The sequence below is a fragment of the Rutidosis leptorrhynchoides genome, chromosome 8 (genome assembly GCF_046630445.1).
Source record: "Rutidosis leptorrhynchoides isolate AG116_Rl617_1_P2 chromosome 8, CSIRO_AGI_Rlap_v1, whole genome shotgun sequence".
In the NCBI taxonomy this organism is placed as follows: Eukaryota; Viridiplantae; Streptophyta; class Magnoliopsida; order Asterales; family Asteraceae; genus Rutidosis; species Rutidosis leptorrhynchoides.
The window spans coordinates 60,776,374-60,920,552 of NC_092340.1; the positions used below are offsets into that span (position 1 = coordinate 60,776,374).

Here is a 144,179-nt window from a genome sequence, read left to right on the forward strand (position 1 = left end):
AATCATAAGCACTGTCCAAAACCATTTGTTCTACTCAAATGTACGTAAACGCACACATGTATACAAATGTAGATATATATGTTAGTGTATAAACAATCTGAATTGTTGCAAGGGTATGCAAGCACAACAGGCACTCAACACTAGATAAATGAAGGCACAAAACACTATCGAAACTATAGTGAAAGTAACTGCTGATTGGAGAGTTAAATCGTACTCCATTCATAAGGCACATGAGAAATCTTAAACTGCTTATTTTAAACGCCTAATCTCACCATCCTTCTAAAAACATTAAAACCGGGTAAGCATAAGTACTATTCGCATCAAAATACTTAAAAAATGTGCTTATCAGTAACCTGGTACAGATAAACAGAATCCAAACACAACGTATCTATTTCAACGAACACGATTAACTTACATAAAGATCAAACCGAGGCTGTTAATATATCAACGAGCAATCAATTCCACCAACTAACAAGGTAAGCTAAAATAGATAATAGCTAACGAAGTTAACTTCAATCAACAGAACTGTACATAGATAAAATAATTTAAAAAGAAAGGTAACTTCATTTAAAATCAAATTAACTAGTTTAACAATAATTAAGCTAGTTCAATAAACCTAATCACTAGTTGAGATTGAGATACCTCAATAAACATAACACAACAATACGATTCAAGACCCATTTTTTGCCTAAAATTTTTAAAATGAGATAAAAAACTTTAATTAAACATAAATAACATATATTAATAATACAATCAGATTTTTTTAGCGAATATATATATATATATATATATATATATATATATATATATATATATATATATATAAGTAAAATGTTCAAAGAACCGGTGGTACAACATTGCAGATCATGCAGATCTGTAGTGAGATTACAACATTGACACTCGCTTTGTGCGTCCTATACTACCTAGACGACAAATTGAAAGCAGAGCGAGCCGAGTTGTAATTGTGAAATGAAAATACAGACAAGTAACAACCACCGAACAAAAACCTAAAATAAACATATATAAACTCGATCCCGAATCCAATCCCAAGTCTGTTACTCCTCGAGAACCGCATAACCAAAACGTTCACCGGGCAATCCGAGAACACCTAACCGAGGCCTGCAAACCAAGAAAAAATCTCGTGTCCGAAAAACCCAAACAGGTTCATCGAGTAAGTACCAATTACCGTTCGGGCAGACAATACGACCCCGAGAGAAACCCCAACAAACGTTCGTTTTCCGATGTCAACCAAGTCAACAACACCGGCAACATGGAAGATTCAGGTTTATTATGTCAAACTCTTAAAACATTATCTAGATATCCTCAAATAAAGTATGTGCGAACAACAAAGATGTCAATGTAATTGCATACGAAGATTCAGGTTTATTGTGTTGAAAGATGATAGTACATGATAACTGACCCAAACTAGATGGATTGCTTGCAGTGAGGGAGTTATCAAATAAATACAATTCATTAAGATTGGACGAATTGCCAACACTAAAAGGAATATTATCAGAAATTTCACAAAACTTAAAAATCAAGAACTTGAAGTGTTTTAAGGTTTAATCCTAATATATCAAGGGCATTAAATTTGATCGAAGATTTACCACTGTATAAGCCTATATATGGAATAGAAGTTGCATATAGAGAGATATAGAGAGATCTAAAGTGTTGTCGTCCATAGATAACAAAGAGTCAAAGACTATAAGTTATGTGAGTTTGCCCATTTTTAAAAAAATATTTTAAATTGTCAACGTGATTTTAGTTTTAACTGAAGTGTGAGATGACGTGATATTAATAAATTTCATATAGATTTCAAGTGTATTCTCTGCATTAATCCCAATTTATTTATTTCTATGTACTCCGTAACATATAAGATATATTATTACTCCGTCGTACCAAACATAAATCCCAATTTATTTTTAGTATGCTTAAGTAATCAAGTAATGATTTTTTTCATTGTGGAAGGACAATTCAATCTAAAAGGAACAGTAACTATACATGAGTAGTATTGACTTTGTGATATAGTATGTTACTAGTGAAATGACCCGTGAAACTACGAGTTTGTTTAAACGAAACAGTTTAACGATATGTTTTAGGTATTAAGTGAACGTAAATGCTAAATTCATTTAGTTTAATGACCCGTGAAACAACATAGTCCGACTAAGAAACTCGCCAGCTGAACATTGCATCAAACACCTAAAATGCATATTAAACAATACACATCCAATCATAAGAGATAATATTGGTTATCATTTTATTTAAAAGTGTAAATTAAAATATAAATTTAGAATTCTGTCTAGCTTTTATACCTTCTCGTAATTAGTTCAAAATAATTAATTAAAATAATTCAAAATTATTTAATTTTAATAATTAAAATAATTATTAATAAGATTTAATAATAATAATAATTAATTAATAAGATTTAATTTTAATTTAAAATTATTTAGATTAATGACATCACCCACCATGTCTAGATTTTTTTCTTTTATTTTTTGAATTTTTTTTAACAAATAAATTGGCCTAATAATGACATCATCATTATAGGGATTTAATAGAAACTATAGAAGATTTCAATTTATTTATAGTTATAATTATAAGACCATAGATAATGGTGACTGTGACGTGAAGTGGTAGAGTTGCACTTTTTGGAGAAAAACTGTGACTGAGCCATGACATTTTGGGGGGGAGTTGTAATGGGGGGCTTTTGTCTTGGTAAGCCTGTGACGTGGCATTTCCTTTTTCTTTTTTTTATTGTTTTTAAATTATTTTTTATTTTGTTTAATACAAAATATAAAATTAATTAGACAAAAGTACATTAATTATTTAAAAAAAAAACATTATAATTAAAAAAAAATACACCCAAAAAAAAAAAAAAAAAAAAAAAAACATTACAGTACATTATTAAAAAAAAACACTAGTTATGCATCGAGCGAAAGTTTGGCGGGAGGTTCCAAATATGAGCCGTTAAATCTTCACGAAGTTGATCGTGCACGTCTCGATCGCGAATCTCTTTCTCTCGTGATCGACGATCTTTGACCCTTCTCCGAATATTGCGACGAGGCCGGTTTTCGGGTTTATCTAACCATTCTTGTTCCCAAGTACTTAACGCAAACCCGTTATCTTCTTGTATCATGTTGTGCATAACAATACAACTATACATTATCCTTCTCATCTTATTAACACTCATAACTCGTGCCGGTGTTTTTAAAATCGCAAACCGACCTTGTAAAACACCAAATGTACGCTCAACATCCTTTTTAGCACTCGCTTGAAATTTAGTAAATTTTTTTCTAGGCTCTTCAATAGGAGTCGTATACCCCTTTATTAGTGTTGTCCAATCGGGATATATCCCGTCCGCCAAGTAGTAACCAAAGGGATACTGGTTTCCGTTTACTTCAAACGGTGAAGGTGCGGCTCTATCCATACGAAGGGAATCAAACAACGGAGAATGATTTAACACATTAATGTCATTGTTTGAACCCGCCATCCCAAAAAACGCATGCCATATCCACATATTGTATGAAGCAACCGCTTCAAGCATGATCGTCGGGTGACCGTGATCACCTCTCGTATATTGACCTTTCTATGCAACGGGACAATTTTTCCATGCCCAATGCATACAGTCAATACTACCCAACATTCCCTTGAAACCATGTTTCTCCTCGTGCGCCGAGTACAACCGAGCAATGTCAGTTGCATTAGGTTTCCTCAAATATTCCCGCCCATATAAGTCAATTATACACTTGCAAAAATTATTTAAAGTAACATAACCCGTTTTTTCCGCCATTTTAATATATTCATCAAATATATCCGCGGCCGTCCCATACGACAATTGCCGTAACGCGCAAGTTATTTTTTGAATAGTTGAGAAACCAAGACGTCCAAGTGCATCCGGACGTTGTTGGAAAAAAGTAAAATGATCGGGGGCATTAGGAGTATAAGAGTGTTGAAGAATACCGTCTTTGATACGGAGAAATAAAACTTTACGCATCCGAAAATGTCGTCTGGAAACGTCGGATTTTCACAAAAGTAATCGTTCCACAATAATTGACCCGCTGCTTCACGATCTCTATTTAAAAAACGTCGTGGTTGTCTTTGAAAACGAGTTCTTGGTTGGATTTCTTCCTCTTCTTCGGACGACGTTGAATCGAATAACAAATCGATACTTAACCAGTAGGCTATCTTAGTTTCCTGTAAAACACAAAGTAGAAAGAACACAAGATTGCATACCATACCTTCACATTGGTAGTTGATAATGCTAAAAACGAACATATATTTCATAGCATTATTCCTCAAGAAAGACAAGCTTTTAGTTGCAATTGTTCTATTTACAAGTGATATTCGTTTAAATAATAAAAGGTGAAGACAAAAGACAGATTCGACGAATTGAAGACGCAAACGACCAAAAAGCTCAAAAGTACAAAAGACAATCAAAAAGGTTCCAATTATTGATAAGAAACGTCTCGAAATCACAAGAGTACAAGATTCAAAACGCAAAGTACAAGATATTAAATTGTACGCGAGGACGTTCGAAAATCCGGAACCGGGACTAGAGTCAACTCTTAACGCTCGACGCAACGGACTAAAAATTACAAGTTAACTATGTATATAAATATAATATAATATATAATTAATTATATTAATTATATATATATTATATATATATATAATAAAAACCGTCGGCAGCAAGAAACTCCAAGGGTGTGAGCTGTAAATACCTCTCCGCGACTCGCGGAGTTTTAGGGGCATTTTGCCGCGAGTCGCGGAGCCCCAATTTTCAAGTCTGGCTATAAAGCCAACCGAATTCTGATCAAAAAACATATCTTTTTTCTCTTCCTCTTCATACGTAAATATATTTATATTTATAATTTATATTTTAATTTTAATTATAATTCTAATAATAAGGGTATGTTAGCGAATGTTGTAAGGGTGTAAGTCGAAATTCTGTCCGTGTAACGCTACGCTATTTTTAATCATTGTAAGTTATGTTCAACCTTTTTACATTAATGTCTCGTAGCTAAGTTATTATTATGCTTATTTAAAACGAAGTAATCATGATGTTGGGCTAATTACTAAAATTGGGTAATTGGGCTTTGTACCATAATTGGGGTTTGGACAAAAGAACGACACTTGTGGAAACTAGACTATGGGCTAATAATGGGCTTTATATTTGTTTAACTAAATGAAAGTTTGTTAATGTTAATATAAAGATTTACAATTGGGCGTCCCTATAAATTACCATATAAACTCGATCGGACACGATGGGCGGGGTATTTATATGTACGAATAATCGTTCATTTAACCGGACACGGGAATGGATTAATAGCCACTAGAATAATTAAAACAGGGGTGAAATTACATTCAAGGGTAATTGGTGTAATTGTTAACAAAGTAGTAAAACCTTGGTTTACACGCAGTCGATAACCTGGTGTATTCATTAAACAAAGTATTAAAACCTTGTTACAATTCGAATCCCCAATTAGTTGGAATATTTATCTTCGGGTATAATAATAATTTGACAAGGACACTTGCAATTTATATTTATGACTGATGGACTGTTATGGACAAAAACCAGACGGACATATTGAATAATCCAGGACAAAGGACAATTAACCCATGGGCATAAAACTAAAATCAACACGTCAAACATCATGATTACGGAAGTTTAAATAAGCATAATTCTTTTATTTCATATTTAATTCCCTTTATTTTATATTTAATTGCACTTCTAATTATCGCACTTTTATTTATTTTATTTTATCGCACTTTTAATTATCTTACTTTTTAATTATCGCAAGTTTATTTTATCGCACTTTTATTATTCGCAATTTCATTACGCTTTAATTTAAGTCTTGTATTTATTTTATATTTTACATTAGGTTTTAACTGCGACTAAAGTCTTAAAATCGACAAACCGGTCATTAAACGGTAAAAACCCCCCTTTATAATAATAATATTACTTATATATATATTTGTATTTTTATAAAAGTAAACTAATATAGCGTTGAGCTTTGTTTAAAGATTTCCCTGTGGAACGAACCGGACTTACTAAAAACTACACTACTGTACGATTAGGTACACTGCCTATAAGTGTTGTAGCAAGGTTTAAGTATATCCATTCTATAAATAAATAAATATCTTGTGTAAAATTGTATCGTATTTAATAGTTTTTCCTAGTAAAATAATAACTATTTTATATACACCTCGTTCGACATCAAGTATTTTTGGCGCCGCTGCCGGGGAACTATCTTAAAAGCCGGAAGCGCAACGCTAATAAAAAAAAAAAAAAGATTTTTAGTTACTTTTATTAAAAATTCGCTTTTGTAAAAATACGTTTTAATTATTCAAAAATATAAAAAGAAAAACAAAAATATATGTATTTTTAAGATTTTGTAAATATTTAAGTTTTATAAGTTTCTTTATTTCTATTTTAGTTTATAAAAATATAAGTTTTATTTTAAAATCGTTTATTTAAATATAAAAAACAGAAAACATAAAATAAAAAAAAAAAAAAAATAAAATAAAGAAAAACGCGTAAAAAGTAAAACCTGTCAACTGAATTCTGGATCCCCGCGACTCGCGGGGTTTTCTTCTCTCTTTGCCGCGACTCGCGGAGGGCTTCTGACACACGGACAAAAACCCTAATCAAGCATTGATTACGGGTTATTTTTAATTATTATTATTATTAAAACCTAATTACTATTATTATTATTATTAGTTTTAATTTTACTTTTACTTTTTATTTATATATTTTAGTTAAATTAGTTTTATTAAATTGTAAAATTAATAGTTTTATTAAATAAATAATATAAAAATAATATTTTTATAAAAATTGTACTTTTTACAACTTTTTGTATATTTTTATATTTTGTACCTTTTTAATCGTTGTAGCGTAATATTTGTATTTTTTTAGCTCATATTTAATTTTAAACTTAGTTTTTGCTATAGTTATTTTTACTCCTAGATTTTTAGGCTTTGCCGTAGAATTCCTTAAGTGCTTTTTCTTTAGACTAAGAATTAGGTGCTTTAGAATTTTGCGACGCCTTTTTAAGTTTTAGTTTCTTTTTAAGTTATTTCCATTTGGGATTTAGTTTTTCCTTGTAAGCTTTAATATTTTTAGACCTTTTACTATGTATCAATTATCATTCCAATTAGTAATTTCAATTTGCGATTATAATTTTAAGTTAGTTGTAGTAATAAGGTTAAATTAGTTAAATATTTTTAAGTTTTTATAAGTTTCTTTTATTTTTCCGTCACCTTTTATTTTTCAACCATTTTTTCTTTTTCGACATTTTTCGACGCGCAATCTTTTTCTTTCTTATTTCTCGCCATTCTAGTTTTTAGGACATAGATTTTTATTCTACTTCTTATCTAAATTTCTTAAAATTACGAAAATTTATTTTGAGTGGTTAAATTAATAGACATCAAAATTTTCTGGTTCGTAGTAATAGTTGGATTTGTACGTGGACCGGGTTATTGGAGCCAAACAGTCCTCAATTATATTGAGACCAAACGAATCCTGCCCCTCTGCTGCATCTTTTGGCTATTCGAAACGTGGGCAAAATCAGAAAAGTCTATTGATTGGATAACTTATTATAATTTTTCTTTCCTTTTAAAAACTAATAGGATATTCTGTGAATGCACCGAGCAAGACGTTCATCACCTTTTGTACGTTCACCACCTGTAACTCGATCAAGACATCGTTTAACAAATATAACCGCCGTTGATTTTTCTTTAGAATCGTCATCCAGTCGACCAAGTACTTCAGTTCAAATTTCCGATAATCCATTTTTTGAACCCAACCTCACAATTGAGAATCCAGAAAATATTCAGGAACGGTTCATAGATCCTGAACCACTAAACTTTCCTCCGGAACCACCAATCATTCAAACAGAGATTGTTGAGGAACGAACCATTAAATCTGAAGCATCTAGTGATACCGATTCAACAAATTCAATTATGGAGAATCTGGAACCTTTAAGTATGGAAGACCGAATGAGAGCTAAACGCACTGGCCAAGGTCACGCAATTACTCATCCAGACATTAATGCGCCAGATTATGAAATCAAAGGACAAATTTTACACATGGTGACTAATCAATGCCAATTTAGTGGTGCGCCGAAGGAAGATCCAAATGAACATCTACGTACCTTTAATAGGATCTGCACACTATTTAAAATCCGAGAAGTGGAGGATGAACAGATATATCTCATGTTATTTCCCTGGACTTTAAAGGGAGAAGCGAAAGATTGGTTGGAATCGTTACCTGAAGGGGCGATCGATACATGGGACGTTTTAATTGACAAATTTCTTAAACAATTCTTTCCTGCATCTAAAGCCGTAAGACTTCAAGCAGAAATTGTTACGTTCACACAGAAGCCAAATGAAACTCTATATGAGGCGTGGACAAGATATGGAAAATTGTTAAGAGGATGTCCGCAACATGGTTTAGACACCTGTCAAATAGTACAAATATTCTACCAAGGATGCGACATCACTACAAGGAAAGACATAGATATAGCAGCTGGTGGTTCTATTATGAAGAAAACCGAAACTGATGCTTACAAAATTATTGATAACACTGCTTCCCACTCACATGAGTGGCACCAAGAAAAAGACATCATTAGATCATCTAAAGCAGCTAGAGTCGATTCTAGCCATGACTTAGATTCCATTTCCGCAAAGATAGATGCTTTCGAGAGACGAATGGAAAAGATGACTAAGGATATTCACTCTATACGAATTAGTTGTGAGCAGTGTGGAGGACCACATTTAACAAAAGATTGTCTCAGTATTGAATTAACAATGGAACAAAGAGAGAATATTTCATACATAAACCAAAGGCCTGGAAATAATTATCAGAATAATTATCAACCGCCAAGACCGATTTACAATCAAAACCAGAATTATAACCGAAATATTCCATACAATAACCAACAAGGTCCTAGCAATCAACAAGTATCCAATAATACTTATAATCAGCAAAGACCTAATTTTCAAAACAAACCACCACAACAAACCGATGATAAAAAGCCGAATTTAGAAGATATGATGACGAAGCTAGTTGAAACTCAAACGCAGTTTTTCACATCTCAGAAACAAACAAATGAACAAAATGCTCAAGCATTTAGAAATCAACAAGCTTCTATTCAAAATCTAGAACAAGAAGTAAGTAACCTAGCAAGGTTAATAGGTGAAAGAAAACCGGGAAGTTTACCAAGCGACACAAATGCTAACCCCCGGAATGAAACAGCTAAAGCTATTACCACAAGAAGTGGTACAACACTTAAACCACCTGAAATACCTGTAACTTCTGATGAAACTATTCCTACTCCACAAGAACCACAACCTGATCAAGATAAGGAACAAGAACCGGTAGTTGAAAAGGTTAATGAAGATAACACAGTTAAGGATAAACCTTATGTTAAACCATACCAACCACCACTTCCTTATCCGAGTAAAATGAAGAAGGAAAAACTTGAAGCCGAGCAATCCAAATTCTTGGATATGTTTAAACAGATAAATGTAAATCTTCCTTTCATTGATGTGATTTCAGGAATGCCAAGATATGCTAAATTCTTGAAAGATCTAATCACGAATAGAAAGAAAATGGAAGAACTCTCGGCTGTCACTATGAATGCTAATTGTTCAGCAGTGCTGTTGAATAAGATACCAGAAAAACTATCTGATCCAGGAAGTTTCACAATTCCATGTTTTCTGGGTAGTCTTAGTTCAATAGAAGCATTGGCAGACTTAGGTGCTAGTATAAATCTAATGCCGTATTCACTATACGCTAAACTAGACCTTGGAGAATTAAAACCAACCAGAATAAGCATACAACTAGCCGATAGATCAATAAAATATCCTAGAGGGATAATGGAGAACATGCTAGTTAAAGTTGGTACTTTAGTATTTCCAGTAGATTTTGTTGTTCTGGACATGGAAGAAGATTCTCAAGTTCCTCTCATATTAGGAAGACCATTCTTAAACACGGCTAAAGCAATGATAGACGTGTTCGGTAAGAAACTGACCCTAAGTATAGAGGATGAGAGTGTTACCTTTTCAGTTGATAGAGCAATGCAACAACCACAATCTGCAGATGATACATGTTATTATATTCAAACTATAGATGCACATGCAGAATTATTAGAAGAATTTCCAGAATTACAAGGAACGGGAGAATGTTCTTTAGGAGAAGGAAATGAACCAATTGATGAAGCTGAAATGTTAGCTACACTTATAGCTAATGGATATGAACCAACAACAGAAGAAATTCAAATGCTAAAAGAAGAAGACAGATATCGATATAAATCATCGATAGAAGAACCTCCGAAATTAGAGTTAAAGCCACTTCCAAACCATTTGGAATACGCTTATTTACATGGTGAATCTGAATTACCTGTAATAATATCGTCTTCTCTTACTGAAAATGAGAAATCACAACTCATTTCTGTGTTGAAAGCTCATAAACCAGCCATTGCATGGAAGATTCATGATATTAAAGGAATAAGTCCTTCGTATTGCACACATAAAATCCTTATGGAAGAAGGTCATAAAATGTATGTGCAACGCCAACGAAGACTAAATCCTAATATGCAAGATGTAGTTAAAAAAGAGATTATTAAGCTGCTAGATGCAGGTTTGATATATCCAATTTCTGATAGTCCATGGGTAAGCCCAGTTCAATGCGTGCCTAAGAAGGGTGGCATGACTGTCATCACAAATGAGAAAAATGAGCTTATTCCTACTAGGACTGTAACAGGATGGCGTGTATGTATTGATTATAGAAAATTAAATGACGCCACCAGAAAAGATCACTTTCCCTTACCTTTCATAGATCAAATGTTGGAAAGATTAGCCGGAAATAGTTACTATTGTTTTCTAGATGGATTTTCCGGATATTTTCAAATTCCAATAGCACCCGAGGACCAAGAGAAAACCACATTCACGTGCCCTTATGGTACTTTTGCTTACAAACGCATGCCATTTGGACTTTGTAACGCCCCTGCAACCTTTCAAAGGTGTATGATGGCGATTTTTCACGACATGATAGAAGAATGCATGGAAGTATTCATGGATGACTTTTCAGTCTTCGGTGATACATTTAAATCATGTCTAGTTAATCTGGAACGAATGCTAATTAGATGCGAAAAATCAAATCTAGTACTTAATTGGGAGAAATGCCATTTCATGGTTAAAGAAGGCATCGTTCTTGGACATAAAATTTCAAAAGAAGGAATTGAAGTGGATAGAGCAAAAGTAGATGTAATTGCTAAACTTCCACATCCCACAAATGTTAGAGGAGTTAGGAGTTTTCTAGGGCATGCCGGTTTTTACCGACGTTTCATAAAAGATTTTTCAAAAATTGCCACTCCTATGAATAAACTCCTAGAAAAGGATGCGCCATTCATCTTTTCAGATGAGTGTATCAAATCTTTTAATATTCTTAAAGAAAAACTCACTAATGCGCCGATCATGATAACACCAAATTGGAATCTACCATTTGAATTAATGTGCGATGCAAGTGATTTTGCAATGGGAGCCGTTTTAGGACAAAGGATTGAAAAACGATTTCAACCTATATATTATGCTAGTAAGACATTACAAGGAGCACAAACGAACTATACAACTACTGAAAAAGAACTCCTTGCTATTGTCTTTGCTTTTGACAAATTTCGATCATATCTAGTTCTAGCAAAAACGGTGGTCTATACCGACCATTCTGCTCTTAGATACCTATTTTCAAAACAAGATGCTAAACCAAGATTAATCCGTTGGATCTTACTCTTACAAGAGTTTGATATTGAAATCCGAGATAAAAAAGGAGCAGAAAATCTCGCCGCTGATCATCTTTCTCGTCTTGAAAATCCCGAATTAGAAGTTCTGAATGAATCGGCCATACAAGACAACTTTCCTGATGAATATCTATTGAAAATAGATTATAAAGAAATCCCATGGTTTGCAGACTATGCAAACTACTTAGTTTGTGGATTCCTTGAAAAAGGATTATCGTACCAAAGACGAAAGAAATTCTTCAGTGATATAAAACACTATTTCTGGGAAGATCCACATCTGTTTAAAAGTTGTCCCGATGGAATAATACGCCGATGTGTATTTGGAGATGAAGCTAGTAAAATTTTAAACCATTGTCACACAGGACCAACAGGAGGGCATTATGGGCCTCAACTAACAGCAAGAAAAGTTTATGAAGCTGGATTCTATTGGCCTACAATTTACAAAGACGCACACCTTCTTTGCAAATCCTGTGATGCATGTCAAAGGGCCGGAAAAATAAGTCAACGTGATGAAATGCCACAAAATGTCATCCAAGTATGTGAAGTATTTGACATTTGGGGTATTGACTTTATGGGTCCATTTCCAAAATCTCATAATAATCTATATATACTCGTAGCCATTGATTATGTATCTAAATGGGCGGAAGCACAAGCTCTCCCAACTAATGATGCACGAGTTGTAGTCAACTTTTTAAAACGTCTTTTTGCAAGGTTTGGAACACCGAAAGCTTTAATAAGTGATCGGGGTACTCATTTCTGTAATAATCAACTTGAGAAAGTTCTTAAAAGATATGGAGTAACTCATAAAATCTCCACCGCATATCATCCACAAACAAGTGGACAAGTTGAAAATACCAACCGAGCTTTAAAACGTATTCTAGAGAAAACCGTAGGATCAAATCCGAAGGAATGGTCCATTAAATTGGAGGATGCACTCTGGGCTTTTAGAACAGCCTACAAAACTCCAATTGGAACCACACCTTTTAGACTTGTTTATGGAAAAGCATGTCATCTTCCAGTAGAAATTGAACACAAAGCATTTTGGGCTTTGAAGACATGTAATCTTGATTTACATGAAGCTGGACGTCTACGATTAAGTCAACTAAACAAATTAGAAGAATTAAGACATGAAGCATACGAAAATTCGTTAATCTCTAAAGAAAGAACGAAGAAATGGCATGATAAAAGAATCAGAAGTTCAAAAGAATTCAAAGAAGGAGACAGAGTTCTTCTTTTCAATTCACGATTCAAGCTATTTCCTGGAAAATTGAAATCAAGATGGTCTGGACCATTCATAGTCAAAAGAGTTTTCCCATACGGAACGATAGAATTAATAAATTCAAATGGGATTGAATTTAAAGTTAATGGTCACAGAGTTAAACATTACATACATGGTCCGATGGAAGTCGACAACGAAGTTAATCACAATTTCGACACCACAGCTAACTAAGTGTGGGGAGAATCAAGTCTTTAAAGGATAATATGTATTTCTGTTAGAGTTAGATTGTCTGTTTTCGTGTAGTTCTCAAAAATGGAACACGTATGGTCTTTCCCTAGCAGACCCTAAAGAACTAGTCTTCTCCCCCCATTCTGAATTTTTATTTTTTTTAGGTTTTTACAAAATGAAGACTGCCTGTGAATTAAACCATGGTCTAATGCTACACGCTTTGATCACTAAAAGAAATAATGACATACTACCGAGCGAATTAGTATCAGTAATCAGAGAAAGAATGGACGGAGTTAGAAAAGGATCCAGATGCGAAGATAATAAGTTACAATTTGGTAAAGGAAAATCAAAATCCGCAGCGAAAAGAAGAGCACGACACTTAGAACGATGTCACAAATGCGGAAAATGGTCACATGGAGGTAAATGTTCAAATAATCAAACCTATTCAAATACCGAATTTGTTACTTTATGCAGAGACGGACCGTTCATATGTTTAGAAGAAAAGACAATGAATGCTCGAGGTTACGCCTATGCAGCCATGGAAAATCAATTAAACCGACTATCTTATGAATATAATAGATCATATAACTAAGAAATCTATTTCACAGGTATGTCTGTACAGTTTTTATTTTTATTTTTATTTTTAACCTTTTGATAATAAACGCTAATTTGTTCGCTAAAAAGTATTAAATTGGTATTGAATAAAATTAGGTTTGGCGACCGAAATTATTGATATCATTCAAAAATTTATTACATCACTGCGAAATTTAACGTTTATTCTTAAGGTATAAATATCTTTAAACAATCAACCCAAAATATTTCAAAAATTCGTCATGAGTTAAATTAGGTCTTGGAACCGAAATTACTTTACCGAAAAGAGGGGCGCATATTTTTGATAATATTTGATTGATTAAAGTGGGATAAAAAGACAAAAAGATTTTTAATTTATTTTTTTACCATGTTTTTAAAATTAATATTTAAATCTTAAATTAATATTGTAAACTTTGTAAAAACAATATATTTAAAATTGTAAATATTTGAAAAATTAATATAAGTGTGGTATGAATTTATAAATTTTTAAATTAAGTTTGGTGTGAATTTTTAAAATATTAATTTTTAATTTTATGCATTTTAAATTTTGAGTTTGGTGTGAATTTTTAATTTTTAATTTTTAATTTTGAATTTTATATTTAAGTTGTGTGAATTTAAAAACAAAAATTTACTTTATCTCATTAAGTTAAGAATATGATTTTTAAAATTCATCGTAAGTTGAAGACTAGGTCTTTGAACCGAAATTGCTTTACCCGAGGAAGGGACGAGAACTTTTATTATCATTATTTTTAATCTTATTGATTTAAAGTATGCCAAAAACATTAAAAAAAAACCCAAAAAAAAAAAAAAATCTTAGCTTTTAAAACAATCGCTACAAAAAGACAAATTTTAAAATTTTGTCGAGGGACGGACTAGGACATCGATCCGAAACGACCTCGTCCTAATTAACAAGGGAAACAAAATTTTAAAATTAATTTCTTAATTGTTTTATAAGTTAAAGATTATAAAAAAAAAAAAAAAGGTAAACTCCGCGACTCGCGGAGTTTGAAGTACAAAACCTCCGCGACTCGCGGAGGGACCAAATTACAGAAAAAAAAAATAAAACAGCTGAAACGATCAGTTCACTCCCACAAACAAAAACACAGAAAAATACTGCGAAAAAGAACCCGAAAACCACCGAAAATCACCCCCAAAAATCTCAATTTTTAACCGTTAATCACCAAATTTTTTGCTAAAATCATGTTGAGAAGGATGATATCTAAGAACTACTCAAGAAAAACGGTATATTTCTACACCTAAACACCATTTAATTCGAATTTTAGTGTTCTTGAGCTATTTTCCCCCAATTTGATTTTGATGCTTTTTAGTGTAATTAGACTTAAATTGTTTATGTATTATGCTTGTATAACCTAGATTGATGCTGTTTAACATGATTAGAAGCCTTAAACTTCAAATTTTGAATAATCTAGGGTTTGTGTTCTTGAGCAATTTGGGGCTTTTTGATATAAACAGGTTATGGCCGATTTTTGTCATGAATTGTTGCTAAATTGAGTAGTGTAACATGTCTAGGTAGTTAAATGATCCAAACTTTGAGCCTAAACATGATTTTGAGAATTAAAGTGGACTTTTTCAAGTCCAAAATTCATGAACTTGACTTTTGAAAGATAATGCCATTTGAGAGTTGTTTATTTGCTAGTAATGATTATTTTGACATGTTATTTGAGTTGAATGCTTATGAACTTGGCGAAAATTTTCGTATATGCTTATTTGAAAAAGTGTAGATTTGATAAAAATGTGAAAATAAGCTTAAGTTTGATATAAATTGATAATGTCATTGTAATTATTTTGATTGATGATTTTGCTGACACTAATGCATATTTGGATGCACAAAATTTGTGTTTGATGTGTTTTGCAGAATGAAAGGGGTGAATCTTCATCCCAAGCCCGCCATGCTCCTGCTGAGAACTTGGAACAACAGGAGGTAGATAACTACTACAAGCAGGATGTACCTCATCCAGTCATGACCTTTTCAGATATGCACTTGGAACAGTTGCACCCGAACCTGAGATTTGACAGACTTTGGATAGATTATCCAAAATATCAACGGGGTTTGCATACTCTTCATTCCAAGGTTGTTGAGGTACCGAGGGTCATAGAATGGGGACCCTTGGAAGCTGTAGAATTGGCCGGGCCAATTAGGGAATTACTGGTACAGAGGTATGGTAATTCTTCTTTTAATGACTGGATATGTTTATTCACCATACGCAGACCTGTATATAAAGTATGGTGTGAAGAGTTGTTATGTAGTATAGAGTTGAATGATCGGGTAGCTAGTTTAACCGATCGTTCTTTTATTAGATTTTTGTTAGGCGGTTCGATGCGCCACATGTCTTTACTGGACATGGCTCAGGCTTTACGTATATATACGCCTGAGGAATTAGCGTCTGCCGATTGTAGAGGATTGATACTAAACGGTAGAAAGATAGATGAGAATTTTGATACACACGGTGTGTGGAGTCAAATGACAAGCCATCACCGTTTCAAAGGGGGAAACTACTCTTATTTGGATATAGATAGAGCCGAATTAAGAGTAATACATAGGTTTTTAGCTAATTCGATTACACAAAGGGGTAAAAACAAAGAAAAGGTAAATGAACAAGATTTGTTTTACCATATGTGTATTCGAGACCCACACAGCGCTGTAAGTATACCATATTGTGTGGGTTATTATTTATCAGCTATGGTTCGGGGGATGCGTCCACATAGCATAATAGGAGGTGGTATTTTTATTACTTTGATTGGTGAATATCTCGGTGTGGATATAAGTCGGGGGGGATTATTAGTAGAAGAGCCGGAACCCCGCGACACTATAGGTTTAAATGTATACCATGGTGCAAAAGTTTTGAAGCGGCGAAATAACGCCGCAGTACGATACAATGGTAGACATCCACAGGTAGAGAGAAACCAGGAACAAGGTAATGTAGGAGGGGGGAATGAGATGCAAGAAATGCATAGGTTTATAGCTTCTCAGGAATACGAAAATGCTAGACAGAGAGCATTTGAAGATTGGCAAGTTCATCAGAACCAGATCATAGCGCATTGCCAACATATAGGTAGAAACTATATTCCTACACCGAAACCCGTCTTCCCTCCTTGGTCGATAGAGATGCAGCCACCATATCCTACGTATAACCCTGCCGAAGCATTCTATAGCACGTATGGTTATGCCTGGAACCCCTATTGGTACCAATATCATCCTTAGTTTACTTATTATTTTTTATTATTTTGTAATTTGTAATTATTGATACATTTAATATTTTTGTTAATATTGTAATCATTTTTATAATTATCTAACTTTTATTCTTAGATTTTAATAATTTTTGAATGTGGGGTAATAAACCAAACTTCAAAAATATGTATATATGTTTGCAGTTTATCTTATGTACAAAACAGGGTAAAACAACGCATTTTCAAAGACTGGCATTAAGTTCAGCAAAAGCAACTAATTTTGACGACAAGATGCAAAATACATGTGAAATAACAACAAGACGGAATGAACAAATGATGTGCACCATTTATCATTCAGCAAACAAACGCCAATATATTTGGAAACTTTGGTAAAAATTTAATCATTTTCACACAAATCACCCTCAATAATATAATTTGTTACTGATTTCTTGCAAATGAGGGCACTGCAAGATCTTAAGTGTGGGAAGGGATTAAATTCTTTCGGATTTTAAAATTTTTATATTAAACACTTGGTTACCATTAAAAATACTAGTAAAGCAGTAGTTGTATTAGAATCTAGTGCTCTCTGATAAAAAAGAACAGCCCTAGTCTTATATACTGACTACCCAATTCTAGTAAAATTTTTCAAAATTTTCAATTAAATGAATTAAAATCATGTTTATACATATTTATGAACGATAAAACTAGGTTTTAACACCGAAATTATTGTTACCTCGGAAAGGACATAAATTGAGAAACAAACTAAAATGTTAAAATTCATTTAAAATGGAATAGAGGACGATAAAAAGAAAAATAAAAAGCCAAGTGTGGGAAAATTTACCAAGTTATTTTAAACATATGCCACATATATTTGTAACAAATAACTGAAAATACTTTTGCTTTGGACTAAACTAAACTGTTTTACCCAATGAAAGAAAAGAAGAGATGGATCTACACGATGAATCAATTCCATCATTAAAAGGAAGTAAAGTCTTCCGAAAAAGACACGCGCTTCTTGATTTAGGTCATGAAGTTGTCGTTCAGACCAGCTGTAGGTTGACGAAAAATCTAGAAAAGTCATCACTAAAATCAGCTGGAAATCCACGGACCTCAGCATTAAACAGGGTCGCCAAGTGGTCAGATTTATCCTAACCATGAGAAGGATTTATCTCGTACAATGGGGGGGCGCCATGCAAATTAGCTTGATAAGACTAATGAATCAGATCCCCAGAAAGGATAATCTCCTTAAAGATTAAAAATCAGCTTTTAAGCCTGATATTACTCAATCCTTGAGATTGACCTTAAAGATTGAGAATTCAAACTCATGGAATTCAATGATATCTAAACTCGAGCTTAAACGAGAAAATATTTTGATCAAAATTACAAACCGATTTGTTTTCTGAAAACCCTATTTTCAATGCGTTCATTACCATTGAACGTAAAATCCTAGGAATTCACCTGGAATTCATTAGGTCACCTGAACTAAATCGGGTGTCAACCGTAAGAACGGTGGTTGCATAGCATGGTCAAAGACAGGACCTTGTGCCAGACCAAAAAATTATAAGGGTGAGCTTTACTATTGCTCCTACCAAGGATAGTAATTGCGTCCGACACGTTATAGACCATAATCAAAAGCATGTCACGGGACATTGCCTTAACAGTTGCTTGTTCAACGCTTTCCTTTACAACCGGACGGTAGTTTGCCGAAAGGTAATATACGGAACAAGTAAACTGGACGTGTTGCTTTCCAAATACAAGGTTAGCAAGTGGGTGACACAAAACCGCAAGTTTTGAGCTAAAATTTTCAAATCTGAAACCCACCAAACCCACAAATATTTTGCAAACACCGGTAAAGGGTTATTCCGGAAAACTTATCTAGGGTAAAAACTAGATTTAATTTTCAAAAGATCAAATGTTTTCATAAAGATCCAATTTCCTTAATGGATCTAAATTTTTATAGTCATGTGGGACTGTAAACCATATCGTTACTACCATTGTTTATACCGCCGTATAGAAATCACTGATGTACAAAGTGTGAAGAATAAAGAAGTGATTCTAGTATTTCAAGACGATATTGCTTGAGGACAAGCAACGCTCAAGTGTGGGAATATTTGATAATGCTAAAAACGAACATATATTTCATAGCATTATTCCTCAAGAAAGACAAGCTTTTAGTTGCAATTGTTCTATTTACAAGTGATATTCGTTTAAATAATAAAAGGTGAAGACAAAAGACAGATTCGACGAATTGAAGACGCAAACGACCAAAAAGCTCAAAAGTACAAAAGACAATCAAAAAGGTTCCAATTATTGATAAGAAACGTCTCGAAATCACAAGAGTACAAGATTCAAAACGCAAAGTACAAGATATTAAATTGTACGCGAGGACGTTCGAAAATCCAGAACCGGGACTAGAGTCAACTCTTAACGCTCGACGCAACGGACTAAAAATTACAAGTTAACTATGTATATAAATATAATATAATATATAATTAATTATATTAATTATATATATATTATATATATATAATAAAAACCGTCGGCAGCAAGAAACTCCAAGGGTGTGAGCTGTAAATACCTCTCCGCGACTCGCGGAGTTTTAGGGGCATTTTGCCGCGAGTCGCGGAGCCCCAATTTTCAAGTCTGGCTATAAAGCCAACCGAATTCTGATCAAAAAACATATCTTTTTTCTCTTCCTCTTCATACGTAAATATATTTATATTTATAATTTATATTTTAATTTTAATTATAATTCTAATAATAAGGGTATGTTAGCGAATGTTGTAAGGGTGTAAGTCGAAATTCTGTCCGTGTAACGCTACGCTATTTTTAATCATTGTAAGTTATGTTCAACCTTTTTACATTAATGTCTCGTAGCTAAGTTATTATTATGCTTATTTAAAACGAAGTAATCATGATGTTGGGCTAATTACTAAAATTGGGTAATTGGGCTTTGTACCATAATTGGGGTTTGGACAAAAGAACGACACTTGTGGAAACTAGACTATGGGCTAATAATGGGCTTTATATTTGTTTAACTAAATGAAAGTTTGTTAATGTTAATATAAAGATTTACAATTGGGCGTCCCTATAAATTACCATATAAACTCGATCGGACACGATGGGCGGGGTATTTATATGTACGAATAATCGTTCATTTAACCGGACACGGGAATGGATTAATAGCCACTAGAATAATTAAAACAGGGGTGAAATTACATTCAAGGGTAATTGGTGTAATTGTTAACAAAGTAGTAAAACCTTGGTTTACACGCAGTCGATAACCTGGTGTATTCATTAAACAAAGTATTAAAACCTTGTTACAATTCGAATCCCCAATTAGTTGGAATATTTATCTTCGGGTATAATAATAATTTGACAAGGACACTTGCAATTTATATTTATGACTGATGGACTGTTATGGACAAAAACCAGACGGACATATTGAATAATCCAGGACAAAGGACAATTAACCCATGGGCATAAAACTAAAATCAACACGTCAAACATCATGATTACGGAAGTTTAAATAAGCATAATTCTTTTATTTCATATTTAATTCCCTTTATTTTATATTTAATTGCACTTCTAATTATCGCACTTTTATTTATTTTATTTTATCGCACTTTTAATTATCTTACTTTTTAATTATCGCAAGTTTATTTTATCGCACTTTTATTATTCGCAATTTCATTACGCTTTAATTTAAGTCTTGTATTTATTTTATATTTTACATTAGGTTTTAACTGCGACTAAAGTCTTAAAATCGACAAACCGGTCATTAAACGGTAAAAACCCCCCTTTATAATAATAATATTACTTATATATATATTTGTATTTTTATAAAAGTAAACTAATATAGCGTTGAGCTTTGTTTAAAGATTTCCCTGTGGAACGAACCGGACTTACTAAAAACTACACTACTGTACGATTAGGTACACTGCCTATAAGTGTTGTAGCAAGGTTTAAGTATATCCATTCTATAAATAAATAAATATCTTGTGTAAAATTGTATCGTATTTAATAGTTTTTCCTAGTAAAATAATAACTATTTTATATACACCTCGTTCGACATCAGTAGTGCAAATACGGGTTCCCTTCATGCCATAAACCGCAAAAGCACCTCTCAAGTTCGTTTTCCCAACATGTTGGTATCATTTCTGTTGATTTCCACCCGAGTGATATCGGGATAAAAAATTTACCACTCATAGGATATGGGTCATTCCAAGGTTCATACGAATCCTTACTCACTAAAAAGGCAGACACACAAGACACGCCTCCATCTACTTTCAAGTGAGTAAGATCTATCGTGTACGACTGTAAATTATCAGAAAATGTTGTTTGGCAACAGCGTATGCCAAAACAAATATTGCTTTCATTAGTTGTGACATTGGTGCAAGTCGTTGAACACCCGCCAACCACATAATTTTCATCGGCCAACTGGGCCAAGATAACAGCTGTGACGATCGCTCCAAATCCATATGGACGAACACGTCATTCATCGATTTCATTGCGAGGTATTTGACCTCTATATGATACGTTTTGTAAACATTGCATTCTTTTAAAAAGGCACACCATAAATGAATATTTAAATCAAAGGTTTTCGACATCTGATGATTTCTACATATAGACAATCACCGTAAATAATAGTTTACAACAGTAATTCCGTTGACAATGCAGTCAAAATAAGATACATGGTGATGATTTGGTGAATGCAACGTTTTCTTGATAAATATGCCATGTAAGACTCCATGCACATAGCTTGTCTAACATATAAGCAAACAGCGGAAGACTTCTAGGGAACCTGAGAATAAACATGCTAACAAGTGTCAACACAAAGGTTGGTGAGTTTATAGTTTTAGTGTTTCGCATAATCTATATATAAAGGTGGATCACAAGATTTCAGTTGTTTCATCCGAAACGTTTATCAAAATATTCTACGAAATTGAGCACCCTGGTAACTAAACTTAACGTATATATAATTTGTACCCTTTGTATAATCATCTTAATAATACACGCAAACCAACGTGTATGCTTCTCAAATAGCATACGTCCGTTAAAAGGCTAGTGCTCTAGCTCGGACGGGGATATCAAGCCCTATGGATCCATATACTACTACTCGCGCCCACCAGTTCTTATAACCGGCAGTTACTAGTTACCAATGCTAAGGGATTTTCGGTTCAAACTTAGTATAGAATTTAGTATGTACTAGTGTCCATTGTTTAAAATAAAGTGCATGTATTCTCAGCAAAAAAATATATATATTGCAAAAGCATTTAAAAAGGGAGCAAATGAAACTCACCTTAGCAGCACATAAAGTTGTTCACCGAAATGTGACCGAAACTCGGAATACCCAAATAACCGTAGATCTCAACCTAGAGAACATATGTTGGTCAATAAATGTTTAACAAGCTAGGTCTGGTCATAGTGTATCACAATCCTAATGCTCGAGATCGACTTACAAAAGTTATCCAAAGTCGTTTCAAAAGGTCAATTTTGACAATAGTTCAACAAAACGAGACGTACCTTATATAAGGATTCATTTACTCGGTTGGTAATATTCAAAAATCCAATTTATCAATCTTACAAACAAGTTGTTTAAATATTAATTGCAGATTCAAAAGCAATTCCAATTAACGTCAATCATAATTCAGTTGACCATATCTTTTGATTCGTTCATCGAAATTACGCGATTTCTAAATGAAAAGTTATTGATTTTTCGCCAGCTTTCCAAAAACATGCATATCATATACCTTTTATCAGTAATATATGTATTTAATTCGTGATTCAATATAAACTGTTTAACGACGAATTTAGCATACAAGCATGTATAAATATATACTCGGGCACTAGACATGTATACACTATTAATATATAAAAGATAAGATATGAATGCTCACGTATCAATATTGAGATTCAATATTGCAGAAAAGTACGTAGACGCAACAGAGATGATAAATACTAGGTTTGACTTGCGAACAATACCTATGAACATTACCCATAACCTCCATAGCTATAACCCATAATTTCCTTAGTTCTATCCCGTTTGAAGCTTGTTTTGAAAGTGACACGCTCATGACCTCGTCGTAATATTTTATGTATAATATTAGTAAAAATATTAAGATTAATAATAATAATAATCTTAATAATATAATAATAATAATAATAATAATAATAATAATAATAATAATAATAATAATAATAATAATAATAATAATAATAATAATAATAATAATAATAATAATAATAATAATAATAAATAAATACTTACGGAGTAATATGTGTAAAAAAACATGCACAAGAAACCTGGTATTTATAGCCATAATTCCTGATTCTGATGCCCATGCGATCGCATGGGTTTTATGCCTATTTCTCATGCGATCGCATGGCCGTCAGATCCAGCTCACATATTTTTTTGTTTTCTTGTTTGTCGACATAATTAAATATAATATATATAATATATATAATTTAAATAATTAATTATATATTATATTAAATTCATGTGCATAGTTAACTTGTAATTTTCGTTCCGATGACTCGTACGTTGTCACTCGACTTATGTCCCGGTTCCGGTTTCTCGAACGCATTTTCGTACGCTTAGAAAACTCGCAAATTAGGTTTTGTGACTCGTACTTTTGTCAAAATATAGTCTTAAATTATCAATAAACTATATCATTCAAAGTGTATCTTAAACTTTCGAGTGTTTTGGTCATTTACTTCTATAAATCATTGTCTCGCTATTTGTTAATACATATATATATATAATAACAAATCGTTTTATGACCAAGTTAATATATATTTTCAACATTCATAAACACGTTTTAAATATACGTCGTAAGTTATTCATACAATTAATATTCCAACTTATCATATATATTCAAATAAATATTTAAACCAATAAGTTTAATGTACGGTATCAAAAAAATTTAATACATTGTTACGTTTTCAAGTTATAGTATATATATATATATATATGTATCTATATACATATAATTGTTCGCGAATCGTCGAGAACAACCGAAAGGTATTTGAATATATGAAAATAGTTCAAAAAATTTGAGATTCAGTTTTACAGACTTTGTTTATCGTGTTCAAAATGTTAATCATACAAAGATTAAGTTTAAATTTGGTCAAAAATTTTCGAATTGTCACAGTACCTACCCGTTAAATAAATTTTGTCCCGAAATTTGATTGGGATGGTCATGGATGACAATAAGTATGTTTTCATGACTCATATGAGTTGAAAATTAGAGTTTTATCATCATTGAGTAATATAGATAAAACAATTCGATTTTGTGAAAAGTACAAGTGAAGTTATCACAAAAGAGTGAAATGAATAAATATAGATTCGTCATATCTTTTGACATAGTCACGATTGATTTCCAGAATTTAAGGAATAGAAAATTTTCATAATCTGAATAAGATTTGATTCTTCGATAATTGCGGAAATTAGGATTTTCTTTGATTAAATGCGTAATCTGCCTTGATTGCTATGTCTGATATTTTGCTATAAATTGACCTTTTCCGTTTCATTTATTTTCACCACTCCTATAATCTTCTTCCTTATTTCATACTTCCTAATAGTTTGTGAAAATGCTTAATCCAGTTCTAATTATTGATATTTTCCTGGCTATCGTATCCTTCATTCTTCTTTTTCATCTGCCACCAGATGAAGTTATTTTCTTCTACTATTACCTTGGGGTTATAGTGTTTTTCATTCTCCCGTGTCTTTATATTACTATACGCATTGATATACACGGTTTGTAATTTCGGAGTTGTTATCAGGCTTTATATTTTCCATTATATTTCGGAGATTCATGCTTTCATTTTCTCTTCTCAACCTTAAGTCAAGCGAATATGAAATGTCCCGTTCTTATTGATTAAAAACGTTCCATATTAATTGATTTCGTTGCGAGGTTTTGACCTCTATATGAGACGTTTTTCAAAGACTGCATTCATTTTAAAACAAACCATAACCTTTATTTCATCAATAAAGGTTTAAAAAGCTTTACGTAGATTATCAAATAATGATAATCTAAAATATCCTGTTTACACACGACCATTACATAATGGTTTACAATACAAATATGTTACAACAAAATAAGTTTCTTGAATGCAGTTTTTACACAATATCATACAAGCATGGACTCCAAATCTCGTCCTTATTTAAGTATGCGACAGCGGAAGCTCTTAATAATCACCTGAGAATAAACATGCTTAAAACGTCAACAAAAATGTTGGTGAGTTATAGGTTTAACCTATATATATATCAAATCATAATAATAGACCACAAGATTTCATATTTCAATACACATCCCATACATAGAGATAAAAATCATTCATATGGTGAACACCTGGTAATCGACATTAACAAGATGCATATATAAGAATATCCCCATCATTCCGGGACACCCTTCGGATATGATATAAATTTCGAAGTACTAAAGCATCCGGTACTTTGGATGGGGTTTGTTAGGCCCAATAGATCTATCTTTAGGATTCGCGTCAATTAGGGTGTCTGTTCCCTAATTCTTAGATTACCAGACTTAATAAAAAGGGGCATATTCGATTTCGATAATTCAACCATAGAATGTAGTTTCACGTACTTGTGTCTATTTTGTAAATCATTTATAAAACCTGCATGTATTCTCATCCCAAAAATATTAGATTTTAAAAGTGGGACTATAACTCACTTTCACAGATTTTTACTTCGTCGGGAAGTAAGACTTGGCCACTGGTTGATTCACGAACCTATAACAATATATACATATATATCAAAGTATGTTCAAAATATATTTACAACACTTTTAATATATTTTGATGTTTTAAGTTTATTAAGTCAGCTGTCCTCGTTAGTAACCTACAACTAGTTGTCCACAGTTAGATGTACAGAAATAAATCGATAAATATTATCTTGAATCAATCCACGACCCAGTGTATACGTATCTCAGTATTGATCACAACTCAAACTATATATATTTTGGAATCAACCTCAACCCTGTATAGCTAACTCCAACATTCACATATAGAGTGTCTATGGTTGTTCCGAAATATATATAGATGTGTCGACATGATAGGTCGAAACATTGTATACGTGTCTATGGTATCTCAAGATTACATAATATACAATACAAGTTGATTAAGTTATGGTTGGAATAGATTTGTTACCAATTTTCACGTAGCTAAAATGAGAAAAATTATCCAATCTTGTTTTACCCATAACTTCTTCATTTTAAATCCGTTTTGAGTGAATCAAATTGCTATGGTTTCATATTGAACTCTATTTTATGAATCTAAACATAAAAGTATAAGTTTATAGTCGGAAAAATAAGTTACAAGTCATTTTTGTAAAGGTAGTCATTTCAGTCGAAAGAACGACGTCTAGATGACCATTTTAGAAAACATACTTCCACTTTGAGTTTAATCATAATTTTTGGATATAGTTTCATGTTCATAATAAAAATTATTTTCTCAGAATAACAACTTTAAAATCAAAGTTTATCATAGTTTTTAATTAACTAACCCAAAACAGCCCGCGGTGTTACTACGACGGCGTAAATCCGGTTTTACGGTGTTTTTCGTGTTTCCAGGTTTTAAATCATTAAGTTAGCATATCATATAGATATAGAACATGTGTTTAGTTGATTTTAAAAGTTAAGTTAGAAGGATTAACTTTTGTTTGCGAACAAGTTTAGAATTAACTAAACTATGTTCTAGTGATTACAAGTTTAAACCTTCGAATAAGATAGCTTTATATGTATGAATCGAATGATGTTATGAACATCATTACTACCTTAAGTTCCTTGGATAAACCTACTGGAAAAGATAAAAATGGATCTAGCTTCAATGGATCCTTGGATGGCTCGAAGTTCTTGAAGCAGAATCATGACACGAAAACAAGTTCAAGTAAGATCATCACTTGAAATAAGATTGTTATAGTTATAGAAATTGAACCAAAGTTTGAATATGATTATTACCTTGTATTAGAATGATAACCTACTGTAAGAAACAAAGATTTCTTGATGTTGGATGATCACCTTACAAGATTGGAAGTGAGCTAGCAAACTTGAAAGTATTCTTGATTTTATGAAACTAGAACTTTTGGAATTTATGAAGAACACTTAGAACTTGAAGATAGAACTTGAGAGAGATCAATTAGATGAAGAAAATTTAAGAATGAAAGTGTTTGTAGGTGTTTTTGGTCGTTGGTGTATGGATTAGATATAAAGGATATGTAATTTTGTTTTCATGTAAATAAGTCATGAATGATTACTCATATTTTTGTAATTTTATGAGATATTTCATGCTAGTTGCCAAATGATGGTTCCCACATGTGTTAGGTGACTCACATGGGCTGCTAAGAGCTGATCATTGGAGTGTATATACCAATAGTACATACATCTAAAAGTTGTGTATTGTACGAGTACGAATACGGGTGCATACGAGTAGAATTGTTGATGAAACTGAACGAGGATGTAATTGTAAGCATTTTTATTAAGTAGAAGTATTTTGATAAGTGTATTGAAGTCTTTCAAAAGTGTATAAATACATATTAAAACACTACATGTATATACATTTTAACTGAGTCGTTAAGTCATCGTTATTCGTTACATGTAAGTGTTGTTTTGAAACCTTTAGGTTAACGATCTTGTTAAATGTTGTTAACCCAATGTTTATAATATCAAATGAGATTTTAAATTATTATATTATCATGATATTATCATGTATGAATATCTCTTAATATGATATATATACATTAAATGTCTTTACAACGATAATCGTTACATATATGTCTCGTTTAAAAATCATTAAGTTAGTAGTCTTGTTTTTACATATGTAGTTCATTGTTAATATACTTTATGATATGTTTTCTTATCATAGTATCATGTTAACTATATATATATATCCATATATATGTCATCATATAGTTTTTACAAGTTTTAACGTTCGTGAATCACCGATCAACTTGGGTGGTCAATTGTCTATATGAAACATATTTCAATTAATCAAGTCTTAACAAGTTTGATTGCTTAACATGTTGGAAACATTTAATCATGTAAATATCAATCTCAATTAATATATATAAACATGGAAAAGTTCGGGTCACTACAGAATAATGGTCCAGAATTCGTAGCTATACATTTCGGAATGAACATAGCTAGTGTTCTAAGAAAGAAATTGTAATGGCACGATCTTGATTTGTCAACACCAGAATATCTGAAAAAGACCGAATCATCAAGAAAAATATTTTATTGATATGTTTAGAGATTAGATAGAATGAAAGAGTTATGTAACATGGTTTATGATGAGGGTGTGATCTGTGAACCTTTATCACGTTCCATTAGAAACTCAGCATGACTTACTGTAATATAATCATGTTGATCAAGTGTCATTATATTATACTAACGCATGCTTCAATTCCCAACACTACTTCAAAAACATCCATTTTTTTTTTTTTTGAAATTTTTAGAATTTAGAAACTAAAACAGCTTCTTTTATGATGTAAGACAGATAGCGTGAAGAGATAAATAATTTCGGATAATAATAGTTACGAAAATATCTTCAGAAATATCGAGGATATTTATAATGAAAGATTCGATGATGTTTTAGAATTTTTAAAATATCTGGAATCAAAGGATGATGCAGAAAATTTGTCTGTGAAGGTTTAGAATAAGGAGTAAGGTGTTCGCTAACGATTTCAGCAGACACTGAATCATTTGGATTCTTTGAAGGTAGATTTCGTCTTTGTAGTTTGTCCACAGCCTCCTTCATGGTTTGTTTAACCGTTTTTCAGTACCAAATTTTCTCTGTTTCTGTGCTTTTCCAACACACTACTCTTTATTATCAAACTTTCGACTGTTAAAGTCGTTTACAATTTTTGCTGCTTCATCAGCATTTTTCCAAAATTCGGAGAACTAGTTTCGCAGTTTGGGGTGTTTTTCAGAAACTTCACATTCGAAGTAAGTAAGTCTAGGAGATAGACATTATATGTATATATATAACTGTTGTCGTAGAATTGCTGCGAAATTCGAAATACTGATTGCTAATTCCCGGTAGTTGGTATGGCAATTATTGTTACAAGATGTGGATGAGTACATGATAGGGTTTCAATGAATAATTATAATGATTTTTCGGAGAGACTTAAACCAATAAGTAATGAAGTTGCTGGTAAGTTTAATGCTAATGTGGTGGAACATGAAAGGTTCCCCGGTAACAAGAACGTATATTTATGTAAGGCTAATCTGAAAAGTCGAAGTTGACTGGTTGGAAGTGTGATAAAACTGGATACTTTGAAAAGGGATTGCAAGATTATTTTTGGTAATAACAATGCTAAAGGATCTTGCACAGTTTTGAAGTCAAAGTATAGCTTTGAAAGATGTAGAGATCTAAGAATGATGTCACTTGTTAAATCTTGACTTGGATTCTGTTCTGTCAGAATATATAATTGAATTTGTATGAAAACGATTGTATATTGTGATGACCCGGAGATTTCCGAACAAATTTAAACTTTAACCTTTATACATATCCGACACGATAAGCAAATCTGTAATGATTAAGTCTCGAAAGTTTTGAAATTATATTCATTTAATTAAATACCCTTTGACCATGCCAAGCGATTCACGAACAATTACGTGTAAATAAATATATATGTATATATACATGTGTGCTTATTAGATTGATATATATTATAAAACATTGAACGGATTAGTTGATATGAACATAAGCTATGAGATCTATTTTATGAACTTGGAAATGCTATCAAGGTATTGAATAGATAATAATTTACATGAACGTATTTGTTCGATGTAAGTTTATCGACGAGATTAAAAGATAATATCAAATGATTGAATTATCGGATACATTGAACTATGATTATGAGTCTCTGTTATGAGGTCCACTTTGAATTAGGAAACCCTTACTTTTAACGGTATTCGGAATAAATGGTAAAGTGATTTACAAGTAAGAACAAAGTGTCACTTATTGGGAGTTAGACAAAAGTTAGTGGAGGATTGAATTTCATAACACTTGGTTGATAACTTGCAACGTATATAGAACGTGTTTATGTATATTAGATATATTAGTTAGGTAAAAGATAGTAACCCTTGTTCATTGATTCGATTTATAATTAGATATATTAACTAGAGTGTTTGAGAAATTAAAGTAAATGTTGGCGCATAAATAAGTTATATCAGATTAAGTTTTTGAGCATAAGCGTTAGGTGATATAACAATATCTAGTATTCACACGACTTTAATGTTATATATATATTGGTCTTTGAAATATAATTAATTTTGAAAAGTGAAATATTATATTATTAGATAAATATTTCAAACATAGGTATTATGTATAAATTTATAAATTTTAAATGTACATATATTTTATTTTAGTCATAAAACGTTTTGATTCAAACTAATAAGATTAAATATATATTTTGTTATATAACGAGACGTCGATTTATAAAAGGAAATGACCAAAACACTCAAAAGATTAAGTTACACTTTGAGTGGGTTAGTTTTTAATTAATTTAAGTCTAGTTAATAATAAAGGTACATGTCACAAAACGTTTAATTTAAAATAAAATATTTTGATAAACAACGAGTCACTGATTTATAAAAGTAAATGACCACAACGCTCAATTTTATAAGTTACATTTTTTATAAGGTAATTTATTGATGAGTAAGTCAAATTTTTGATAAAGGTATACGTCGCGTAACGTAAAAGGCTAGTTTTCTAAACGTACGAAAGTGCGTCCGAAAAACCGAAAGTGGTACATGAGTCGCGAGACCACGACCGTGTCATTTTTGTAAAAATTATATTTTTACCATGAACGTAAATATAATATAATATTTAATTAATCCTAAAGATTAAATATAATATATATTAAATAAATTATAAATAAACTTCAATATGTCATACGTAATGAAGAGAATTGGCTGTCGGCAGCCTTAAATAATGGGACAGCTGGATTTATTTAATCCTCGCGAGTTACGAAGATTATAATGTGTTCAGAGAACGAGTCGCAGAATAGTCAAAATCAGAAAATGGCTATAAAGCCAACGTAATCTGTTGTCTAATATATTTTTTTTCATCAAACACTAACACACACATACACGAGTACTCCATCTATTTTATTATTATTTATATTATTATTATTATTATTATTATTATTATTATTATTATTATTATTATTATTATTAATCATATTATTATTAGGAGTTATTATTATTAGTAGTATACATAAAATATTACGACGGAGTGCTGTCTAAGTGTTTTCAAAACGGGTTTTATGAGTGGGATAGAGCTAAGGAAATTATGGGTTATAGCTATGGAGGTGATGGGTAATGTTCGAGGGTATGCTCGTGAGGTCAATCTAGTGTTTATCATCTCCGTTGCGTTTACGTACCGTTCCTGCAATATTGAATCTCAATATTGATACGTGAGTACTCATAATTTTATTTTTATATACCAATAGTGTATCCCTGACTAGTGCTCGAGAAAATAAGATTATGCATGCTTGTACATTTGATATTGCCCTTAGATAGGTTATGTTGAATCTTAAAGGTTGTTATACTAGGGATGAATTAAGGTATAAGATATGCATGTCATTGGAAAGCTAGCGAAAAATTAAGAACTTTTCATTTAGATATCGAATGGATTCGATGAACGGTTAGAAAGTTATGAATTAAACAATTAATTTCGTAATTAAGATTGCTAATGATAATTAGTGAACTAATTTTCTGGGTAATAAAAAGTGGTTATTTGGATTCTACTCGTCGAGTAGATGAATTTTCATATAAAGCACGTCTCGTTTCGTTGAACGGTTGTCAAGTTATGGATAAAAGAAGTTTTGTAAATTTTGATGAAACGTCGATACGGAAACTGAAATTCTCGTTGATCTGCGTTGTTTCAGATTAAAACAAAAAAACCACTAAATTCTTTACTGTAAGGTCTAGCAAACGACTCTGGCCGTTTGTCAATTTGAGTCTCGACGATTTTTCTAAAAATCGTCAAAGTTGACTGTTTGGTCACATTTTAAAATTCTGAAAAGAACTGAAACTTTTTATTAAAAATGTCAGTTTTGTATCAGTTGTCATGGTCGGCCTGATGTGTGTTTACTTTTGCTAAAAATCATGTTATATCTTTGTGGTAACTAGAATTTGCAGGCTTTGACCGTTTGTCAATCCGAGTTTCGAGGAATTTTCTAAAAATCTCCAAAGTAGGCTACTCGGTCACTTTTGTAAATTTATTAAAGCTGAAAAATTAACTTTGAAACGCCGAAACCGCGTTGGCAACTACGAGTTGTCTAGGTTTAGTTTACTTCTGTAAAATTTATGCTTAATCTTTTTGGTAATGTGTAACTTTTATCTTTGGCCGTTTATCAATCAGAGCTCCGATAATTTTTCTAAAGGCCGTTTAGTCATGTTTGACCGAAAAATCATTTTTGTATAAGTTATTGTACTTGTGCATGCGACCTCGTTTTTACTTTAACCTTTGAGTTTTGACCTAACTGAGCATGGGTAATATAACATGTTACTATACTGTTGAGTCAGACTCGAGCATTAGGATTGTGGTACACTATGACTTGGCCTAAATTGTTAGACAAATATTGACCGTCATATAAATATATATAATTAATATAGGTTCGTGAATCCGAGGCCAACCCTACACTTGTTCAATGATGTTATATGTATTTTTACTACAAAATACAGTATGGTGAGTTTCATTTGCCTTTTTACCCTTTATATTTTTGGGCTGAGAATACATGCGCAACTTTTATAACTGTTTTACGAAATAGACACAAGTAATCGAAATTACATTATATGGTTGAATTATCGAAATCGAATATGCCCCTTTTTATTAAGTCTGGTAATCTAAGAATTAGGGAACAGACACCCTAATTGACGCGAACTCTAAAGATAGATCTATCGGGCCCAACAAGCCCCATCCAAAGTACCGGATGCTTTAGTATTTCGAAATTTATATCATGTCCGAAGGAGGATCCCGGAATGATGGGGATATTCTTATATGTATATTGTGAATGTCGGTTACCAGGTGTTCAATCCATATGAATGATATTTTTGTCTCTATGCATGGGACGTATGATTATGAGAAATGGATGTATGAAATCTTGTGGTCTATTAAAATTATGAAATGATTCTTTATGATAAACTAATGAACTCACCAACCTTTTGGTTGACACTTTAAAGCATGTTCATTCTCAGGTACGAAAGAAATCTTCCGCTGTGCATTTGCTCATATTAGAGATATTACTTGGAGTCATTCATGACATATTTCAAAAGATGTTGCATTCGAGTCGTTGAGTTCATCAAGATTATTATTAAGTCAATTATATTTGGATATATTATGAAATGCTTTACATGCCTGTCAACTGTCGATGTAACGAAAGTTTGCCTTTTAAAAACGAATGCAATGTTTGTAAAATGTATCATTTAGAGGTCAAGTACCTCGCGATGTATTCATATGTTATTGTATTCGTCCCTATGGATTGGGTCGGGTCGTCTCATGTGGTATCAGAGCGGTGGTCTTAGCGAACCAGGTCTGCATTAGTGTGTCTAACTGATAAGTCGTTAGGATGCATTAGTGAGTCTGGACTTCGACCGTGTCTGCATGTCAAAAGTTTTGCTTATCATTTTATGTCGAAAATCATCTACTTATCATCTGTAAGAAACTACCTGCTTATCATTCTTAAGTCTAGACGCGTTTTCTTGCATTTATTGCATAATAGTGTATAGACGAAATCTTATCCTAGCATATCTGTTACTGTGAACTTTGACTGACATTTTTCAAAGATTCTTCCGTAATTCATGGGATTTTGGTATCATATATACATATGCAAATTATGTAATTGAAGAGTACCAAATCTAAATCCTACAATCTATTTCATAACAAAATTCTTTCCCTAATCATACGAGATGGATCCCTCAACCAGTTCGAACTCCTCAGATTTCGACAGCTATGTCGATATGGATTTCCATTCGAGCTCCGAAAACAGTGTGACCGGAATGGATCAACCAATCAGTCACCATCTATTCTGGATGAAATGGGGATGGGTTCGTAGCCTCCTCAATTATTGGAGACAAGAAGAAGGTGATCCTTTCCATCCACCCCATTGCCCTCTTGGCGATGAACCTGAAGCACTTACCGGCGAACCTGTTCGAGAAACTATTTTCTCTCTCATTTCCAGAGTATCTCGTCACGATTATATACTACACCAAATTCTAGATTATATCTATCCGCTCGTCCGAACTGCTGACCATCCCGGTGTGATAGAAGAAGTCAACGAGCTTCGTGCTCGGGTGGTGGCTTTGGAGAATACGGTGCGAGGATTACAAACACCATCAGCAGCACCAGCCGCATAACCAGTACCGCCAGTAACATCCACATCGCAAGCCTCAGTACTAAAAGCACCAGCAGCATCACCGGCATCAACAGCAACCACCATTACTAACATCAACAGAATCATTACCACCGCCAACAATCACATCTGCACCACACACCTCATTATTCCAACCTGTATATCGGATATCAACGTTACACGCACCAAAGATACCAAGGAGTACCAACAACAACAAACGATGAAGTATTGATTCATAACTTCATCGGAGAAACATCCTGCGGTGATTATGTAATCTCTAAAATCTTAAGAGATTATTTATCTCAACCTTAACCATAAACCAGTTGAGTGAACAGAGATGATAGAGGAAAGAATCGAAACCTTGACAAGAATGGTGCGCGGTTTACAAGCTAGACTTGTTTTACCAATAGCATCAGCAGTACCCTTAGCTTCACCAACCCAGTCAGTGATGTCAATATCGTTAGAATCGTCAGCATCTCTAACATCACAAGCTCCGCCAGTTCAAGAAATCACTGTGGAAATCATTACGAATCAACAACGAGTATATTGTATCAACGAGCTATGAAGTATTAACTCATTCTGTCCGGAGGATTTATATATATTCAATGTATATGAAATCTGAAACCATAATACATCTTTCTGTACTAAGCTATTATGTATGGAACTTAACTATCCGGTTAATTCATATTACTAATATGCTATGATGCACATCCTTCGTTAACAACTTAACCATCGTTAATTACAATCTCCGTTTCAAATCAATGAATTCAACTTCATAATAAACCAAGTGTATCATTCAATAACATGTTTGATTCTACAATTTCATCATCGATGTACTCGAAACTTACTGGAAGACAACATTCGTATCTTGCGAAGTTAGCAAGAGTTCTATGAGCATCAGCATGATTCACTAAGGAAATACATATAAATATTGAAGTATTGATTTCATTAGTGAAATACTCCGCAAAGATTATGTAATCTCTAATGTTGTATAGAAAATTCATTTTTAATTCAAGCTGAAAATTAAATGAGCTTAGTATGATATTAACTCATTGAATCTGTATTACATTTGAAGAAAATATACCCACATATATTTTCCTAAAGATTGTAATAAAAAAAAAATTCTTGTTCAAAATATTATTTGTGAAATTTTTTTTAACGGGTAGGTAATACCCGAGAGATATATAAAATCACAATTAATATGTTACGTTCTTCAATTCTGATTCGACAATCATCAACTATACCAATATACATTCTTCTATAGAAATCAAAACAATCATATTCATTCGAATTTAATTACATATTCTGATTTTGGGAATTTCAGAATTCAACTCGAGATACAACCGAAATCATCACTCTTAGATCCTTATATTTTTTTTCTTTTCAAAACTATACTTTGACTTCAAAACTGTGATAGAACATCACTTTTAATCATAACACTCAGAGGAATATGAAAATCATTCGAGATTCAGGAAGATTTCACCATCTGGATACTGACTATGACAATCTGCATTTAAAACCCTTCTAAATTCCGGAAGACATTTCAAATAATGAACAATCGAGATGATGATCCAACCACACGTTACCCAAAGTTTTGTACCTGAAAAACTCTCGAAACCAAAGTTATAATCTAACATGTACCTGCGTCGAATTCTTTATCATTTATTAGCAAAAACAACATTTCGATTTCTTTTCAAAGTAGCCAAATTTGTCACAGCTCCAGCAAGTCAACTTCGATTTTTCAGTCAGACCAGTCTTATTATAACCCCGATAGATACGTTGCCCTTTCGTCATCATTACTGGGGAACCTTTCATATTTCACCATATTACCACCAGCATTTAATCATCTAAAACACGATTCTTCTGAACCCACCTCGGATTGATAACTAGAGATTCGGATATTATAGCATTAAATGCAGAGGAAACATAAAAATGGTAGATGGTTTAAACGGTCAAAAGTTTGATGATAAAAGATAGTGAGTTGGTGAAGCTCAGAAAAAGAAAGGATTTGGTACTGAAAAACGGATTGAGCAAAGTATGAAGGAAGCCGTGGACAAATCACAGAGACTGAATCTGCCTTCAAAGGATCCAAATGATTCAGTGCCTGCTGAACTCGTTAGCAAACACCTTACTTCTTATTCTAAACCTTCACAGACAGATATTCTTCATCATCATCTTATCTTAAATATTAAAAGATACCTTTGTATCTTCCACTATATATACTCTCCATATTTCTGGAGATATTATCACAACTATTTTTATCTGAGATCATTTATCTCTCCGTAATATCTGCAACATAAAAGAAACTGTGTTAGTTTCTAAATTCTGAAAAATTCAAATATGAATGTTTTGAAGTAGTGTTGGGAACTGATACATGGGTTAGTATAATATAATGACACTTGATCAACGTCATTATATTACAGTAATTCATGTTGAGTTTCTAATGGGATGTGATGATTCACAAAACATACCGTCATCATGTGTCATTTACACGACTCTGACATTCTATCTAATCTCTAAACATATCAAGAAAATATTTCTTGATGATTCGGTCTTTTTCAGGGTATTCTGGTAATTTGACAAATCAAGATAGTGCCCTTTCAAATTCCTTCTTAGAACAATTACTATGTTTATTCTAAAATCCATACCAACGAATTCTGGACCATTACAAGAGTTATATAAACGTAAGAAGAAGAAACGAAAGGACAAAGCTCCGACATAGAAATTGGGGTATAAACCGCAGCAAATAGAAGGGAACATTAATTATGGATGACAATGATTATAGAAGACAGAAACAAGGACATCGAAGTATAAGGGAAGATATAAAACCCAATAACCACCCGCAAATTATAAACCGTAGATGTCAATGCATATAGCAATATAAAGACACGGGAGAACTAGAAACACTATAAACCCAAGAGTATAGTAGAAGTAAATAGATTCTTCTGGTGGCAGATTAAAAAGAAGAATGACAGATATGCAAGTTAAGAGGATATCAAGGATCAGGATGGGATGGAGCATATTAACGAATACTTTAAAGTAGGAATTGAGGAAGAAAGAACAGAAGGTGTGAGTTGTAAGGAAATGGAGAGGGTGGATTTATAGGAAAAATTTTTGACAGAGCAATCGAAGCAGATTATCGCTTTTAATCAAAGAAGATCTGAATCTCCTTAATTACCGAAGAATCAAATCTTAATATGAAGATTTCTTCTAAATTCCTTAAATTCCGGAAATCAATCTTGACTACGACACCGGTTAAGTCAAACTCACTTTTATTCATTTTCACTCTTAAGTGATAGCTTCATTCGTGCTCTTCACAAAACAAATCATTTTATCTATATTAATCAATGATGATAAAATCCTAATTATCAGTTCATATACGTCATGAAAACACTCTTACTGTTAGCTATGACGACCTCTATCAAATTTCGGGACGAAATTTCTTTTAACGGGTAGGTACTGTGATGACCCGGAGATTTCCGAACAAATTTAAACTTTAACCTTTATACATATCCGACACGATAAGCAAATCTGTAATGATTAAGTCTCGAAAGTTTTGAAATTATATTCATTTAATTAAATACCCTTTGACCATGCCAAGCGATTCACGAACAATTACGTGTAAATAAATATATATGTATATATACATGTGTGCTTATTAGATTGATATATATTATAAAACATTGAACGGATTAGTTGATATGAACATAAGCTATGAGATCTATTTTATGAACTTGGAAATGCTATCAAGGTATTGAATAGATAATAATTTACATGAACGTATTTGTTCGATGTAAGTTTATCGACGAGATTAAAAGATAATATCAAATGATTGAATTATCGGATACATTGAACTATGATTATGAGTCTCTGTTATGAGGTCCACTTTGAATTAGGAAACCCTTACTTTTAACGGTATTCGGAATAAATGGTAAAGTGATTTACAAGTAAGAACAAAGTGTCACTTATTGGGAGTTAGACAAAAGTTAGTGGAGGATTGAATTTCATAACACTTGGTTGATAACTTGCAACGTATATAGAACGTGTTTATGTATATTAGATATATTAGTTAGGTAAAAGATAGTAACCCTTGTTCATTGATTCGATTTATAATTAGATATATTAACTAGAGTGTTTGAGAAATTAAAGTAAATGTTGGCGCATAAATAAGTTATATCAGATTAAGTTTTTGAGCATAAGCGTTAGGTGATATAACAATATCTAGTATTCACACGACTTTAATGTTATATATATATTGGTCTTTGAAATATAATTAATTTTGAAAAGTGAAATATTATATTATTAGATAAATATTTCAAACATAGGTATTATGTATAAATTTATAAATTTTAAATGTACATATATTTTATTTTAGTCATAAAACGTTTTGATTCAAACTAATAAGATTAAATATATATTTTGTTATATAACGAGACGTCGATTTATAAAAGGAAATGACCAAAACACTCAAAAGATTAAGTTACACTTTGAGTGGGTTAGTTTTTAATTAATTTAAGTCTAGTTAATAATAAAGGTACATGTCACAAAACGTTTAATTTAAAATAAAATATTTTGATAAACAACGAGTCACTGATTTATAAAAGTAAATGACCACAACGCTCAATTTTATAAGTTACATTTTTTATAAGGTAATTTATTGATGAGTAAGTCAAATTTTTGATAAAGGTATACGTCGCGTAACGTAAAAGGCTAGTTTTCTAAACGTACGAAAGTGCGTCCGAAAAACCGAAAGTGGTACATGAGTCGCGAGACCACGACCGTGTCATTTTTGTAAAAATTATATTTTTACCATGAACGTAAATATAATATAATATTTAATTAATCCTAAAGATTAAATATAATATATATTAAATAAATTATAAATAAACTTCAATATGTCATACGTAATGAAGAGAATTGGCTGTCGGCAGCCTTAAATAATGGGACAGCTGGATTTATTTAATCCTCGCGAGTTACGAAGATTATAATGTGTTCAGAGAACGAGTCGCAGAATAGTCAAAATCAGAAAATGGCTATAAAGCCAACGTAATCTGTTGTCTAATATATTTTTTTTCATCAAACACTAACACACACATACACGAGTACTCCATCTATTTTATTATTATTTATATTATTATTATTATTATTATTATTATTATTATTATTATTATTATTATTAATCATATTATTATTAGGAGTTATTATTATTAGTAGTATACATAAAATATTACGACGGAGTGCTGTCTAAGTGTTTTCAAAACGGGTTTTATGAGTGGGATAGAGCTAAGGAAATTATGGGTTATAGCTATGGAGGTGATGGGTAATGTTCGAGGGTATGCTCGTGAGGTCAATCTAGTGTTTATCATCTCCGTTGCGTTTACGTACCGTTCCTGCAATATTGAATCTCAATATTGATACGTGAGTACTCATAATTTTATTTTTATATACCAATAGTGTATCCCTGACTAGTGCTCGAGAAAATAAGATTATGCATGCTTGTACATTTGATATTGCCCTTAGATAGGTTATGTTGAATCTTAAAGGTTGTTATACTAGGGATGAATTAAGGTATAAGATATGCATGTCATTGGAAAGCTAGCGAAAAATTAAGAACTTTTCATTTAGATATCGAATGGATTCGATGAACGGTTAGAAAGTTATGAATTAAACAATTAATTTCGTAATTAAGATTGCTAATGATAATTAGTGAACTAATTTTCTGGGTAATAAAAAGTGGTTATTTGGATTCTACTCGTCGAGTAGATGAATTTTCATATAAAGCACGTCTCGTTTCGTTGAACGGTTGTCAAGTTATGGATAAAAGAAGTTTTGTAAATTTTGATGAAACGTCGATACGGAAACTGAAATTCTCGTTGATCTGCGTTGTTTCAGATTAAAACAAAAAAACCACTAAATTCTTTACTGTAAGGTCTAGCAAACGACTCTGGCCGTTTGTCAATTTGAGTCTCGACGATTTTTCTAAAAATCGTCAAAGTTGACTGTTTGGTCACATTTTAAAATTCTGAAAAGAACTGAAACTTTTTATTAAAAATGTCAGTTTTGTATCAGTTGTCATGGTCGGCCTGATGTGTGTTTACTTTTGCTAAAAATCATGTTATATCTTTGTGGTAACTAGAATTTGCAGGCTTTGACCGTTTGTCAATCCGAGTTTCGAGGAATTTTCTAAAAATCTCCAAAGTAGGCTACTCGGTCACTTTTGTAAATTTATTAAAGCTGAAAAATTAACTTTGAAACGCCGAAACCGCGTTGGCAACTACGAGTTGTCTAGGTTTAGTTTACTTCTGTAAAATTTATGCTTAATCTTTTTGGTAATGTGTAACTTTTATCTTTGGCCGTTTATCAATCAGAGCTCCGATAATTTTTCTAAAGGCCGTTTAGTCATGTTTGACCGAAAAATCATTTTTGTATAAGTTATTGTACTTGTGCATGCGACCTCGTTTTTACTTTAACCTTTGAGTTTTGACCTAACTGAGCATGGGTAATATAACATGTTACTATACTGTTGAGTCAGACTCGAGCATTAGGATTGTGGTACACTATGACTTGGCCTAAATTGTTAGACAAATATTGACCGTCATATAAATATATATAATTAATATAGGTTCGTGAATCCGAGGCCAACCCTACACTTGTTCAATGATGTTATATGTATTTTTACTACAAAATACAGTATGGTGAGTTTCATTTGCCTTTTTACCCTTTATATTTTTGGGCTGAGAATACATGCGCAACTTTTATAACTGTTTTACGAAATAGACACAAGTAATCGAAATTACATTATATGGTTGAATTATCGAAATCGAATATGCCCCTTTTTATTAAGTCTGGTAATCTAAGAATTAGGGAACAGACACCCTAATTGACGCGAACTCTAAAGATAGATCTATCGGGCCCAACAAGCCCCATCCAAAGTACCGGATGCTTTAGTATTTCGAAATTTATATCATGTCCGAAGGAGGATCCCGGAATGATGGGGATATTCTTATATGTATATTGTGAATGTCGGTTACCAGGTGTTCAATCCATATGAATGATATTTTTGTCTCTATGCATGGGACGTATGATTATGAGAAATGGATGTATGAAATCTTGTGGTCTATTAAAATTATGAAATGATTCTTTATGATAAACTAATGAACTCACCAACCTTTTGGTTGACACTTTAAAGCATGTTCATTCTCAGGTACGAAAGAAATCTTCCGCTGTGCATTTGCTCATATTAGAGATATTACTTGGAGTCATTCATGACATATTTCAAAAGATGTTGCATTCGAGTCGTTGAGTTCATCAAGATTATTATTAAGTCAATTATATTTGGATATATTATGAAATGCTTTACATGCCTGTCAACTGTCGATGTAACGAAAGTTTGCCTTTTAAAAACGAATGCAATGTTTGTAAAATGTATCATTTAGAGGTCAAGTACCTCGCGATGTATTCATATGTTATTGTATTCGTCCCTATGGATTGGGTCGGGTCGTCTCATATATCGCTGTGAGCATAGTTAATAATTTTTGAATCAAAGTTGAAGAATGTACAGTATAACATATTAATTGTGAACTTATATATTTCCAGAGTATTACCTACACGTTAAAGATTTCACAATTAATACTTTGTACAAAAGAATTTTTTTATTGCCGTCTTTATGAAAATATATGTATGTATATTTTCTTCAGATGTAATACAGATTTGATGAGTTAATATCATGTTAAGCTCATTTGATTTTTGAATTGAATGAATAATCTCTAAAACATTAAGGATTACATAATCTTCGCGGAGTATTTCACTAATGAAATCAATATTTCATTATTTATTCTTATTCCTCGGTGAAGGATGTTGATGCTCGTGGAATTCTTATGAACTTCATAAGATATAAATGATGTTTTCTAGAAAGTTTCGAGTACATCGAAGATAAAAGTGTAAAATCAAACAAGTAATTGATTAATACACTAAGTTCATTATGAAATGGAATTCACTGAGTTGAAACAGATATTTGTAGTTAACGATGGTTAAGTTATTAACGAAGGATGTACATCATAGCATATTAGTAATATGAATTAACCGAGTAGTATCTACCCCTTAAAATTCACACGTAATAACTTAGTACGAAAAGATTCATGATGGTTTTAAAATTTATATATATATAAGATATACATATAAATTCTTTAGATGAATTGAGTTATTACTTCATAACTCATTGATACAATATACTCGTTGTTGACTCGTAATGATGTTCACGGTGCTTTCTTGAACTGACGGAGCTTATGATGTTAGAGGTGCTGCTGATTCTGACGATGTTGACAGCACTGACTGTGCTGGTGAGGCTAAGGGTACTGTTGATGCTGTTGGTAAAACAAGTCTAGCTTGTATCTTACACCATTCGGATAAGGGTTTCTACTCTGTTTGATTTAGGGTTAAGGCTAGAATAGATAATCTCTAAACTTTAGAAATTACATAATCGCCGTAGAATGTTTCTCCGATGAAGTTATGAATCCATACTTCATCGTTTGTCATTGCTGGTACTTCTTGGTACCTATGGTGCGTATGATGTTGATATCCGAGGTACAAATTGTGATGTTGAGGCGTGTGATGCAGATGTGGTTGTTGGTGGTGGTAATGATCCTGTTGGTGTGGATGATGGTGGTACCGGTTATGCTGCGGGTGCTGCTGCTTGTGTTCGTAACCCTTGCACCATATTCTCCAAAGCCACTACCCGAGCACGAAGCTCGTTGACTTCTTCTATTATACCAGGATGATCGGTGGTTCGAACGATCGGATAAATAAGATTTATAATATGGGATAGTATATAATCATGATGAGATACTCTGGAAATGAGAGAGAAAATAGTATTACGAATAGGTTCGCCGGTAAGTGCTTCAGGTTCTTCGCCAAGAGGTGAATGTGGTGGATGGAAGGGATCACCTTCTTCTTGTCTCCAATGATTAAGTAGGCTATGAACCCATCCCTAATTCATCCAGAATAGGTGATGGCTGATTGGTTGATCCATTCCGGTTACACTTTCTTCAGAGTTCAGGTGAATATCCATATCGGAATAGCTGTCGGAATTTAAGGAATTTGAACTAGATACGGGATCCATCTTGTATAATTAGAGAGATGGTTTTTGATATGAAATAGATTATAGAATTTGATTGGTACTCTTCAATACATAATTTACATATGTATATATAATACCAAAATCCCGTAAATTACAGAGAAATTTTCGGAAGATGGCAGTCAAAGTTTACTGTAATAGATATGCCAAGATATGAATTTTGTCTATACACTATCTATGCAATCAATGCAATAAGACGCGTTTAGACTGAAGATGATAGACATGTAATTTCTGACAAGAAATGATAAGCAAAACTTTTGACATGCAGACACAGTCGAAGTCCAGACTTACTAATGCATCCTAACAACTATCAGTTAGACACACTTATGCAAGACCTGGTTCACTAGGACTAATGCTCTGATACCAACTGTGACGATCGCTCCAAATCCATATGGACGAACACGTCATTCATCGATTTCATTGCGAGGTATTTGACATCTATATGATACGTTTTGTAAACATTGCATTCTTTTGAAAAGGCACACCATAAATGAATATTTAAATCAAAGATTTTCGACATCTGATGATTTCTACATATAGACAGTCACCGTAAATAATAGTTTACAATAGTAATTCCGTTGACAATGCAGTTAAAATAAGATACATGGTGATGATTTGGTGAATGCAACGTTTCCTTGATAAATATGCCATGTAAGACTCCATGCACATAGCTTGTCTAACATATAAGCAAACAGCGGAAGACTTCTAGGGAACCTGAGAATAAACATGCTAACAAGTGTCAACACAAAGGTTTGTGAGTTCATAGTTTTAGTGTTTCGCATAATCTGTATATAAAGGTGGATCACAAGATTTCAGTTGTTTCATCCGAAATGTTTATCAAAATATTCTACGAAATTGAGCACACTGGTAACTAAACTTAATGTATATATAATTTGTACCCTTTGTATAATCATCTTAATAATACACGCAAACCAACGTGTATGCTTCTCAAATAGCATACGTCCGTTAAAAGGCTAGTGCTCTAGCTCGAACGGGAATATCAAGCCCTATGGATCCATATACTACTACTCGCGCCCACCAGTTCTTATAACCGGCAGTTACTAGTTACCAAAGCTAAGGAATTTTCGGTTCAAACTTAGTATAGAATTTAGTATGTACTTGTGTCCATTGTTTAAAATAAAGTGCATGTATTCTCAGCCAAAAAATATATATTGCAAAAGCATTTAAAAAGGGAGCAAATGAAACTCACCTTAGCAGCACATAAAGTTGTTCACCGAAATGTGACCGAAACTCGAAATACCCAAATAACCGTAGATCTCAACCTAGAGAACATATGTTGGTCAATAAATGTTTAACAAGCTAGGTCTGGACATAGTGTATCACAATCCTAATGCTCGAGATCGACATACAAAAGTTATCCAAAGTCATCTCAAAAGGTCAATTTTGACAATAGTTCAACAAAACGAGACGTACCTTATATAAGGATTCATTTACTTGGTTGGTAATATTCAAAAATCCAATTTATCAATCTTACAAACAAGTTGTTTAAATATTAATTGCAGATTCAAAAGCAATTCCAATTAACGTCAATCATAATTCAGTTGACCATATCTTTTGATTCGTTCATCAAAATTACGCGATTTCTAAATGAAAAGTTATTGATTTTTCGCCAGCTTTCCAAAAACATGCTATGATGACCCGAAAATTTCTGATCAAATTTAAACTTAATCTTTAACGTTTCCGACACGATAAGCAAAGTCTATGAAGTTGAATCTCAAAATCTTGAACTATTCAATTACCCCTCGATTGTTCTCAACGATTCGCGAACAATTATATGTAAATAGATACATATACTATAACTTGAAAACGTAACAAAGTGTTAAGTAAACGATACTGTGCATTAAACATATTGGTTTGATTATCTGATTGATATATTTAACTATGAAGTTAAAAGATTATGCTAAACGATTGAATTAAAAGATATTTACTGAGTCCCTTAAGGATTATGATATTATTACGGGTCTCTGTTGTAAGGTCCACGTTGATTTGGGAAATCATTCATGTTTAACGGTATTCGGAATTAATGGTAAAGTGTTTGTTTAAATAACGTAATTTGGACACATACAATAATAAGGAATATTAACTGTTAGAATTGAATCTATGAACAACTTGCAACGTATATTTAGAACGTGTTTAAGTATATTGAATATATATTTATGAATATATAGCTTCAGGTTATTTGAAAACAATAATAACATTCGGTTATTAATTCAATTGATATTTAGTTATGTTAATTAGAACGTTTGAGAAATAAACGATGACACATAAATGAATTACATGAATTTAAGTTTAAATGTATAAACAATATGCGATATAACAATTTCAAATGATTTTAAAATGTATTTTAATAAATAGCGAGACAATAATTTAAAGAAGTAAATGACCAAAACACTCTAAAGTTTAAGATACACTTTGAGTGATATAATTTAGGGATAATTTAAGGCTATATTTTGACAAAGGTACGTGTCCCAAAATATAAATTACAAGTTTTCTCAGCGTACAAAGGGACACTCGAAAAACCGGAACCGGGACATAAGTCGAGTGACGACGTACGACTTATCGGAACAAAAATTTCAAGTCAACTATGCACGAGAATATAATATAATATATAATTAATTAATATAAATTATATATATTATATATTAATAAATTAATATGTCGACAAACAAGAAAACAAAAGTTTGTGAGCTGGATCAGAGGGCCATGCGATCGCATGGCCTTGAAGCACAAATACCATGCGATCGCATGGGGTACTTTTTCAGGCCAAGTCTTTATAAAGCGATCAAATTCAGTTTTTGTGATATATATTTCTTTCATCTTACACTCCGTATAACTTATTTATATTATTATTATTATTATTATTATTATTATTATTATTATTATTATTATTAAGATTAATATTATTATTAATCTTATTATTATTAGTATTATTAATATTAATTAGTATTATACATAAAATACTACGACGAGATTATGAGCGTGTCACTTTCAAAATGGTTTTCAAGCGGGATACAGCTAAGGAAATTATGGGTTATTGCCAAGGAGGTTATGGGTAATGTTAGGGGGTATATTTGTGAATCAAACCTAGTGTTTATCATCTCCATTACGTCTACGTACTTTCCTACAATATTGAATCTCAATAGTGATACGTGAGCACTCATAATTTATCTTTTATATATTAATTGTGTATCCATGTCTAGTGCTCGAGTATATATATTTATACATGCTTGTATGCTAAATTTCGTCGCTAAACAGTTTATAATGAATCACGAATTAAATACATATATTACTGATAAAAGGTATATGATATACATGTTTTTGGAAAGCTAGCGAAAAATCAATGACTTTTCATTTAGATATCGAATAGTTTCGTTGAACGGATTAAAAGATATGATCAACTGAATTATGATTGATGATAATTGAAATTGCTTTTGAATCTGCAATTAAAATTTAAACAACTTGTTTACAAGATTGATAAAATGGATTTTTAAATATTACCAGCCGAGTAAATGAATCCTTATATAAGGTACGTCTCGTTTGTTGAACTATTGTCAAAATTGACTTTTTGAAATAACTTTGGATAACTTTTGTATGTCGATATCGAGCATTAGGATTATGATACACTATGACCTGACCTAGCTTGATAGACATTTATTGACCAACATATGTTCTCTAGGTTGAGATCTACGATTATTTGATATTCCGAGTTTCAGTCACATCTTGGTGAACGACTTTATATGCTGCTGAGGTGAGTTTCATATGATCCCTTTTATTCAATATATTTTTGGGCTGAGAATATATGCAATTTATTTTAAACGCAATGGATACAAGTACATACTTAATTCTACACTGAGTTTAAACCGAAAATCCCTTAGCTTTGGTAACTAGTAACTGCCAGTACATAGGATGTGGACTGGTGGGTGCAAATAACAGTATATGGAACCACAGGGCTTGACATTCCGTCCGAGCTAGAGCGCTAGCCTTTTAACGGACGTGTGCTATTTGAGTTTAGGACACGTTGGTTTGCGTGTATTAAAACGAATGGGGTATTTATCATTATAACGTTAAAGTTTAGTTACCAGGGTGCTCTGTTATGTAGAATCTATTGATAAACGATTCTGGATGAAACAACTGAAATCTTGTGATCCACTTTTATATACAGATTATGCGAAACACTAAAACTATGAACTCACCAACCTTTGTGTTGACACTTGTTAGCATGTTTATTCTCAGGTTCCCTAGAAGTCTTCCGCTGTTTACTTATATGCTAGACAAGCTATGTGCATGGAGTCTTACATGACATATTTTTCAAGGAAACGTCACCAAATCATCACTATGTATCTTATTTTGACTGCATTGTCAACGGAAGTACTATTGTAAACTATTATCTACGGTGATTGTCTATATGTAGAAATCATCAGATGTCGAAAACCTTTGATTTAAATATTCATTTATGGTGTGCCTTTTCAAAAGAATGCAATGTTTACAAAACGTATCATATAGAGGTCAAATACCTCGCAATGAAATCAATGAATGACGTATTGTCCATATGGATTTGGAGCGATCATCACAGTTGGTATCAGAGCGTTGGTCCTAGTGAACTAGGTCTTGCATTAGTGTGTCTAACTGATAGTTGTTAGGATACATTCGTAAGTCTGGACTTCGACTGTGTCTGCATGTCAAAAGTTTTGCTTATCATTTCTTGTCAGAAATTACCTGCTTATCATTCTTAGTCTAGACACGTGTTACTGCATTGATTGCATGAATAGTGTATAGACAAAATTCGTATCTTAGCGTATCTGCTAATTCATATCTTAGCGTATATGTTACTATAAACTTTGCCTGACAGCTTTCGAAAATTCTTCAGTAATTAGCGGAATCCCTTGTGCTATATATAGGTATTCTATGTAATTAGAATATCATCCGATATCCAAAAATCATTTCATATCAAAAATCTTTTATCCAAACCGTGTAAGATGAATTCCGCATCTAGTTCGAATTCCTCAGATTCCGACAGCTATTCTGATATGGATTTCCATTCGAGCTCCGAAAGCAGTGTGACCGGAATGGATCAACCAATTAGCCATCATCTATTCTGGATGAATTGGGGATAGGTTCGTAATCTACTTAATCATTGGAGACAAGAAGAAGGTGATCCCTTCCATCCACCACATTCACCTCTTGGCGAAGAACCTGAAGCACTCACCAGCGAACCTATTCGTAATACTATTTTCTCTCTCATTTCCAGAGTATCTCATCACGATTATATACTATCCCATATTATAAATCTTATTTATCCGATCGTCCGAACCACCGATCATCCCAGTATAATAGAAGAAGTCAACGAGCTTCGCGCTCGGATAATGGCTTTGGAGAATATGGTGCGAAGGTTACAAACACCATCAGCAGCACCAGCAGCATAACTAGTACCACCATCATCAACACCAATAGTATCATTACCACCACCAACAATCACATCTGCATCACACGCCTCAATATCACAATATGTACCTCGGATATCAACATCATACGCACCATAGATACCAAGGAGTATCAACAACAACAAACGATGAAGTATTGATTCTTAACTTCATCGGAGAAACATTCTACGGCGATTATGTAATTTCTAAAGTTTAGAGATGATCTATTCTAGCCTTAACCATAAATCAGATAGAGTAGAAACCATGATCGGAATGGTGTATGATTTACAAACTAGACTTGTTATATCACAACATCAACAGTACCGTCAGCATCATTAGCACCGTCAGCACCGTCAGCACCAGCAGCATCTGCTACATCACAAGCTCCGTCAGTTCAAGAAAGCACCGTGGACATCAATACGAGTCAACAACGAGTATATTGTATCAATGAGTTATGAAGTATTAACTCAATTCCTCTAAGAATTTATATGTATATCTTATATATATAAATTTTAAAACCATCATAAATCTTTTCGTACTAAGCTATTATGTATGAATTGAAAAAGGGTAAATATTACTCGGTTAATTCATATTACTAATATGCTATGATGTACATCCTTCGTTAACAACTTAACCTTCATTAAATACAATCTCTGTTTCAACTCAATGAATTCCATTTCCTAATAAACCAAGTGTATTATTCAATTACATAATTGATTTTACATTTTCATTTTCGATATACTTGAAAATTTCTAGAAAACATCATCTGTGCCTTGTAAGGTTCACAAGAATTCCACGAGCAACAACATCCTTCACCAAGGAATATCAATAAGAAAAAAAAATGAAGTATTGATTTCATTAGCGAAATACTCCACAAAGATTATGTAATCTTTAATATTTTAAAGATTAATCACTTCTAAGTCAAGCCGAAAATCAAATGAGCTTAATATGATATTAACTCATTAAATCTGTATTACATCTGAAGAAAATATACATACATATATTTTCATAAAGACGGTAATAAAAATTCTTTTGTACAAAATATTAATTGTGAAATCTTTAACGGGTAGGTAATACCCGGGAAATATATAAGTTCACAATTAATATGTTATACTGTACATTCTTCAACTTTGATTCAAAAATCATTAACTATACTCACTATCTTCACAGTGATACACAATTATTTCATACAAATTCAATTACATATTCTGATATTGACGGACCAGAATCAAAGTCATAACTCTGAACCGGTGAAATCATTCTTAGATCTCTACATCTTTCAAAGCTATACTTTGACTTCAAAACTGTGCAAGATCCTTTAGCGTTGTTTTTACCGAAAATAACCTTGCAATTTTTTTCTTCTTCAAAGTTTTCAGTTTTATCCCACTTCCAACCAGTCAATTTCGACTTTTCAGATTAACCTTATTGTAACCTTGACACATACGTTTTTGTTACCGAGGAACCTTTTATGTTCCACCACATTAGCAGTAAATTTACCAACAATTTCATTTATCCTTGACCTTCTGAAAAATCCTTATACTCATTAAAACCCTATCATGTACTCATCCACATCTTGTGTCACGACCCGGAAAATTCCGACTAATTTTGAACCAAACTCTCGATACGATGTTGTATTGTCAACACGATAAGCAAAGTCTGTTAGGTTGAGTCTCAAAAATCTTGAACTGTTTCATATATTTAATTGACCTTCGACTGTTCTCGACGATTCACGAACAACTATTTGTAAACAGATACAAATATATATATATATATATATATATATATATATATATATATATATATATATATATATATATATATATATATATATATATATATATATATATATATATATATATATGAGAGTATATAAATATGTATATAAATACTACATGGAAATATATAAAATAATATTAAATTTATTTGTTTAAAAAAATAAATAATATAGTAAAACTTGCTATTAAAAACTGTTTATATATATATAGAGAAAGTATATTAAATATAAATGATTTCGAGCTTAATTTGTCAAAAGTTTGTATTACTCGGTTGACATTTCATTAGCGTTAATATAGATTTAACATGAGTTTATGAAAGATTAAAATAAAAGTTGAAGTGTAAATCGATTACGAAGATTTTAGATTTGTTAAAAATATTTTTACATTTTTAAGATTAAATATTAAGTACTCCGTACATATAAATTAGAACAGAAAATAAACAATTATCGAACCTTTTTGATCAGGTTCCAAACAGTTAATGAGTGAAATAATTAAATATACTTAAACTCAAAATTTGGGATTTTTAGGAACACATCTATGTATTAACTATATAGCAATGGACACAAAATAATACCACCTTAGATATTATGTCGACAATAAAGAGTCTAAAATAGAGGCTGCTATTATTTTTCACATGTTTTAAACTATTATATGCTATTTTTATTAACCACTAGTTTGATATTGGATTCCTACTCATTTATTTTGTTTTGATCTATCGAATTCAACCCAAGAAATTGATTCCTAATATTTTTCCTCATGATTACTATGTTGGTCTCCCACTACTTCACTAGTATATATATATATTATACTCTATATCTTATGTTGAGTAAAACCACCACCTCACCATCTATTATCTAGCTCTTTCTGTTTCAACAATCAACACAACCAAATTTTTTTTTTATCTTTCATTTCGGTACAAAACCAAACCGCTACCATGAACATCGAGCTCTTGCAAGTTTGGTTTCCTGTTTTCAGTCATGGACTACACACACCATCACACCCACGACCACCTTCTCCATGAAACACCCGCTATCACCACCCTACTACCACCTTTCTCACCGAGAACCACCTTGACCTCCACCCACAATCGCCACCTTATACCACCTTTAACTAACACTTCAAGCTACATCACCTTCCCGTTTTATTATTTTTTTTTTCTTCTTCTCCGTTGAAATTGTAAATCCAACCCACAACACAAAACCCACTTGTTTTGATGCCCGAAAACTACAACCCAATACCATTCAAACACCATCCAATTAATCACCTCATCACCAACGAAGACACCACCACCCGTCATTATTGTTTGGTTACTGCTACCTATGAACACCACCGAACCCCCATACCACTCGAAACCCGCTTATATTCGTTTGTTATTCTACTGCTCATTTGCTTGATCAACCACCATCTCCCTTGTACTCTTGATAACCGCTGCTACTGCTATTTATATTCTGTTCGTTGTTCACAAAACCGAACCACCATCACCTAGTCGTTGTACTGCTACTGCAGTTTCATGTAACTATCTCCAAATTTTAATTTTTTTTTTTTTTACAAGTGATGGCTAGTGATGTTGGATATTATATGGAAAAATGGTGATACTGATTAAAGAAGATAATGGATACAAGTGGTGATGAAGACCCCACCCATTCTGTCGACATACGTAATTAAACTTGCAAGTCATTTGATAAATGTAATATGCCTGTGTACATTAATCGGGCTATTCAAGGGCCACTAATTAAAACGTGGGCCAACACAAGCCCACAAACAAGAACACAAGCCCACCAACAAGATCACGAGCCCAACAACATCCAAGTTATGTGATTGATCCTGTTTTCGTTTTTGTTTAGCGAAAATAACATGATGATCATGGAAGGTGATGTGCAAGAGAAAAATGCTACATGATAATGATGTTTTCATATATGATGATGATGTTATGAAGATGATGTTTATGATCAAAGAGTATGGGTGTGAGATGATGAGTCGGTAAAATGGAACTCGATGATGGTTATTAAGTGATGACAATGATGATAACCTCCTGATAATGATGATGACAGATAGATGTTAATAAGAGTGATTAGGATATAAGCGATAAAACGATAAGTCGAAGATTAAGATTAGGATAAATAAAGATAGTGATACATGGATTATGATAATGATGACTTTATGCTTATGATGATGATGACGTTATGATATGATCATATGATGCCAAAGCATGATGATGATAATGAATCCTTGATGTTATGGTATAATACTATTACCACTATTATTAGAATTATTATTATTATTATTATTAATATTATTATTATTATTATTATTATTATTATTATTATTATTATTATTATAATTATAATAATAATAATGATAATAATTATTATTATTATTATTATTATTATTATTATTATTATTACTAATTAGTGTTATTATTATAATAATTGTTATTATTTCCTAACATTTAGAAGTATAATAATTATAACACTAATATTAATAATATATAAATTCTATTTTACTATCATTACACGTGTTAATATATATATAATTGAATATAGGTTCGTAAATCCAAGACAAACCCTACACTTGTTAAATGAAGTCATATGTATTTTTACTACAAAATACAGTAGGTGAGTTTCATTTGCTCCCTTTTTAATTGCTTTTGCAATATATATATTTTGGGCTGAGAATGCATGCGCTGCTTTTATAAATGTTTACAAAATAGACACAAGTACTTAAAAATATATTCTACGTTGAGTTGTACCACTGGCATACTTCCCTGTAGCTTGGTAACTACTATTTACATGGGTATTGTAAACGCGAATCCTGTTGATAGATCTATCGGGCCTGACAACCCCAACCGGACTGGACGACCAGTATTCAACGGTTGCACAGTACTTCGTTTCGGTGACTACACTTGGTACAGTGTAGTGAGATTTCATAATAAAGGGAATATGCGACGTTGATTAAATGTTAAGTATGGTTATCAAGTGCTCAACCACTTAGAATGCTTTACATACACTTGCGAGTGTATTATGTTTATGATTATGAAATCTTGTGGTCTATTAAAATATTGAAATGATTGTTATGATAAACCTATGAACTCACCAACCTTTTGGTTGACACTTTTAAGCATGTTTATTCTCAGGTACGAATTAAGTCTTCCGCTGTGCATTAGCTCATTTTAAGGACATTACTTGGAGTCGATCATCGCAATGGGACCAAATGTTGATGACTTCGTCCAGGTGGATAAGGACGGGTCGTTACATCTTGTAACGGTAATTGTCATACCAACTACCGGGAATTAGCAATCAGTATTTTGAATCTCGCAGCATTTTCTACGACAACAGTTATATATAGATAACATTTATCTTCTAGACTTACTTACTTCGAATGTGAAGTTTCTGAAAAACACCCCAAACTGTGAAACTAGTCCTCCGAATTTTGGAAAAATACTGATGAAGCAGCAAAAACTGTAAACGACGTTAACAGTCAAAAGTTTGATGATAAAGAATGGTATGGTGGTAAAGCTGAGAAAAAGAGAAGGTTTGAAACTGGAAAACGGATTTAACAGATCATGAAGGAGACAAAGGACAAATACAAGGACCAAACTCTATATTCAAAGAATCCAAATGATTCAGTGTCTGCTGAAGTCATTAGAGAATACCTTGTTCCTTACTCTAAAACCTTTACGGACAATATTCTTCATCATCATCTTATCTTAAATATGCTAAGATATCATCATATCTCCCATTATAAATATCCTCCATATTTCTGAAGATATTTTTCGAAACCATTTTTATCTGAAATCATTACCTCTTCGCAATATCTGCGCTATAATATAAAAGAAACTATTTTATTTTCTAAATTCTGAAACCTTCAAGTTTAAAATATGAATGTTTTGAAGTAGTGTTGGGAACTAAAGCATGAATTAGTATAATATAATGACACTTGATCAACGTGATTATATTACAGTAAGTCATGCTGAGTTTCTAATGAAACGTGATAAAGGTTCACAAATCACACCCTCAACATGAACCATGTTACATAACTCTTTCATTCTATATAATTTATAAATATATCAAGAAAATATATTTCTTGATGATTCGGTCTTTTCCAAATGTTCTGGTAATTTGATAAATCAAGATCGTGCCATTACAATTCCCTTCTTAGAACATGAACTATGTTCATTTCAAAATCCATACCTATGAATTCTGGACCATTATTCGCTTGACTTGAAATCGGAAAGAGAAATTGAAAGCATGGAGCTTTGAAATATAACGGAGAATATAAAGCCCGATAAAAACACATAAATCACAAACCATGTATATCAATAAGTATTGCAACGTAAAGACACAGGAGAACTAAAAATACTATAAAGCCAAGAGTATAGTAAAAGTGAATAGATTCCTCCGGCGACAGATGAAAAAGAAGAATGATAGATATGAAAGTTAGGAGTATATCAATAATTAGAACTGGATGAAGCATTTTCACAATCTTTTGGAAGTATTAAATAAGGAAGAAGATTATAGGAGTGGTGAAAATAAATGAAACGGAAGAGGTCAATTTATAGCGAAATATCAGACATAACAATCGAGGCAGATTACGCATTTAATCAAAGGAAATCTTAATTTCCTTAAATTTCGAAGAATCAAATCTTATTTAGATTATGAAGATTTTCTATTCCTTAAATTTCGGAAATCAATCGTTACTACGTCAAGAGATAAGACGCATCTCTATTCTCCATTACGATAACTTCCCTCATACGCTTCGAGTAATTAGATTGTTTTATCCATATTATTCAACGGTGATAAAAATTCTATTTATCAACTCATATTCGTCATGAAAACATTTTTATTGTTAGCCATGATGACCTCACTCAAATTTCGGAACGAAATTTCTTTAACGGGGAGGTACTGTGATGACCCGGAAATTTCTGATCAAATTTAAACTTAATCTTTAACGTTTCCGACACGATAAGCAAAGTCTATGAAGTTGAATCTCAAAATCTTGAACTATTCAATTACCCCTCGATTGTTCTCAACGATTCGCGAACAATTATATGTAAATAGATACATATACTATAACTTGAAAACGTAACAAAGTGTTAAGTAAACGATAATGTGCATTAAACATATTGGTTTGATTATCTGATTGATATATTTAACTATGAAGTTAAAAGATTATGCTAAACGATTGAATTAAAAGATATTTACTGAGTCCCTTAAGGATTATGATATTATTACGGGTCTCTGTTGTAAGGTCCACGTTGATTTGGGAAATCATTCATGTTTAACGGTATTCGGAATTAATGGTAAAGTGTTTGTTTAAATAACGTAATTTGGACACATACAATAATAAGGAATATTAACTGTTAGAATTGAATCTATGAACAACTTGCAACGTATATTTAGAACGTGTTTAAGTATATTGAATATATATTTATGAATATATAGCTTCAGGTTATTTGAAAACAATAATAACATTCAGTTATTGATTCAATTGATATTTAGTTATGTTAATTAGAACGTTTGAGAAATAAACGATGACACATAAATGAATTACATGAATTTAAGTTTAAATGTATAAACAATATGCGATATAACAATTTCAAATGATTTTAAAATGTATTTTAATAAATAGCGAGACAATGATTTATAGAAGTAAATGACCAAAACACTCGAAAGTTTAAGATACACTTTGAGTGATATAATTTAGGGATAATTTAAGGCTATATTTTGACAAAGGTACGTGTCCCAAAATATAAATTACAAGTTTTTTCAGCGTACGAAGGGACACTCGAAAAACCGGAACCGGGACATAAGTCGAGTGACGACGTACGACTTATCGGAACAAAAATTTCAAGTCAACTATGCACGAGAATATAATATAATATATAATTAATTAATATAAATTATATATATTATATATTAATAAATAAATATGTCGACAAACAAGAAAACAAAAGTTTGTGAGCTGGATCAGAGGGTCATGCGATCGCATGGCCTTGAAGCACAAATACCATGCGATCGCATGGGGTACTTTTTCAGGCCAAGTCTTTATAAAGCGATCAAATTCAGTTTTTGTGATATATATTTCTTTCATCTTACACTCCGTATAGCTTATTTATATTATTATTATTATTATTATTATTATTATTATTATTATTATTATTATTATTATTATTATTATTATTATTATTAAGATTAATATTATTATTAATCTTATTATTATTAGTATTATTAATATTAATTAGTATTATACATAAAATACTACGACGAGATTATGAGCGTGTCACTTTCAAAATGGTTTTCAAGCGGGATAGAGCTAAGGAAATTATGGGTTATTGTCAAGGAGGTTATGGGTAATGTTCGGGGGTATATTTGTGAATCAAACCTAGTGTTTATCATCACCGTTACGTCTACGTACTTTCCTACAATATTGAATCTCAATACTAATACGTAAGCACTCATAATTTATCTTTTATATATTAATTGTGTATCCATGTCTAGTGCTCGAGTATATATATTTATACATGCTTGTATGCTAAATTTCGTCGCTAAACAGTTTATAATGAATCACGAATTAAATACATATATTACTGGTAAAAGGTATATGATATACATGTTTTTGGAAAGCTGGCGAAAAATCAATGACTTTTCATTTAGATATCGAATAGTTTCGATGAACGGATTAAAAGATATGATCAACTGAATTATGATTGATGATAATTGAAATTGCTTTTGAATCTGCAATTAAGATTTAAACAACTTGTTTACAAGATTGATAAAATGGATTTTTAAATATTACCAGCCGAGTAAATGAATCCTTATATAAGGTACGTCTCGTTTGTTGAACTATTGTCAAAATTGACTTTTTGAAACAACTTTGGATAACTTTTGTATGTCGATATCGAGCATTAGGATTATGATACACTATGACCTGACCTAGCTTGGTAGACATTTATTGACCAACATATGTTCTCTAGGTTGAGATTTACGATTATTTGATATTCCGAGTTTCAGTCACATTTTGGTGAACGACTTTATATGCTGCTGAGGTGAGTTTCATATGATCCCTTTTACTCAATATATTTTTGGGCTGAGAATACATGCAATTTATTTTAAACGCAATGGATACAAGTACATACTTAATTCTACACTGAGTTTAAACCGAAAATCCCTTAGCTTTGGTAACTAGTAACTGCCAGTACATAAGATGTGGACTGGTGGGCGCAAATAACAGTATATGGATCCATAGGGCTTGACATCCCCGTCCGAGCTAGAGTGCTAGCCTTTTAACGGGCGTGTGTTATTTGAGTTTATGACACGTTGGTTTGCGTGTATTAAAACGAATGGGGTATTTATCATTATAACGTTAAAGTTTAGTTACCAGGGTGCTCTGTTATGTAGAATCTATTGATAAACATTTCTGGATGAAACAACTGAAATCTTGTGATCCACTTTTATATACAGATTATGCGAAACACTAAAACTATGAACTCACCAACCTTTGTGTTGACACTTGTTAGCATGTTTATTCTCAGGTTCCCTAGAAGTCTTCCGCTGTTTGCTTATATGCTAGACAAGCTATGTGCATGGAGTCTTACATGACATATTTTTCAAGGAAACGTTGCATTCACCAAATCATCACTATGTATCTTATTTTGACTGCATTGTCAACGGAAGTACTATTGTAAACTATTATTTACGGTGATTGTCTATATGTAGAAATCATCAGATGTCGAAAAGCTTTGATTTAAATATTCATTTATGGTGTGCCTTTTCAAAAGAATGCAATGTTTACAAAACATATCATATAGAGGTCAAATACCTCGCAATGAAATCAATGAATGACGTATTGTCCATATGGATTTGCAGCGATCGTCACACATGCATATCATATACCTTTTATCAGTAATATATGTATTTAATTCGTGATTCATTATAAACTGTTTAACGACGAAATTTAGCATACAAGCATGTATAAATATATACTCGTGCACTAGACATGTATACACTATTAATATGTAAAAGATAAGATATGAATGCTCACGTATCAATATTGAGATTCAATATTGCAGGAAAGTACGTAGACGCAACAGAGATGATAATTACTAGGTTTGACTTGCGAACAATACCTATGAACATTACCCATAACCTCCATAGCTATAACCCATAATTTTCTTAGTTCTATCCCGTTTGAAGCTTGTTTTGAAAATGACACGCTCATGACCTCGTCGTAATATTTTATGTATAATATTACTAAAAATATTAAGATTAATAATAATAATAATCTTAATAATAATAATAATAATAATAATAATAATAATAATAATAATAATAATAATAATAATAATAATAATAATAATAATAATAAAAAATAAATAAATAAATAAATAAATAAATACTTACGGAGTAATATGTGTAAAAAAATATGCGCAAGAAACCTGGTATTTATAGCCATAATTCCTGATTCTGATGCCCATGCGATCGCATGGGTTTTATGCCTATTTCTCATGCGATTGCATGGCCGTCTGATCTAGCTCACATATTTTTTTATTTTCTTGTTTGTCTACATAATTAAATATAATATATATAATTTAAATAATTAATTATATATTATATTAAATTCATGTGCATAGTTGACTTGTAATTTTCGTTCCGATGACTCGTACGTTGTCACTCGACTTATGTCCCGGTTTCGGTTTCTCGAACGCATTTTTGTACACTTAGAAAACTCGTAATTTACGTTTTGTGACTCTTACTTTTGTCAAAATATAGTCTTAAATTATCAATAAACTATATCATTCAAAGTGTATCTTAAACTTTCGAGTGTTTTGGTCATTTACTTCTATAAATCATTGTCTCGCTATTTGTTAATATATATATATATATATATATATATATATATATATATATATATATATATATATATATATATATATATATATATATATATATATAATAACAAATCGTTTTATGACCAAGTTAATATATATTTTCAACATTCATAAACACGTTTTAAATATACGTCATAAGTTATTCATACAATTAATATTCCAACTTGTCATATATATTCAAATAAATATTTAAACCAATAAGTTTAATGTACAGTATCAAAAAAATTTAATACATTGTTACGTTTTCAAGTTATAGTATATATATATATATACGTATCTATATACATATAATTGTTCGCGAATCGTCGAGAACAACCGAAAGTTATTTGATTATATGAAAATAGTTCAAAAAATTTGAGATTCAGTTTTACAGACTTTGTTTATCGTGTCGAAAATGTTAATCATACAAAGATTAAGTTTAAATTTGGTCAAAAATTTCCGGGTTGTCACAACAGCATTACCACATCCTTTAACGACGAATACATTATGCAATTCTGAAAACCAGAATGGACCAAGACTAAGGTCAATACTTTGGATGTGACCATAACTATTTGAAACTGAATTTGAACATCGAGAAATTTGTGGGACGTTAACAGTGACAGTTTGTTGTTCCAAATCTATAGATAACAACTCATGGTTGTTGAGTGCAGACAAATACGGTATCGATGAGTTGCAATCAATAACGTACCATTTGTCGAAAGAACATTTTTCTCCTATACCAAAAGGGTAAGGAATTATCACCTGTCCACAAGTATCATTGCATCCTGGCTTTGCAAAATCAAGAGCTTTTATTGATGATGTTTTTGATAAAATTAAGATAATTAGCAAATGGAAAACTTGAAAATGCATCATTTTTAGATGAATGAATATGATAATATGTGTGATTTCGTTAAATAATACTCCAATTTTTAATTAAGGAATTTATATCATGGTTAAGTTTGAGCAAGTCAAAGAAATAATACAAGTCTTTGATACATTATTCTTCCATTGCAAAGTCGGTGAGAGAAAAGGATTTGGATCAATAACAAACCACATCGTTGGTCAAATGTAGGGTCATTTAAAGAAAAACATGCATACAAGATCTTTACTCTACTTTCCTTGGGGGAGTTGTTAGAACTCAACTCTGAAGCATTCAAATTTTATTCCAGAGAGCAATATGATACGGAGTATATAAGTACATGACAACTATTAAATATATCGTTTTTTTAACTTATTAATATTAATATTAAGTGAAGTATTAACATAGTAGAACATTACACAAAAATAAATAAATGTTATAAATAATAAATAAACAATAATAATAATAATAATAATAATAATAATAATAATAATAATAATAATAATAATAATACGAGTAGTATATAATTATCAAGTGAGCCTTCTAATATATTTAACGAACTAAACTTATGACAATTTGGCCAACGCACCCACACCAGCGGAAGTGAGGATATAATTGTTTGAGACAAACTTGCGAGAAATAATAATTAGCAAAATAAAGTAACTGATAACACGACGATTTAACGTGGTTCGGCAAAACTCTGCCTACGTCCACCCCCAAGAGTTCCCTTTATTCTTATAATATAAAAGATCTCGGTACAAGAAAAAAGTACACTGTAAGTTAACCCTAACCCAAGCCCCTTAGATTTTAGGATAAAATCTAAGATTCCCGTACACTCTTTTACACTCCTTACAAGAATAAGCTCTCGACCTCACAAAAAACACACTCCGTTGATATTATCGCTCAACTATGTTTTTCCTTTTTGTGATACTTTGATCCTCTATGGATGTCTTCTATCATTTTCAAGTCCATCTATTTATAGATGCACATATACATGTGAAAAGATAGCTACATGTGATACCATTAATGACATGTCGTATTCTTTGACTTGAAACATCGAGAGCCGTGTATACCTTGCAAACTTCAATTTGACAACTATTGTTAAACACCACATGTATACATTGTATCTTGACTTTTGAGCAAGGCAAATCAAACTTTTCTACAATAGTTTCACACATGGAGAAGACAATTTCATTTTGATGTCTTCACCATGCAAAAGACAATTTCAATTTGTCTACTAAATGTGAGCCATCATATTGGACAACCATCCAACAATCTCCACCTTGGCGAACATTCCATCTTCTCCGTCACCGAAAATACTAACGCATGGTACTTTTACCATTGGCCTCCGTATCACCGCTGCACACACCTTGAATCACCTCGATCTTGAACCCTGATTCAAATAAACTGGCCAATAATCATGTGCAGCTAACCCTGTCAACTTACCTAGTTAACACCGGAGAGGAATCTCGAATCACCTCTCCCACCACAGTAGAATTTTCCTTCTCACCATCGTCTGCCTCGGTCAAACATGTCCTAACATGTTCCCGACTTGTTTCCCGCGTGCACGCTTTCTAAACCTCCGAGACACGAGTATATTTTGTACTCGCCACCAGACGATATAAACTCTCATACTTCTCTCGCTTCATCAGGACCTTTACGCCACGTGTGATTTTCATAACTCCACCTACGGCCTAATAGTCGTGTCCTTGAGAATCCAACACGCATAAGAAAATTATATTCTTGCACATCCTTGGTGTGTACGCCACACCACCAAGAGCGTATGCAGCTCCGTGAAACAAAATTTTTTTCACCATGCAAACAACCTCAACATCACATGTTGAACCATCACCTAAAGTAAGCACCCCGCTTTCTTTAACATTAGCTTATCAAAATAAGCTTCCATGGAACACACATGCATTGTACAACCCGAATCTAAAATCCATTCATCTTGAACAGAAGTAGAACTTTTGAAGATTGTGAGAACATCTCCCAAATTAACCGATTCATTAACTGCAATGCAACTGCAACCGACGAACCCCCAGATTTATCTTCACCATTCTTCCAAAGTAGAGAGTACTTCTTGAAGTGACCCCACTCCTGACATTTGAAGCACTGGATACCCTTCATTCTGTCTCTTGATCTGGACCTACTTCTATCACCAGATCTTTTTCCGGAAAACTTTCTCTTTCCATGACCAACCATAGCAAATTCATGCTCAAAACGGTCATCGGATCTTCGTCTCTTATCCTGAGATAAGAGTGCCGGTACTACCTCCTCCATCTTTACAGTAGCTTTTCCATAAATAATAGTAGTGACCAAAATATCATACGAACTGGGAAGAGAGGCAAGAAGAATAAGGGTCTTATCTTCTTCCTCAACATAAACCTCAACTTTTGCAAGTTGATACACTAGACCATTAAACACGTTCAAGTGTTCAACGATTACAATCGTCATCCGTCATCTTTTCAGGCATGCCGTCCTTTTTACCCTTTAACGGCTTTGCCAAGCCCTACTAAACCGGGACATCCTTCAACCTTGATTGCCACAAAGCGAGATTCCCGGATCCATCAAATGGCTCCACCTTAAACTCTGCATACTGCTATTTCCCGCCATCTCCAAGCAAAAAACTATTCGAAACACTTAGATGCTCTGATACCATTTGTTATGACAACTTGCCCAACGCACCCACATCAGCGGAAGCGAGGATATAATTGTTTGAGACAAACTTGCGAGAAATAATAATTAGCAAAATAAAGTAACTAATAACACGACGATTTAACGTGGTTCGGCAAAACCTTGCCTACGTCCACCCCCAAGAGTTCCCTTTATTCTTATAATATAAAAGATCCCGGTACAAGAAAAAAGTACACTATAAGTTAACCCTAACCAAAGCCCCTTAGATTTTAGGATAAAATCTAAGTTTTCCGTACACTCTTTTACACCCCTTACAAGAATAAGCTCTCGACCTCACAAAAAACACACTCCGTTGATATTATCGCTCAACTATGTTTTTCCTTTTTGTGATACTTTGATCCTCTCTGGATGCCTTCTATCATTTTCAAGTCCTTCTATTTATAGATGCACATATACATGTGAAAACATAGCTACATGTGATACCATTAATGACATGCCGTCTTCTTTGACTTGAAACATCGAGAGCCGTGTATACCTTGCAAACTTCAATTTGACAACTATTGCTGAACACCACATGTATACATTGTATCTTGACTATTGAGCAAGGCAAATCAAACTTTTCTACTATAGCTTCACACATGGAGAAAGACAATTTCATTTTGATGTCTTCACCATGCAAAAGACAATTTCAATTTGTCTACTAAATGTGAGCCATCATATTGGACAACCATCCAACAACTATAAACTAGAGCTTTATATGTTGAGTTCAAAATGAGTTGATCTCAAGCTTTTAAACTCATTGAATTTTAAACTCGTCAAGCTTATTACCCCTGCTAGACACAACTGGGTCAACTGTGGTGTTTTTCACTAAACGGTCTTAGTAGCGTTGTGTCTATTAAGTCGCGTTGTGTCTATTAAGTCTATCCGTACATTATAAGCGTGTTTGATGGGATTGGATTATATGATAGATGACTACTGTGTTGATTTTTATTGCATATTTCACACAGAAAATATAGTATAATAATAATAAAATAATATTAAAATGGATATTAGGGTCATCATCAATAACTAGATGATCAAGAACTGTAAAACTAGCCCTTAACTAAAAAAAAATAGCCCAATGAGCTACAGGACAACTATATGGACAGCGCAGTTAAGCCCACTTTTGTTAAGCAAGTTAACAGTATATGCTCAAACAACTGAACAAAATATACCTGATTCCATCAGCATATAAATATAAATATATTTAAACTTTCGAGGATTCTAGTTTAAGGAGTACAATTCAACAATGCGGTAAAATGCTAAAAAAAGTTATAGTTACCTACCAACTTAAAAAGCCAGAAGACAAAGATAGGAGAACGAAAATCTATAAACTTGGTTTGAGGCTCCAATGCTTGTAGATATATGTTTTCTTTTGGTTCTTCCCTCACTCCACTTTGTGTTGCGTATTCCATTGCCATTTCGTAATCCACCTGTAAGTATCAATCAACAAAATCATTAACAGAATTCTCAAATGTCTCCACATTCTAGAAAATTCCTATTCAATTTCATAATTAAGTTCTAAGCAAAATCTCATATAAATTACTTACCTGTTCCACATGTTGTGCAAGTTTTTCAGATAGGGTCTCTTTTGTTACCGAACGATTAGTGACTTTTTGAAGTAATTCTGCATCCTCATCCTTAATCTCGGTGCGATGCTTCTTTTTTGCATGTAATTGTGATGCCTCTTTCAATACAGTATATATAGCACCCGATGCATCATCCAAGTACAGTGGCGGAACTTGAACCCGGACACAGGTGGGGCGAATGTAAAAATTTAATAAAAGTTTCAATGCCAGGAGGGTAAACACTAAAAAAAACCTTATTTGTTAGTGAAAAAAAAATTTTTTGGTGTAAATTTTTTTTTTTTTTCAAATCCGGAGGGGGCGGGCACCCCCTCCGGATATAACTAAGTTCCGCCCCTGTCCAAGTACCTACAACCAATACGAAGAGCATTTGACTAACGATTCTAGCTCAACAGCAAAGGTCAATTTTTATATACATATGGTGTGACACAAAGGTTTGAACTTACTTGATTAAGTTTCTTTTCCTCTCTTGTTGCTCACGAGCCTGAATTTTCTTCACTATTTTTTACTTTAGCTGGAAGCAACACTGTTTAATGCAAGTCTGCAGGAATGGGTTGTAAATTTTAATTTTTTTTCCCACAATTGCCAATAGTCCTTGTGGTTTACATGAAATTACACAAATCACCCTTATCTACTGAAAATTACAGCGATAGTCCCTCTGTCTTTCATGAAATTACATCAATCATCCTTATCTTTTGCAAATTACACTGAAGGTGTACGTTGATGGTCCCTCCTATTAATGCACATTTTGAATAAGGGACCATCAACGTACACTTTTATATCAGTCATGGACGATCGGTATAATTGGATAAAAACCACATGGACGGCCGCTTTAATATTCAAAAGACAAGGAAGGTTAGAATAATTTCATGTAAACTACAAGGACTAATGGTACAATTTACTCTAAAATTAATATGAAGGCAAACCAACCTTAACAGTATTAACAATCTCACTAATGTCATCAATATATTCCTTTCCGGTCCCCTTAAAAGGAATTTTGGTGCTTACAATGCTAACAAAAACACCAATTTTATCCTGTGTCTGATTAATTTTGTAAATGCTCCAACTGAAAGAAATTATAACATATCAGGAGACCTACAAAAAAGGGACTACCGAAAAAATTAAAACTTATATCAGTCTTACTTGATCCTCTTCATTGCAGTTCTGGTGACAACATCAGCACCTTGCTCAAATAGCAGTGGTATCCGATTTGCAAACCGAAAGATATTTAAACCCTAGAATTTTCATAGCCACAAAAAGCAACAAATATATAATACATAAATGCATTGGTTGAGGTACAGCTTTGATGCAAAAAAGAGGGAATTCAAAGACGAAAGAAACAAACTTACTTGCTTCATTGCTTGACATCTTTTCCGCCCACGCTAACTCCAGCTTCTACAATGAACGGGTGTCCTTCGAATACTTGAGCACTGGAATTAAGATTAAATTCAGACTGTATTTATTTTCATGCTATTGTAGTGTTTTATATGTTTATATAATATGAAGTTGAGTGAAGCTTTAGGCATTTCAATCATGAATATTACCTTGCAGTATAAGTTGCAACCATGTCGGGATGAAGTTCCTTTATGATACCCAAACGAAGGTTGTACTCTCCTGCAGGACTAACACACTAGATGGAAATGATGTTATTTACAAACTTTCTTCTTAGGAAAACCATATACATCCACAAGTTAAAAATATTAACGAAACTATATAATTCTATGGTTATTAACATAAGTTGTCGAGCAAGGGTCTTACATCACCACTAGGATCATCAAACTTGGCCTGCCTAAACAGCTGATGGATTCGAACAATTTGTTGTGGTGTGAGTGACTTAACTGGTGTTTTAGGGGCGAAATCTGGACCCATTTCCCCTGTAACATGATAAACATAACCATAATGTCATCAATTTACTGGAACAGAAGCTTGTATGACGAGGTTCTAGGTTGTGTAAACCGCATTAACATAGTATATGAGTGTGGTAGAAATATACCGATTAATCGTTCAGCATGGGATTTCCCGATGTTAACAAATTCATGTTGAAGAAATTGCAAAAGGAACGGTTTTGAAGTTTCACCAATTAAGAGTTTGATGAGAAGCAAATCAACAGCTGACGGATGGTACTTTGTTTCAAGAGGAACTGCAGGCATTACATCTGTCCTTCTAGCAAAACTTATGCTGACATTTTTACTACAAAAGTTTAGAGAAAAAAATAGTATTAACTGAAATGATATGTAAGTATGTAAATGAAATTGTAAGACAGTAAACACAACGTTAAACTACTATATTTTTTAAGAAAGAGGGGATACTCTGATGTGTCTGATACAAATCGAAACATGAATCGTGCATATGGAGTAATAACAGCCATTTGACGCATATAATGCAATATCTTGGACTGCGAATATCAAAGAAAGTATTAGTTAAGAAGAATCCCATGCTGTGGCTCGTTGAATGTTAGGCATTAACTTTGAATAACCGGTCTCAACCCGACCGATTTGACCCGTCTAGAAGATCTGACCCGGTTGACCCATGACCTATTTTGACCCGTTAACAACCTGACCCATATGGACCCGTTTAAATCTGACCCATTTGAGCCAAAACCCTTCTGACCCGTTACCCAAACTGATCCAACCTGACCCGTTTGCCAATATACATTTATCTAATTTTAATTATGAACCACAGTATAGTTACAAATTGAGTAGATACAGAAAGTGAAACATACACGATATGTTGTCCAGTTTCCCTCAATTACAACTTGAATCTCAGCTCCATGCCAAGGTTCCTTGTCATATTTCTTCTCATGTAAATGTATGTGGGGAATGTTTCTGATCATGGAAGGATATAATAGATATTAGATCACGGTTGAACGCATCTGATCAGCCTTATATAAGTAAATACTCAATAGCATAGAAGTATACTTATGAATATCTATATCCAGCCTGCAAAATGTAGTGTAACTTTGACCCTTCATTGATGAAGATATCTCTATAGGTAGTCCTGTACTCATCTTTGACCAAATTAAAGCCTGAAACAAAACCAAAATAGATCTCATTATCACGGTATATTTTCTCACTATAGCCAAAAAAGGAAGGAAAGTTTAATGTAGAACAATACCCTGAACAGGTTTAAACATTTTATATTTGTAAACACCTAACTATGATATCAGCAGCCAATAAAATAAGATCACTATTTCAAAATACAAAAGCTTGCCTCGTGTCAACATACCATTTTTGCACCAAGTCCAAACTTTCCACGTGTTTGCTTCAACCCATATTTTGTCCAAGATAAAACTGCAAAATCTTTATATCTTAGAGAAAAGTAACATGACAGTTGTATAGAACTCAGATACATAAATCTCATTATCTAAGTATGCCACATATCTTGAAAAGCACTAATGTACTATATGTTCAACATATCAATAAACATGAAACTATATAATTAAACCTCGTCCAAACATATTTGGAATATCATCATGGGGCATTCCTCTTCCATTATCCTACACAATTTCAGAATGTAGGTCGTCACACAACAAATTTACAAACATAAAATGAAATTGATCCCGAATTGAAGAATCAAGATATAATTAGGTTTGAAACAAAAATATGTCAGACCTTACAAGTCACCCGGTAGAACGAGGCGTCACCTCAACCCTTGATACCCTTTGCAGAAGTCGGTTCTTTTACTTTCTTCCCCAGAGCGGCATTTTTGGCCTGAATCTCTTGAAAACGAGCTTCTTTGGCAATCCTTTTCTAATAGTAGAACAAGAAGCAATAGAAAGAGAACACAAATAAGCCATCAACCAAAAAACGATAAAAAACTAAGATTACTTATATACAAACCTCACGAGCCTTGACAGTCTCAAAATCACCATATAACGCCTCATCAATTCGCTCGCGGTCAATAAGACCAATCATAGAATTAAACTTGCTTTTATTAATCTCCTCACTATAATAACACCAACACGATACAAAAAACAGAACTATAAGTCGGTAATTATACGTTAATATCATTAAGCGAGGTACATAAACATATTAAGCATATTCACTTACATTGTTACTTCAACAAACGGAAGCTCAGCAATCGACTCCGCAGAATCCGGCGCATTTTCAACAAGTTCTCGCACAGTTGTGTAAAGTGATTTCCCAGGCTAATATTCATACACAACACCACCACTTAAATTCAATTTTCATACAGCTTATGAAACACAATAATCACATTAAACCTAATCCATGTGCAAAATCATTACACACACATATACATACACACATCTGCAAATTAGTAGAATCTCAAACAGATACATATACAGAATTATTACAGAATAAAACTTACATTGTCGAATCCAGCAATGTTTTTATTCTCGGCGAAGAATTCGGCCGGTGATTCTACAATTAAAAGGTGAGGATAATCAATTAAGATGAATGCGATTTGATGTTACTGTATAAAAGTTGAAATATAGAGATTGAGATGTTAACTTTGCTTAAGAGCACTGGCTTTAGGTTTTCGAGGTGTTTTTGATTTTCCTTTTTTAGTTTGTACCGGACTTTCTTCACTGCTGTCGCCGTCCATCGGAGATATTTTGTTGACCGGTCGAAATTAAGGGTTTTGACAGGCGGGAAGTATACTAGTTGCTGTGTGCGAAAAAAAATTGATGGTGGCCGACTCGTCCCAGATGTTTCTTTTCTTTTGTAAAATATTGACTAGGAGTCCTAATTGAAATGATGGATGTACGTCTTTTTTTCTTCTTATTTTGGATTAATAAAAAGCGTCAATGTTATTTCGTCAGATAAGTTATGAGTTTTTTGTATTGTTAGGATTAAGAATCAGACGGGAAACATATTCCGAAAAAGAATCACAAAAATAGAGCACACACTTCAATAGGATCGCAAAGACACGAAATAATGCATGCCACATATGATGAAGCTATATTACTTCTGTTGGAACATGCATAGTTTCCTGCTACAAACGTTCTTCAATTTGCAGAGATAAGTTTGAACAGTTTTTAGGGAGTTGAGTTGTAATTCATCGGTCACATGAGAAATCTGAAACTGCTAATTTATAACACCTAATCTCACCATCCTACTAAAAAATTTAAAACCCTATAAGCATTAGTACTTAGCACATCAAACTGGTATTAATAACCCGATACAGAAAAACAGAATCCAAACACCCCGTATCTATTTCAATGAACCAAAAACAGACACGATTAACTTACATAAAGATCGAAACGAGGATGTTAATATATCAACGAATAATCAATTCCAACAACTAACAAAGTAAGATAAATAGATAATAGCTAATGAAGTTAACTTCAATCAACAGAACATTGCACAGATATAGATAAATAATTTAAAAAGAAAGGTAATTTAAGTGATGATCCAAAAGGGCTATTACAGTGAGCATACAACTACTTGCCTTAAGGCGTATTTGATCCACTCACGTGCCTTTTTGACGAATTTTATTTCTTGCAAAACCGATAACTGCAACTTATTCTTCAACTTTATCATCTTTAGCAACATCCTTCGGTTCAGAAGACTGATGAAGAATCTGCTGAAGCTCGTCTTTATCCAACCGAGTCTTGAAAGAAAACATAATTTCAAATTGAGATCCAAAGATTCGTTGACGTTTTAACCAAAATAACTTCTTGCTCAATTCGTGCCTTTTTGTTTCCATAACCAACATCTCCTTGTTGATTTTCAATTGAAATTGATCTCTTGCTTTCTTATGAACATGAGGCGATTTGTTCACAGTGAATAACGATCTCGTTGAAGGCAATCCAATCTTACGCGTTTCTGGTGGAAGCTCCCAGTGAAGGTTTTTGTCGATTGATTCGAATGATTTAATCATTATCTGCATTTTCGTCGTGGTATCGGATTTTGCTCTCCTCATTTCATTCCGGATAATCACATTACCCGTACAACTTTTTAGCACAATATTTCTAAGATGAGAAGCCATAACAATTCACAGCAGCGTTCCAGGAACTAATTTTCGGGACAAATAAAAATAAAATTAAATCAATCAGTTTAACAATGATTTAGCTAATTCAATAAGCCCTAATAACTAGTTGAGATTAAGATAACTTAATATTCATAACACAACAAAACGATGCAAATTATCTCAACAAAAGTAAAAAGTCAATAAACCCTAATGTAAAAAATCAACGGTCTGTTTGAAATACACAGATAAAAGAAGACATTTATAGTAAAACAAACATTTAAGATTAAGTTTATAGTATGATTTAAAACACTTTCACCTATTAATTATCACTTTTACAATAAATCAGAAATGAAGAATGAAATCGAGATACATACTGAGTCCGTGATGTGTGCAAACGTCAGAAATACGCGAGGACAGAGCCAGACTAAAATTAGGGTTCGATTTGGGAAGACTTCAATCGTGGAGGATTAGTGAGACTGACTGACTGTGTTGAAGTTGAACTCGTGTAATTTTCATATGGCTCGGAAAATAGGCCCAAAACCAAGGCCTAGTTTTATTCTAAAAGTAATTTGGGCCGCACCCTGTATTGTGTTTGCTGATGTACATAATAATAAGCTTTCAAATAAAAGGAATCAAACTCTAAGAGATCTTTGAACAAACCTGTTTAAATCGTTCACTTTCAAACTTTGTTTGGTTTGAATGATAAAATAAACTTATTGTTAGGATTTAGGACCCAAACAAGACAAGCGAGTTATACTAATCACCAACTCACGAACGACAAACGAATAATTAAAGCAAAAAGATAAATAAACGACACGGATTTAACGTGGTTATATCCCAACTCCAAAATACGGAGAAGGGCTTACTCCACGGGCGCAAACCAGAGATTTTTCTTTATTAATTTCGTGCACATATGTTAGGATTACAATAGGGTGTTTATATAGGCAAATCTAAACAAGGAAACAACTTAAAGAGCAAGAAAACGTGTTTTTTCTCGTCAGGCTCCCGGATAGGCTTACGTCAGTCGTGGCTTAAAGCATGATTTTGAAACTGACATCATTGCAACCTTCGAATCTCAATCCAAGTGTTGAGCCATGGCGCGCCTTAATGAGCCACGGCGCGCCTTAACACTAAAACGCACTTTTCTTGTTGTTTTGATATTCTTCACACATCCAACAATCTCCCACTTGAAGGATGATCTAAACATAACCCATTTTATCATCAACTATGTTCTTTCAAAACACCCACAATAACTCCAGATTAGCCGATTATCAACTCCTTTTGATACCGCCGAGTAAGCTACCCGAATCACGCCGCACTTCACTCGTTAACCCCTGGGAAAGTGAAGTCTTTCGACACCAAAAACGCCGCTGAGTGATAATCCAATCTCATAGTTACTAGCTTGGGCCATCTCGGTTTCTAACGCCAGCATCTTCTAATACGAAGATTATCTTCATACACCAGAAGATCAATTGAAGTATGCGACTCTTCAATTATAGGATTCTTCATGAGACTACACCGCCTCACCGATCACTCTAGACATGTCCAATCCCGAACATACATGTCAATGATCACCCTCATACAGAATTTCACTGTCTATCTATGATTTTCCTTCCCAGCAATCAGAAAATCCAACAGACGCCCTCGTAGACTCTTCATCAAGGCTCCAGTGAGAACGCAGTCACAACCTCGAAATCTACTAACTTTTCAACTTTCCGCTTTCTCGCTGGTACACTGACCTCCTCATAGCTATGAATTTCACAAACTCATCTTCTCATCCCAAGCACGCTCCCACTGTAAGAGTAAGAAATAAAACCGCGGCTACTCGAGAAGAAACTTGCTTCGTACCACCAGTCAGTCACAAATTTCTTTGCCATCAGAGAGTAAAACAAGTACTCGAAGCCCTAGTGTTACCCAGAATCATCACACTAATATTGGAGACAATGTCGCATAATCATCTCCACAACTCCACTAGTCGACTAACTCCCACTAGCTCGTTAACTTCCGCCGGTTACCAAACTCACACCAAGTTCCCGACATCCTCAACAATCCTAGAAAGCTCAAGTTCCGGGACTTACAAGATTGTCTGCCCCTCTTCCATCACCTAAAGAATCCTAATTGATCACCCTCGAAGAAGAACCGCTCCCTTTGTTGAAACATCAACCAAGAACGAGAAACCGTCGAACGTGTTATATCCGACACCCTTCGACAACCAATTACCCTTAGTGACAAGAAGCTCAAATCAGCCCGCATACTCCATAAACCCTGGAATATTGACCAAACACCATTGGTCACCCCGTTTCCAAACCCCGCAAGCACCAAACTTCCCCGATAACTCTCACTATCGACTTTCAACCCCGATGCATCTTGTTTGTTACAACAACCACTCTAAACCGAGAAAAAAAATCAACCTCCTAAGCTTCCATAACAAACCCACATCTCTGAAAACATAGCTTGTATCGCTTTGAATTTTCATGAGACAAAACCGTCTCGCACTTGCGTCTTCAAACCCGAAAAATTCATCCTGAAAATTTCCTAGATTCGAAAACTCGTATCTCAAAATCCAACAGTTCGGCCAGCCTCAAAATTTTACAGCAACTAGATCTGTACGACTTTTACTGACAATAAAAATTTTAAGGCGATCCAATGGTTAACAAACCCTCTATGAATTTTCTTCTGCAACTGCGCATGAATATCCTAATTTTGCTCAATCGTTCCTTCCTACGGGAACAAGAACTCGACCCGTCACCCAGATCTTTCAAAAAAATCCCTCCGTGTATCTTCTGCAACAAAACCCTATTGGACCGACCCCTTAGACTCTGTAACCCTTCGCGAGTAAATCACCATCATAATGAAACCACGCGCACCGTTACATCATAACCCGCCAGGATCAGACCAACCCTGGTGTGATCAACTTTCATGGATACATAGACATACCCTAAGCTCACTGCAATCAACTAAGTCTCTAGATCTCGACACAAGTTGCAAGACACACAATCCCCATCGTTTGATCTAACCTTGATGAAAAACCGAGTCATCAACCATATCGAACACCTTGCTTTTCAAATCGTTATCGTACCCATACTCGAACCTTGAGCTCTGATACCACTTGTTAGGATTTAGGACCCAAACAAGACAAGTGATTTATACTAATCACTAACCCATGAACGACAAACGAATAATTAAAGCAAAACGATAAATAAAAGACACGGGATTTAACGTGGTTATATCCTAACTCCAAAACATGGAGAAGGGTTTACTCCACGGGCGCAAACCAGAGATTTTTATTAATTCCGTGCACATATGTGATAATGCTAAAAATGAACATATATTTCATAGCATTATCCATCAAGAAAGACAAGCTTTTGGTTGCAATTGTTCTATTTACAAGTAATATTCGTTTAAATAATAAAAGGTGAAGACAAAAGACAGATTTGACGAATTGAAGACGCAAACGACCAAAAGGCTCAAAAGTACAAAGTACAATCAAAGTGGTTCAAATTATTGATGAGAAACGTCTCAAAATTACAATAGTATAAGACGCGAAACGCAAAATACAAGATATTAAATTGTACGCAAGGACGTTCGAAAATCCGGAACCGGGACCAAAGTCAACTTTCAACGCGTGACGCAACGGAGCGAAAATTAGAAGTCAACTATGCATATAAATATAATATAATATATAAATAATTCTTAAAATTATTTATATATTATATATATTTAATAAAACCGTCGGCAAGAAGCAAACAACAATATGTGAGCTGGAATCCCAGGCCATGCGATCGCATGGCCAGGAAGAAGAAAATCCATGCGATCGCATGGCCCCAATATGCTGGCCACATCTATAAATTTCGCAGTTTTGGTCGAACAAAAACACATCTTTTTCTTTCTCCATCTCTCAAACGTATATATATATATATATATATATATATATATATATATATATATATATATATATATATATATATATATATATATTAATTTTAATTTTAATTTTAATAATAAGGGTATGTTAGCGAATGTTGTAAGAGTGTAAGTCGAAATTCTGTCCGTGTAACGCTACGCTATTATTAATCATTGAAAGTTATGTTCAACCTTTTTAAATTAATGTCTCGTAGCTAAGTTATTATTATGCTTATTTATGCCGAAGTAATCGTGATGTTGGGCTAAATATTAAAGACAGGGTAATTGGGCTTTGTACCATAATTGGGGTTTGGACAAAAGAACGACACTTGTGAAAATTAGACTATGGGTTATTAATGGGCTTTATATTTGTTTAATTAAATGATAGTTTATTAATTTAATATAAAGATTTACAATTGGACGTACCTATAAATAACCATATACACTCGATCGGACACGATGGGCGGGATATTTATAAGTACTAATAATCGTTCATTTAACCGGACACGGGAATGGATTAATAGTCTATGGACTTATTAAAACAGGGGTGAATTATATACAAAGAAAATTGGTGTAATTATAGTTTAAGTCCCCAATTAGTTGGAATATTTGACTTCGGATATAAGGATAATTTGACGAGGACACTCGCACTTTATATTTATGACTGATGGACTGTTATGGACAAAAATTAGACGGACATATTGAATAATCCAGGACAAAGGACAATTAACCCATGGTAATAAACTAAAATTAACACGTCAAACATCATGATTACGAAAGTTTAAATAAGCATAATTCCTTTATTTCATATTTAATTGCACTTTTAATTATTGCACTTTTATTTACTGTCATTTTATTTAAATGCACTTTTAATTATCGTACTTTTTAATTATCGCAATTTTATTTATCGTCATTTTATTTATCGTCATTTTATTTATCGCGTTTTTATTTATCGCAATTTCATTATCGTTATTTACTTTACGCTTAAAATTAAGTTATATTTATTTTTAATATTTTAAATTAGGTTTTAACTGCGACTTAAGTTTTAAAATCGACAAACCGGTCATTAAACGGTAAAAACCCCCTTTTATAATAATAATACTACTTATATATATATTTATATTTTTACAAATATAGTTTTTAAAAATATAGCGTTAAACTTGGCTAAGATCCCTGTGGAACGAACCGGACTTACTAAAAACTACACTACTGTACGATTAGGTACACTGCCTATAAGTGTTGTAGCAAGGTTTAGGTATATCCACTCTATAAATAAATAAATAACTTGTGTAAAATTGTATCGTATTTAATAGTATTTTGTAGTAAAAATTAATAGTATTTTATACCCCTTCGCTTTAACATCAATATGTTAGGGTTACAATATGGTGTTTATATAGGCAAATCTAAACAAGGAAACAACTTAAAGAGCGAGAAAACGCGTTTTTCCTCGTCAGGATCCCGGATAGGCTTAATCCGCGCCGCAGCTGGAGGAGCCGCGCTGTGGCTTAAAGCATGATTTCAAAACTGACATCATTGCAACCTTCGAACCTCAATCCAAGTGTTGAGCCATGACGCTGAAATGCCCCGTCCAAATCTATCTGGACGAAGTCATCAACATTTGATCCCAGAGCGATGATCGACTCCAAGTAATGTCCTTAAAATGAGCAAATGCACAGCGGAAAGGTTTCTTTCATACCTGAGAATAAACATGCTTTCAAGTGTCAACCAAAAGGTTGGTGAGTTCATAGGTTTATCATAAAACAATAAAATTCATCATTTTGATAGACCACAAGATTTAAATGCTGCATGGTACAAATGGGCCCGAATCCTATACCCACCTGTAATGTACATGCTATATCTTTTAAATACAGTACATCTTTTTCGTGTATGAAACCATTTTCATAAATCATAGTAACCATACACATATCTTGTGCACAAAAATAACATACACATAACCTGTGTATAAAATCATTCTCTCGATACATAACATTCACTTCAATTGGTGGCAATTATCATGTCCACATAATTCAATGGTGGCAATTATCATGTCCACATAATTCAATGGTGGTAATTATCATGTCCACATAATTCAATGGTGGCAATTACCATGTCCACATAATTCAATGGTGGCAATTATCATGTCCACATAATTCAATAATAATCTGCAGAACTTCTGTCTGCATAATAATTCATTCGGGGAATGTTTTAATTGTGTCTATCTCGTCAAACATTTATAAAAGTATTTCATGTATTCGCAGTTCAAAATATATTTCAAAGGCATTTAATAAAGCAGTTGTAGAAACAGCGCATGTATTCTCAGTCCCAAAAATGTAAAGAGTAAAAGGGAGCAAATGAACTCACCTAATGTATTTTGTAGTAAAAATACATATGACTATATTGAACGACGCATGGTTGGCCTCGGATTCACGAACCTATATTATTCATATTTATATTAACACATATAATTGTAATCGAATATATTCATATATTATATCTTAAATTATATATCTTATATATCTAGTTTGTATATATTTAAAATAGTTAATATTTATATAGTTTAATATTATATTTAAAAATCAATAATTTGTTATATGTAAATATTTATATAAGTAATCTTAATATATATAGTTATATGTAATATTATGGTAATTGTAATATATATACTCTTATATAGAAAATATAGAGAAATATTTATTTGTTATAATAATATCGTTAATATAAAAGTAGTAATCATAATAATACTATTAATAATAATAATAATAATAATAATTATAAAAAATAAAAAAAATAAAAAAAATATTAATGATAATGATAATGATAATAATACTACTAATAATAATAACTATAAAAATAATGATTTTACTAATAATAATAATAATACTAATATTTATTTTAATAACTATAATGATAATAATGTTAAAACTAATAATAATGATAAGGGAATAAATTAAATAGCTACCTCAAAGGAGTAGTCCTAAAAGAAATGACCAAGTCCGGGTTTGAACCTGCGACCTCCCGCTAACCCGTTAAAACCTTTAAACCAACGAACCAAAGATTTGTTTTGGTATTAACCCGCATGATTAATTAGTTCGTCTTCATCAAACACTTATCATTAACATCACTTCAAGATCATCATCCTAATTCTATATCATCATCCTTCCTAACTAATTATTATCATCTTCATTTGAAATTATCACGCATCACCTATTAATTCGTTCATTAATCATCTTATTCACATATCATCATCTTCTAATGACAAAAGGAAAATATGATGAGGCCTAAGTGCAAGTCCTAATAGCTCATGTATAAATCGGCCCACATACAAAAAGATCCCGGCCCAACCATTAGTATCATGCTTGGTGGATCTATAAACCCACGTACAAAGTTGATAAAGGTAATCGACCCAATATAAATTTGAAGTCGTTGACATGGTTGCAGTTTAATCTATAATAAAGACAATTCTATCCAGCTCATTGCTCTAAACCCCACCCTCACTAAATATAATCCAATAACAACCATAAATTTCGGCTCAACTTCTGGTAATCGAGAATCTAAAACGGCAGGAAAAAAAAAATACACTCATCAATAATTCAGCATCATGAACTATCCTAATCCTCATGACCCACCATTTCAATAAAAATTATATCCGCAAGTCTTTGTATTATATTGGCCCCATATCCTAATCATATGCATTACTCGCTCATCATCCTAATTACATTATAAAAAAAATGATACGCCATATATGAAAGCTCCCAAGATGTCGGCCATGAGTGGAGGTTTGTCCCACTTGTTTATTATTAAATCGTTATTTAATGCTATCATATATCCAAGTTGGATTAGTTTTTAAATTGTACTACCTATACCACTTCATTTCTTTATATATACGACAGAAAGAAAAAAGAAAAAAAATGGAGACTTATGGAAGGTGGTTAAATGGGTGTGGTGGTGTTACGGTTGTAATGGCCGCCGGTAATGGTGATTAGAAGGTGATGGAAGTCATGGTTGATCAAGAAAACCGAAGGTGTAGTTGTTATGGTGGCGATCAATAGAAAAATAAAAATGAGTTTCGATGGTATTCGAAGGTCATGGTGGTTGATGGTGTTTTATTTCGTCCCAGAAACAAAATAAACGAGTAGCAAACCTGAGGTGTTCAGTTTTGGGTTGAGCAGGAACAAAACTCGGTTGGTGTTCTTGTTAGGTTGTATCCGAATATAATAGAAACAGTTAAACATAATCTGTAGTAGTAGCATAACGATTGGATTTTGATGGTTTTGTTCTTGGTCTTTCGAACAGAAAATGGAAGCTAACGATGGCTATGGTTTGGAACAACAGTGGCTTGGATTCCGGTTTGAGCTTGCGTTTTAAACAGAAGATAGCAGGTAGGTTAGGGTGGCGGGTGGTGATGATTCATGGTGGTTGGGTTTTCAATGAATATGATCGATGGTGGTGGATAGGTGATGGGTTTTTCGTTGGAGATGGTTATTGATGGGTGTTTATGGTGATGAAATAATTGAGTAAGTTAACTAAATTTACATAACAATGTGATTGATTAATAATCCAAGTAGTCGATCGTACAAGAAAATAGATATAAAAATAAAAAGGTGATATCTCTTGTTGTTTATTCATTTGATTAGATCATATTTGGTAGGAATTTTGGAAAGCAAAATAGTAGAAAAGCAGCACGAAACAGATTCAATACCCTCTAATTCATCTATACGTATCTTATATAAATAATGATATTATTTAATAATTATAACACTATTAATATTAAAATTAATAATAAAAATAATAATAGTAATGAAAATGAAAATAATAATAATAATAATAATAATAATAATAATAATAATAATAATAATAATACCTATCGTTAATAAATATGATGATAGTAATTTTAATAATGATAAGAATCATACTTTATAATAATAACAATTCTTAATTCTTAATGATAATGGTAATATTAATATGTAACAATAATACTAATAATAGTAATAATAATAAAGATAAAAGTAACAATAATGGTAATCATAATAATAAACATAATATTTATAATTCTTAAGAATAATTATACTAACAATATTTATAATATTAATACTTAATAATAACAACAATAATAGCTGATAATATTTTAATTTCAATTATAACATGTACATAAAACTAATATTGATATTAATATTAATAATGAATGTAATAATAAGGTTATTATAACAATTATATCCTTAACTTGTATTTACATTTAATATATACAATTTATTCATTATGTAATATTTAATAATTATATACATATGGTGACTTTTATTGAGTAATAAACTTTTATGTAAATATTACAATATACATATTATAATATGTACCTATAGGAATCATATAAATTTATTTTAAATGTAACTTAATTACTTTATATCTTTTTTTTTATTAATTTTTAAATATTTAAATTATATTTTATAATTTCAAATTATAATATATACTTACATTTATATATATACATATTTATTTATAAACAATTGTTCGTGAATCGCCGAGCATGGTTAAAGGTAATCGATTACATGAATATAGTTCTAAATTCTTGAGGTTCAACTTAACAAACTTTGCTTATCGTGTAAAAATCATATAAAGATTAAGTTTAAATTTGGTCAGAAATTTCCGGGTCGTCACAGTACCTACCCGTTAAAGAAATTTCGTCCCGAAATTTGAGTGAGGTGGTCATGGCTAACAATCAAAATGTTTTTGTGACAAATATGAGTTGATAAGTAGGGTTTCATCACCATTGAATAATTTGGATAAAACGATTCGATTACTCGAAGCGTACGAGTGAAGCTATCACATAATAGTGAAATGAGAAAGGCAAAGATTTAACTTAACTTTTGACGTAATCATATTTGATTTCCGAAATTCAAGAAATTTAAAAGAAATTCTTGAAAATCTATAAGATCTGATTCTTCGGGATTTATGAAAATTAAGATCTCTTTAATTAAATGCGATCATCTGTCTCGATTTCTTTGTCTGGTATCTCCACTATAAATGAACTTCTTCCGTTCCATTATTTCCCACCACTCCCATTTTCTATAGTTTAATTCATTTTTCCAAATCATCAATCATTATGCTTCATCCAGTTTTAATTTTGGATATATTCCTAACTTTCACATTGATCATTCTCCTTTTTCATCTACCACCGGAGGAATCTGTTTACTTCTACTTCGCTCTTGGTGTTATTGTGTTTATCATACTTTCGTGTCTTTATATCGTTATTCGTATCAATGTACAAGGTTTGTGATTCCTGTGTTGTTGTCGAGTTTTATATCTTCCCTTATGTTTCAGAGCTCTTTGTCTTTTTAATCTCTTCTCGACCTCTAGTAAAGCGAGTAATGGTCCAGAATTCGTAAGTATGGAGTTTCGAATGAACTTGATGTTCTACACAAGAAAGAACGTAATAACACGATTTGATTTGTCAAATTACCAGAATCACTGAGGATAGAACTATCAAGAATATATTTTCTTGATATGTTTAGAAGTTAAGCAGAATGAAAGAGTTATGTAACATGACACATGATAATGGTATGATCTACTGTGAACCATCATCACGTTTCATTAGAAACTCAGCATGACTTACTGTAATATAATCACGTTGGCCAAGCGCCATTATATTATACTAATTCATGCTTCAATTCCCAACACTTCTCCACAATTCATTCATAATTTATACTTAGATTTTTCAGAAGTTTCCAATATAATGGAATACAGCAAACACGAAGAGGTAGATAATTTCGGACAAGAATATTTATGAAAATATCCTCAGAAATATCGAAGATATTTATGATGATATTTTGGAATTTCTAAGTTCGAAGGTTGATGAAGAAAAATTTTTCGCAAGATTTTAACATGACTTCGGAGCAAGATATTCTCTAAAGATTTCATCGGATCCAGAATTACCTGGATTCTTTGAATATAGGGTTTGGTCCTTGTATTTGTCCTTGGTCTCCTTCATGGTTAGCTCAATTCATTTTTCAGTACCAATTTCTCTATCAAGCGTTCCCAACACTCCATTCTTTATCATCAAACTCTTGGTCATTTAGGTTATCTACAATTTTACTGTTTCCTCTGCATTTAATGCAGCCATATCTGAATCGTTGGTTATCAATCCGAGGTGGTTTCAGGAGAATTGTGTTTTTAGATGATTAAACGCTGATGGTAATATGGTGGAATATAAAAGGTTCCCCGGTAACAATAAAAGAGCATACATATAAATCATGGTGATAACAAGGTTGTTTCGAACGAAAAGTCGAAGTTGATTTGCTGGAGCTGTGACAAATTTGGCTAATTTGAAAAAGAATGGAAATGTTATTTTGGGTAATAATAACACTAAAGGAATTAGCACAGATACGGGTTAAACGTTTACTCAGGTTCCGAGAGTTTTTCAGGTGCATAACTATATGCATAAATCTTTCCTTCCGTAGATGAAGTGTGGTTGGTTCATCCTATCGATTGAAGTGTTTTCAAGAATTATGAAGGGTTTGAATCGCAGATTGTAATCGTCAAGATACAAATGAGGTTTAAGATGAAATCAAGTGACAAACTTGAAGAATTGTTTAGTTTCATATATTATAATCAATATTTTAATTGTCCAATGTTGGTAGTCCTCAATTGATAGTCCACAGTTAACAATTCAATAATTCATATATAGTTTAATATGTAATATTCGAATTAATTAATTAATATATATCGTGACCCGTGTACATGTCATAGACTCGATCACAACTCAAAGTATGTATATTATTTGAGAATCAACCTCAACCCTGTATAGAGAACTCGATCATTACTGCATATAGAGTGTCTATGGTGATTCCAAATAATATATATAGATGCGTCGATATGATATGTCAAAACCTTGTATACGTGTCCCGATATTTAAAGTACGTAAAATAAATAACAGAAATTAAATGACGATAAATTAAATGCGTAAAATAAATAACAGAAATTAAATGACGATAAATAAAATTGCGATAAATAAACTGCGATAAATAAAATGTAATCAGTTAGCTAGGAACAGTTAGCTGGAACAGTTAGCGTGGATTCTTAACAAAATTTTTCGTAGTTAATTTTTTTGTTTCTATCAAATTTTTATTTCGTCAAATGTTTTCTTTATTATGCCACTTGTTAGATTCTGATAGGTCAAAATCCAATTATGAGTTTGAATGAAAAGGGTTATTCTGCGTTGAACGGATACGTATATCGGTAGATGTAAGTAGGATAGTAAATGACTGTTGAATCAGCTTCGACGAATGTACAGTGTAACTTATTAATGTGAAATATGTATATTCCTCGGGTATTACCTACCCGTTAAAATATTTTCACCATTAACAGTTTGTACGAAAGAATTTTTAATTACAATCTTTATGAAAATATATATACATATATATTTTCTTCAGATGTAATCATAGATTTAATGAGTCAATATGATATTAAACTCATTTGATTTGTCGTTAGAACAAGAATATATAATCTCTAAAACATTAGAGATTACATAATCGCTATGTCAAACGAGGATAATTGATGTAGAACGATTCACTGATTGATGATTATGCTCGAGGTATATAATGAGATGTTGAGGTGTGTGATGTTGAAACTTGGGTTATTGATGGTACTATTGGTGCCGGTGATGTTGCTGAAGCTGGTAAATTTTGCACCATAATCTCCAAATTGATTTACTCGAGCGTAACATTCATTGACTTCTTCTATTATTCCGTGATGATAGTCGGTCGGAACGAACGGGTGAATAAGGTTTAGAATTTTTAGATAGAATGTAATTGTGGAGAGATAATCTGGAAATGAGTGCGAAAATGGTGTTTCGAATGGGTTCACCGGTAAGTGCTTCAGGTTCTTTATCAAGAGTGCTGGTTGGTGGGTGAAAAGGATCGCCCTCTTCTCATCTCTATTGATTAAGTCGATTACAAACCCATCAGATGAATTGAGGATGGCTGATTGATTAATTCATTCTGGTGACGCTGCTTTCGGAGCTTAGGTGAACATCCATATCGGAATGGCTGTCGGAATCCGAGGAATTCGAACTGGTTGAGGGATTCATCTCGTACGATCAGATGAACGATTTTTCGATAAGAAATAGATTATAGGATGTAGATTAGTAACCTGCAATACATAATTTACATATGCATATATAATACTAAAATTCCATAAGTTACGGAGGAATCTACAGAAACTGTCAAGCAAAGATAACAATAACAGATACGCTAAGATATGAATTTTGTCTATACCCTATTCATGCAATCAATGCAGTAAGATGTGTCTAGACTAAGAATGATAAGTAGGTAATTTCCTACAGATGATAAGTAGATGATTTCTGACTATAAATGATAAGCAAAACTTTTGACATGCAGACACGGTCGAAGTCCAGACTCACTAATGCATCCTAACGACTTATCAAGTAGACACACTAATGCAGACCTGGTTCGCTAAGACCACCGCTCTGATACCAACTGAAATGCCCCGTCCTAATCTATCTGGACGAAGTCATCAACATTTGATCCCAGACCGATGATCGACTCCAAGTAATGTCCTTAAAATGAGCAAATGCACAGCGGAAAGGTTTCTTTCATACCTGAGAATAAACATGCTTTCAAGTGTCAACCAAAAGATTGGTGAGTTCATAGGTTTATCATAAAACAATAAAATTCATCATTTTGATATACCACAAGATTTAAATGCTGCATGGTACAAATGGGCCCGAATCCTATACCCACCTGTAATGTATATGCTATATCTTTTAAATACAGTACATCTTTCTCGTGTATGAAACCATTTTCATAAATTATAGTAACCGTACACATATCTTGTGCACAAAAATAACATACACATAACCTGTGTATAAAATCATTCTCTCGATACATAACATTCACTTCAATTGGTGGCAATTATCATGTCCACATAATTCAATGGTGGCAATTATCATGTCCACATAATTCAATGGTGGCAATTATCATGTCCACATAATTCAATGGTGGAAATTATCATGTCCACATAATTCAATGGTGGCAATTATCATGTCCACATAATTCAATAATAATCCGCAGAACTTCTGTCTGCATAATAATTCATTTGAGGAATGTTTTGCTTGTGTCTATCTCGTCAAACATTTATAAAAGTATTTCATGTATTCGCAGTTCAAAATATATTTCAAAGGCATTTAATAAAGCAGTTGTAGAAACAGCGCATGTATTCTCAGTCCCAAAAATGTAAAGAGTAAAAGGGAGCAAATGAACTCACCTAATGTATTTTGTAGTAAAAATACATATGACGATATTGAACGACGCATGGTTGGCCTCGGATTCACGAACCTATATTATTCATATTTATATTAACACATATAATTGTAATCGAATATATTCATATATTATATCTTAAATTATATATCTTATATATCTAGTTTGTATATATTTAAAATAGTTGATATTTATATAGTTTAATATTATATTTAAAAATCAATAATTTGTTATATGTAAATATTTATATAAGTAATCTTAATATATATAGTTATATGTAATATTATGGTAATTGTAATATATATACTCTTATATAGAAAATATAGAGAAATATTTACTTGTTATAATAATATCGTTAATATAAAAGTAGTAATCATAATAATACTATTAATAATAATAATAACAATTATAAAAAATAAAAAAAAATAAAAAAAATATTAATGATAATGATAATGATAATAATACTACTAATAATAATAACTATAAAAATAATGATTTTACTAATAATAATAATACTAATATTTATTTTAATAACTATAATGATAATAATGTTAAAACTAATAATAATGATAAGGGAATAAATTAAATAGCTACCTCAAAGGAGTAGTCCTAAAAGAAATGACCAAGTTCGGGTTTGAACCCGCGACCTCCCGCTAACCCGTTAAAACCTTTAAACCAACGAACCAATGATTTGTTTTGGTATTAACCCGCATGATTAATTAGTTCGTCTTCATCAAACACTTATCATTAACATCACTTCAAGATCATCATCCTAATTCTATATCATCATCCTTCCTAACTAATTATTATCATCTTCATTCGGAATTATCACGCATCACCTATTAATTCGTTCATTAATCATCTTATTCACATATCATCATCTTCTAATGACAAAAGGAAAATATGATGAGGCCTAAGTGCAAGTCCTAATAGCTCATGTATAAATCGGCCCACATACAAAAAGATCCCGGCCCAACCATTAGTATCATGCTTGTGGATCTATAAACCCACGTACAAAGTTGATAAAGGTAATCGACCCAATATAAATTTGAAGTCGTTGACATGGTTGCAGTTTAATCGATAATAAAGACAATTCTATCCAGCTCATTGCTCTAAACCCCACCCTCACTAAATATAATCCAATAACAACCATAAATTTCGGCTCAACTTCTGGTAATCGAGAATCTCAAACGGCAGGAAAAAAAATACACTCATCAATAATTCAGCATCATGAACTATCCTAATCCTCATGACCCACCATTTCAATAAAAATTATATCCGCAAGTCTTTGTATTATATTGGCCCCATATCCTAATCATATGCATTACTCACTCATCATCCTAATTACATTATAAAAAAAATGATACGCCATATATGAAAGCTCCCAAGATGTCGGCCATGAGTGGAGGTTTGTCCCACTTGTTTATTATTAAATCGTTATTTAATGCTATCATATATCCAAGTTGGATTAGTTTTTAAATTGTACTACCTATACCACTTCATTTCTTTATATATACGACAGAAAGAAAAAAGAAAAAAATGGAGACTTATGGAAGGTGGTTAAATGGGTGTGGTGGTGTTACGGTTGTAATGGCCGTCGGTAGTGGTGATTAGAAGGTGATGGAAGTCATGGTTGATCAAGAAAACCGAAGGTGTAGTTGTTATGGTGGCGATCAATAGAAAAATAAAAATGAGTTTCGATGGTATTCGAAGGTCATGGTGGTTGATGGTGTTTTATTTCGTCCCAGAAACAAAATAAACGAGTAGCAAACCTGAGGTGTTCAGTTTTGGGTTGAGCAGGAACAAAACTCGGTTGGTGTTCTTGTTGGGTTGTATCCGAATATAATAGAAACAGTTAAACATAATCTGTAGTAGTAGCATAACGATTGGATTTTGATGGTTTTGTTCTTGGTCTTTCGAACAGAAAATGGAAGCTAACGATGGCTATGGTTTGGAACAACAGTGGCTTGGATTCCGGTTTGAGCTTGCGTTTTAAACAGAAGATAGCAGGTAGGTTAGGGTGGCGGGTGGTGATGATTCATGGTGGTAGGGTTTTCAATGAATATGATCGATGGTGGTGGATAGGTGATGGGTTTTTCGTTGGAGATGGTTATTGATGGGTGTTTATGGTGATGAAATAATTGAGTGAGTTAACTAAATTTACATAACAATGTGATTGATTAATAATCCAAGTAGTCGACAGATTATATTCGATCGTACAAGAAAATAGATATAAAAATAAAAAGGTGATATCTCTTGTTGTTTATTCATTTGATTATATCATAATTGGTAGGAATTTTGGAAAGCAAAATAGTAGAAAAGCAACACGAAACAGATTCAATACCCTCTAATTCATCTATACGTATCTTATATAAATAATGCTATTATTTAATAATTATAACACTATTAATATTAAAATTAATAATAAAAATAATAATAGTAATGAAAATGAAAATAATAATAATAATAATAATAATAATAATAATAATAATAATAATAATAATAATAATAATAATACCTATCATTAATAAATATGATGATAGTAATTTTAATAATGATAAGAATAATACTTTATAATAATAACAATTCTTAATTCTTAATGATAATGGTAATATTAATATGTAACAATAATACTAATAATACTAATAATAATAAAGATAAAAGTAACAATAATGGTAATCATAATAATAAACATAATATTTATAATTCTTAAGAATAATTATACTAACAATATTTATAATATTAATACTTAATAATAACAACAATAATAGCTGATAATATTTTAATTTCAATTATAACATGTACATAAAACTAATATTGATATTAATATTAATAATGAATGTAATAATAAGGTTATTATAACAATTATATCCTTAACTTGTATTTACATTTAATATATACAATTTATTCATTATGTAATATTTAATAATTATATACATATGGTGACTTTTATTGAGTAATAAACTTTCATGTAAATATTACAATATACATATTATAATATGTACCTATAGGAATCATATAAATTTATTTTAAATGTAACTTAATTACTTTATATCTTTTTTTTTATTAATTTTTAAATATTTAAATTATATTTTATAATTTCAAATTATAATATATACTTACATTTATATATATACATATTTATTTATAAACAATTGTTCGTGAATCGCCGAGCATGGTCAAAGGTAATCGATTACATGAATATAGTTCCAAATTCTTGAGGTTCAACTTAACAAACTTTGCTTATCGTGTAAAAATCATATAAAGATTAAGTTTAAATTTGGTCGGAAATTTTCGGGTCGTCACAGACGCGCCTTAATGAGCCACGACTCGCCTTAACACTAAAACGCACTTTTCTTGTTGTTTTGATATCCTTCGCACCTCCAACACTTATATACCAGTTTTTCTGCATGCGAAATGAACTATTTTTATATATTATATATTGTTTAATTTTCATATTCATTTTCATTGAATATAAAATGAAATTTTGTTACAACATAATAGTGATCTATTGATCTTGTAACAATCTAATATGTTCTGTTATAATACGAGAGTTAAAAACGAGTTTAATAGAGTGAAACTTAAAATGAAGAGTAATAAATGGGTGTTTGTTTTTAACTTACGCGTTTAATACAAAAAAACTCAAATAAGTGTGAAATTACAATTTCGTCGAAACTTTTTAAAATTCACCGGTAACTACATCTATAACTATCACATATAGAGGTTAATATGGTTACTTCAATTACTCGGACATTATTCAGCTCATAAAACAAAAAATAATTATATGTATCACTTATTCCCCACATACATACATGTTATATAAATGCAGACATGACATAATAAGAAGAAAAAACAAACCAGTCCTAAGTCTTCAACATAATGTTAAGACTTGATCAAATCATGTATCCTACATAACACTTGTGGATCAATCACTAATGCTATCATGGAAACTAATTGTTGTTGATGTTGACTTCTGATCATATGCTAACATAGATAGATCTTCACTTTTGTTCATATGTTGACGATACTCATCAATTGTAGAAGGTACATGTGACCTTCTCATGCCTTCTAAATCTAAGGCTACTTCCTTCATAGTTGGCCTACTTTTCCCATTCGAATTTAAACACCTCATCGCCAAGTTAGATATTTCCAACAACACGCCATTTGACCCCTCGTTTACAATCACTGCGTCAAATATAGACATCACACAATCTTCTTCGATTGCTAGCATAAAATGTGAAGTTAAGCTTCTATGCTCATCAAATTTGCTCAAAATTGGCTTTTCCCTCGTCAGAAGTTCAAGCAAAACAACTCCAAAGCTATAAACGTCACTTTTTTCTGTAAACTGACTAGATTGAAAATACTCCGGATCAAAGTAGCCAAATGTACCTTTAACCAAGGTAGTTAAGTGAGTTTTATCAGTCGCTACAAATCTCGAAGTTCCGAAATCTGAAATTTTAGCTCTATACTTTTCATCCAAAAGTATGTTTGTGGTTTTGATGTCACTATGGTATATTGGAATTGAAGTGGCCGAATGTAAGTAAGAAAGTGCTCCTGCGACCTCTGTAGCGATTTGTAATCTCATGTTTAACGAAAATGGTAATTCAATATTAACATTTTGAATTAAATCATATAACGTGCCATTCGGGATGAATTCGGAAACCAACAGAGGAACCTCGGTTTCTAGGCAACATCCCAACAATTTTACCACGTTCCTATGATTGACTTGTGAAAGAATGACAACTTCATTGATGAACTGCTCTAGTTGACCATGGTTAACTTTCTTTGACTTTTTGACTGCTACAATTATTCCGTCAGCTAGCATTCCTTTATACACCGTACCTTGTCCTCCTCGACCTAGAATTATGTTCTCGTTAAAATGGTCTGTTGCTGTCTCCAACTCTTTAGAGGTAAAATGTATGGTTTTATCAACTAAATTTGTATCAGTTGCTTCTTGTTGTTTAAGAAGTAAACCACCGTTACGTTTAAAAAACTTCTCTTTTTGCCTCTTAGCTATGGCTCTCTTAATGAATTTGTGCAATTCAAAAATGAATATGGCTCTCTTAATGAATTTGTGCAATTCAAAAATGAACTTTGCTAGGAAAAGCATCCCCATGCTTATGCTAACACCTGAAGAGAGGCAAAAACAATTTTGAAAAACTAATGCTAAATAGTAGATGTAAATAAATCCCATTTAAATGAATATGAAACTGTCAAATTAGATACGGATTGCAGACTATACCAAGAATAAAGAGTTACGTACCTAGAATAATTCCTAACGGTGATTCGCTCCTTCTGAGTACTTGCGTGCTATAATAGATCGTAGGTTCACAAAAGAAATTGGAATAAGGTTCTGTTTCGTTATAGTGACAGACTCCTCCAGTATCCCGACACATTCTGCATTCTTTAGACTCTAAAAACCACACAATAGAACAAGTTAAACGAAAACGGATAAGGTTTTTCCCTGTTCAGGCTACCTGGAAAGGGAAGTATTTTTACTCACACGTACGCGGTTAAATCTGGTTATCCCGTGACCGTTTCCAACTCTTTTTCCTAGCCAATATATGCTGCTAGTGAGGTTTGAACCTGATACCTCTTACAAAGATATCGAGACCTCAACCACTAGGCTATCTTAGTTTCCTGTAAAACACAAGGTAGAAAGAACACAAGATTGCATAACATACCTTCACATTGGTAGTGCAAATACGGGTTCCCTTCATGCCATAAAACGCAAAAGCACCTCTCAAGTTCGTTTTCCCAACATGTTGGTATCATTTTTGTTGATTTCCACCCAAGTGATATCGGGATAAAAAATTTATCACTCATAGGATATGGGTCATTCCAAGGTTCATACGAATCCTTACTCACTAAAAAGGCAGACACACAAGACACGTCTCCATCTACTTTCAAGTGAGTAAGATCTATCGTGTACGACCGTAAATTATAAGAAACCGTTGTTTGTTTGGCAACAACGTATGCCAAAACAAATATTGCTTTCATTAGTTGTGACATTGGTGCAAGTCGTTGAACACCCGCCAACCACATAATTTTCATCGGACAACTGGGCCAAGATAACAGCGTTACCACACCCTTTAACGACTAATACATTATGCAATTCTGAAAACCAGAATGGAATAAGACTAAGGTCAATACTTTGGATGTGACCATAACTATTTGAAACTGAATTTGAACATCGAGAAATTTGTGGGACTTTAACTGTGACAGTTTGTTGTTCCAAATCTATAGATAACAACTCATGGTTGTTGAGTGCAGACAAATACGGTATCGATGAGTTGCAATCAACAACGTACCATTTGTCGAAAGAACATTTTTCTCCTATACCAAAAGGGTAAGGAATCATCACTTGTCCACAAGTATCATTGCATCCTGGCTTTGCAAAATCAAGAGCTTTTATTGATGATGTTTTTGATAAAACTAAGATAATTAGCAAATGGAAAACTTGAAAATGCATCATTTTTAGATGAATGAATATGATAATATGTGTGATTTCGTTAAATAATACTCCAATTTTCATTAAGGAATTTATATCATGGTTAAGTTTGAGCAGGTCAAAGAAATAATACAAGTCTTTGATACATTATTCTTCCATTGCAAAGTCGGTGAGAGAAAAGGATTTGGATCAATAACAAACCACATAGTTGGTTAAATGTAGGGTCATTTAAAGAAAAACATGCATACAAGATCTTTACTCTACTTTCCTTGGGGGAGTTATTAGAACTCAACTCTGAAGCATTCAAATTTTATTCCAGGGAGCAATATGATACGGAGTATATAAGTACATGACAACTATTAAATATATCATTTTTTAACTTAATATTAACATTAAGTGAAGTATTAACATAGTAGAACATTACACAAAAATAAATAAATGTTATAAATAATAAATAAAGTAAACAATATTAATAATAATACGAGTAGTATATAATTATCAAGTGAGCCTTCTAATATATTTAACGAACTAAGCTATAAACTAGAGCTTTATATATTGAGCTCAAAATGAGTTGATCTCAAGCTTTTAAACTCATTGAATTTTAAACTCGTCAAGCTTATTACACCTGCTAGACACAACTGGGTCAACTGTGGTGTTTTTCACTAAACGGTCTCTCTCAGTAGCGTTGTGTCTATTAAGTATATCCATACATTATAAGCGTGTTTGATTGGATTGGATTATATGATAGATGGCTACTTCGTTGATTTTTATTGCATTTTTCACACAGAAAATATAGTATATTAATAATTAATAATAATAATCAAAGTAATATTAAAATGGAAATTAGGGTCATCATCAATAACTAGATGATGATCAAAAACTATAAAACTAGCCCTTATCTAAAAAAAACTAAAAAATTAGCCCCAATGGGTTACAGGACAAGCATATGGACAGCGCAGTTAAGCCCAGTTTTGTTAAGCAAGTTAACCGAAAGTATATGCTCAAACTGACCAAGATATACCTGATTCCATCAGCATATAAATATAAATATATTTAAACTTTAGAGGATTCTAGTTTAAGGAGTACAATTCAACAATGCGGTAAAATGCTAAAAAAAGATTTAATTACCTACCTACTTATAAAGCCTGAAGACAAAGATAGGAGAACGAAAATCTATAAAGTTGGTTTGAGGCTCCAATGCTTGTAAATATATGTTTTCTTTTGGTTCTTCCCTCACTCCACTTTGTGTTGCGTATTCCATTGCCATTTCGTAATCCACCTGTAAGTATCAATCAACAAAATCATTAACAGAATTCTCAAATGTCTCCACATTCTAGAAAATTCCGATTCAATTTCATAATTAAGTTCTAAGCAAAATCTCATATAAATTACTTGCCTGTTCCACATGCTGTGCAAGTTTTTCAGATAGGGTCTCTTTTGTTACCGAACGATTAGTGACTTTTTGAAGTAATTCTGCATCCTCGTCCTTAATCTCGGTGCGTTGCTTCTTTTTTGCATGTAACTGTGATGCCTCTTTCAATACAGTATATATAGCACCCGAAGCATCATCTAAGTATCTACAACCAATACGAATAGCATTTGATTAACGGTTCTAGATCAACAGCAAAGGTCAATATTTATATACATATGGTGTGACACAAAGGTTTGAACTTACTTGATTAAGTTTCTTTTCCTCTCTTGTTGCTCACGAGCCTGAATTTTCTTCACTATTTTTGACTTTAGCTGGGTGCAACACTGTTTAATGCAAGTCTGCAGGCATGGGTTGTAAAATTAAAAAACTTCCATAATTTCCATTAGACCTTGTGGTTTACATAAAATCACACAAGTCGTCCTTATCTATTGAAAATTACAGCGATAGTCCCTCTGTTTTTCATGAAATTACATCAATCGTCACTATCTTTTGCAAATTACACTAAAGGTATACGTTGATGGTCCCTCCTATTAATGCACATTTTAAATAAGGTATTATCAACGTACACTTTTATATAAGTCAGGGATGATCGGTGTATTTTCTAAAAGATAAGGATGATTGATGTAATTGGATAAAAACCACATGGATGACCACTTTAATATTCAAAAGATAAGGAAGGTTGGAATAATTTCATGTAAACTACAAGAACTAATGGTACAATTTACTCTAAAATTAATGTGAAGGCAAACCAACCTTCACAGCATTAACAATCTCACTAATGTCATCTCCAATATATTCCTTTCCGGTCCCCTTAAAAGGAATTTTGGTGCTTACAATGCTAACAAAAACGCCAATTTTATCCTGTGTCTGATTAATTTTGTAAATGCTCCAACTGAAAAATCATAACATATCAGGAGACCTACAAAAAAAGGGACTACCGAAAAAATTAAAACTTATATCAGTCTTACTTAATCCTCTTCATTGCAGTTCTAGTGACAACATCAGCACCTTGCTCAAATAGCAGTGGAATCCGATTTGCAAACCGAAAGATATTTAAACCCTACAATTTTGATCGCCATAAAAAGCAACAGATGATTGAAGAAACGGATATAAAAAACATAATGCAAAGGTTGAGGTAGAGACGTAGAGTTATGATGCAAAAGAGAACTCAACAACGAAAGAAACAAACTTACTTGCTTGACATCTTTTCCACCCACGCTAACTCCAGCTTCTACAACGAACGGGTGTCCTTCGAATACTTGAGCACTAAATTAAGATTAAATTCAGACTGTGTTTAGTTTCATGCTATTATAGTGTTTTATTTATAAATTTATATATGATATATGATATGAAGTGGGGTGAAGATTTAGGCATTTCAATCATGAATATTACCTTGCAGTATAAGTTGCAACCATGTCCGGGTGAAGTTCCTTTATGATACCCAAACGGAGGTTGTACTCTCCAGCAGGACTAAGACACTAGATGGAAATGATGTTATTTACAAACTTTTTCCTTATGAAAACCAAAATTATTCAAAATAAAAAAATAAATAATAACAAAACTATAGAATTCTATGTTTATTAACTTTGAGTTGTCGAGCAAGGGTCTTACATCACCACTAGGATCATCAAATTTGGCCTGCCGAAATAGCTGATGGATTCGGACAATTTGTTGTGGAGTGAGTGACTTGACTGGTGTTTTAGGGGTGAAATCTGGACCCATTTCACCTGTAACACGACAAACATAACCATAATATTAATATAATCAATTTACAGGAACAATAGAAGCTTGTATAACGAGGTTCAAGGTTGTTTAAACCGCGTTAACATAGTAGAAGGGTGTGGTAGAAATATACCGATTAATCGTTCAGCATGAGACTTCCCAATGTTAACAAATTCATGTTGAAGAAATTGCAAAAGGAACGGTTTTGAAGTTTCACCAATTAGGCGTTTGATGAGAAGCAAATCGACAGCTGACGGATGGTACTTTGTTTCAAGAGGAACTGCAGGCATTACATCTGTCCTTCTAGCAAAACTTATGCTCACATTTTTACTACAAAAGTTTAGAGAGAAAATAGCATTAATTGACATGATAAATGATATGTATGTAAATGATATTGTATGATAAACACAATGTTAAAGTACTATATTTTTTAAGAAAGAAGAGATACTCTGATGTGTCCGATACAAATCGAAACATGAATCGTGCATATGGAGTTATAACAGCCATTTGACGCATATAATGCAATATCTTGGACTGCAAATATCAAAGAAAGTATCAGTTACGAAGAATGCCATGCTGAGCTCGTTGAATGTTAGGCATCAATTTTGAATAACCGGTCTCAACCAGACCCACTTGACCCGTCTAAAAAATATGACCCGTTTGACACATGACCTGTTTCAACCCGTTACCAACCTGACCCATTTGGACCCGTTTATAATTTAACCCATTTGACCCAAAACCCTTCTGACCCTTTACCCAAACTGTCCCAATATGACCCGTCACAGGTATGGGCATCAGATACATTATCTGATTTTAATTATGAACCATAGTACAGTTAAGACAAGAATCAATCCAGAAAGTGAGACATACGCGATATGTTGTCCAATTTCCCTCAATTACAACTTGAATCTCAGCTCCATGCCATGGTTCCTTGTCATATTTCTTCTCATGTAAATGTATGTGGGGAATGTTTCTGATCATGGAAGGTTATTATAGATATTAGATCACGGTTGAACACTTCTGATCAGAGCCTTATTTAAGTAAATGCTCAATAGGATAGAACTATACTTATGAATATCTATATCCAGCCTGCAAAATGTAGTGTAACTTTGACCCTTCATTGATGAAGATATCTCTATAGGTAGTCCTGTACTCATCTTTGACCAAATTAAAGCCTGAAACAAGTAAAAATAGATCTAACATGTATGAAATTCATCACACTATATATTTCTCAATATAATCAGAAACAGGAAGGAAAGTTTAGTGTAGAAGAGTTCCCTGAACAGCTTTAAGTATTCTATATTTGTACACACTTAACTATGATATCAGCAGCCAATAAAATAAGATCACTATTTCAAAATACAAAAGCATGCATTTTCAGTCACGGATACAGTTATACATGCCTAGTGTCAACATACCATTTTTGCACCAAGTCCGAACTTTCCACGTGTTTGTTTCAATCCATACTTTGTCCCAGATAAAACTGCGAGAGCTTTATATCTTAGAAAAAAGTAGCAGGACAGTTATATAGAACTCAGATACATAAATCTCATTATCTCAGTATGTCATGTCTAGACACATATGTTGAAAAGCACTAATGCACTATATATTTAACATATCAGCAAGCATGAAAGTATATAATTAAACCTCGTCCAAACATATTTGGAATATCATCATGGGGCATTCCTCTTCCATTATCCTACACAATTTCATAACGTAGGTCGTCACACAACAAATTTACAAGCATAAAATGCAATTGATCCCAAATTGAAAAAAAAGTGATATAATTAGGTTTGAAACAAAAATATGTCAGACCTTACAAGTCACCCGGTAAAACGAGGCGTCACCTCGACCCTTGATACCCTTTGCAGAAGTCGGTTCTTTTACTTTCTTACCAAGTGCGGCATTTTTGGCCTGAATCTCTTGAAAACGAGCTTCTTTGGCAATCCTTTTCTAATAGCAGAACAAAATGCAACAGAAAGAGAACACAGATAAGCCATCAACCAATAAACGATAGAAAGCTAAAATTACTTAGGTACAAACCTCACGAGCCTTGACAGTCTCAAAATCACCATATAGTGCCTCATCAATTCGCTCGCGATCAATAAGACCAATCATAGAATTAAACTTGCTTTTATTAATCTCCTCACTACAATTACACCAACACGATACAATAAACAGAACTAAAATCCATAATCATATGTTCATCCCATAAACAATGTGCATAAACATATTAAGTACATTCACTTACATTGTAACTTCAACAAACGGAAGCTCGGCAATGGACTCCGCAGAATCCAGCGCATTTTCAACAAGTTCTCGCACAGTTGTGTAAAGTGATTTCCCAGGCTAATATTCATACACAAAAACACCACTTAAATTCAATTTACATACAGCTTATGAAACACAATAATCACATTAAACCTAATCCAGGTGCAAAATCATTACATACACATATACATACACACATCTGCAAATTTGTAGAATCTCAAACAGATACATATACAGAATTATTACAGAATAAAACTTACATTGTCGAATCCAGCAATGTTTTTATTCTCGGCGAAGAATTCGGCCGGTGATTCTGCAATTAAAAGGTAAGGATAATCAATTAAGATGAATGCAATTTTGATGTTACTATATAAAAAGTTGAAATATAGAGATTGAGATGCTAACTTTGCTTGAGAGCACTAGCTTTAGGTTTTCGAGGTGTTTTTGATTTTCCTTTTTTAGTTTGTACCGGACTTTCTTCACTGCTGTCGCCGTCCATCGGAGAAATTTTGTTGACCGGTCAAAATTAAGGGTTTTGACAGGCGGGAAGTACTCTCGTTGTTGTGTGCGAAAATTAAGGGTTTCTTCACTACAGGTATTATTGAATTATTATATTGAAAGTAGCTCCTCTCTCCTTTCCTCCGGCCACCGGCATCTAGCCGGTGGTCTTGATTAACCCCTGTCTCGCCGATTTTATGTTTTCTTCTGTCTTGATCCGGCAAACGGCGTGATGGGTGGCAAGAACAAGAAGAAAATTCCGGCGACGACGCCGGGTAGGGTTTTGCGCAATCGGAAAATTAGGGAAGCTCTTGATGAGCTTTCGAAGGAAAGGGATCCAAAGGTAGGTGAATCTAAGGAGGGAGAGGGTTCAGACTCCTGGTCACAGGAGGATACCATTGAAACACAGGAGGTCGATTCTGTTCATGAGGGCAAGGACACTAATGATCGTATGCAAGATAAGGAGGACCATAATAGTGTCCATGCTGCAACCGAATCATCTGAAGGGGAGACGGAGCTTAAGGTTGATGATGAAGTAAAGGATGTCACTCCCGTACAGGAAGGGACAAAGAACCTGCATAAGGGTGATGTGCACGTAGATTGTGATGAGCGAGGGGTGCCAGCAGTTACTACAAATGTTCCTCCATCACATTTGGACATGGCTAATGGGAATGATGATACTAAGGTGGAGGAGCAAGGGGTACCATCTGTGACAACAAATGTTCCTTCATCATACTTAGACATGGCTTATGGAGAAGAGGCAAAACGAAAAGTAAATTTTCGTTACATAGAACCTGTAGTAAGTGATGGTGATGTCGATGTGATACTACCATTGTCTTCTGTACAAGAGGCTGTTAAAAGGTATGAGAATACTCTATATGGTTACTTTTTGGGTAAACGAGTTGCTTTTCCTGTTGTCCAAAATTATGTGTTAAATGCTTGGAAGAAATTTGGAATCGAACGCATAATGATGAATTCTAAGGGATTCTATTTTTTCAAGTTTATGACAAAAAAAGGGATGATTGATGTGCTAGAAAGTGGTCCATGGACCATTAGAACTATTCCCATAATTCTTAACAAGTGGACTCCTGATGTCTCATTAACGAAAGAGGAATTGAATAAGGTCCCGATTTGGGTCAAGCTTTATGATGTGCCTTTAACAGGGTTCACAGAAGATGGATTGAGTAGGATTGCTTCAACGATAGGACGTCCTATGATGTTGGATAGTTACACGTGCACTATGTGTTCTGAGGCGTGGGGGCGTCCTAATTATGCTAGAGCTCTTATTGAGGTGTCTGCAAATTCGGCTTTGAAAGAAAATATTAAGGTTGCTACACCTGATGAGAATGGTCTTGTGAAGACATGTGATATGGTCAAGGTGGAATATGAATGGAGGCCTCCACGTTGTGATGGCTGTAAGTTGTTTGGGCATATTGACACACAATGCCCGAAGAATGTTGTTCCCAAGGAACCAGAAACTATTGCTGTTCTAGAAGATGGGTTCCAGCAAGTCTATAAACGTAAGAAAAAAGGGGTAAATGCGGGTAATAACAAGGATAAAGGCGAAGGGTTTACGATGGCCAAACAAAAACCAAAGTTGGTTTACAGGCCGGTTTTAAAACCGGGTTTGAAACAACAAACTAATAAGGCAGGCCCAAGTGGTACAAAGAAAGATGATGCTATTGATGGCAAGCAAGTGAAGGTTCAGAATTCATTTGGGCCGTTTAATAATAACCTAGTGGATGAGCTGAGCGATATAGAAACTGACGAAGAGGAAACGGCCACGTTTATGGCTGAGAAAAATACATCTAAGCCTACGGCCCCGATGAAATCGGGTTGGTTGTAGTTGGAAGTCTTCAGTGGTCCATGTCTCGTTCTAGGTGTGTCGTAGGTTTTTATTGTGTTTTGCTAGTCCTGTTGTGTAGGTTCTAGCTTGTTTTGTGGTTGTTTGAGGGGCCGCAAGGCGCGCTTGTGGTCGTTGTTCTTATTTGTATTTGTTATTTTTTGAAATAATATTTACCGGGTAAAACCCATTACCCAAAAAAAAAAAAGAATTGATAGTCGACGACTCGTCACTTCGTCAATAGTCCCAAGTGATTTTCTTTTTTTCTTTTTGTAAAATGTTGACTAGTTTTTGCAAATGGAGTTCTAATTGCAATAATGCGATGTACTGGATTTGGATTTGGATTTTGTAACATCCCGTTTTCCCGTACTTACTTAAAGGTACAAACTTAATTATTAGCACGTTTATAACTTGTTCGTTTATGTGATTAAATGAGCCAAAGTGTTAGTTTATGAGTTAGTGCATGTATGTGTGTGTATATATATATGTATATGTATATGTATATATATTTGAGAATGCGTGCGTGAGCGTGTATATTGATGTGTCGCGATGGCGTTGAGTCGTGTGAGACTTAGGGTTGAAACTTAGTCATGAATAGGAAGAGCAAATGAGGTGGGCTAGTTGTTGGAACCTTGGTTTGTGTTAAATGGTCGAAGTGACCAGGATCAGGCTAATGCCGCGCCGCGACGAATTGGGCCGCGACGCGACAAACAAAGCAAACCTGGATCAGAGATTGGGTTAAGAAGGGTCCATTTTCCCTTTATGTGTCGCGCCGCGACGATTATGGCCGCGCCGCGACAGTTCTGCAGTTCTGATTCCGGTTTTAGCTTAAATTAAATGACTTTAAGGGACAAAATGGTAATTTGACATGTAAATCTGATGGGAGCATTAACTCTCCACCACACATCCATTTATTTCATTTCCTTTTCCATTTTCTTTCCAATTTCTCTCCCAAAACACAAAACCCACTTAGTTTAATCTTGAAATTTGGAGTTGGAGATTTGTGAATCAAACCTAGAGCGAGATTTAAAGTTGTTCTCCTTGTTACTAGCTACAAGAAGATAGTCTTGGTAAGTTCTAACCTTGTGTTTTAAGTTTTAATTGGTTAATGGCTAGGGTTTGGGTTACTAGAGATTTGTATGACCCATTTGAGGGTAAAATGGGTGAGTTGGGTTATGTTGTTGTAATGAAACCCTAATAGCAACTATTTATGGTTTTGGCCTTGTGATTTGAGGTTGTAAGTGTAAATTGGTGTTGTTAGTCACTAATGCATTTTAAGAATTATGAAAGAAGTGTTAATGGGTAAGTTTGACATGATTGTGGGTTTAAGTGATATAAAACGGGTCAAAATGTACTAGTTGACCTAATTAGATGAAATGAGTATGGATTACCCTAAGTTTTGTGTTAATTGAAGTTAATAGACTTTACTTCACTAGTCTTAGTGATTAAAGTCGAGTCTTGGCCATTTATGGGCGGTAGTGAGTAGTTGAGTCATTTAATGCAAATTGGGTCATTAAATGCTCAAGTGGGAATATTGTGGTTAATCCCACTAGTTGTGAAATTGAATGTGCACTTAATGATTTAGGTACATTGCATTGAAGCTCGGAAGTGCTAAATCATCATCCTTGTGACAAGGTGAGTGGAATAATTATACGTTCATGTATATGGCGTGTTTATTTGTGAATGTTATGGTATGAACCATGTGCCGGTAGTGCCATAACATGTATGGGACGGATATAGGATGTGAACCATGTGCCAATAGCATCGAGTGTGAACCATGTGCCGGTAGCACTATAAAATGAGGCGTGAACCACGTGCCGGTAGCGTCAAAGTGTGAACTATGTGCCGGTAGCACTATAAAAGAGTGAGACTCAAATGCGTATGGTGTGAACCACGTGCCGGTAGCACCATAGCGTTATTGTTAACCATATTGTGTTGTGATCATTTAGCATTATATATATATATGGTGTTGAGTATATGCTAAGGAGATTTTGTGTCAATGTACGACTTGTTGGTATTTCGGGTATGATTGACTTGCTATGTGAGTTACATGTTCGTACGAGGTATTTGGTAATTGTGATTGCAAATAGATGGGTTATATATATGTATGTATAATTGTTGCACTCACTAAGCATTGCTTACCCTCTCGTTGTTTACCATTTTATAGGTTCCGGCTTGGACAAGGGTAAGGGCATACGGTTGGATTAGTTGTCTCCCGCTTATGTTGACAGGGGGTGCTTTTGGTGTTAGCTTTTGGAAGTTGGCCTGACGTTTTGGGTAGTTTAGCCCCAAACCATGCTCGGGTGTCGTTTGGATTATAAACTATCGTTGTAGTGGGTCCAACTTGTATCAAACTTAATTAATGGCCTTCGTGCCTTTTGTAAACATTTAAATTGGTGTACGTTTAAATGGAACTTGTGGAATGGTTTACATATTTAATTGGCGCATAAATGTGTATTATAAAAAAAAATTATCGTATGGAATACGGGTTTGGGTTGTTTCAAGTGGTATCAGAGCGTGGTCTAAGAGATTTAGGCGACTTGAGATAGGTGCCTAGACTTAGACTTTATTGTGTGTGCGCTTTATGCGGGGCTTGTAGGACTTTGGGTCTAATCGGGAATTGTTAGTGCTTGGGTTTATGTGAACTAACCTGGTGCTAATTGTTTTTGTAGTGTGTTTAGCAATCATCAAGCGAGACGGACGTTGTACTAGCGAGTTAATGCGACGTGCTCGCGTAACAATGATTAGCTACCGTTGTTACGGGTGCAAATCGTGTCGAACGAGTAATGTACGACGATTGTCAAGTAGGATGGAGTAGTGTGGTGTACATGTATATACTTACGTGTTATGTCTTTTCGTTACATGGTTTAACCTATTCCGTTTTATAGAATGAAGACGAGAAACGGTCCCGATCATGATAACGGAAGTACGAGTGAGGATATTGAACTCACGGCCCAAGTTGAGGCCATCTTTAAAAGGCTAAAGAAGGATTTTCTTGACGATGTCTGAAAGGTCTTCCAAGAGTCGGTCGATGGACAAGTGACCGAATTGATCAACGATCGAATGAAAGCCGCAATAGAGCAGGCTTTAGAGGCTAGAAACATTTATCCTCGAGGCGAAGGGGGTGAAGGTAATGGTGGGGGTGGAAGGCGGGACTTCCACTACAAAAATTTCAAGGATACTCAACCTCCGATGTTTAATGGGGTGAGGGATTCATTGAAAAGCACTTGTGGATTTCCGATATCGAGGGAGCGTTCCGTGCCGCGGAGTGTCCTCCCGAGAAGAAGACGAGATATGGGTCTAGCATGTTACGTGAAGAAGGCAAGTTGTGGTGGGACGATAAAATCAATTTATATGGTGAAGAGCAATGTATGAGCTTGACATGGGAGGAGTTTAAGAAGGAATTCTTCCAAGAATACCGAACTTCTTCCGACCTTGATAGAATCCAGGACGAGTTGCATCATTTGCAACAAGGTTCAATGGACTTGGTTACTCTCAAGTCTACCTTTTTGGCAAAGACTCGTTTTTGCCCGGAATATGTTGGTGACGATCACAAGCTAATGAAAGATTTCTACCGTACCTTGAACGATGAGTTAAAGGGTAAGATTAGTCGGGGAATGGCTAAGACTTTTGAAGAGCTATTCGAGTTGGCTCGGGGTTTTGAACCGGAGGTTCCGAGGAAGAGTGATTTCACTTTTTCAAAGAGAAAGTTTGAAGGTTCGAGTCATTCGAACTTTTCAATTAAAAAGAATAAGAAAGGCTCCGAAAGCGTAAATAGTGTGAAGAAGGGTGCTTCCGGGGGTTTCGGGCCTACGTGTTTTAATTGTAAACAAAGGGGACACATGGCCCGTGATTGTACCAATGGCCCGAACAAATTCACTTGCTATAATTGTGGTAAGGAAGGACACCGAAAGTTAGAGTGTCCCGATTTGAACAACGATAATGTTAAAAGGCTAAAGAAGACGGCGGGTACGGCTCGAGGACGAAACTATTTGATGACGAACGACGAAGCCAAGCAATCCCACGATGTTGTCTCAGGTACTTTTATGGTTAACTCTAATCCGGCAAGGATTTTATTTGATAGCGGTGCAAATTTGTCGTTTGTATCTCCAAAATTTATGCCTAAACTTGATAGACCGTTAGCTAAGTTAAGTCATCTGGTAGAAGTCGAAATAGCGGACGGCAAGACGGTGCTAGTGGTTGATGAATTTCTCATGATTGCCATGAGAAATTCATCCGCGTGAAGACCCCAAGTGGGGGAGAGTTGATTATTCACGGCGATAAACGAAGAAGACTTGTGCCGATATGTTCTTTTGCACGGGCACGTCATTTTCTTGTTAGTGGTGGCATGGATTTTCTTGCCCACGTTGTTGATACTCGTGATGAGCCACCACCTATTCGTAAAATTCCGGTGGTTAGTGAATTCGAAGACGTTTTTTTGGATGAGTTACCGGGTGTTCCGGCGAAAAGACAAGTTGAATTTCGTATTGAGTTGGTTCCGGGAGCTACTCCCATTGCTAAAACTCCTTATCGTTTAGCACCAACGGAAATGCAAGAGTTGTTAAATCAAACCCAAGAGTTGCTTGAGAAGGGTTTTATTCGACAGAGTGCTTCGCCATGGGGCGCTCCGGTTTTATTCGTGAAAAAGAAGGATGGTAGTATGCGGATGTGCATCGATTATCGGGAGTTAAATAAAGTGACGATCAAGAATCGTTATCCATTACCTCGGATTGACGATTTGTTTGACCAACTCCAAGGTGCGACATATTTCTCTAAGATCGACCTACGGTCCGGCTATCACCAAATGCGGGTCCGTGAGGAAGATATTGAGAAAACGGCTTTTCGAACGCGTTATGGGCATTTCGAGTTTGTAGTTATGCCTTTTGGTCTTACGAATACACCGGCGGCATTCATGGATCTTATGAACTGAGTGTGCCAACCTATGTTGGACAAGTCGGTGATTGTGTTCATTGACGACATACTAGTCTACTCGAAGAGTATGAACGAACATGAACGCCATTTGCGCGAGGTTTTGAAGACGTTACGAAGGGAGAAGTTGTATGCCAAGTTCTCCAAATGTGAATTTTGGCTAAGGGAGGTTCAACTCCTTGGCCACATTGTGAATAAAGACGGTATTCAAGTAGATCCGGGGAAGATAGAGACGGTGAAGAGTTGGGGACAACCGACTACGCCTACGGAGGTCCGAAGTTTTCTCGGATTGGCCGGTTATTATCGTCGGTTTATCCAAGACTTTTCTAAGATCGCTTCTTCATTGACGAAATTAACGAGGAAGAACGTGAGGTTTGTTTGGGAGAACGAGCAAGAAATTGCTTTTCAATTGTTAAAGGAGAAGTTATGTCAAGCTCCGGTGTTAGTTTTGCCGGAAGGGGTGGAAGACATGACGGTTTATTGTGATGCCTCGTTAAATGGACTCGGGTGTGTTCTAATACAAAGAGGTAAAGTCATCGCTTATGCCTCTCGACAGTTAAAGGAACACGAGACGAGATATCCGACTCATGATCTTGAGTTGGCGGCGATTGTGCATGCGTTGAAAATTTGGCGCCATTACTTGTATGGTGTCAAGTGTACAATTTATTCGGAACATAAGAGTTTGAAACATCTCTTTAATCAACGAGATTTGAATTATCGTCAACGTAGGTGGATGGATGTGGTAAAAGACTATGATTGTGAGATACTTTACCATCCGGGCAAGGCGAATGTGATCACGGATGCGTTAAATCGAAAGAGTCATCACCTGGCGTTACGATTCGGATTGTTACGTATGATTATTACCAACGATTTTCTTGAAAAACTCGGCGTGATTCAATTAGAGGCTTACGTTCACAACAAGCATGCGGAGCGAATTGTGGGACAATCGGAGTTCATTACTATGGGCTCGCGGGGTTTGTTGTCTTTTCAAGGAAGTGTGTGGGTGCCTAAGATGGGAGATTATCGACAAGTGCTACTTGATGAAGCACATAAGTCAAAGTATTCCATTCATCCGGGCGCAACAAAAATGTATCTTGATTTAAGGAAAGATTATTGGTGGCCGGGCATGAAACGTGATGTTGTGAAGTATGTTGAACAATACTTCACGTGTTTGCAAGTTAAGGCCGAGCACCAAAAGCCGTATGGTAAGTTACAACCGTTAGAAATCCCGAAATGGAAATGGGAGCACATTACCATGGATTTCATCACAAAGTTACCTAAAACGGCGAGGACCCAATTTGATTCGATTTGGGTTATTGTTGATCGATTGACGAAAAGCGCTTTGTTTCTTTCCATTAGGGAAGCGATATCTTCGGAGACCTTGGCTAAGTTGTTTATCAAGGAAGTTATCTCTCGACACAGAGTTCCTATATCTATTATTTCGGATTGAGGTACTCGTTTTACATCTCGGTTTTGGGAAAAGTTTCATGAGGATATGGGTACGCAATTGAAGTTGAGCACGGCATATCATTCTCAAACGGACGGTCAAACCGAACGTACGAATCAAACTTTGGAAGATATGTTGCGAGCGTGCATTATTGATTTCGGTGGTAGTTGGGATGAGCATTTGCCTTTGGTGGAATTCTCGTACAATAATAGTTATCATACTAGTATTGGGATGCCACCTTATGAGATGCTTTATGGGCGTAGATGTCGAACCCCGATTTGTTGGGGTGAAGTGGGACAAAAGGAAATCGAGAGTACCGATTTGGTTTTAGAGACGAATAACAAGATAGATGTGATTCGAGAGCATTTGAAAAAGGCTCAAGATAGGCAAAAGTCGTATGCCGACAAACGTAGACGAACGATCGAATTTCAAGAAGGTGACATGGTGATGCTTAAGGTTTCACCATGGAAAGGTATTATTCGATTCCGGAAACGAGGAAAGTTAGCTCCTCGGTTTATTGGACCGTTTAAGGTTTTAGCCCGTGTTGGTGAAGTCGCGTATCGTTTGGAATTACCCGAAGAGCTTGCGCGGATCCATAATACATTTCATGTTTCCCATCTCTGTCAGTGTCTTGCGGATGATTCATCTTGGGTGCCATTAGACGAGATTGAGCTAAATAATAGGTTAGAGTATATTGAGGAACCGATTTCCATACTTGATGAGAAGGTCAAAAGGTTGAGACATAAGGAGGTTAGGACTTTTAAAGTTCAATGGCGGCGTAGTAAGGGTTCCGAGTTTACTTGGGAGCCCGAAGAGTTTGTGTTGGTTTATCTTCCTTCGTGTCATGCGGCTTGGATCGCGAGGACGCGCTCCGATTCAAGTGGGGGAGATTTGTAACATCCCGTTTTCCCGTGCTTAATTAAAGGTACAAACTTAATTATTAGCACGTTTATAACTTGTTCGTTTATGTGATTAAATGAGCCAAAGTGTTAGTTTATGAGTTAGTGCATGTATGTGTGTGTATATATATATGTATATGTATATATATTTGAGAATGCGTGCGTGAGCGTGTATATTGATGTGTCGCGATGGCGTTGAGTCGTGTGAGACTTAGGGTTGAAACTTAGTCATGAATAGGAAGAGCAAATGAGGTGGGCTAGTTGTTGGAACCTTGGTTTGTGTTAAATGGTCGAAGTGACCAGGATCAGGCTAATGCTTTGCCGCGACGAATTGGGCCGTGACGCGACAAACAAAGCAAACCTGGATCAGAGATTGGGTTAAGAAGGGTCCATTTTCCCTTTATGTGTCGCGCCGCGACGATTATGGCCGCACCGCGACAGTTCTGCAGTTCTGATTCTGGTTTTAGCTTAAATTAAATGACTTTAAGGGACAAAATGGTAATTTGACATGTAAATCTGATGGGAGCATTAACTCTCCACCACACATCCATTTATTTCATTTCCTTTTCCATTTTCTTTCCAATTTCTCTCCCAAAACACAAAACCCACTTAGTTTAATCTTGAAATTTGGAGTTGGAGATTTGTGAATCAAACCTAGGAGCGAGATTTAAAGTTGTTCTCCTTGTTACTAGCTACAAGAAGATAGTCTTGGTAAGTTCTAACCTGTGTTTTAAGTTTTAATTGGTTAATGGCTAGGGTTTGGGTTACTAGAGATTTGTATGACCCATTTGAGGGTAAAATGGGTGAGTTGGGTTATGTTGTTGTAATGAAACCCTAATAGTCACTATTTATGGTTTTGGCCCTGTGATTTGAGGTTGTAAGTGTAAATTGGTGTTGTTAGTCACTAATGCACTTTAAGAATTATGAAAGAAGTGTTAATGGGTTAGTTTGACATGATTGTGGGTTTAAGTGATATAAAACGGGTCAAAATGTACTAGTTGACCTAATTAGATGAAATGGGTATGGATTACCCTAAATTTTGTGTTAATTGAAGTTAATAGACTTTACTTCACTAGTCTTAGTGATTAAAGTCGAGTCTTGGCCATTTATGGGCGGTAGTGAGTAGTTGATTCATTTAATGCTAATTGGGTCATTAAATGCTCAAGTGGGAATATTGTGGTTAATCCCACTAGTTGTGAAATTGAATGTGCACTTAATGATTTAGGTACATTGCATTGAAGCTCGGAAGTGCTAAATCATCATCCTTGTGACAAGGTGAGTGGAATAATTATACGTTCATGTATATGGCATGTTTATTTGTGAATGTTATGGTATGAACCATGTGCCGGTAGTGCCATAACATGTATGGGACGGATATAGGATGTGAACCATGTGCCAGTAGCATCGAGTGTAAACCATGTGCCGGTAGCACTATAAAATGAGGCGTGAACCACGTGCCGGTAGCGTCAAAGTGTGAACCATGTGCCGGTAGCACTATAAAAGAGTGAGACTCAAATGCGTATGGTGTGAACCACGTGCCGGTAGCACCATAGCGTTATGGTTAACCATATTGTGTTGTGATCGTTTAGCATTATATATATATATGGTGTTGAGTATATGCTAAGGAGATTTTGTGTCAATGTACGACTTGTTGGTATTTCAGGTATGATTGACTTGCTATGTGAGTTACATGTTCGTACGAGGTATTTGGTAATTGTGATTGCAAATAGATGGGTTATATATATGTATGTATAATTTTTGCACTCACTAAGCATTGCTTACCCTCTCGTTGTTTACCATTTTATAGGTTCCGGCTTGGACAAGGGTAAGGGCATACGGTTGGATTAGTTGTCTCTCGCTTATGTTGACAGGGGGTGCTTTTGGTGTTAGCTTTTGGAAGTTGGCCTGACGTTTTGGGTAGTTTAGCCCCAAACCATGCTCGGGTGTCGTTTGGATTATAAACTATCGTTGTAGTGGGTCCAACTTGTATCAAACTTAATTAATGGCATTCGTGCCTTTTGTAAACATTTAAATTGGTGTACGTTTAAATGGAACTTGTGGAATGACTTACATATTTAATTGGCGCATAAATGTGTATTATAAAAAAAAAATTATCGTATGGAATACGGGTTTGGGTTGTTTCAGATTTGGATTAAAAAAAATTTGTCAAATAGTTGTAGTAAGTTACTATTTCGGAGTAGTTCTTAAAAATTAACTATCACATAATTGAATTGTGGAGTTATAATTGAATTGTAATTGTATTTTTAGTTTCGTCTTTCTAGTTTTGGTTTGTATTGTGGTGTATATATGCTTAGTTTCGTCTTTTTAGTTTTGGTTTGCTTTCGGTTTAGGTTATATGATGCTCAATATATATAGTTCTTTGGTAGCAGCACTTTTTGTAAGCCCATTGGGCCTGTTGTTGTTTAATAAAATTAGCTTTTTAAAAAAACCACTAACATAACAGTATTATAGAAGATGTTGCACATAATAATTACGAGTATGATTTATTTATTTTTTTGAAAAAAAGAAAACATAATTTAAATTAATACAATCTAAAAATAAATTGAGTTACACATACTTAACATGTACAGAATAGATCCTACGATCTGATTCCACAAACATATTTGCGACAACTAAATGAAACTACGAACTATTTGTAACATCTATTGAGAAGATCACGCTGAAACTAAACTAACAAGTAAACAGAATAACCCAATGAAAGGCCAACTACCCACGTCTTCTCACAACAAGAACCAAGAACTTTATCAGATAAAAGCGCAGAGCAAATTGAAGGCGAAACATGCATGGTTCCAATGAAACAATCGAGGCACCTTCGCGATGAGATTGTGTATTCAATTAAATACATTACGATATACGTTCATGTATCTTTGTTTGTTCAAATACACTTAATTTTGCACTTATATTATGATAAAAATATTTATCGTTAAATGCTTGTTTTGTACGGTGTATTAATTATTAAGTTTCTCATCTATCTATTATTACTGCTTTGAAAACTGTTAATTAGTGATCCAATGATAATATTAAAATGTTAACCACTTTGTTTTGATGATGACACCAAGTTTTATGTGCTTAAACAACGTATAGAACAACACAAGTTAACAAGCCTACACAATCTCTAGCAAACGACCAATACACAAAATAGTTAAGTCAAAAGAGTCAATCAAAAAACACTGGAGGAGCATGGCAGCGTCTACGGTCGACCGCATGTCAGACCGTGGGATGCTCTATACCTTGGTTCTTTGAAACAAGGTGCACGGTCGACTCCACGGTCAACCGTTGGTCAACCGCAGTTTCTTCTATCCGAATTTTTGATCAAAAATGTTTGACTACTTCGGGGCATCTATAATTTACAAAACTCATTTAAACATGCTTAGAATAGTTGCCTCCGTTCATATTCAAATGAGTTTTGGTCACTAAAACACTAATCTTGGTTAATCACACTTAATGACGACTTAATAACACTTTTAACTTACGATTAATGTTAAACACACAAGTATGGCTAAAAGTTCTTTTTCAAAAGTCATCTTTTTTAAATCCAAATTAAAAGTAATGAAATTTTTAAGATGGTCATTAAACTCCCAATTAAAGATATGCTCTCGACTTAATTAACCATTAAGCATTACTTACATGCTTAATAGGAGTTTAGTGTAAACTCTCAAAAGTCTTCATGTAAAAACAAGTTGGTCTAATTTGGAAGGTTGCAAGTATCCAATGAATGCATATACTTACAAAACTAATGTTGACAAAAGGGTTGAAAACTTGTGACTTGAAGTTTGGAAGCTTGTGGTTGTTATGGGATCAAAATTCTGCATTTGCCTTAAAGAGAAATCAATGACACACCTCTAGTACAATGAGACTTTCCTCTTTTAAGTCAAGGTCAACCTCAAAGAATACATACAAGATAAAAGGGGTAATGCAGGTCTTTTCAGATGTTTTTGGCATCTAATTGCAGCCATCCAATAAGAGAAAATGACAAAGTTACAGATCTCAAATGACTACAAATTCAAAGGTCAGAGACCAACACGGTCGATCCACGGTCGACCGTAAAGTGAGCCGCAGACAGCCAGGTTTGAATTTCTCTTGCCTATAAAAGCCAAACCTTGGAGCACTTAAAGACTCACCTCGTGCACTTACATTTCCATATATTTACTGGTAGCATTCAAAATATTATTGTAATCTATTTAGAGTGATTCAAGCAAGAGTGATTGTAAACTTAGTTGTAAGTTTACTTGTAAACTATCTTCTTAAAGGGATCTAGAAGATATGTGAGGTTTCGCTTAGAAGAAGCATTAGGGTCTTGTGGTAAGAGCATTTGATGATTGTGAATTCTTCAAAGGGACATAAGGGTTAATAAGTTGCGGCTTATCGAGGGGCTAGTGTTGTATCCGGACACTCCACGGAGTTTGGAGCATTATAGTGAAACTAACTTTCAATTCGTTAGAATTGAGGAGTGGATTAAGGAAGATTAGTTAACATCTTCCCGAACCACTATAAATCTCTGTGTTTGTTCTCTTATCCTTTATCTTTGCTTTTACATTACTTGTGAACAAACTAATCAAATCAAACTATAGTAATCTAAAGTTCTAAATCGAATAAGTTTTAGAAAAATGACTTTAAGTAACTATTCACCCTCTATAGTTACTTACAAAAACATTACCCCAATGATATAATTTCCTTTTTATTTGTCCTCCTACAATGCTTAAATTTAAGAAATAAAATGCAAAAGGTGTTTTTTATTCTAAATAACTTTTTTTTGGGAAAGACTTAAAAGTTTATAACATATCAGGAATTAGGAATACTTCAATCAAAAGATGAAGCCCAAAAAGCAACAAAGACAGTGAAAATCATAGCTTGATTTATGATAGTCAATTTTTCTTAAAATTATGATGGTTAAGATATTTTTTTAACAATTAAAATTTTATTAAATAATCACCCCTCTAACAAACAATTAGATGGGGTTCAAACCAACAATTATAAAGGTTTTGCAATTTAAACGTTGTAACTTACATCACTTTTTCCTTTACTACTAATTCAAGAATACGAAAAACTACAAATAGAATCAAATAGAAAAAAAATTCTTCATCAAATAAAAAATAGTCAAAATACAACATGATGGTTATGTTATGATCGATTGAGTGGATGGAGTTTGATTTCAAACAAATTCAGAGACCAGAATGTGGGTATAATCTTAACAAGTCTACTGTTACTATAAAATGAAACTCACTCCGTTTCATATAAAAAGGTATATATTGAACTTGTGATGTGGTCCACCGGTTGGTGGCCAGACTACTTTAGGGGAGGTCAGGAGTTCGACCACAGTTGACTATAAATTAACCCACAATTTCATCCCTGCAATGAAGTTCCACCCATGGTGTTGGAGTACAAAGCGAGTTAAACAAGGATTCGAAAAAAGGAAGAATTTGGTTCACCGGTGGAGGAGCGCCGCAGCCTCTCCTAGGCGCGACGCGGCCTAGAGTGTGAATAGGGGTCGAGCTGAAGGAAAAATTCTGTTTTGGATTTTGCCTTGGAGGCGCGGCGAGGCTATCCCTGGCGCGACGCGGCTTCGTCTGCGAGGAAGTTTCCAAAATCGAGTTTTCTTGTTCCCAAAGCTATTTCTTTGTTTAGTTTTGCCTATTTAAGCGTCTTATTGTAACCCATACATGTATCCACGAAATTTATCAATAAAAGAACTCTCTTTGGTGGTCGAGGATTAAAGTAATCATTCGTGATTACATATAACCTCGTTAAATTCTATTGTCTTTATCGTTTTTGCTAGTTTCTTCAAAAACATCAATTATTTTGGTTTATTGTAAGTGAGTTTGATAACCTAGGGTTATCTAGTCTTGTTAGGGCTCACGTGCTTCATTCCTAACAAGTGGTATCAGAGCTTCGGTTCGGTTTCACGGGAATAATGGCGGAAAAGAGTGATGTGAAGATTGATAATTTTGATGGGAATGATTTTAGCTTTTGGATGATGCAAATTGAAGATGTGCTCTATCAAAAGAAGCTATACCAACCGTTGAAGGGTGTTAAACCGGAAGAGATAACTCAAGGCGAGTGGGAGTTGTTGGATAGGCAATGAAATGTCCCGTTCATAATGATTATAAATGCTTCATATTAATTGATTTCGTTGCGAGGTTTTGACCTCTATATGAGACGTTTTTCAAAGACTGCATTCGATTTTTAAAACAACCATAACCTTTATTTTATCGATAAAGGTTTTAAAAACATTACGACGATTATCAAATAATGATAATCTAAAATATAGCGTTATCACACGACCATTACATAATGGTTTACAATAATATTACACATCAACTTAAGTCTTCGAATGCAGTTTTTAAACAACATTATACAAGCATGCCGACTCCAATCTTGTCTTCATTTAGCATGCAACAACGGAAGCTCTTAATAATCACCTGAGAATAAACATGCTTAAAATGTCAACAAAAATGTTGGTGAGTTATAAGTTTAACCTATATATTTATCAAATCGTAATAATAGACCACAAGATTTCATATTTCCATTTCTCATAAACAACATGCAATCTGCATAAAAATTATTAATATGATGAACACCTGGTAACCGACATTAATAAATGCATCTAGAATATCCCCAATATACAGGTACACTCATCTGTATATAAAATCGAAGTACTAAAGCATCCATAACATGGATGGGGTTCGTTATGTAGTGACCCGAACTTTTCCATGTTTATATATATTAATTGAGATTGATATTTACATGATTAAATGTTTCCAACATGTTAAGCAATCAAACTTGTTAAGACTTGATTAATTGAAATAGGTTTCATATAGACAATTGACCAACCAAGTTGACCGGTGATTCACGAACGTTAAAACTTGTAAAAACTATATGATGACATATATATGGTTATATATATAGTTAACATGATATTATGATAAGTAAACATATCATTAAGTATATTAACAATGAACTACATATGTAAAAACAAGACTACTAACTTAATGATTTTGAAACGAGACATATATGTAACGATTATCGTTGTAACGACATTTAATGTATATATATCATATTAAGAGATATTCGTACATCATAATATCATGATAATATAATAATTTAAAATCTCTTTTGATATTATAAACATTGGGTTAACAACATTTAACAAGATCGTTAACCTAAAGGTTTCAAAACAACATTTACATGTAACGACTAACGATGACTTAACGACTCAGTTAAAATGTATATACATGTAGTGTTTTAATATGTATTCATACACTTTTGAAAGACTTCAAGACACTTATCAAAATACTTCTACTTAACAAAAATGCTTACAATTACATCCTCGTTCAGTTTCATCAACAATTCTACTCGTATGCACCCGTATTCGTACTCGTACAATACACAGCTTTTAGATGTATGTACTATTGGTATATACACTCCAATGATCAGCTCTTAGCAGCCCATGTGAGTCACCTAACACATGTGGGAACCATCATTTGGCAACTAGCATGAAATATCTCATAAAATTACAAAAATATGAGTAATCATTCATGACTTATTTACATGAAAACAAAATTACATATCCTTTATATCTAATCCATACACCAACGATCAAAAACACCTACAAACACTTTCATTCTTCAATTTTCTTCATCTAATTGATCTCTCTCAAGTTCTATCTTCAAGTTCTAAGTGTTCTTCATAAATTCCAAAAGTTCTAGTTTCATAAAATCAAGAATACTTTCAAGTTTGCTAGCTCACTTCCAATCTTGTAAGGTGATCATCCAACCTCAAGAAATCTTTGTTTCTTACAGTAGGTTATCATTCTAATACAAGGTAATAATCATATTCAAACTTTGGTTCAATTTCTATAACTATAACAATCTTATTTCAAGTGATGATCTTACTTGAACTTGTTTTCGTGTCATGATTCTGCTTCAAGAACTTCGAGCCATCCAAGGATCCATTGAAGCTAGATCCATTTTTCTCTTTTCCAGTAGGTTCATCCAAGGAACTTAAGGTAGTAATGATGTTCTTAACATCATTCGATTTATACATATAAAGCTATCTTATTCGAAGGTTTAAACTTGTAATCACTAGAACATAGTTTAGTTAATTCTAAACTTGTTCGCAAACAAAAGTTAATCCTTCTAACTTGACTTTTAAAATAAACTAAACACATGTTCTATATCTATATGATATGCTAACTTAATGATTTAAAACCTGGAAACACGAAAAACACCGTAAAACCGGATTTACGCCGTCGTAGTAACACCGCGGGCTGTTTTGGGTTAGTTAATTAAAAACTATGATAAACTTTGATTTAAAAGTTTTTATTATGAGAAAAATGATTTTTATTATGAACATGAAACTATATCCAAAAATTATGGTTAAACTCAAAGTGGAAGTATGTTTTCTAAAATGGTCATCTAGACGTCGTTCTTTCGACTGAAATGACTACCTTTACAAAAACGACTTGTAACTTATTTTTTTGACTAGAAACCTATACTTTTTTTGTTTAGATTCATAAAATAGAGTTCAATATGAAACCATAGCAATTTGATTCACTCAAAACGGATTTAAAATGAAGAAGTTATGGGTAAAACAAGATTGGATAATTTTTCTCATTTTAGCTACGTGAAAATTGGTAACAAATCTATTCCAACCATAACTTAATCAACTTGTATTATATATTATGTAATCTTGAGATACCATAGACACGTATACAATGTTTCGACCTATCATGTCGACACATCTATATATATTTCGGAACAACCATAGACACTCTATATGTGAATGTTGGAGTTAGCTATACAGGGTTGAGGTTGATTCCAAAATATATATAGTTTGAGTTGTGATCAATACTGAGATACGTATACACTGGGTCGTGGATTGATTCAAGATAATATTTATCGATTTATTTCTGTACATCTAACTGTGGACAACTAGTTGTAGGTTACTAACGAGGACAGCTGACTTAATAAACTTAAAACATCAAAATATATTAAAAGTGTTGTAAATATATTTTGAACATACTTTGATATATATGTATATATTGTTATAGGTTCGTGAATCAACCAGTGGCCAAGTCTTACTTCCCGACGAAGTAAAAATCTGTGAAAGTGAGTTATAGTCCCACTTTTAAAATCTAATATTTTTGGGATGAGAATACATGCAGGTTTTATAAATGATTTACAAAATAGAAACAAGTACGTGAAACTACATTCTATGGTTGAATTATCGAAATCGAATATGCCCCTTCTTATTAAGTCTGGTAATCTAAGAATTAGGGAACAGACACCCTAATTGACGCGAATCCTAAAGATAGATCTATTGGGCCTAACAAACCCCATCCAAAGTACTGGATGCTTTAGTACTTCGAAATTTATATCATATCCGAAGGGTGTCCCGGAATGATGGGGATATTCTTATATATGCATCTTGTTAATGTCGGTTACCAGGTGTTCACCATATGAATGATTTTTATCTCTATGTATGGGATGTGTATTGAAATATGAAATCTTGTGGTCTATTGTTACGATTTGATATATATAGGTTAAACCTATCACTCACCAACATTTTTGTTGACGTTTAAAGCATGTTTATTCTCAGGTGAATATTAAGAGCTTCCGCTATTGCATACTAAAATAAGGACAAGATTTGGAGTCCATGTTTGTATGATATTGTGTAAAAACTGCATTCAAGAAACTGATTTCGATGTAACATATTTGTATTGTAAACCATTATGTAATGGTCGTGTGTAAACAGGATATTTTAGATTATCATTATTTGATAATCTACGTAAAGCTTTTTAAACCTTTATTTATGAAATAAAGGTTATGGTTTGTTTTAAAAATGAATGCAGTCCTTGAAAAACGTCTCATATAGAGGTCAAAACCTCGCAACGAAATCAATTAATATGGAACGTTTTTAATCAATAAGAACGGGACATTTCAGTTGGTATCCGAGCGTTGGTCTTAGAGAACCAGAAAATTTGCATTAGTGTGTCTTATCGAGTTTGTTAGGATGCATTAGTGAGTCTGGACTTCGACCGTGTTTTCTTTAAAAATGATTGCTTAACATTTTTGTTGGAAACTATATATTTTTAACATATGAATATTATGTGATATATTAATCTCTTAACGTGTTTGATATTATGTGATAGATGTCTACCTCTAGAACAAGTCCCATTGACTCACCTAATAATAATGAAGAGTCAAATGTAAATTGGAATGATTTGTGGACTGATTCACAAGTTCCCGAAGAGGAACCGGAAGAAGAGTCGGAACCAGAAGAAGAATCGGAACCGGAAGAAGAATCGGAACCGGATGAAGAAATAGAACCGGTGGGGGAAATAATAAAACGGTTAAGTAAAAGAAAATCCTCAACCAACCGACCAAGGTTAATTATGGTCAATGGTGTTTCCGCCAAGGAAGCAAAATATTGGGAGGATTACCAATTCTCCGATGAATCGGATTCCGACGAGAATTCCGATGATGTTATAGAAATTACCCCAACTGAATTTAAAAATGCAAAAGAAAATAATAAGGGAAAGGGCATAAAAATAGAGAAATCTAATTCCAACCCCGATGAACTTTATATGTATCGTCAACCCCCGAAGTCCTTAAGTTGTAACAATGACCCGGGAACCTCTAAACCACCAGGTTTTTCTAAACCAATGTGGACAACGACGGCTCGTATTAGGGGAACATCATATATCCCTAGAAACTTGGCAAAACGAACCAAAACCGAAGAAGAAGAAACGAGCGAGTCGGAATAAGATAGTTGTATTCGTGTGGTGTAATATATGTAATATAGTGTTCTTATGCTTTATGATATATGTAAAAATTGCTTGTATTAATAAGTATTTTTTTTATGAAACTAACTCTTGTCTATTTTACAGTTTAAAAACACAAAATGGATAGACAACCCAATATTTTAAGAGACCTACCCGGAGACATGATTGATGAAATCTTGTCTAGAGTCGGCCAGAATTCTTCGGCACAACTATTTAAGGCGAGATCAGTTTGTAAGACATTCGAAGAACGTTCCAAGAATGTCTTGGTTTATAAGAGACTTTCGTTTGAAAGATGGGGGATATCACATTGGGAAATCCATAAGTTACGATGTGTTTACTTTGACGCATATATTGCGGGGAATCCAAATGCTATTTTACGCAACGGGTTAAGAAATTATTTTGACTCAATATATCCGAATATTGGACTTCGTGATTTAGAAAAAGCGGCTAACATGCAACATAAAGAAGCATGTTATGCTTACGGATTAGTAATGTTCGCTTCTCACCAAAGTGAGAACAAGAACATCGGGCTACAATTATTAAACAAAACGTTTCCACAAGTGACGGAGTCGGTAATTGGGGTAAGAAATGAGGTTTTTAGATTATTACGGGACTGTTGGACATTACGTAACCCTCGTCCCTTTGACGACGTTACAACACGCTGTCTTATCAACGGCCATAACGGTTATGTTGCATAAGACCAAGGATGGGAAGTAGTCCTAGTAAAACCAGAATGCATGACTTGTTTCTGGACGTATGAATTACGTGTCTTTATTGCCTTTGCTGAACGACTTGTGTACTAGCTAGAATTATCTTCACAACTATCTTGTATCAAAGTTATTGTGTGCTATATTTCATGCTTTATGTAAAATAAGCGGTATTGTAAGTTTGTAAAATATTGTATAAAAGTTTGAACGCGAAATATTATTACAATCAGTTTTTCATATAGAATTGTAGTAGTTGAATTGTATATTAGCTACTAAGTATGAACTTAACGGGTAGGTACTACCCGAATTTAAACTTATAAAACGCTAATATGAAGAAAAAGCTTTTATAAATGAGTTCATATTATGCTACGAAATACTATTAACTACTCTTAATATTCTGTATGATTAACTTGTTCCATTTAACTATTTTGAAGGAAATGGCACCGACTACTCGACACACCGTGAATATGAATGAAGAGGAATTCCGTACTTTTCTAGCTTCAAACATAGCCGCAGTACAGGCTGCGCTACATACCAACAATAACCTTGGATCTAGCAGTACAGGAAATCGTGTAGGATGCACCTACAAAGAATTCACTGCCTGCAAACCTTTGGAATTTGATGGAACCGAAGGACCGATCGGATTGAAACGGTGGACCGAGAAGGTCGAATCGGTGTTTGCCATAAGTAAGTGTACTGAAGAGGACAAAGTAAAGTACGCTACGCATACCTTCACAGGTTCTGCGTTAACATGGTGGAATACCTATCTAGAGCAAGTGGGACAAGACGATGCGTACGCACTACCGTGGTCAGCATTCAAGCACTTGATGAACGAGAAGTACCGTCCCAGAACCGAGGTCAATAAGCTCAAGACAGAACTTAGAGGGTTACGAACCCAAGGATTTGATATTACCACGTACGAAAGACGATTCACAGAATTGTGCCTATTGTGTCCGGGAGCATTCGAAGATGAGGAAGAGAAGATCGACGCGTTTGTGAAAGGATTACCGGAAAGAATCCAAGAAGATATAAGTTCACACGAGCCCGCCTCCATACAACAGGCATGTAGAATGGCTCACAAACTCGTGAACCAAATTGAAGAAAGAATTAAAGAACAGACTGCTGAAGAGGCCAATGTGAAGCAAGTCAAAAGAAAGTGGGAGGAAAACGGTGATAAGAATCACCAATACAACAACAACAGCAATTACAACAATAATCGCAACAATTATCCCAACAATCGCAACATCAATCGCAACTACAACAAACGGCCCAACAACAACAACAACAGCAACTACAACAATCATCCCAACAACAATAATAACCGCAACAACAACAACAATCAGAAGCAGCTATGCCAAAGGTGTGAAAAGAATCACCCGGGGTTCTGCACCAAATTTTGCAACAAGTGTAAAAGAAATGGTCATAGCGCGACGAAGTGTGAGGTCTACGGACCAGGGGTTAATAGAACGAAAGGAACAAATAGTGTCGGAACGAGTAATGGCGGAGCAAGTAGTGTCGGAGCAAGTTATGCCAATGTAGTTTGTTATAAATGTGGAAAACCGGGCCACATTATTAGAAATTGCCCGAACCAGGAGAACACGAATGGACAAGGCCGTGGAAGAGTTTTCAATATTAATGCGGCAGAGGCACAGGAAGACCCGGAGCTTGTTACGGGTACGTTTCTTATTGACAATAAATCTGCTTACGTTTTATTTGATTCGGGTGCGGATAGAAGCTATATGAGTAGAGATTTTTGTGCTAAATTAAGTTGTCCATTGACGCCTTTGGATAGTAAATTTTTACTCGAATTAGCAAATGGTAAATTAATTTCAGCAAATAATATATGTCGGAATCGAGAAATTAAACTGGTTAGCGAAACATTTAAGATTGATTTGATACCAGTAGAGTTAGGGAGTTTTGATGTGATAATCGGTATGGACTGGTTGAAAGAAGTGAAAGCGGAGATCGTTTGTTACAAAAATGCAATCCGCATTATACGAGAAAAAGGAAAACCCTTAATGGTGTACGGAGAAAAGGGCAACACGAAGCTACATCTTATTAGTAATTTGAAGGCACAAAAACTAATAAGAAAAGGTTGCTATGCTGTTCTAGCACACGTCGAGAAAGTACAAACTGAAGAAAAGAGCATCAATGATGTTTCCGTCGTAAAAGAATTTCCTGATGTATTTCCGAAAGAATTACCGGGATTACCCCCACATCGATCCGTTGAATTTCAAATAGATCTTATACCAGGAGCTGCACCAATAGCTCGTGCTCCTTACAGACTCGCACCCGGTGAGATGAAAGAACTACAAAGCCAATTACAAGAACTTTTAGAGCGTGGTTTCATTCGACCAAGCACATCACCGTGGGGAGCTCCTGTTTTGTTTGTCAAGAAGAAAGATGGTACATTCAGGTTGTGTATCGACTACCGAGAGTTGAACAAACTTACCATCAAGAACCGCTACCCACTACCGAGAATTGACGACTTATTTGATCAACTACAAGGCTCGTCTGTTTATTCAAAGATTGACTTACGTTCCGGGTATCATCAAATGCGGGTGAAAGAAGATGATATTCCAAAGACTGCTTTCAGAACACGTTACGGTCATTACGAGTTTATGGTCATGCCATTTGGTTTAACTAATGCACCAGCTGTGTTCATGGACCTTATGAACCGAGTGTGTGGACCATACCTTGACAAGTTTGTCATTGTTTTCATTGATGACATACTTATTTACTCAAAGAATGACCAAGAACACGGTGAACATTTGAGAAAGGTGTTAGAAGTATTGAGGAAGGAAGAATTGTACGCTAAGTTTTCAAAGTGTGCATTTTGGTTGGAAGAAGTTCAATTCCTCGGTCACATAGTGAACAAAGAAGGTATTAAGGTGGATCCAGCAAAGATAGAAACTGTTGAAAAGTGGGAAACCCCGAAAACTCCGAAACACGTACGCCAGTTTTTAGGACTAGCTGGTTACTACAGAAGGTTCATCCAAGACTTTTCCAGAATAGCAAAACCCTTGACTGCATTAACGCATAAAGGGAAGAAATTTGAATGGAATGATGAACAAGAGAAAGCGTTTCAGTTATTGAAGAAAAAGCTAACTACGGCACCTATATTGTCATTGCCTGAAGGGAATGATGATTTTGTGATTTATTGTGACGCATCAAAGCAAGGTCTCGGTTGTGTATTAATGCAACGAACGAAGGTGATTGCTTATGCGTCTAGACAATTGAAGATTCACGAACAAAATTATACGACGCATGATTTGGAATTAGGCGCGGTTGTTTTTGCATTAAAGACTTGGAGGCACTACTTATATGGGGTCAAAAGTATTATATATACCGACCACAAAAGTCTTCAACACATATTTAATCAGAAACAACTGAATATGAGGCAGCGTAGGTGGATTGAATTATTGAATGATTACGATTTTGAGATTCGTTACCACCCGGGGAAGGCAAATGTGGTAGCCGATGCCTTGAGCAGGAAGGACAGAGAACCCATTCGAGTAAAATCTATGAATATAATGATTCATAATAACATTACTACTCAAATAAAGGAGGCACAACAAGGAGTTTTAAAAGAGGGAAATTTAAAGGATGAAATACCCAAAGGATCGGAGAAGCATCTTAATATTCGGGAAGACGGAACCCGGTATAGGGCTGAAAGGATTTGGGTACCAAAATTTGGAGATATGAGAGAAATGGTACTTAGAGAAGCTCATAAAACCAGATACTCAATACATCCTAGAACGGGGAAGATGTACAAGGATCTCAAGAAACATTTTTGGTGGCCGGGTATGAAAGCCGATGTTGCTAAATACGTAGGAGAATGTTTGACGTGTTCTAAGGTCAAAGCTGAGCATCAGAAACCATCAGGTCTACTTCAACAACCCGAAATCCCGGAATGGAAATGGGAAAACATTACCATGGATTTCATCACTAAATTGCCAAGGACTGCAAGTGGTTTTGATACTATTTGGGTAATAGTTGACCGTCTCACCAAATCAGCACACTTCTTGCCAATAAGAGAAGATGACAAGATGGAGAAGTTAGCACGACTGTATTTGAAGGAAGTCATCTCCAGACATGGAATACCAATCTCTATTATCTCTGATAGGGATGGCAGATTTATTTCAAGATTCTGGCAGACATTACAGCAAGCATTAGGAACTCGTCTAGACATGAGTACTGCCTATCATCCACAAACTGATGGGCAGAGCGAAAGGACGATACAAACGCTTGAAGACATGCTACGAGCATGTGTTATTGATTTCGGAAACAGTTGGGATCGACATCTACCATTAGCAGAATTTTCCTACAACAACAGCTACCATTCAAGCATTGAGATGGCGCCGTTTGAAGCACTTTATGGTAGAAAGTGCAGGTCTCCGATTTGTTGGAGTGAAGTGGGGGATAGACAGATTACGGGTCCAGAGATTATACAAGAAACTACCGAGAAGATCATCCAAATTCAACAACGGTTGAAAACCGCCCAAAGTCGACAAAAGAGCTACGCTGACATTAAAAGAAAAGATATAGAATTTGAAATTGGAGAGATGGTCATGCTTAAAGTTGCACCTTGGAAAGGCGTTGTTCGATTTGGTAAACAAGGGAAATTAAATCCAAGGTATATTGGACCATTCAAGATTATTGATCGTGTCGGACCAGTAGCTTACCGACTTGAGTTACCTCAACAACTCGCGGCTGTACATAACACTTTCCACGTCTCGAATTTGAAGAAATGTTTTGCTAAAGAAGATCTCACTATTCCGTTAGATGAAATCCAAATCAACGAAAAACTTCAATTCATCGAAAAACCCGTCGAAATAATGGATCGTGAGGTTAAAAGACTTAAGCAAAATAAGATACCAATTGTTAAGGTTCGATGGAATGCTCGTAGAGGACCCGAGTTCACCTGGGAGCGTGAAGATCAGATGAAGAAAAAATACCCGCATCTATTTCCAGAAGATTCGTCAACACCTTCAACAGCTTAAAATTTCGGGACGAAATTTATTTAACGGGTAGGTACTGTAGTGACCCGAACTTTTCCATGTTTATATATATTAATTGAGATTGATATTTACATGATTAAATGTTTCCAACATGTTAAGCAATCAAACTTGTTAAGACTTGATTAATTGAAATAGGTTTCATATAGACAATTGACCAACCAAGTTGACCGGTGATTCACGAACGTTAAAACTTGTAAAAACTATATGATGACATATATATGGTTATATATATAGTTAACATGATATTATGATAAGTAAACATATCATTAAGTATATTAACAATGAACTACATATGTAAAAACAAGACTACTAACTTAATGATTTTGAAACGAGACATATATGTAACGATTATCGTTGTAACGACATTTAATGTATATATATCATATTAAGAGATATTCGTACATCATAATATCATGATAATATAATAATTTAAAATCTCTTTTGATATTATAAACATTGGGTTAACAACATTTAACAAGATCGTTAACCTAAAGGTTTCAAAACAACATTTACATGTAACGACTAACGATGACTTAACGACTCAGTTAAAATGTATATACATGTAGTGTTTTAATATGTATTCATACACTTTTGAAAGACTTCAAGACACTTATCAAAATACTTCTACTTAACAAAAATGCTTACAATTACATCCTCGTTCAGTTTCATCAACAATTCTACTCGTATGCACCCGTATTCGTACTCGTACAATACACAGCTTTTAGATGTATGTACTATTGGTATATACACTCCAATGATCAGCTCTTAGCAGCCCATGTGAGTCACCTAACACATGTGGGAACCATCATTTGGCAACTAGCATGAAATATCTCATAAAATTACAAAAATATGAGTAATCATTCATGACTTATTTACATGAAAACAAAATTACATATCCTTTATATCTAATCCATACACCAACGATCAAAAACACCTACAAACACTTTCATTCTTCAATTTTCTTCATCTAATTGATCTCTCTCAAGTTCTATCTTCAAGTTCTAAGTGTTCTTCATAAATTCCAAAAGTTCTAGTTTCATAAAATCAAGAATACTTTCAAGTTTGCTAGCTCACTTCCAATCTTGTAAGGTGATCATCCAACCTCAAGAAATCTTTGTTTCTTACAGTAGGTTATCATTCTAATACAAGGTAATAATCATATTCAAACTTTGGTTCAATTTCTATAACTATAACAATCTTATTTCAAGTGATGATCTTACTTGAACTTGTTTTCGTGTCATGATTCTGCTTCAAGAACTTCGAGCCATCCAAGGATCCATTGAAGCTAGATCCATTTTTCTCTTTTCCAGTAGGTTCATCCAAGGAACTTAAGGTAGTAATGATGTTCTTAACATCATTCGATTCATACATATAAAGCTATCTTATTCGAAGGTTTAAACTTGTAATCACTAGAACATAGTTTAGTTAATTCTAAACTTGTTCGCAAACAAAAGTTAATCCTTCTAACTTGACTTTTAAAATAAACTAAACACATGTTCTATATCTATATGATATGCTAACTTAATGATTTAAAACCTGGAAACACGAAAAACACCGTAAAACCGGATTTACGCCGTCGTAGTAACACCGCGGGCTGTTTTGGGTTAGTTAATTAAAAACTATGATAAACTTTGATTTAAAAGTTTTTATTATGAGAAAAATGATTTTTATTATGAACATGAAACTATATCCAAAAATTATGGTTAAACTCAAAGTGGAAGTATGTTTTCTAAAATGGTCATCTAGACGTCGTTCTTTCGACTGAAATGACTACCTTTACAAAAACGACTTGTAACTTATTTTTCTGACTAGAAACCTATACTTTTTTTGTTTAGATTCATAAAATAGAGTTCAATATGAAACCATAGCAATTTGATTCACTCAAAACGGATTTAAAATGAAGAAGTTATGGGTAAAACAAGATTGGATAATTTTTCTCATTTTAGCTACGTGAAAATTGGTAACAAATCTATTCCAACCATAACTTAATCAACTTGTATTATATATTATGTAATCTTGAGATACCATAGACACGTATACAATGTTTCGACCTATCATGTCGACACATCTATATATATTTCGGAACAACCATAGACACTCTATATGTGAATGTTGGAGTTAGCTATACAGGGTTGAGGTTGATTCCAAAATATATATAGTTTGAGTTGTGATCAATACTGAGATACGTATACACTGGGTCGTGGATTGATTCAAGATAATATTTATCGATTTATTTCTGTACATCTAACTGTGGACAACTAGTTGTAGGTTACTAACGAGGACAGCTGACTTAATAAACTTAAAACATCAAAATATATTAAAAGTGTTGTAAATATATTTTGAACATACTTTGATATATATGTATATATTGTTATAGGTTCGTGAATCAACCAGTGGCCAAGTCTTACTTCCCGACGAAGTAAAAATCTGTGAAAGTGAGTTATAGTCCCACTTTTAAAATCTAATATTTTTGGGATGAGAATACATGCAGGTTTTATAAATGATTTACAAAATAGAAACAAGTACGTGAAACTACATTCTATGGTTGAATTATCGAAATCGAATATGCCCCTTCTTATTAAGTCTGGTAATCTAAGAATTAGGGAACAGACACCCTAATTGACGCGAATCCTAAAGATAGATCTATTGGGCCTAACAAACCCCATCCAAAGTACCGGATGCTTTAGTACTTCGAAATTTATATCATATCCGAAGGGTGTCCCGGAATGATGGGGATATTCTTATATATGCATCTTGTTAATGTCGGTTACCAGGTGTTCACCATATGAATGATTTTTATCTCTATGTATGGGATGTGTATTGAAATATGAAATCTTGTGGTCTATTGTTACGATTTGATATATATAGGTTAAACCTATCACTCACCAACATTTTTGTTGACGTTTAAAGCATGTTTATTCTCAGGTGAATATTAAGAGCTTCCGCTGTTGCATACTAAAATAAGGACAAGATTTGGAGTCCATGTTTGTATGATATTGTGTAAAAACTGCATTCAAGAAACTGATTTCGATGTAACATATTTGTATTGTAAACCATTATGTAATGGTCGTGTGTAAACAGGATATTTTAGATTATCATTATTTGATAATCTACGTAAAGCTTTTTAAACCTTTATTTATGAAATAAAGGTTATGGTTTGTTTTAAAAATGAATGCAGTCCTTGAAAAACGTCTCATATAGAGGTCAAAACCTCGCAACGAAATCAATTAATATGGAACGTTTTTAATCAATAAGAACGGGACATTTCACGTTAGGCCCATAGATCTATCTTCAGGATTCGCGTCAATTTGGGGGTCTTTTCCCAAATTCTTAGGCTACCAAGCTGAAAGGGTGATATCCGGTATAATGATTCAATCATAGAATATAGTTTCAAGTACTTGTGTCTATTTTGTAAAACATTTATAAAACTGCATGTATTCTCATCCCAAAAATATTAGATTTTAAAAGTGGGACTATAACTCACTTTCACAGATTTTTCCTTTGTCGGAAATAAGACTTGGCCACGGGTCGATTCACGAGCCTATAACAAATATATACATATATATCAAAGTATGATTGAAATATATTCACAATATGTTTTATTATGTTTTAACAATTTAAGTTTTGTTAAGTTAACAGTCCAACGTTCGTAGTCCACAGTTAGTTGTCCACAGTTAGTAGTACAGAAATAAATCAATATCAATTATCTCGAATCAATCCACGACCCAGTGTATACAAGTCTCAGACTCGATCACAACTCAAAGTATATATATTATTTTGGAATCAACCTCAACACTGTATAGCTAACTCGAACATTACCGCATATAGAGTGTATATGGTTGTTCCAAATAATATATATATAGATGACGTCGATATGATATGTCAAAACATAGTATACGTGTCTATGGTCTATCAAGATTACATAATATATGTTAGAATACATGTATAATACAATATAAGTTAGTTAGGATATGGTTAGTATAGATTTTTGTCAATTCATCCCGTATTCAAATTAACCATTTTTAACCAATTTTGTTTTACCCATAACTTCTTCGTTTTAAATCCGTTTTGAGTGAATCAACTTGATATGGTTTCATATTGAACTGTATTTTATGAAACTAAATAGAAAAAGTATAGGTTTATATTCAGAAATACAGGTTACAAGTCATTTTTGTAGAGGTAGTCATTTCAGTCGAAAAAACGACGTCTTGATGACCATTTTGATAAACATATTTCCACTTTGAGTTTAACCATGATTTTTGGATATAGTTTCGTGTTCATAAGAAAAATCATTTTCTCAGAAGAACAACTTTTAAATCAAAGTTTATCATAGTTTTTAATTATCTAACCCAAAACAGCCCCCGGTTTTACTATGACGACGTATGTCCGGTTTTACAGTGTTCTTCGTGTTTCCAGGTTTTAAATCATTAAGTTAGCATATCATATAGATATAAAACATGTGTTTAGTTGATTTTAAAAGTCAATTTAGAAGGATTAACTTTATTTACAAACAAGTTTAGAATTAACTAAACTATGTTCTAGTTATTACAAGTTTAAATCTTCGAATAAGATAGTTACATATATATATATATATATATATATATATATATATATATATATATATATATATATATATATATATATATATATATATATATATCGAATGATGTTATGAACATCATTACTACCTCAAGTTTAGTAGGTAAACCTACTGGAAGTGACAAGAAATGATCTAGCTTCAAAGGATCTTGGATGGCTTGAAAGTTCTTGAAGTAGAATCATGACACGAAAACAAGTTCAAGTAAGATTTTTACTCGAATTAAGATAGTTTATAGTTATAGAAATCAAAACAAAGTTTGAATATGAATTATACCTTGAATTAGAATGATAAATTACTATAAATATCAGAGGTTTCTTGATCTTAGATGATTACTTGGAATGGATTAGAAAGCTTGGAAGTAGACTTGTAAACTTGAAAGTGTTCTTGAAGTGTTCTTGAGTAGTTGTTTTGTAAGTTGGTTTATGTATGGATTTAAGAGCTAGATTGATGTAGATTTTGATGAAGATGATGAAGAACACTTAGAACATAAAGAGAGAGTTTGAGAGAGATCAATTTAATGCATAAAATTTGGAAAATGAAAGTGATATGGTTGGTGAAGAATTTCGTGAACCATGGCTTGTCATATAGCCTCCATTACTTTGTATTTTTGTGAGATATTTTATGGTAGTTGCCAAATGATGGTTCCCACATGTCTTGGTGACTCACAAGGGCTGCTAAGAGCTGATCATTGAAGTGTATATACCAATAGTATGTACATCTAGGAGCTGTGTATTGTACGAATACGAATACGGGTGCATACGAGTAGAATTGTTGATGAAAATGAATGAGAATGCAATTGTAGGCATTTTTGTTAAGTAGAAGTACTTTAATATATGTCTTGAAGTCTTTCAAAAGTGTACTAATACATCTTAATATACTACATGTATATACATTTTAACTGAGTCGTTAAGTCATCGTTAGTCGTTACATGTAAGTGTTATTTTGAAACCTTTAAGTTAACGATCTCATTTAATGTTATTAACCCATTGTTTATTATATCTAATGAGATGTTAAATTATTACATTATCATGATATTATGATGTATGAATATATCTTAATATGATATATATACATTAAAATATCATTACGACGATAATCATTACATATATGTCTTGTTTCGCAATTCTTAAGTTAGTAGTCTTGTTTTTACATGTAGTTCATTGTTATCATACTTAATGATATATATAATTATCATTTTATAATGTTAAATATAGTGTAACAATATCTTTATATGATACATATGTATTTAGTAAGACGTTATAACGATAATCGTTATATATATCGTTTTGAATTTCTTGACTTAGTAATCTCATTTTTATGTATATAACCCATTGTTAATATACCTAGTGAGATACTAATTATCCTAATATCATGTTATATATATATATATATATATATATATATATATATATATATATATATATATATATATATATATATATATATATATATATATATATATATATATATCATATAGTTTTTACAAGTTTTTAACGTTCGTGAATCACCGGTCAACTTGGGTGGTCAATTGTCTTCATGAAACTTATTTTAAATAATCAAGTCTTAACAAGTTTGATTGCTTAACATGTTGGAAACATTTTATCATGTAATTATCAATTTCATTTAATAAATGTAAACATGGATAAGTTCGGGTCACTACAGTACCTACCCGTTAAATAAATTTCGTCCCGAAATTTTAAGCAGTTGGAGGTGTTGACGTACCTTCTGGAAATAGGTGCGGGTATTTCTTCTTCATCTGATCTTCACGTTCCCAGGTGAACTCGGGTCCTCTACAAGCATTCCATCGAACCTTAACAATTGGTATTTTATTTTGCTTAAGTCTTTTAACCTCACTATTCATTATTTCGACGGGTTCTTCGATGAATTGAAGTTTTTCATTGATTTGGATTTCGTCTAATGGAATAGTGAGATCTTCTTTAGCAAAACATTTCTTCAGATTCGAGACATGAAAAGTATTATGTACGCCGGCGAGTTGTTGAGGTAATTCAAGTAGGTAAGCTACTGGTCCGACACGATCTATAATCTTGAATGGCCCAATGTACCTTGAATTTAGTTTCCCCCGTTTACGAAATCGAACAACACCCTTCCAAGGTGAAACCTTAAGCATGACCATCTCTCCAATTTCAAATTCTATATCTTTTCTTTTAAGGTCCGCGTAACTCTTTTGTCGACTCTGGGCGGCTTTCAATCGTTCTTGAATTTGAATGATTTTCTCGGTAGTTTCTTGGATTATCTCTGGACCCGTAATTTGTCTATCCCCAACTTCACTCCAACAAATCGGAGACCTGCACTTTCTACCATAAAGTGCCTCAAACGGTGCCATCTCAATACTCGAGTGGTAACTGTTGTTAGAGGAAAACTCTGCTAACGGTAGATGTCGCTCCCAACTTTTTCCAAAATCAATAACACATGCTTGTAGCATGTCTTTAAGTGTTTGTATCGTCCTTTCGCTCTACCCATCAGTTTGTGGGTGATAAGCAGTACTCATGTCTAGACAAGTTCCCAATGCTTGTTGTAACGTTTGCCAAAATCTTGAAACAAATCTACCATCCCTATCAGAGATAATAGAGACTGGTACTCCATGTCTGGAGACTACTTCTTTCAAGTATAGTCGTGCCAACTTCTCCATTTTATCGTCTTCTCTCATTGGCAGAAACTGCGCTGATTTGGTGAGACGATCAACTATTACCCAAATAGTGTCATAACCACTTGCAGTCCTTGGCAATTTAGTAATGAAATCCATGGTAATGTTTTCCCATTTCCATTCCGGGATTTCAGGTTGTTGAAGTAGACCTGATGGTTTCTGATGTTCAAATTTGACCTTAGAACACGTCAAACATTCTCCTACGTATTTAGCAATATCGGCTTCCATACCCGGCCACCAAAAGTGTTTCTTGAGATCTTTGTATATCTTTTCCGCTCCAGGATGTATTGAGTATCTGGTTTTATGTGCTTCCTTAAGTACCATTTCTCTCACATCTCCAAACTTTGGTATCCAAATTCTTTCAACCCTATACCGGGTTCCGTCTTCCCTAATATTAAGATGTTTCTCCGAACCTTTGGGTATTTCATCCTTCAAATTTCCCTCTTTTAAGACTCCCTGTTGCGCCTCTTTTATTTGAGTAGTAAGGTTAGTACGAATAATTATATTCATTGATTTTACCCGTATAGGTTCTCTGTCCTTTCTACTCAAAGCGTCGGCTACCACATTAGCCTTCCCCGAGTGGTAACGAATTTCAAATTCGTAATCATTCAACAACTCAATCCACCTATGCTGCCTCATGTTCAGTTGTTTTTGATTAAATATATGTTGGAGACTTTTGTGGTCGGTATATATAATACTTTTGACCCCATATAAATAGTGCCTCCAAGTCTTTAATGCAAAAACAATAGCGCCCAATTCCAAATCGTGAGTCGTATAATTTTGTTCGTGAATCTTCAATTGTCTGGACGCATAAGCAATTACCTTCATTCGTTGCATTAATACACAACCGAGACCTTGCTTTGAAGCGTAACAATAAATCACAAAATCATCATTCCCTTCAGGCAATGATAATATAGGTGCCGTAGTTAACTTTTTCTTCAACAATTGAAATGCTTTCTTTTGCTCATCCTTCCATTCAAATTTCGTCCCTTTATGCGTTAATGCAGTCAAGGGTTTTGCTATTTTGGAAAAATCTTGGATGAATCTTCTGTAGTAACCAGCCAATCCTAAAAATTGGCGTATATGCTTCGGAGTTTTTGGGGTTTCCCACTTTTCAACGGTTACAATCTTTGACGGATCCACCTGAATACCTTCTTTGTTCACTATGTGACCGAGGAATTAAACTTCTTCCAACCAAAATGCACACTTTGAAAACTTAGCATACAGTTTTTCTTTCCTCAACAACTCTAGCACTTTTCTCAAATGCTCTTCGTGCTCTTGATCATTCTTTGAGTAAATAAGTATGTCATCGATGAAAACAATGACAAACTTGTGAAGGTATGGTCCACACACTCAGTTCATGAGGTCCATGAACACAGCTGGTGCATTAGTCAAACCAAAACTCATAACCATAAATTCGTAATGATCGTAACGCTTCCTAAAAGCAGTCTTCGGAATATCATCCTCCTTCACCCGCATTTGATGATATCCAGAACTTAAATCAATCTTCGAATTAACTGACGAACCTTGGAGTTGATCAAACAAGTCATCGATTCTTGGCAGTGGATAACGGTTCTTGATGGTAAGTTTGTTCAGCTCTCGGTAGTCGATACATAACCTGAATGTACCATCTTTTTTTTTGACAAACAAAATAGGAGCTCCCCACGGTGATGTGCTTGGTCGTATGAAACCATGCTCTAAAAGTTCTTGTAATTGACTTTGGAGTTCCTTCATTTCACTGAGTGCGAGCCTGTATGGAGCATGAGCTATTGGTGCAGCTCCTGGTACAAGATCTATTTGAAATTCAATAGATCGGTGTGGAGGTAGTCCCAGTAATTCTTTCAGAAATACATCGGGAAATTCTTTTGCAATGGGAACATCATTGATGTTCTTTTCTTCAGTTTGTACCTCCTCAACATGTGCTAGAACGGCATAGCAACCTTTTCTTATTAGTTTTTGCGCCTTCAAAATACTAATAAGATTTAGCTTCGCGTTGCTCTTTTCTCCGTACACCATTAAGAGTTTCCCTTTTTCTCGTACAATGTGAATTGCATTTTTGTAACAGACGATCTCTGCTTTCACCTCTTTCAACCAGTCCATGCCGATTATCACATCAAAACTCCTAACTCTACTGGTATCAAATCAATCTTAAATATTTCGTTAACCAGTTTAATTTCTCGATTCTGACATATTTTATCTGCTGTAATTAATTTACCGTTTGCTAATTCGAGTAAAAACTTATTCTCCAATGGCGTTAATGGGCAACTTAATTTAGCACAAAAATCTCTACTCATATAGCTTCTATCCGCACCCAATCAAATAAAACATAAGCAGGTTTATCGTCAATAAGAAACGTACCCGTAACAAGCTCCGGGTCTTCCTGCGCTTCAACCGCATTAATGTTGAAGACTCTTCCACGGTTTTGGCCATTATTATTTACTTCATCCGGGCATGTAGTTTTTAATGGCCTGTCTTTCCGCACCCAAAACAAGTAATGGCGGCATTAAATCTTCCGACATTATTTATTCCTTTACTCCTGTTAATCTAATGTCCATAGATTCCACACTTTGCAGCACTATGACCCGTTCTTTTGCATTTTGTGCATAACTCCCTACAATAATTATCCTGATGGTATTTCTCACACCTTAAGCACCTGGTTTTCTGCCTCATGTTGTCATTATTTTTGTTGTTGGGACGATTGTTGTTGTTGTTTAGATGGTTGGGACGGTTGTTGTTGCGATTGATGTTGCGGTTGTTAGGATAGTTGTTGTGATTGTGGTTGTAATTGTTGTTGTTGTATTGGTGACCCTTTTCATTGTTTTCCTCCCACTTTCTCTTGACTTGTTTCGTGTTGGCTTCTTCGGCCGCCTGTTCTTTATTCCTTCCCTCAATCTGATTTATGAGTTTGTGAGCCATTCGACTTGCCTTTTGTATAGAGGCGGGCTCATGTGAACTCACATCTTCTTGAATCCTTTCTGGTAACCCTTTTACAAATGCGTCGACTTTCTATTCTTCATCTTCGAACGCTCCTGGACACAATAGGCACAACTCTGTGAATCGTTGTTCGTACGTGGTAATGTCGAAACCTTGCGTTCGTAATCCTCTAAGCTCTACCTTGAGCTTATTGATCTTGTTTCTGGGACGGTACTGTTCGTTCATCAAGTGCTTGAATGTTGACCACGGTAATGCATAAGCAGCATCTTGTCCCACCTGCTCGAGATAGGTTTTCCACTATGTTAACGCAGTACCTCTGAAGGTATGCGTAGCGTACTTTACTTTGTCTTCTTCAGTACATTTACTTATGGCAAACACCGATTCAACCTTTTCAGTCCACCATTTTAATCCGATTGGACCCTCGGTTCCATCGAATTCCAAAGGTTTACATGCAGTGAATTCTTTGTAGGAGCATCCTACACGATTTCTTGTGGAATTAGTTTCACTGCTAGAACCAGAGTTATTGTTGTTATTTTGCATTGCAGCCTGTACTGCAGCTATGTTCGCAGCAAGGAAAACATGGAAGTCTTCCTCGCTCATGTTCAAGTTCTGACGAGTAGTCGGTGCTATTTCCTTCAAAAATAGCCAAAAGAATTAAGTTAATCATATAGAATATTAAGAGTAGTCAATAGTATTTTGTAGCATAATATGAACTTATTTATAAAAGCTTTTTCTTCATATTAGCGTTTTATAATTTTCCATTCGGGTAGTACCTACCCGTTAAGTTCATACTTAGTAGCTAATATACAATTCAACTACTACAATTCTATATGAAAAACTGATTACAATAATATTTCGCATTCAAACTTTTATACAATATTTTACAAACTTACAATACCGCTATTTTACATACAGCATAAAATATAGCACACAATAACTTTGATACAAGGCAATTGTGAAGACAATTCTAGTTAATACGCAAGTCGTTCAGTAAAAGCAATAAAGACACGTAATTCATAATTCCAGAAACAAGTCATGCATTTGGGTTTTACTAGTATTATTTCCCATCCTTGGTCTTGTGGAAAATAACCGTTGTGGTCGTTGGCAAGACAGCATGTTGTAACGTCGTCAAAAGGACGAGGGTTACGTAATGCCCAACAGCCCCGTAACAATCTAAAAACCTTATTTCTCACCCCAACTACTGAATCCGTCACTTGTGGGAATGTTTTATTTAACAGTTGCAATCTGATGTTCTTTTTCTCAATTTGGTGAGAAGCGAACATCACTAACCCGTAAATATAACATGCTTCTTTATGTAGTATGTTTGAAGCTCTTTCTAAAGAACAAAGTCCTATGTTGGGATATGTGGAGTCAAAATAGGTTCTCAACCCGTAGCGTAAAATTGCATATGGGTTTCCCGCATTTAATGTCTTAAAGAAAACACAGCGTAACTTAAAGTCTCCCCAATGTGATATACCCCATCTTTCAAAAGAAAGCCTTTTATAAACTAAGGCATGCTTGGAACGTCTTTCAAATGTTCGACAAACTAATTTTGCTGTAAATAATTGTGCCAATGAATTCTGACCGACTCTAGATAAGATTTCATCAATCATATCCCCTGGTAGGTCTTCTAAAATTTTTGGTTGTCTATCCTTAACATCCATTGTGTGTTTTATACTGTAAAATAGACAAGGATTAGATTTATAAAAGATAGTTAACAAATAATACAAGTAATTTTTTACATATATCATCAAAGTACAAGCACACTACAATACGTATATTACACAACATGATTACTCCTCTTCATTCCGACTCACTTGTTTCTTCCTCTTCGAACTTGGTTCGTTTTGCTAATTTCCTAGGGATATATGATGTTCCTCTAATACGAGCCGTTGTTTTCACAAATGGTTTAGAAAAACTCGGTGGCTTAGATGTCCCCGGGTTATAGTTAAAACTTAAGAAATACGGGTGTTGACGGTATTTCCCATCGGGGTATTTCATGTTAACATAAAGTTCATCGGTGTTGGAATTAGATTTCTCTATTTTGATACCTTTTCCCTTATTGTTTTCTTTTGCTTTTTCAAATTGGGTCGAGGTAATTTCTATAACATCATCGGAATCCTCATCGGGATCCGATTCATCAGAAAATTGGTAATTTTCCCAATATTTTGCTTCCTCGGCGGAAACACCATTGACCATTTTTAACTTTGGTCCATTGGTTGAGGATTTTCTTTTATTTATCTGTTTTTCTGTGGTTTCTAATATTTCCTCCTCCGAAACCTCTTCTTCCGGTTCCTCTTCTTCCGGTTCCTCTTCGGGAATTTGTGAATCTTTCCAAAATAAATTCGACTCTTCATTAGGTCGATGAGATTTGTACTAGAGGTAGACATCTATCACACAATATCAAACACGTTAAGAGATTAATATATCACATAATATTTACATGTTTACAATATATAGTTTCCAACAAAAAGTGTTAAGCAATCGTTTTTCAAGTAAACACGGTCGAAGTCCAGACTCACTAATGCATCCTAATAAACTCGGTTAAATACACTAATGCAAATTTCTGGTTTTCTAAGACCAATGCTCGGATACCAACTGAAATGTCCCGTTCATAATGATTATAAACGTTTCATATTAATTGATTTCGTTGCGAGGTTTTGACCTCTATATGGGACGTTTTTCAAAGACTGCATTCGATTTTTAAAACAACCATAACCTTTATTTTATCGATAAAGGTTTTAAAAACATTACGACGATTATCAAATAATGATAATCTAAAATATAGCGTTATCACACGACCATTACATAATGGTTTACAATAATATTACACATCAACTTAAGTCTTCGAATGCAGTTTTTAAACAACATTATACAAGCATGCCGACTCCAATCTTGTCTTCATTTAGCATGCAACAGCGGAAGCTCTTAATAATCACCTGAGAATAAACATGCTTAAAACGTCAACAAAAATGTTGGTGAGTTATAGGTTTAACCTATATATTTATCAAATCGTAATAATAGACCACAAGATTTCATATTTCCATTTCTCATAAACAACATGCAATCTGCATAAAAATTATTCATATGATGAATACCTGGTAACCGACATTAACAAATGCATCTAGAATATCCCCAATATACAGGTACACTCATCTGTATATAAAATCGAAGTACTAAAGCATCCATAACATGGATGGGGTTCGTTAGGCCCATAGATCTATCTTCAGGATTCGCGTCAATTTGGGGGTATGTTCCCAAATTCTTAGGCTACCAAGCTGAAAGGGTGATATCCGGTATAATGATTCAATCATAGAATATAGTTTCAAGTACTTGTGTCTATTTTGTAAAACATTTATAAAACTGCATGTATTCTCATCCCAAAAATATTAGATTTTAAAAGTGGGACTATAACTCACTTTCACAGATTTTTCCTTTGTCGGAAATAAGACTTGGCCACGGGTCGATTCACGAGCCTATAACAAATATATACATATATATCAAAGTATGATTGAAATATATTCACAATATGTTTTATTATGTTTTAACGATTTAAGTTTTGTTAAGTTAACAGTCCAACGTTCGTAGTCCACAGTTAGTTGTCCACAGTTAGTAGTACAGAAATAAATCAATATCAATTATCTCGAATCAATCCACGACCCAGTGTATACAAGTCTCAGACTCGATCACAACTCAAAGTATATATATATTATTTTGGAATCAACCTCAACACTGTATAGCTAACTCGAACATTACCGCATATAGAGTGTCTATGGTTGTTCCAAATAATATATATAGATGACGTCGTTATGATATGTCAAAACATAGTATACGTGTCAAATAATATATATACTTTACCCAATTTTGTTTTACCCATAACTTCTTCGTTTCAAATCCGTTTTGAGTGAATTAACTTGCTATGGTTTCATATTGAACTGTATTTTATGAAAATAAACAGAAAAAGTATAGGTTTATAGTCAGAAATACAGGTTACAAGTCATTTTTGTAGAGGTAGTCTTTTCAGTCGAAAAAAATGACGTCTTGATGACCATTTTGAAAAACATATTTCCACTTTGAGTTTAACCATGATTTTTGGATATAGTTTCATGGTCATAAGAAAAATCATTTTTAAAGAAGAACAACTTTTAAATCAAAGTTTATCATAGTTTTTAATTATCTAACCCAAAACAGCCCCCGGTTTTACTATGACGGCGTATGTCCGGTTTTACGGTGTTCTTCGTGTTTCCAGGTTTTAAATCATTAAGTTAGCATATCATATAGATATAGAACATGTGTTTAGTTGATTTTAAAAGTCAAGTTAGAAGGATTAACTTTGTTTGCGAATAATTTTAGAATTAACTAAACTATGTTCTAGTTATTACAAGTTTAAATCTTCGAATAAGATAGTTATATATATATGAATCGAATGATGTTATGAACATCATTACTACCTAAAGTTTAGTAGGTAAACCTACTGGAAGTGACTAGAAATGATCTAGCTTCAAAGGATCTTTGATGGCTTGAAAGTTCTTGAAGTAGAATCATGACACGAAAACAAGTTCAAGTAAGATTTTTACTCGAATTAAGATAGTTTATAGTTATAGAAATCGAATCAAAGTTTGAATATGAATTATACCTTGAATTAGAATGATAACATACTGTAAATATAAGAGGTTTCTTGATCTTAGATGATTACTTGGAATGGATTAGAAAGCTTGGAAGTAGACTTGTAAACTTGAAAGTGTTCTTGAAGTGTTCTTGAGTATTTGTTTTGTAAGTTGGTTTATGTATGGATTTAAGAGCTAGATTGATGTAGATTTTGATGAAGATGATGAAGAACACTTAGAACATAAAGAGAGAGTTTGAGAGAGATCAATTTGATGCATAAATATTGGAATATGAAAGTGATATGGTTGGTGAAGAATTTCGTGAACCATGGCTTGTCATATAGCCTCCATTACTTTGTATTTTTGTGAGATATTTCATGCTAGTTGCCCAATGATGGTTCCTACATGTCTTGGTGACTCACAAGGGCTACTAAGAGCTGATCATTGAAGTGTATATACCAATAGTATGTACATCTAGGATCTTTGTATTGTACGAGTACGAATACGGGTGCATACGAGTAGAATTGTTGATGAAAATGAATGAGAATGAAATTGTAGGCATTTTTGTTAAGTAGAAGTACTTTGATATATGTCTTGAAGTCTTTAAAAAGTGTACTGATACATCTTAATATACTACATGTATATACATTGTAACTGAGTCGTTAAGTCATCGTTAGCCGTTACATGTAAGTGTTGTTTTGAAACCTTTAAGTTAACAATCTCATTTAATGTTATTAACCCATTGTTTATTATATCTAATGAGATGTTAAATTATTACATTATCATGATATTATGATGTATGAATATATCTTAATATGATATATATACATTAAAATATCGTTACGACGATAATCGTTACATATATGTCTTGTTTAGCAATTCTTAAGTTAGTAGTCTTGTTTTTACATATGTAGTTCATTGTTATCATACTTAATGATATATATAATTATCATTTTATAGTGTTAAATATAGTGTAATAATATCTTAATATGATACATATGTATTTAGTAAGACATTGTTATAACGATAATCGTTATATATATCGTTTCGAATTTCTTGACTTAGTAATCTCATTTTTATGTATATAACCCATTGTTAATATACCTAGTGAGATACTTACTTATCCTAATATCATGTTAACTATATATATATGTAACGACCCAGAATTTTCCGATCGTTCTATACTTATGAGATTAATATTTACATAAATTAAACCTTACCAACATGATAAGCAATCCAAACTGTTGAGACTTATATTTTTGAAAAGAGTTTTACACAACGTTTGACCGTCCAATTTGACCGATGATATCACGAACTATATAACACATGATAATTATACGATTATGTATATGTACATATCTATACATATTTAACATGATTTAAGGATGGTTTAACATTTCATTGTGAACTAACAACAATGAGTTATAAGTATACTTTGAGACCACTAACTTAAGTTTTCAAAACGATAACTATATGTAACGTTCTTTGACATATATACTTACAATCTATAATGTGTTGTGATTTATGTCACCAATATGATTTAAGTGTAATGGGATTAATTTATAACCAAAATAATCTTGATAAATATCGAACAAGTTTGGGGAAGTGTGGAGTGCACACTTGTTTGAACTTATCTTGATTATGACGGGGGTTCGGGGGCAGCGCCCCCGATAAGCGGGGTCCAAGGGGTGGCAACCCTTGGCGGGGTCCAAGGGGCAGAGCCCCTGGCTGGGGTCGAGCTTGGAATTTTTTTTTTGGCCTAACATTGCTTTATTAAAAATGTCTTAAAATTTTATTTTTGGCCCGGTTGGACCCAAAATAAAAGCCCGATTTTGAGCTTCTTTTACCGTATCATACCCATCATCTATACGTATTTACTATTGGTAAATACACATCAAATCAATATCCTTATCAGCCTTAGATCTGCCCTAGATAAGAGGGACTCTTATTTGTAAGCTAGCATACATTATTACTCAAAAATTCAACACAATAATTTGTCCTTGTTCCCTCAACAACCAGACTGTCCTATAAGTATCACCATCACCTTGGTTTTTCATTTCATTCTTACAACCATCTTTCTCTAACCAAAAACACACTTTTAGGAACTCTAAGTGTTCTTCACAATCTCAGCAAATACTCATGAAGAACTAGCTTCATGAACAACCTATAATCATCATAAGAAAGTTTGATCAAGATTATTTTCTATCTTTTCCAGTAGCTTTATCCAAGTAACTTGAGGTAGTAACCTTATTCATAATCTTATTCGATTCATATTTATATAGCTATCTTATTTTGTGTTATAAAATTTTTAACAACAAGAACATAGTTTGAATGATTTCAAACCTGTTCGCAAACTAAATAGATCCTTCTAATTTGATTTTTAAAACACTTCAAAACCTGTAATATATCATATTATGACAAAATCGGATTAATCATATCTTGGCTAATTAACATAATATTTAATATATATTTACTTATGATTTGATTTTATATATTTCAGGACCACCCGTAAACAACACGAGAAGATTAATCATAAGACCTCATGATTGTACGCAACACGTCATCTGACAACACGGTACTTTACGTACGCAACACGTCATTTGACAACATGGTACCATGGGTCGAGATTAATTCTGATCAATACGAATACGATGGGGTCTTTATTTATTTTATTGAGCAACTAATTGTGGACCATTAACAACAGACTGCTAACTACGGACTAAGAAAATATTAAAAGTATTATAAGTATATATATATATATGTAACGATTACTTGAAAAGAAAATATGTTGATATATTATATATATGGTTAGGTTCGTGATATCTATCGGAGACCAAGTCGAGTTAAATACCTTCAAGGAAAAGGTGAGTATATAGTCTCACTTTTAAACTCTAAATATTTCGGGATGAGAATACATGCATTTTATGATTTACGTTATGGACACAAGTGATTAAAATTATATATTCTACGTTGAGTTGTACCACTGGCATATCTCCCTGTAACTTGGTAACTATTATTTACATGCGGTATTGTAAACGCGAATCCTGTTGATAGATCTATCGGGTGTAACAACCCAAACCAACACCCGACAAAACCTTGTGAAAATACGAAATAAAAAAAAAATTTCTGTTGCAGACCATCGGCGCGCAGCGCCATATGGCCCGCGCGCCGCGCCATATCTGGCTGTCCCCGGGACTTTTAACCGCGAAAAGATTGACTAGTTCCCGGCACTTTTAGACAAAACGCTTTTTACCATACAACCAAATATGTAAAACTAACATGTTTCAAACATAAAATTAAAGCTTTACAAGCGGGGCCCACACGACCCAAATTACAAGTTTAGTACAATTTAGGAGTTTCGACCACCAAAAAGTTTAATTTCCAAACTACACAATGAGCATGGCGTTTGGGATTAAACTACCCAACTATCGGTCAAACTCCGAGAGCTACTAAAACCAAAAGCGTCCCTTAGCAACAAGCGGGATCCCTAGTCCAAAACGATGCCCTTACCCTTGTCCAACACCGAACCTATAAAAGTGGTAAACAACGAGAGGGTAAGCAAAGCTTAGTGAATGCAATAATTACACATACATATATATCGCCCATCTATTTGCAATCACAACACAAGATACCTCGTACGAAACGTGTAACACAAAAGCATGTCATCAACCTCAAACACTTAACAAGTCATACAATAACATAACCGAGTTAGCATATACTCAACACAACCATAAATAATTTAGCATGCTAAATATCAACAAATCTTAATATGGTTAACCATGATGCTATGGTGCTACCGGCTCGTGGTTCACACCATACGCATTGAGTCTCACTCGTTTATAGTGCTACCGGCTCGTGGTTCACACTTTGTTTATAGTGCTACCGGCTCGTGGTTCACACTCGATGCTACCGGCTCGTGGTTCACATCAATTATTTTATAGTGCTACCGGCTCGTGGTTCACACTCGATGCTACCGGCTCGTGGTTCACATCAATTTACACACATGCTATGGTACTACCGGCTCGATGGTTCATACCATAACACCCACAAATAAACACGCCATATACACGAATGCATAATTATTCCACTCACCTCAAAATCTCTTGGTGAAAGATAACCGAGCTTGAACACTTCAATGTAACGCACCTATTACATTTATCACAATATCAAAATCACAACTCGAGTTGGTCAACACTCTAAAGCTCACTCCTAGTGTTAATTTGACCCATGGTGCAAATCCGACCCATTTGCACCCTTAACCCTAAAATCGGGTTAACTCATCACAAAACCCTATCATTAACCAAAGTAGGTTCATTACACATTTTAACACTAGTTTTAGGCTTCAACCACACATATTAATTAGCTTAGGTTCATTTTGACCCATTTGACACTTTCAAAGTCAACCTACCCATTTTGGGTCAACCACTAACCCATTTACATAAATCATGGTGTTCTAGCAATTTTACTAGCTAATTAGGGTTCTCTAACAATAATTAACTCTTCCAAACCCTAGTTAACCCAATATTGAGTCTACATGACTCAAATTACCCTAGAACACCCAAAACACTAACAAAATGGGTTTTATGTTCATCTTCACCCCAAACCCTAGCCCTAAATCAAATTAAACAAAGAAATTAAGATTAGAGCATACCACAACTATCACAACGAAGCTAGAGGGAAGGCGAACAACTTTAATGCTTGGACTTAAGCAAGAAACCTTCTTCTTCTTCTCCAAAATGGGGTTTCCCTCACTAAAAGCCACACTCTCTCTAGAATTGATTTGGATAAGTGTTGGTAGTTGTGGAAGGAGTAAATGAACTCCCCAAAACTGATCTAAGGCATTAAATCCGGCCTCCAAGTGATTTTACCAAAATACCCTCAAAATATCTAATTTAAAAGAAAGAGAGAATCTGTCACAGACAGATGGCGCGGCGCGCCACCAGGCCGCGCGGCGCGCAACTCTCCCAGTCCAGCTCCTTTTGCCTTTTTAAATATATACAACCAAACTCCGATTCGAGTACCGCACAATACACTTATATACACATGTGTACACTTCAATTATTCGGGTCTTACAACTCTCCCCCACTTATTCGGATTGCGCCCTCGCAATCCAAGCCGCATGACAAGAGGGAAGATACACTAACACGAACTCTTCGGGTTCCCAAGTGAACTCGGAACCCTTGCTACGCCGCCATTGGACTTTAAAAGTCCTCACTTCTTTATGTCTCAACCTCTTAACTTTCTCATCGAGTATGGCGACCGGTTCTTCGACATATTCCAACTTGTTGTTTAGCTCGATCTCGTTTAAAGGCATCCATAAGGAATCATCCGCAAGACACTTACGGAGGTGGGAAACATGGAATGTATTATGGGTTCCCGCAAGCTCTTCGGGTAGTTCCAATCGATATGCAACTTCGCCAACACGAGCTAAAACCTTGAATGGCCCAATAAACCGAGGAGCTAACTTTCCCCGTTTTTGAAATCGAATAATACCCTTCCATGGCGAAACTTTAAGCATAACCATGTCGCCTTCTTGAAATTCGATCGTTCGCCTACGTTTGTCGGCATACGACTTTTGCCTATCTTGAGCCTTCTTCAAATGTTCCCGAATAATATCAATCTTGTTGTTCGTCTCCAAAACCAAATCGGTACTCCCGATCTCTCGTTGACCCACTTCTCCTCAACAAACGGGAGTTCGACATCTACGCCCATAGAGCATCTCATACGGTGGCATCCCGATACTAGTATGATAACTATTATTGTACGAGAATTCCACCAAAGGCAAATGCTCGTCCCAACTACCACCAAAATCAATAATGCACGCCCGTAACATATCTTCTAGAGTTTGGTTCGTACGTTCGGTTTGACCGTCCGTTTGAGGATGATATGCCGTGCTCAACTTCAATTGCGTACCCATATCTTCATGAAACTTTTCCCAAAATCGAGATGTAAAACGGGTATCTCGATCCGAGATAATAGATATAGGAACCCCATGACGAGCGACCACTTCCTTGATAAACAACTTAGCCAAGGTCTCCGACGATATTGCTTCTTTAATGGGAAGAAACAAAGCGCTTTTCGTCAACCGATCAACTATAACCCAAATCGAATCATATTGAGTCCTCGCCGTCTTAGGTAACTTAGTGATGAAATCCATGGTAATGTGCTCCCATTTCCACTTCGGGATCTCTAACGGTTGCAACTTACCATACGGCTTTTGGTGCTCGGCTTTAACTTGCAAGCAAGTAACACATCGTTCAACATATTTCACAACATCGCGTTTCATGCCCGGCCACCAATAGTCTTTCTTCAAGTCGTGATACATTTTTGTCGCGCCCGGATGAATAGAATATTTTGACTTATGTGACTCGTCAAGTAGCACCCGTCGGTAATCACCCATCTTAGGCACCCACACCCTTCCTTGAAACGACAATAAACCCCGCGGGCCCATAGTAATGAATTCCGATTGGCCCACAATTCGCTCCGCATGCTTATTGTGAACATAA

The 144,179-nt window shown here is 33.8% G+C and overlaps 4 protein-coding genes and 2 pseudogenes across 4 annotated transcripts; all 6 read right to left on the reverse strand.

Moving 5' to 3' along the window:
• Positions 1 to 2,917: 2,917 nt before the first annotated feature.
• LOC139863456 (protein ALP1-like) lies at positions 2,918 to 3,544 on the reverse strand. The gene has a single exon (XM_071852090.1). The coding sequence runs from the start codon at positions 3,542 to 3,544 to the stop codon at positions 2,918 to 2,920; it is 627 nt and encodes a 208-aa protein (XP_071708191.1).
• Positions 3,545 to 34,472: 30,928 nt separating this feature from the next.
• On the reverse strand, positions 34,473 to 60,490 carry LOC139863457 (wall-associated receptor kinase-like 10). The gene is made up of 2 exons (XM_071852092.1): positions 60,100 to 60,490; positions 34,473 to 34,558 (listed from the first exon to the last, which is right to left on the reverse strand). Exons 1-2 carry the CDS (start codon positions 60,488 to 60,490, stop codon positions 34,473 to 34,475), a joined length of 477 nt encoding a protein of 158 aa, XP_071708193.1.
• A 3,759-nt stretch (positions 60,491 to 64,249) lies between these two features.
• Positions 64,250 to 69,817, reverse strand: LOC139863458 (DNA topoisomerase 6 subunit B-like; annotated as a pseudogene).
• Positions 69,818 to 70,001: 184 nt separating this feature from the next.
• Positions 70,002 to 70,690, reverse strand: LOC139862345 (small ribosomal subunit protein uS10m-like). Its single transcript, XM_071850937.1, has one exon. It carries the CDS (start codon positions 70,688 to 70,690, stop codon positions 70,223 to 70,225), a length of 468 nt encoding a protein of 155 aa, XP_071707038.1. The 3' UTR covers positions 70,002 to 70,222.
• Positions 70,691 to 88,768: 18,078 nt separating this feature from the next.
• Positions 88,769 to 91,340, reverse strand: LOC139863459 (wall-associated receptor kinase-like 2; annotated as a pseudogene).
• Positions 91,341 to 92,301: 961 nt separating this feature from the next.
• On the reverse strand, positions 92,302 to 97,287 carry LOC139862346 (DNA topoisomerase 6 subunit B-like). The gene is made up of 19 exons (XM_071850939.1): positions 97,125 to 97,287; positions 96,980 to 97,032; positions 96,700 to 96,797; positions 96,492 to 96,597; positions 96,264 to 96,401; positions 96,096 to 96,147; positions 95,867 to 95,931; positions 95,517 to 95,623; positions 95,319 to 95,421; positions 94,897 to 94,982; positions 94,582 to 94,778; positions 94,338 to 94,453; positions 94,119 to 94,204; positions 93,920 to 93,992; positions 93,695 to 93,786; positions 93,480 to 93,618; positions 92,970 to 93,064; positions 92,691 to 92,871; positions 92,302 to 92,573 (listed from the first exon to the last, which is right to left on the reverse strand). The coding sequence occupies exons 1-19, from the start codon at positions 97,216 to 97,218 to the stop codon at positions 92,427 to 92,429; spliced, it is 2,028 nt and encodes a 675-aa protein (XP_071707040.1). The 5' UTR covers positions 97,219 to 97,287; the 3' UTR covers positions 92,302 to 92,426.
• Between the last annotated feature and the right edge of the window lie 46,892 nt (positions 97,288 to 144,179).

Bases quoted from the DNA above. Each gene is read 5' to 3' on its own strand.
- LOC139863456 (XM_071852090.1), bottom strand. From the start codon at position 3,544: ATGCTTGAAGCGGTTGCTTCATACAATATGTGGATATGGCATGCGTTT.
- LOC139863457 (XM_071852092.1), bottom strand. From the start codon at position 60,490: ATGATGCATTTTCAAGTTTTCCATTTGCTAATTATCTTAATTTTATCA. The intron at 34,559-60,099 runs GTAATGCTGTTG...TCCGATATACAG, and splicing joins ATTCGTCGTTAAAGGATGTG to GTTGGAATAATGAGGTGTGT.
- LOC139862345 (XM_071850937.1), bottom strand. From the start codon at position 70,690: ATGGCTTCTCATCTTAGAAATATTGTGCTAAAAAGTTGTACGGGTAAT.
- LOC139862346 (XM_071850939.1), bottom strand. From the start codon at position 97,218: ATGGACGGCGACAGCAGTGAAGAAAGTCCGGTACAAACTAAAAAAGGA. The intron at 95,932-96,095 runs GTTTAATTATAT...AAGCTCTCGCAG, and splicing joins TCCAAATATGTTTGGACGAG to TTTTATCTGGGACAAAGTAT. The intron at 93,065-93,479 runs GTTGGTTTGCCT...CCATGCCTGCAG, and splicing joins AGATTGTTAATGCTGTGAAG to ACTTGCATTAAACAGTGTTG.